The 144,179-nt window shown below is 35.1% G+C and overlaps 1 protein-coding gene across 9 annotated transcripts; it reads right to left on the reverse strand.

Moving 5' to 3' along the window:
* Window positions 1-27,658: 27,658 nt before the first annotated feature.
* On the reverse strand, window positions 27,659-105,786 carry MINAR1 (membrane integral NOTCH2 associated receptor 1). 9 transcript variants are annotated; one of them, XM_074234031.1, is made up of 6 exons: window positions 105,689-105,786; window positions 84,336-84,421; window positions 60,580-60,655; window positions 40,673-43,018; window positions 36,976-37,230; window positions 27,659-31,976 (listed from the first exon to the last, which is right to left on the reverse strand). In XM_074234031.1, exons 4-6 carry the CDS (start codon window positions 42,965-42,967, stop codon window positions 31,779-31,781), a joined length of 2,748 nt encoding a protein of 915 aa, XP_074090132.1. In that variant the 5' UTR covers window positions 42,968-43,018; window positions 60,580-60,655; window positions 84,336-84,421; window positions 105,689-105,786; the 3' UTR covers window positions 27,659-31,778. The 9 variants fall into 9 exon arrangements, with proteins under 9 accessions (XP_074090132.1, XP_074090128.1, XP_074090131.1 ...); XM_074234027.1 differs by having other exon boundaries at window positions 60,457-60,655; XM_074234030.1 differs by lacking the exons at window positions 84,336-84,421; window positions 105,689-105,786 and adding exons at window positions 59,217-59,269; window positions 66,370-66,469 and having other exon boundaries at window positions 60,457-60,655.
* Between the last annotated feature and the right edge of the window lie 38,393 nt (window positions 105,787-144,179).

Here is a 144,179-nt window from a genome sequence, read left to right on the forward strand (position 1 = left end):
ACCACACAGGATGCCCTAGAACCCTGTGAGTCAGATGTAGCAGCTTGACTCCCAGAGAACAACCTCCTTACATATACTTAAAACTTGAAAATATGTGATTAAATAATCTGTGAGATGAGTTTATTCAAAGAAAAACCAACTTGACTCTAAAGGTCAAAAATGCTGCTCGACTATGCCTTACTATCTTCAGCCTCAATGTTAGAGTATCTTATAAAAGCAGTAGGTTCCTAAGGTAAAGTAACTGGAGAAGAAAAATGCCAAGGAAACCCCCATATGGGGCCATGAAGACTTGACCGTACCTGAACAGCAACAACAGCAACAACCACATAAGGGATAAACATTAATCTTGTAAGTACTAAAAGCTCGAACAAGAGTCATTAGGGTGATTTGTTTTTATTTTTATGACATTCCTATTCAATTTTTAGGTATATTTCATAGAATTAGGGTGTCAGGTTCCCTTTGTGGAAAAAGGAGTGGGGGAATCAATTCTAATAGATATTAAAGTTTACCAAAAGAAGCAAAAGTCTCAGAGCAATTGCTGTTACTTGTCAAATGAAACAATCATTTTGTAGGGGCAGCTAGGTGGCGCAGTGCATAGAATACCTGTTCTGGAGTCAGGAGTACCTGAGTTCAAATCCGACTTCAAACACTTAATAATTGCCTAGCTGTGTGGCCTTGGGCAAGCCACTTAACCCCATTTGCCTTGCAAAAAACCTAAAAGGAAAAAATAATCATTTTGTGATGGAGTACTCACATTTTCATTTCGTGTAAGGCAATTGGCTGGGGATGGTGGCTATGTGCTACCTCATCTACTCTTCACTCTTGGATCTCTATATAGATGTGACCCTTATAAGCACTATACCATCCCCTAAAAATTCTTATCTGAGAACTCAAGACCATAATGTGACATGGATTATCATGGCTGAAAGGCCTCTACTAATTTAGACTAGATTTGGGGTTGGAAGATCTGGGTTCAGATCTGACTTGGATAGATACTGATACTCATTTAACTTCTTTGGCCCTCAATTTCCTCTGCAAAATGAGAAGATTGCTCCAAATGACCTCTAAGATCTATTCCTGTTCTCAGTCTGTGATTTTATTTTCTCTTCAGGGGTCCACATCCCTCCAGTTTACCAAGAGCTCTCTGATCCAGGAATCTATTTGACCCTATCCATCAGAGTTTATCTCATTCAGCATTGAGTAGGGGGACCTATCCCAATAAGAAATAGAAGAAAATAGGGTAGATGTATAGCAAGGAGAAAGATAATAGAGGTAAAATTCTTATCTTTCATGAATAAAACCAAATCCGTCTATAATAATTGGTTGAAAAAAGGGGTCTATCACCAACTCTGATGGTTTAGTAAGAAAAACTAATTAGAGTAAGATTGCTTAAACTTTTCTGTGTTAAAAAAAACTCCTTTGGTAGTCTGGCAAAAAAAAATCTATGGACCCCCCTTCTCAAAATAATTAATTTTTAAAAATAAATTCATAATTTGAAGAAGTGCTGTTTTAGTTAGAAGCTACTGAAAATAAAATTGTAATTCTTTTCCCAAACAAATTTATAGCCCTCTGAATATTCTTTACAGAACACAATGAATTTGTGTACCTAGGCTGAGTTCAAATCATACCTTAGCCATTTATCCATGTGATGTGGGAAAGTTACTGAATTTCCATGGGACTTAATTTTCTCCTCAGTGTGAGAATGATGGACTACATGATAGCTCTAAATCTACAAGCCTATAATCCTAAGAAATGACATTGGGACCCAAAATTTATAGAAGAAAGAACTATACTGCATAGAATTCCATTGGCCTTATTCTCCCTGATACTTAAATCTCTGATTTTTGGATAGCAGTCAGGACAGATTATCCTCAAACAGTTCTAGCAGTAAATGCTTAACTTCTGAACTTTGGGAGATTTGAGAGGTCTCTGACCACTATGGATAGTGAGCTGTTCCCAGGGGCCCCTTTCAAGAGTTTAGGACATAACTAGGAAATGAAATTAGATTTTTTTCTTCCTGATTCTGTAGTTTCTTTTTGGTGCCACAATCTCAATTGCTAAAAAAATGGGGGATAACAACACTCACCTCTAGAGCAGCCCTTGTTAATCTCTTAACTACTATTGAATAAATTAGCTTCCCTTATTGCTTCCAGAGAGCCCTGAGCTTTTACTGAAACCTGAACCCTTAGAGCAATGCTAAATTCTATTTTTATTCCGTTCTGGCACCCCTGGACACCTTATTTAAAAATCTGTAATACTGTAATTTTGGAAATGAAATCCAGGTGGGGAAAAATGAGAGTTGAATGCTTTTGACTGTAAGTAGCTTTAGTATTTACCTTGCTTCCTGTACAAAGGTTCAAATATAAACGTTTTGCATATTATTACCCATGTTTCTAAATATATGAGGGAAAATTGGTAAGAAACTAGAGCAGTGCCTTCTTGGCACAGGCTAGATAATTATACATTTTGGCACCTTTGTTCTTTGGGGTGTTATTTAAATTATACCATTCCCTTTCCAGAGCCTGCCAAATGTAAGATGTGTATCTCACATAAAAAGTGAAGTACTGTTTGAAATACTATGATATGATTCTGTTGTCAATCTTGAAAGGATTTCAATTGTCTAGAAATGTTATGATTGTTTTTTTTATATTCACCTAATCATTTCCTACTTAGATCAGAAAGACATTTTTCTCTGTATGTCTTCTGAATTGCCTATTTGAACAGAAAAACCTAAAAGTTCAGAGGTATAATGAATGTTGGACCTCAAATCACTTAATTTGCTTGCCTCAGTTTCCCCATCTCTAAAATGAAGATGACTGTACCACCAAATTCCAGAGTAGTTCTGAAGATCAACTGAGTTAACATATGTAAAAAAACTTTGTAAACAAAGTGTTGCATTAATGCTATCTATTTTTATTATTATTATCACTCCAATATAATATCTAACTACTTTGTAGAGGACACCATCATGTGACTTATAAGATCATTAGAGCCAGAAGGAACTTAAAGATTATCTAGTCTAATACTCTCATTTTACAAATGGGAAGACTGAGACTTAGATGTTTTTGTGATTACACAATAAATAAAAGAGCTAAGAGTTGGTTGAACCAGGTTTTTTTAATTCCATATTTTGTGCTCTTTCCATAATAACACACTATACTAATTACTTATGATTTGCTAATACTTAATTTTCAGATTTATTCTACTGATATTTTATCTTGGTGGAATTATTAAGTATTTTGTTTTTGTTTTTGCAAGGCAATGGCATTAAGTGACTTACTCAGTCACACATAAGTAACCTAGCTGTCCTACTATTGTTTTTTAATTGTTATTTAATTTTTTCCCAAATACATGTTATAAAAATTTTTCCACTTTCATCCATATGCATATATATGTATATATATATATGCATATATATATATATATACATTTATTTATGTAAGTTACAAAATTTCCTTCCATTCTTCCTCCCCCCACCCAGTGGCAAACTTTCAGAAAAACATTGTACATACATGTTTTTGATAAAAATGTTTACAGATTAGTCATTTTTGATATGAGGAATTAGGATTAAGGGAAAGAGATACATAAGAGATAATTTTTATAAAGGGTTCATCAGATTCTGAAGGGTTGTTTTTGTTTTGTTTTTCTTCCTCAGGATGGGGATAGCATTGTCCACAGCTTGTTTAATACAGTTTTCCTTACTCTCTGAACTGCTGAGAGGAGCTGCTTCCTTCTAGGTTGATTATCTCACAATATTGTTGTCAATGTGTATAGTGTTCTCTCAGCTCTATTCAACTTCGCTCAGCATCAAATCCATGCTTCTCTATGGTCTGACCATTTTATAATATTCCATAGTATTTATGTACCATAACTTGTTTAGTCATTCCCCAATTGATGGGCATTCTCTCAATTTCTGATTCTTTGTCATTACAAAAAAAAGCTACTATGTATATGCTGTAACATGTGGGATTTTCCCCATTTTTATGATTTTTTTCTGGAAATAGGCCTAGAACTGGAATTGCTGGGTCAAAGAGAATGAACAGTTTTATTGCTTTCTTGGACATAGTTCCATATTGCTTTGCAGAAAGGTTGGATCTGCTCACAACTGTACCAGCAATTCATCAATGTCCTAATCCTCCTACAACCTCTCCAGTATTGCTCATTTTCCCTTTTTCTCATCTTGGCCAATCTGATAGATGTGAGGTGATACCTCATAATTGTTTTAATTTGCATTTCTCTAATCAATAATGACTTGGAGCATTTTTTCATATGATTATATATAACTTTAATTTCTTCTTTTGAAAACTGTCTATTCATATCCTTTGACCATTTATCAGTTGGGGAATGATGTGTAACTTTATAAATTTGATGCAATTCTCTATGTATTTTAGAAATGAGACCTTTATCAGAACTCCTAGTTGTGAAGATTGTTTCCCAGCTTTCTGCTTTCCTTCTAATTTTGGCAGCATTGATTTTATTAGTGTAAAAATATTTTAATAGTCAAAATCATTCATTTTGAAGTTTATAATATATTCTATTTCTTGTTTGGTCATAAATTTGTCACTTTTCCACAGATCTGATAGAGTATTTCTTCGTCTATTGATTTACCTATGGTGTTGCCTTCTCTGTCTGAATCCTACCTATTTTGACCTTACAGGATGTGAGATGTGGGTCTATTCCATAGTTTTTGGTCATAATATTTTCTAGTTCTCTAACAATTTTTATCAAATAATGAGTACTTGTCCAAGAAGCTGATGTCCTTGAGTTTGTCAAATAGTAGATTGCTGAAGTCATTTACTTTTGAACCTATCCTAAACCACTGATCAGTTATTCTATTTTTTGGGGGGGGTTTAGGTTTTTGCAAGGCAGTGGGGTTAAGTGGCTTGCCCAAGACCACACAGCTAGGTAATTATTAAGTGTCTGAGACCAGATTTAAACCCAAGTACTCCTGACTCCAGGGCCGGTGCTTTATCTACTGCGCCACCTAGCCGCCCCTGTTATTCTATTTCTTAACCAATACCACACAGTTTTGATGATTGCCATCCCCGTTAAATTTTAAGAAGAAAATTGACAAGAAATACTGAAAGCTAAGTAAAAATAATGATTGCTCCCCCTGAATATTTTCTAAGAGTATTTATGTTGTTATTTCTTAGACTAATCATTTGGGTCACTATACAAATAAGATTCAGCCATTTCCAAAATACATGTAAAGAAGTACACCCAGAGAATAGTTAAAGATGAATTTTTAACATAGATTTAATTTCTTTATACCCAATGACATCAAAAATTGTTATTATAATTAAGTAAAAGCTAGTTCTGCAGTGGAGTAGCTACCTAGAGAATTAACAGCTTTACAGCTAGGTGAATCATATTCTGCCTAGGTAGAATGCTGATATTATGTTTGGGAGATACAAAAGAAGTAGGTTTCAACAGGTATTTAAGTTGTAAACTATTCGTATGTTTAATAAGGAGATTTTAAAGGATTTTAATAACATCATTTAAACTTTTCCCTCTCTTTTATTTACTTTTATTAAAAAGACAATTTTATTTAAAGTCTGAGTTATGATTACTACATCTAAACTAAAGGAAGCTAGCCCCATAAAAGATACATAATCACTTGCTACTTGTGACAAACAAATACCCCATAATTATAGGTATCCTACCACACTGGGGCTATGACTTGAAGCAACTTTTAAAAGGTTCTATATTATAAGTGAGGATACTAGTGTCAGTCTATCTACTAAATATTCATGAAACTTAATTTCTTTCCTTTGTTAAATCAAAAATAAAAATAGAACTTCTTCTATGTTCTGGCACTTCAAAGGACTGTCTTTTACACCCGACTTTGGAAATCATTTGTCTGAATTATAACTAAAGAACTGATACTCTGTCTTGATTTGGGAGAGGACTTTATTTACTTTGTCCTAGCACATGGAAGCTGTGAGGGTCTTGGAGAGATGAAGCTGAGAAAATGATAGTAGAGAGAAGCTTGGAAACACTAAGACTACTAGAAACTTGGAATACATAGCAGGAAGAGTCTCTAGCAAGAAGCACTGTTCAGGGGCTAACAGACTCACATAGAAAAACCACATGGTGACAGCACCAAGTCCTACAGTATCTGAGCTGAGAAGTGCTTCTTGACATGATCAATGAACTCCCTACCTGCCTGTGATGTGCATGATATGTAGGGGTTTGTATTTCCACTGTTGGTGTATGCATTTGTGGGAAGATATACTTCCAAATTTATCAAGAAATGTTCTCTTGCATTTTTCTTACTATGCTATTTCATTAAATGCCCTTTTGTCCAGTTATGTCATCAGGGTGATAGTTAAAGTATATGTAGTAGTAGGGGTTCATGATCTATGATTTTGAATAAACGAAAATGCACAGAGTATGGAACTGGATAAATTTTTTTAAGGATCCACATATAAGAGGAAGTGCCCCAGGAACTAATCTGCACTGATAGTTCATATTTATTATATTTAATAGAATTCCCTTGAAATTGACAGGCTTGAATTCTGTCTCTATTTAACATTTGACAAGTTACTGTGATGCTATAAAATGAGATATCTGGACAAGATCATCTTTATAAAGTTCTTTCAACTCCAAAATTTTATGGATAGAATTTGGGTCTTTAAAAGAACTTCTAGAATAGAAATTATTCAAAGACTTTAGTAAGGGAAACTTAAAAGTAATAACTTTGGGCTTATGAATCTTAAAGGAATTCATAGTTAATGATTAATAAAAATGGAGAGTGATGTGGTTTTTTGTAGCTGATGTCACAATTGTACATTAGGTAGACCTTGATATTTGGTGAAGGCAGGCTTAAGTAAAGGAAAATGAATGGCCTATAAGTTAAAGAGGAAGTGGGAAGACTGGGTTATGAATTAGAATATCTAGGTTCTATTCTTAGCTTACCCTCTAGTAGTTGTGCAAACTTGCCAATGTTATTTAACTACTCTCACTCTATTTGCTCATGTTAAAATTAAAACATTTTTTCCTGTTTCCTCATTAAAAAAAATGGTCTGACCTGTTCTGTTTACTTGATAGGGTTGTTTGAAGATCATATGAGTTAATGCTTGCAAGTTCCTTTAAACATTATGCAAATGTAAAATTTTTTGACTTTTGAGACCTAGGGTTACATTGCAATCTCCCTCTCTCCCCCTTCCCACCCCCCATCCCCAAACATGAAGTGCATGTGTCAGAAAGAGCTCCCAGTATCTCAGATTCAGAGCTGGGAGTTGTGTTAGAGGTTATCTAGTCCATCACATTCATTTGATAATTGAGGAAACAAAAGTTGAGTGGTTTGTCTAAGGTCATTTGCTTCTCAGGGCCTCAGTTTCTTTTTCATAAATGAAAATTAAAAATTCTTCTACATAAATTAAAAAGTTAAGGCATGAGATTTCCTAGACACCTTCCACTTCTAAAGATATGTTTCTGGACTCATTAATGATCTAAATTCTGTTCTAAAATATGTGCATGACCTTGAACTTAAGCCCATAAATAGTTTGGTAGAATAGGGTTGCCTTTTACTCAATTCTGCTGTCACTGAGAGAATCTCTTCATAATATTAACTTGGCTAGAATAAGAACAAGGCTGAATTAATGCACACACATATATACACACATACACATATACACACACAGGCACATACACAAACACACACACACATTCCAGTATAACAGAAAATCCTACCATAACAATAATTCAAGTAATGCAATTTTATGAGACTTTTAAAAGGGAACCATGTAAAAGAATAGTTATAGGAGCAATTGATTAACTCCAACAGTAATAATTCATCACAAGAACAAGTAGGGAAAACATGATTTGAATTGCCTGGTTTTCTTTTTTGTTCTTTTTTTTTAAAAATAAAATCATTAAAATAAAGATTTGTTTCACTTTAACAAATTTATCAGTATATTACAAAGTAAGAGAATAAAATAGTTTTTAGTGACTTGCACAAGCTTATATTGTTTTAGTTCTATGTAATATGCTTGTTAAAAAATGGAAAAATGGGGTCTCTTTTTGAAAAAAAGGGGGAAAACCATTATTTCTGAGATGGTGTGAATAAGTAGCATCCTGAATAGGTGGGAACAACAGTCTCCAATGACATTGTGAAATTTCCTTCTGACCCAGGACCCTTCACCATTGCTTAAATACTAGCATGTAATAGGAAGCTCTTTTTTCTTGGAACTATATTTATTTACATTGAGATTTGCTTAATAAAATTCAGTTAATTTAAAATAAAATATAGGAGTTATGCTATGTTAAAAGCCAAGTTTAATGATCTACATTTCCAAAGTGTCATTGCTCTAAATGGTATTTGAATGACACCATATGGTTTGTCTACAGACAGCTAGGTTTGGTGGAGTATAGTCTTAGAAGACCTATGTTCAAATCTTCTCTCTGACAATTACTGGCCATGTGTCTGGACCAATTACTTGACCTCTTTGAGTTCTGTCTTTCTTTCCTATAAAACAGGAATAATACTACCTGATATGCCTACCTGCATGATTCTATGAAGCACAAATGGCATGTGTATAACAAAACCCATAACTAAGGTAAGACGGGCTTTTACCAAGATTGCTCAAATTTATATGGTGTTGGCAATGTTTGCACTCCTTCTGTAGCATAAAAAGGATCCAGGTTAATCATTTAATTCACAAGAAAATTTAAAAAGTAGGCAACTATTTTTCTGAACATAGTCATAGCTTGTGAGCTCATTTGCTAAGTCGTTGTGTCTTCCATGATTCATATCCCTTCCCCACCCTACATTATCATCCCCCAGGAGTGGATTCAAGACATACCAAGGTAATGATACCACTGATATCTTTTTTTCGCACTGAGTCTGTATTTTCCACTCAATTAAATCACTTTAGAAAACAAAACTGCTTGGTAATACTCTATAAAATATTTCCAAACCTTAAAGTAATTTGTAATCAGTTTTTTTTAAAATTTAGTTCACACTATACAAAGATTTACCAACATGTTTACAACATTCATCATAGTTAAAGTTAATAAATATCTTTTATATACTATGTTAAAAGCACAGAAGTAGGTCCTGAGAAAATCCAAAGAGAAAAAGAGATATAATGGGAGTTTATATTTCTATTTAGAGTTTGTAATTTACTTTGGGAGTTACTCCAGGGATTACTATTTATGTTTTATGTTAAGAGAACTGACATTTAGAAAAATTAAATAACTTGCTTAGGGTCATATTGTTTAATAAACATCAGTTCAGAATTGTAATCTATGTTTTGTTTGACTCAAAGTTTAGCATATTTCCATCCCACTATACTGCCTGTAAGAGATGGTTCTGGTCCTCAGGAAATTTCAAATCTATTGTATCCAGACATAGCCATAATGCAAAATAGGTTTAATGGTGGTTATTAAAATGTGAGTAACATGTAAAAATTGCTGAGATGACCTTTTAGCCAGGTAGGATTTCAACAGACAAATTTGGGATGGAGAAGGCAATTCAATTGCTAGGAATAGAACAAGCAAAGACTTTGAAGAAGGAAATCAAAAACCATGTTTATAGAACATGAATAGCTCGGTTTGGTGCAAGGCTTAACATAGAGAAAAAGACAGTAATATTATGTCATTGTAAATGTTGCTCAAACTTTAAGTCTTTACAAAAGTACTTTTAATTTATAAAGGATGTGCCTTTTCTAACATAAAGGCAAAATACCTAGAAAATATTTAGGGTGGTGGCAAGACCAATTTATGTATTATAAAGTGAGGATGCCTTTTTAATTGAGTTATATAAAATAAGCCATTCAATCAAAGGCAGAAACTAGGTGCAAACAAGTCCTTAATCTATATGAAGGAACAGAGGGATTTGTCCCTTAGATGAGAGAAGAGTCACACAGAAAATGTTTTGTGGTTGCTCCAAGAGAATCCCAAGTCAATTTGTAATTCCACATTCCAATAATAGAATAGTCCAGTGTTGAAACAATTTTCACATTAGGACTCTAATAATTATTATATTGAGTGAGAATTTGAATTTCACATTAACCTCAAGTAAGAGTGTCCCCCAAACCTCAGTAGTTGATGATGGCATCTGCAGAAGAAGTTGAGTATAAATAGAAACACTAAGAACAAAGGGAAACTTTAGAACTCTAGAAGGGAAATATCCCATCAGAGAACTAAAGAAAACAAAAGACAAAACTAGGAGGATTCCATAGAAAGAGAAAAGGCCTTCCAAAAAGGGAGCTTTATGTTGTTAGTAGGATGGGATCTTCTTGGTTCAAAATTGATCTGTTGTAGCCTTTCCAATAAATCGCATATCTAGCCAAGAGCTCTGAATTAAAAATGTATGTGCCCCCAACCAAGCTAAAGAATAAAGCATAAATATTCTAGGAAGATGGAATATACTCTTATAACCTAAGCCTCATGGTAAAAAGGAAAGGCCTCTGATATAAGAGTCAGAAGATCTGTGTTCAAAACTTCAAAACTTGGTTTAACTGTGGTGGGCTTCAGTTTACTTATTTACAGGATAAGGAGGCTGGAATGCAAGGTTTTTTTTGATGCTCCTTTCAGGGCTTGATCTAGGATAGCTCATAAATTGTGGGAAGGATGCTTGCACACAAAACACCTGATGCATTCTTCAGATTTTCTTTCTGACATGGTGGATACAGAAGCAGGTAGCAATTGTTTCTTCTTTTGTTTTTGGTGAACAGTTCAAGAACATTGTTCCTCCATTCATGTCAGGAAGCATTCAGAGCTTTTTTCTTCTGGGCAGTGCTGACCCTCTTCTTTGGACCATATAAGTGAAAAATATTCTTCTTCTCTGATAATCAGGTAAACACTCAGATGTGGATCTCTTTTTCTCTGTTTTTGACTTCCATTCTCTTCCACAGTTTTTGAGTTGGTGGCCTTATGTGACACTAACAGGATGATGATGATAATGATGCTGATGATGCTGATGATGACTACTCTTACACTACTGTCTATTACTGCTACTCCTACTCCTTACTCCTACTCCTATGTAGTCCTGATACTACAGGCATTTGACACATACAGGCAGCATTTTTATAGTGCTTTAAGACCTGAAAAACTGCCCATTTATTATCTTATTTGATCCTTACAACCCTGATAGGTTCTCTTGTTATCTCCATTTTGCAGATACTAGGGCAGAATGAGAGCAAGTGATTAGCCTAAGATTATATAGCAAGCTACTAAGTATCAGAGGCAGGATTTGTATTCATGTTTTCCTGACTAAGTCTAGTACTTAGCCATTGCACCATCTAGCTGAAATTATTGATTTGAAATGTAATGTTGTCTACTTTGCAAGAATGTTTGTTTTATCTGTATAGGTTGGGGTGGGGGAGGGGGTAGTCTTTGTTTAAAGTCATATCCTTAATTTGTAGGAGTCATTTTTGAAATATTTGAATATCTGTGATGAATTAGAAAAAATTTCCCAAAGTTCATTAAAGTTCATTAAACTCTCTCTTCTCTTTCTCTTCTCTGCCTCTCTCTCTCTCTCTCTCTCATCTTTTTATTGCTCTTTTTATATCCAAGAATCTTTTAAGCTTTATTTTAATAGTCATTTCTGCCATGAATTTGTAGGAGATTGGCTGCAACAACTCAGGTTCTTTGCTATTGGTTCTCCCAAAGTGTGCTTCTCTGGTTAGAACAGGCTGCTGTTTCCATTTAATTCAAGTACCTTTTTCTTTCGTTTCTTTCTTCTTTTGATCATTTTCCTTTATTCACTTCATAAAGCTATCTTAGTTATTAGAGTGCTTAATATGTTCAATATACATATCAATTCTCTTGATTAGAATTTTGCCCTCGGACTGTTTTGTTTGCAACAATGACTATAGCATGTTGAATAATGTTATAGACCCATTCAGTCTTTCCATGTGGGACATTCCTTGCTGAACTGTACTCATACTCTTGGTATTGATATTAACTTTCTTGCATATTCACATAAACAGAGCTAAAGGGACAACATCATATTTTCTAAAGGACCTAGAAATTATATATTATTTCCCCTCTTCTTTTTCCTTTTGTCTTTTGTGTTCAACATTGTGGCAACTCATTGGAATATGGCAGAGCTGATGGAAGGTATATATTTCTCCTTATACATATATAATTCCTCAAAATAGAATGATTTTTTCTATAGCTAGATAAATAGAATTATGTCTGTAATTATATAACTATATCTATATGAATTCTGTCAGATATATTGCAGCTCAATCTACATATATGAATAGATGAATTCATATCTATATAAGAGCTATTTATCTGTATTTTTCTCTGTTTTTACAAAACATCTGACTGTTATTTGATGGAAAAGAAAATTAGTGGTACTTTGTAGTCCTTTTTCTCAGCAATGTTTATGAGAGGTCAATTCTTCACATCACATTAGCCTCTAGTCTCTCCTCTTTTCATTCCACTCTCCATACAGCTTCCATGAATATTTCTAAGGCACACACAGTTCTCACCATGTCTCTCTCTTGTCCAAGAAACTCCTGTAGTTCCTTCTTCCCTATTAGATAAATTACAAACTCTTCTGTTTGGCTTTTAAAACACTTTATAACGTAGTCTCAGATCAAATTTTCTCCCAGGCTGATAACATATTACTTTTTTTCCCCACACTCCATTCTAAACAAACTCGCTTGCTTTTTTCATATTTGATATGCAGTCTTCCATCTCCATGCTTTTTGTCTAAGGCAAGGCTTCCCAGGTCTGAAACTTAACCCCTCCTCAACATCACGTCATAGAATCATTCTATTCCTTCATACTTTACACAAATTATTCCTCCTACAAGAAACCTACATGAGTTATCTCCAGTTGCTAACATCTCCCTGTAAATTGCTCTCTATGTATTTTATAATAAACTTTCTCTAAACATGCTATTGCTTTCCTTCAAGAGGATATAACCTACTTTAAAGGACTTTTCTTTTTATTTTTGTAGAAGTTCAATAAATTGTTGTTGAATATTGAATAAATGGTGACCCCCAGTTGGGCATGGTTCAAATTAAGAAGTTGTACTATTTTTACTAGTATTATATTCATCTAGAACTATATCTTTAAATCCTACTCATATTGGCCCACTCCCCAGAGAGCTACTACTATTACTACTACTTTCTGCCTTTTTGTGTGTGCAAGGCAATGGGGTTCCCCAAGATCACACAGCTAGATAATATTAAGTATCTAAGGTTGGATTTGATCTCAGGTTCTCCTGTCTCCCAGGCTGGTGCTCTACCCATCTAGTTGCCCCAAGTATCATTTTCTCAAGATCCTAGTGGTAATCCTAAGGGTGTTTGAAGATTTCTCAATCTTGTCACTAACAAGCTTTCCTCAATGTACTCCCCAACATCATCCGAATTAGCTTTTAGAAAATATTATAGGAATTTTTCCCTGATCTAGCTTCTTTCATCCTGAACACAACATGGAGAAGTTTTAACCTAAAACTGCTGCCTGGTTCTGATTAAACCTGGCTTCCCTGATGTAGTTTCTTGTTTATCTAAGGGCTCCAGGGAGTCTAGGTTTCGAAAACTTGTGTCTAAAACCATGAGTTACCATTCTCTGATGTCTTCATATCCTGATGCACAGATATGTTGCCATATGGAGATTAGGGGACCTTTATTCAGAGAAACTTAATGCCATTGTAGACTTGTTGTATATCCTCATTGTGTTACGGCAAAGTAAATCTTATGTTAACTATTCAATGACTCTGTGAGGGTCATAGGTCATCTAACATCTAATCTGAATTAAGATGGTAGGGGCTTTAGAACCATGACTGCAACAAAAGCGTATTTATTTATTTATTTACTAAGCAGGTGTAGTGAAGACAGTAAAAACATTCCTCTAAACTAAGGATACACTTTCTTCTAGTATTCAGAAGGTCCCTGGGAATAGGGTAATGCATACTTAACACATGTGACCGAGAGATAAAGTCATATCTCCTATGAGTACTGGATGTCCTTTTCTTTCTTTTTGGAGTTCTCATGAAATGCCATTTAACTGTGTCTCTCTTTGTCAAGAATCAACATCCTTATAGAGTCCTGAGACTTCCTTTACTTAGTTCAGTTTTCCTAATTAGGAGTCTCAACGGATGATGCAGGTACTCATCAGCCTCTGCTGTTTTAGGACCAACACTATTGACTTTGAAGCCAACTCTAAAACATCTGACCTATTGAAGTTCTCAAGTAGCTTACCTTCTCAGTTTTGAGGTGAGGAGGAAGGGTGGAGAAGAGACAAAAAAATCTCACCCACTATTGTGTTCTCTCTCAGTAATCCTTCACTGCTAAATTTGATGACCACTCAGTTGAACTAGTTTGCTGTTTTTAATATTGTCCCCAATGGAATATGACTCATTTTCTTTAGTGGTTCTCAAGATATTTCATATGTGGCATCATATGTTTTTTACCCAAAATTCTAATTATTCTTTCAAATTGCTTAAGGATGTATTCACATCAGTTTATATTTTACCTGATTGATTTAACTGAGATGTTTGCACCTTTAGTCATTAATTGGGATGGGGATGGATCCCCACCCTACACTCTCCCCAGTTAAACATGTTTTACCCAACAAATCAACTGGAATACTTTGGGCAAAGACCACAGTCCTACATTCTTGTTAGCTTTCTAATGACCAGGAAAGGTTCAATAATCATCCTTTTAGAATGACTTTTCAGTCTCATGTCATCAATTCTCATGGATAGTCTAAGTATCACTATCCACAAAGAAATCCATGCTTGACCATGGTGTGCCTTTCTCTTTCCTTGGCTGGATAAATTGTCTGTTACTGGTCCTGTCTCTTCAAAATTATAGTCAACTTCAGAAGTTGTGGAGGGAAAGATGTAATACTCCTTTTCCACTCCCAATTCTTCACTATTCTCTGAAGGCATAGTTATCTTTACATTCTTCAGGTGCTTCTGAGCCTGGAATCCTTTGCTATTTGGCTGCTTCACTGCTGGACTGACCTTTGCTGCAATTCCTCCAAATATTTAAAGCCCCAAGAGATCTTGTTATCTTATTTGGTTAGTCAATCAAATATATCCTTCTTGACCCAATCAAAGAAGTTCAGAACTCATAAAGAGACCTGAAGACATTAGCCATAATTTAAATCATCATTTCAAATTTCATCATACCATTATAATGATTATATCATATTAATTGAGGTGAGCAGATTATATTCATCATATGTGCTGGAATTATTTGAATAATAGTGGAATTGTTATAAAGTGTTTTCTTTAATACTTCCAGGATTTGCCATTTCATAGGAGTACACACATTCTCTGATGAAAACCATGACTGCTCCATGCCTTAGCACCCTAACTCCAAACCTTAATACTATTTAATGAATTAACATGACCCAAAACTTTACCAATGATTGCCAATCACGCTGGTCTGACCTGACTACACATATGTAGGGCAGTCATAACCAGGCATTATTTGAAGCCTTAGCAATTTATCTATTTCTCTCTCTCTCTCTCTCTCTCTCTCTCTCTCTCTCTCTCTCTCTCTCTCTCTCTCTCTCTCTCTGTAAGGCAATAGGCTTAAAGTGACTTGCCCAAGGTCAGATAGTTAGTATTAAGGATCTGAAGTCTCTAAGGCAGGTGCTCTCTCCACTGTAACACCTAGCTTTCCCAAACTTTACCAATTTAATAGCACTTGACAGAGCACAACAATACCATAGCTTTTGAGGACCCAAGAGATCTCTTTCTGTGATGAGGCATTGGAAGACAATATTAGCAACAGAGGTCTAAAATTCATTAATATAAATAGAAGGACAATTAAATAGTACAGTGGATAGCATGCTGTGACTGGAGTCAGGAAAACTCATTTTTATGAGTTCAAATCTGACTTTAGACATTTACTACCTGTGTGATCCTGGTTTGCCCATTTAACCCCAGTTGCCTTCATTTCTTCAAACCCCACTTGCCTTCATTTCTTCATTTGTAAAATGAGTTTCAGAAGGAAATGACAAATCACTCCAATTTCTTTGCCAAGAAGGTCCCAATTGGGATCATAAAGAGTTAAACACTTTTGAAAATAATTGAATAACAAAGTTTGCTAGTTAACTAGATCCTTAACTACAAAACATTTTTCCCTTAAAGATTTATGAATGTATATTACTAATTAAGAAATCTAAAAATATGGCAGTACAGATTCAAAGAAAGAATATGAGGGGAGAAGTCCTAATTCTTCCACTGAATTAGAGTTTTAAAACTAGAAGGAAACCTTAAAAACTCATTTTGGTAACCTCCTTTTACAGTTAGGGAAAATGAGACCCACAGAGTTGTAGTAATTTGCTAGCTGAATACCCTTAAGCCTCCATTTCTCATCTGAGAGGTTGCTGGGTGATGCAGTGTAGAGAGAGCTGGCCCTGTAGGTAATAAAATCTGAAGTGAAATTCAGCCTCAGGTTCTTACAAGGCCTTGGGCAAGTCATTAAAGCTCTGTCTGTCTTAATTTCCTCACCTTTAAAATGGGAACAATAAAAACACCTACTTCCCAGGGTTGCTGTGAAAATCCATGATTTGGAAATCTTAAAGCACTTTATAAATACTAGCTATCATTATCTATAAAATTAGAGATTTGAGCTAGTTGATTCCACAAGTTCCCTTTAGGTAAAATATTCTAGCACAAGATATGTGATAAAATATGGAAACTACTAGAGTCATAGCTAGGGGGAGGGCTTAGAGAGGCCAAGAATAGAAGTCTCTGCAGAGGGTCTATTTAATACAAATCCTTGGAGAAAAAAATGAAGCTTTATGCAATTATCAGCTTTTACTGACCTATTAATAAAAGCAAAGAGTAGCCTTTTCACATTTCCTAGTCTAAAGGTTTTAAACATCTAACCCTGCATTCTCTTATTTATTAGGGAAGAAACATTCAGAGAAAACTGTTTTTTCCTCCTGAATCATAGTTCTGAAGATTCTGACTTTTGTTTTCTTTAGAAAGGACCTAGGAAAAGCTGAATTCTATTTATTGTACTCAAATTTGATGCTGAGAAATAGGTGTGACTTTTAACATGTGTAATCTGAGATTGAAATTCTGTATTATTTATAATTTAAGCAAATTTAATTTTAGCATGTATTCAATTATCCTTTTTTTTTCTGTATCTGTAGTGGTCTAAGAGATGCCAATGGTCAGTCAACCAGCATTTATTAAATATCCACAGTCAGTCCCAAAGGGGATTCTGGTTTCAAATCTTCTGGCTTTCAAAATATCCATCTATCAGGCTATAAGAACTTAAAAAGGCCTTTTAGTTATAAAGATTAGAGTAAGAAAAACAAAAATCTCTTAAAAGCTAACCACAGAACATGAAGTAGTCTATAATAATGTTTATTCTTCATTCTCAAAGAAGACTATGACCTCAGGGGAGGTGATGCCAAGACAAGCACATGAATTGGATTTGAGTGAGGGGAGGGGCTATGCTAAGTCACCAGCTTTCACTCTCTCCTCCAGAGCCATTTGGGTTCAGTGGCCAGATATGAATCAGGATGACTGGAGATGACCCTGGATGAGAGGCAAACAGGTTAAGCAGCTTGCTCAAGGTCATACAAATAGTAAGTGTCTGAGGCTGGATGTGTACTGCTTATAAGGACTCACACTTTTTTTTTGTTTTTAGCAAAGCATGGGGTGACATGACTTGCCCAAGGTCACTCAGCTAAGTAAGTATTAAGTGTCTAAGGCCGAATTTGAAATTGGGTCCTCCTAACTCCAGGGCCAGTTTATCTACTATGCCACCTAGCTGCCCCTCACACACTTTTAAAAAATTGTACCACATACTCCTGAAATTATATCTAATATCAATATGAACCCTACTCTCCCATTGTGAGATTAAATTCCACCCTAAGTCATACATAATTAGAGAAGGGTCGATGGAATTCTATCTCATTTGCATTTTGTCTCATAATAAAGCCAGTATTACTACTAGTTTTCCTTTAAAATTAAATCTTGGTTCTCACAAATCTGGATTTTCTTCTCTATGACCCCTAAAATCTGTTTTTCTAAATTTCTGCCTCAGTTCCTTAAGAGAGGGGGCAGCTACTGTGCAATGATCAACTATGATGGACTTAACTCTTCTCAGAAGTTCAGTGATCAAGGACAATTCTAAAAGATTTATGCTAAATAATGCCGTCCACTTCTAGAGAAAAAGTTGTGGAATTTGAATGTAGCTTAAAGAATATTATGCTCACTTTTTAAAACTCATTTTATGTTTTTTTCTTATTTTTTTACACTTTAGTTCTGATTCTACTTTTACAATATGACTAATATGGAAGTTTCTTAAACATAATTGTACATTTAAAGCCTATATCAGATTACTTGCTGTCCTAAGCAGAGAGGAAGAAAAATGTATAATTCAAAAATCTTTCAAAAAAGATGATTGTTGAAAACTATCTTTGCATGTAATTGAAAAAAAAGATAAAATAAAAATCCATTAAAAAGAGTAGCACAGATAGATATTACAATATATAGAGAGTTGGTCCAGGATTCAGGATGATTCAGTTTCATGAATTTAAATCCAGCCTCAAACACTTACTAGCTGTGCGAAACCCTGGGCAAGTCAACTAATACTGTTTGTCTCTTAGTGTCATCTTTCTGAGAATACCACCAATTTATTCTGTGTATATTTATTAACACATAATTATTTTCATGTGTTCTCCCCATTAGATTGTGAAATAAATTTTGACATTGAAATGATCTCTTATACTTTAATATAATATCATCTGTTCCTTCTTTTTCCCCCATTAACCTTTGCACAAAGGGCAACATTGAGAAAAGAACACTATAGACTTGGAGGAAGGAAACCTTATTATGAATCCTTTTGATTGTGAGCTTGAGATCAGGGTCTGTGTTTTGTCCTTCTTTGTTGGCAGTTAGTTTTGAGCATTGGGTCTGGAGTTGGGAAGATCTGAATTTGAATTCAGTGCCAGGGATTTACTCAATATAAAGTTTTGGCCAAGTCCTTTAACCTCTGTTTCTGTTTTCTCATTTGTGAAAAGGGGATAATAATAGCACTTACATCCCAGAATTATTGTAAGGATAACAGATATTTGCAAAGTATTTTGAAGTCCTTCAAATAAATGAGAGATAATATTTCTTTATTTTTGTTGTCTAATCATATTTTATTTTCCCCCAAGAAAAATTTTTGCATTTATCTCTACAAAATTTTGAATTCTTACATTTTCTCCATTGGTTCTTTCCTTCCCTTCCCTCTTCTGAAAAAAAAATGCTAACATGTACAGCCTATTTCTATATAAGTCTCAGTTGTAGAAGAAGAATCAGATCAAAATAAAAAAAAATGAGTAAGAATAATGTAATTGCAACAAAGATGTCTTGATTAACATTCAGAATCCATTGATTCTTTATCTGGATGTTGATAGTATTTTCCTTTGTGAATCTAATGTACTTGTTTTGGATCATGGTGTTCCTGAGAAGAGTTGAGGCATTGATAATTGATCATCATGCAATGTTGCTGATATTGTGTTTTGTTTTCCTGGTTCCACTCATTTCACTTTCATCAATTCATACAAGTCATCAGGTTTTTCTGAAATCTGCTTGTTCATCATTTCTTATTAAACAATTGTATTCCATTACATTCATATCACAGCTTTTGCTATTTCCCAACTGATGGACAACCCATCAGTTATCAATATTTAGTGACCTCAAAAAGGACTGCTATAAATATTTTTGCATATGTAGGTCCTTTTCCCTTTTTATGCTCTCCTTGAGATAGAGACTTAGTAATGGTATTGCTGGATCAAAGGGTATAGTATGCACAATTTATCTGTCCTTTGGGCATAGTTCCAAATTGCTCTCCAGAATGATTGGATCAGTTCACAAATTCGCCAATTATGTATTAGTGCCCCAATTTTCCCACATTTGCAACATTTATCATTTTCCTTTTTTTGTAATATTAGCCAATCTCATAGTTATGAAATTGTTTTAATTTTCATTTCTCTAATCAAAGGTAACTTAGAGTACTTCTTCCTTACCTTATAGGTTTGACTTCTTCATCTAAAACCTTTATGTTCACATCCTTTGACCATTTAGCATTTGGGGAATGACATTCATATAAATTTTGCCTCAGTTTTCTATATATTTGAGAAATAAAGCCTTTGTCAGAGACACTTCTTATAAAGATTGTTTTCAAGTTTTCTGTTTTTCTTCTAACCTTGGTTGCATTATTTTTGTTTGTGCAAAGATTTTTAAATTTAATATAATCAAAATTGTCAATTTTACATTTTGTTCTATGCTTAATTTCTTGCTTGGTCATTAATTCTTCCACTTCCCATAGATCTGGCATCTATTGCTATTCCAATTTGCTTATGGTGTTATCCTTTATGTCTAAACCAAAATATTTTGACCTTTTCTTCGTGCATGGTGTCAGATGTTGATCTATACTTAGTCTGTGCCCTACAGTTTTCCAGTTTTCCAAGAAATTTTTGTCAAATAGTGAATTCTTATTCTAAAAGTTAGGATCTTTGGATTTATCAAACCCTAAGTTACTATTGTCCTTGACTATGCAATATATTCCACTGATCCACCACTCTATTTCCTAACCAGTACCAGATATTTTTAATGATTATTGCTTTAAAATATAGTTTGAGAACTGGTATTGCTATACTACTTTCCTTTGTAGTTTTCCTCCTTACTATTCTTGACCTTTTGTTCTTCCATATGAATTTTGTTGTTATTTTTTCTAGCTCAATCGAATCATTTTATGGTAGTTTGATTGGTATGGCACTGAATAAGTAAATTAATTTAGAGTTGTCATTTTTATTATATTGAGCAATTGATTTTTCTCCATTGTTTAGATTTGACTTTTTTATGTGAAAAATGTTTTGTAATATTGTTCATAGAGTTCCTGGGTTTGTTTTGGCAGATAGACTCTTAAGTATTTTATATTATCTCCAGTTATTTAAATGGGATTTCTCTTTCTACTTCTTGCTGCAGGTCTTTGTTGGTCATATATAGAAATGCTGATGATTTATGTGAATTTATCTTATATCCTGCAACTTTGCTAAAATTATTAATTATTTCAATAAGTTTTAATTGATTCTTTAGGTATACTATCATAAAATCTGCAAAGAATGATGGTTTTGTTTCCTCATGGCCCATTCTCATTCCTTCAATTCCTTTTGCTACTAGCTAACATTTCTGAGTAATGGTGATAATGGGTATCTTTCATTCACTACTAATGTTATTGGGGAGACTTCTAGCTTTATCCCCATTATAGATAATGCTTGCTGATGGCTTTAGAGAACTACTACTTATCATTTTAAGAAGTGCTTCCTTTATACCTATGATCTCTCATGTTTTTAATATTGAATGGGTATTGTATTTTTCTAAAATCTTTTTCAACCTCTATTGAGATAATCATATAATTTCTGTTGATTTTGTTATTGATATGTTCAATTATGTTGGTAGTTTTCCTTTTATTAAATCAATTCTCCAGTACCATTATAAATCTCAATAGGTCGTAGTCTATAATCTTGTGATATATTTCTATAATCACCTTGTTATTATTTTATTCAAAATTTTTGCATCAATATTTATTAGGAAAACTTGGTTTACAATTTTCTTTCTTCCTGGTTTTTGTAACACCATATTTGTATCATAAAAGGAGTTTGGTAGGACTCCTTCACAGATTTCCCCAAAAAACCAGATAAGTTTTTACTATGATTTTACTATGAGACTATGTTTATCTCTAGTTCTTGGTGATTTCTTGGTACATAGTAAGCACTTAATAAATAGTTATTGTCATGGTTGATGGTATTGTGGTTATGCATTACTGCTCTATCTCTCCCAATTAAACTTTTTAACTCTGGAAAAGCAAGGACATTTCAAATCAGTATTTTCTAAGGTGCCCAGCATAGTATTAGGCACATTGTAATAATTTATTATTTTGCAAGTGAACTTTAATTTATTATTACTATTATTAAAATAATTTTCTTATAAGAGTAAACATAACACACCCTCCCTCCCTGCCACAAGAAGATGAGAAACCCCAGGAAAAGAGAGAGAGAGAGAGAGAGAGAGAGAGAGAGAGAGAGAGAGAGAGAGAGAGAGAAATTTCTGTATTCAGATTCCAATGACTATCTCTGGGGTGAGTTGCTTTCTTTATCATAAGTCCACCAGAGAAGTTGCTTCAATATTTTTCCCACAGCTGCTATCACTAGCTGTACCTCCACTCTATTCCTCCCCAATCTCATTTATTCTATTCTCTCTCTCCTTTCAAGCTGGTCCTGTTCAAAAGTGTGTTGTATCTGAGTGCCCTCTCCCTCAGTCTTCCCTCTCTTCTATCACCTATTTTCCCCTTCCCTCCCCCCCCCCATTCCCCTTATCCCGTCCCTTTCCTCTCATTTCTCTCTAGGGTAAGATAGATTTCCTCACCCTGTTAAGTGTGTATGATGTTATTTCCTCTCTGAGACATTTCTGATGAGAATGAAGGCTCACTCCTTCCCCCCTGCCTTCCCCCTTTCCACTCCATTGAAAAAGCTTTTTTGTGATTCTTGTGTGAAATTTCATAGCTTCTTCTTTATCTCCTTTTCCTTCCTCCCAGTACTTTCCTTTATCATCCACTGACTCTATTGTTTTGCTATATTATACCCTTTTATTTTGTTCCTTCCTATGCCCTGTTTATATATGCTCCTTCTAACAGCTCTTATGAATGAGAAAGTTCATATGAGTTATCAATATCTTCTTCCCATGCAGGAATACAAACCGTTCAATATCATTAAGTTCCTCATAATTAGTCCTTCTCTTCCATCCCCTCTATGGTTCACCAGAGTCCTGTACTTTGAGATCAAACTTTCTGTTCAACTCTAATTGTTTCAATAGGAAAGTTTGAAAGTCCCCTGTTTAATTGAAAATCCGTCTTTCCCCCTGAAAGAGGATGTTCAGTTTTGCTGGGTAGCAGATTCTAAGTTGTAAACCAAGATATTTTGCCTTCTGGAATATCATATTCCAATCCCTATAAGCCCTTAATGTAGATGCTGCCAGATCCTGTGTAATCCTAACTACGGAGCCTTGGTAGTTGAATTGTCTTTTTCTGGCAGCTTTTAGAATTTTCTCTTTGATTTGGGAGTTTGGGAATTTGGCTAGAATATTCCTGTAACTTTTTCTTTTGGGATCTCTTTCATAGGTAACTGGTAAATTCCCTCAATTTCTATTTTATCCTCTGCTTCTAGGATCTCAGGGAAATTTTGCTGTATTATTTCTTGAAAAATGAAGTCTAGGCTCTTTTCCTGATCATAGCTTTCAGTTAGTCCAATAATTTTTAAATTATTTCTTCTGGGTCTGTTATTGAGGTTGGTTGTTTTCCCCAATGAGATATTTCACATTTTCTTCTAATTTTTGACTTTTTTGGAAGAGTTTTGATTTCTTCCTGGTTTCTTACAAAGTCATTAGCTTCCTTTATTTCCAGTCTGCATTTGAAGGTGTTATTTTCTTCAGAGAGCTTTTTTATCTCCCTTTCCAGCTGTCTAATTCTGCTTTTTAAGGCATTCTTCTCCTCATTTACCTTTTGTTTTGCTTTTTTCCCATTAGACCTAAACTGGTATTTAACATATTATTTTATTCAGTATTTTTTTGTATTTCTTTCACCTATCTTTTGATTTGGTTTTCATGATTTTTCTGCATCATTCTCATTTCTCTTCCCAATTTTTCCTCTACCTCCCTTAATTGCTTTTCAAAGTCTTTTCTGAGCTCATCCATAGTCTGAACCCATTTTCTGTTTCTATTGGAGGTTTTAGAATGGAAGCTTCAATTTTGTCATCATCTGAGTATATGTTTTAATCTTCCATGGGACTGAAGTAATCTTCTATGGTCAGATTCTTCTTTTTCTGTTGTTTACTCATTTCCTCAACCCAAGTCTAATTTGCAGCACTTCTAAGGCTTTGGGTTTCTTTTGGGGGGGGGGGGCAGGACACTCCACTGGGACCTTGCTTGTGCTTTGATTTGTCGATGACTACCTCATTTCCCCCTACCCTAGAGCTGTAAGGAGGAGTCCTGCTTGGCTATCTTAGTATGGAAGCTCAAACTGCAACCTGGATCTGAGTGTAGGCAAACAGCAGAGTCCTACCTCAAGGGAGAGCTGAGAAATTTCTGCTGTCTTCCCTGACCCCCTTACCATCTGTAGGCTTTGCTCTGGGGATGCAGGCTTCTTTCTCCAAATTCTTGCTGCAGGTTCTGAGGCCAGTGCTCCCTTACTCCACACTCATTCTGGTGTAGCAGAATTCTCACATTGTAAGGATTTCCTATCCACTTGATTGATTGATCTTTCACAATGGAATAGGAAGTTAGAAAGACAACTTGATAAAGGGGAAATTTTATTTCATTTGGAGTCAGAAGACATGTGTCAAACCCTGGCTATGTCACCTAAGTCCTCTATGACCTTAGCAAGGGAATTTAATTTCTCTGGACTTCAGTTTCTTCACTTGTAAAATGAAGGGGTGGAACAAAATGATCCTTTCTAAAACTCTAAAGTGGCAGAAGTTAAGCATGAATTCAAGGGTAATGTCACTTTATCTTATTTCATATTTCAGGTGCTTAGAGAATTGATGACTTGGAAAGGAGAAAAAATGGACTAGGGATGACTCAGCAGTACAACCAGTGGTTACTAGTCATGATGGAGACAAGGAGAACCAAATATATTCAAGGGGCATGGGAACTGAATTAGTTGGCAAAATGAATTGCAGTATATCAAAAATGCAGCCTGATAGAAAATTTCTATCGTCATCAGTTATAAAAATCAGAAGTCAACAGTAGGGTAGGCAAGCAGGCAGCAATACAAGGATGTATATCAAAAGTTATGTGAGTCAGGAGATCAGAAAACCAGGAGATCACTACAATAGGAAAAGACATGTCAAAAGCACAATATAACAATGGAGGAACAAAGTCTAGAAGTAAGAAATCAATTCAAAAGGATCAGGATTTTGAAAAGAAAGCAGTTAAATTGGCTATTAAATCCCCTCATTTTATAGACAGGGAAACTGAGACCTAGAGAGATGAAATGATTGCTTAAATAGAAATTTGAATTGATGTCATCTGACTCCCAAATCCATAGTTGATTTTGCTATATCACTATGATATTTTTCCTTCATTTTTGAAGAGGACCAATAGCATCATAGGGTAGTGTCTTGACTTAATGGGATTTAAAAGTGGGAGAGTTGCTCAGTCATTAGTCTCACTCTGTCTTTCTGAGTCACTGAAGTTCAGTGGCAAGACAAAAATGACCTTTAATTTTGGACCAAATTCTAAACATTAGTGGTTCCAGCTTACATAAGTCTTATTGGACATTGGACAAAATTGTTCTTAACTGTCCATTCCCCTGGGGGAAGTCTTAACATGCTTGGGATGAACATCTCCCTAAATCACCAATGGATTTGAGACCCATAGGCTACCCTCAGCATGTTTTAAACTGCTTGCCCAGATGGTATACTGGAATGTGGCTGCTGTACATGTTACAGCTTCTTAGACGAGAGTTGGTTGAAAGATGGACACAACAGATAGATAGCCGGCTCTGAAAATGACCCTCCCAGCAGAGGTACTGGTTCTCCCTGTACATGCATATACTCTAATAATTGTAAATCATGGTAGGAACAAGTAGAAAAGCAGAAATATAAATATCAGCAAGTTTCCTACTTTAGCTTGTAGGCTTTTAAATACTACTGTTATTAACAGGTAATTAATACAATGCCTCCCAATATTGTATTAATTACCTGTTAATAACAGTAGTATTGTACCAGTTTTAATCCTGTAGTATGATTGAAAATTTATACAATGGATACAAAATAATCATGAGCAGTCAGTGGAAAATACTATTTATATTTCTGCTATTAATGCGTGACCCACTAAGCAATTTGTTAAATGCATTGCTTTGCAAATGGAAGGAAACTTTGATTTGCAATTAACTATGACTGCACATTTGATTCCTAACAATAAATTTATGCTACCTCTTTAATGAATCTTTCAGGAATTTTCTAAAGATGTAGTTGCTCTCAGTTGAAGCTAATTTGAAGACTTCAAAAGACCTTACTTTAAAGAAATGGAATTCAAGAGGCCTGAAATAGGGTCTTATTTTTTTAAATCAGATATCTTTGATGTTCTTTCCCCCATTGCTGCTTGCATATTATCAGTATATTGTAGCAATTCTATCTTCTGAGCAAAATAAAAAAATCCTGTTACTCAGACTATTTTTTAAATTTATTTGTTTTAAAAAAGAAATCAAAGGGTGGAGTTATCCAGATGTAAATTAGATCACAAATGTGGTCAAATATTATCAAATATTACATTTTGAATTACTATGGGATGATCTCCTTAAATTAAAGGTAGTTTAAATTACTACACACTTTGAAAAGTAATGCAAATTTTTACTTTAGAATTCATTTAGTAATTTGAAGTGGATTATCAAAGTGTTGTCAGGTGATGAGCCTCAGAGGACATATATTAGATGAGGGGGAAGTAACATAGCTATTATATTGCCTCTCTGAGACTCATTTTCTAATCCATAAAATGAGAGGATTAGACTAAGTAATCTGTAAAACTTTTCCACTCACAGAATCTTAGAAATATTGTTTAGGATGCTTCAAAAATTCTTGAAAATTTGTATTCTCCTAAATAGGAAGTATGACAAAATTGCTAGGGGTTAGTAGCTCATTCATTCCTTCTAAAAGCATTTATTGAGTCCTGGATCCTAGGATAGAAACAAAACACTGCCTTCAAGAAGCTGAAATTTTAGCTCAGGAAACAATATTTAATTAAAAAAGTACAGAAAAGATCATTTTTTGGGGGGAAAGAAAATTTGTTAGAAGTGGGAATAATAAATTTTCTTGATTTGAATTTTTAATTGATTTGAATTTTGAAGGAAACTAGAAATTCTTTGAGGTATATGTGAGAAAAGAGTGCTTTCCAGAGAGAGAGAGACAGGACTGTGGAACAGCTTGGATATAGGAGGTAACCATTCATATATAGGGAATAGATAGCAGAACAGCTGGGTTGGAATGGAGACTATGTGGAGAGTAATGAGTAATTAAACCTTTAATTAGTCATATACTTTCTCAGTTCTTCCAGAAACTTCTACTAATCCTAAATTAAAGATGAGCTTCTGCTTCCTCTCTGTACTGGTGGAAGAGAGTTTCCATATTAGACATTAGTCATTGATAGGAAAAAAATATAGGGTAAACACCTCTTCTGTCATTTTGTTTGTATATTTATTTTCTATTTTTCAATGTGTTTATTTTCTTAGCAAATTTTTGCAAATATTGCAGAGGCAAAATTCAATGGACACTAAATTAAAGTAATTCTGTATTGGTGAGGTCTGAATTAATGTAATTTTCCTACAAAACCAAGATGCTTCTTTATACCTTTGTTCTAGATCTCTATAAACTATACATGGACCCTTTATGATCATTATTTACATATCCATTTGACAAAATGGTATCTAAAACATTAACTTTTTTTAATGGTTAAAGCTGAGATAGTAAAACTGTTCAGTAACAACTTGGGTATTCAAGGCAAAAGTATTTTTGATTCTTTTCATTATGTTCCACCTCATTATTTCTGAAGTATGAGTGTTGGCCAGATCCCTGACAAAACTGTATTTGTTATTTATTTATCTAGTAAAGAGAATATCTTGTTGCCCCTGGGAAAAAGACAGTTATGAAAGAAAAAAATATATATGTATTAATACCTCACTGGAAAATGTTTGTAATTTTCAAATTTATTTCCATTTTTATTTGGAGAGGCAAATTTTACATGATAACTTAAAAACACCCACTGTATATAGTGAAATTTTATGCTCGCTATTTGGAAAGAAAAAGATCTAAGAATGTGCTCAGTTATTGATATTATATGACATTTATTAAGCACTAAGAGTGTGCCTGGTGATGTATAGAAGATAAAAAAGACAGTCCTGGCCTCCCAAATGATGTATATTCCTTAATAGTCCTCACTCTTATAAGTTCATTTTATTCTTTACATATCATTTTGTTTATAAGGCATAAGAAAAAAAACAGTTCATTGCATTTTCATTATTACTTAAATATTAAATATTGTCTTATATACTTTTTCCCCAATTACACCAAATATTACCATTATCTTCTCCTTTTTTATACAAGTTTCCATAATACAATATACAGTATATACTGGTTTGGTAATTAGTTAACAAGATTGACCACAATATTCTTGTAGGTTGGTTTTGTCCACAATGAACATACTATGTGTCAAACATAGGACTCCAACCTAGTCATAGGATTATTGCACCACTTAACAGAATCTTTGCTTATTGGAATCTGCTACAGGTAAGCCATGAAACATGTAAGTTAGGAATTGAAGCATGTCTATCAAACTAGCCTTGCAGAAAGTCATATAGCAGCATGCCCTGAACTACTAATAATTTATGACCAGCTAGTAGGGAAGGATACCAGTTTTATTTATTACACTCTGTTACAGAGACTGAAGTCTAAAAAGAGGAGAGTGTAGGTAAGGACAAAAAGAATTTATTAAAGTTGTGAACTGGTAATACTTTTTGCTTGTCTGCAAGGCTGTGTTAAAAAAAACAGCTGATTTCAAACATCTACAAAGAAAGACGAAATGATTAGAATTTACTCAGATTAAGAATAACTGATTTTAGTATATATTTCTCATACAATTGCATTTGAATATTTGTTTTAAACACTTAGTACACACATCCAAGAAAGGTGACCGAATATTGAGAGAGGTTGGAATTACAAAGATTTTACTGTGAGGATATCAAAACTCAGACACAGTGAACTAACTCTATCATTTAGAAAAATGTTAGGGTCCAGTGCCTGCTATAGAGGGATGGCAAAGGAGACACAGCACAACAACTTACTGAATAATCACCTGGGGAGCATCCCCATCCAGAGATGCTTAATAGGCTTCAGCAGTGTTGCACAGGACTAAAAGATCCTAGCTTCACTCTCCTAAAAATGAAGGAATGTCAGAACCCGGGAGAGTTCACAAGCCAAGAAATGTGGTGTTAGGATAGAGCTTTGTCTCTGACCAAGGACAAGAGCAAATCCCCTCCTTCATCTTCTCTAGATTCCAAGTTCCTAGAACCTCCTGAACCAAATACTGAGTTCTCTTCTTCACGGTCACTAAGATTAGTATGGCAATGTAATGACTCCTGACAAAAGGCCATTTACTTTGGTGTTTTTTGCCAAGTTGATCTAATATGATTCCAAAGGGCTCTGTGCTCTATACATTCTCATTCTTATGACTCTTCCACACCACTCACCCTTACGCTGTGAATCAGTGAAAAATATGCTGAATTTGAATTCAGAAAACATGAATTCATATCTCAGCTCCAAAATTTAGTAAATAACTTGAACAAATTGGTTCTTCTACAGGTCTCATTTTCTTCATTGTCAAAATGAAGGTAAAGATGGTTTCTATGTCCCCTTTTAGCTCTAAATCTATATAGAGGAACTGGCAGGTATGGAATTGTTTATTATTTACCAATGTGACTGAATTTTGTTTTCAGAGATTATATCTAGATTTCTCATGGCAAACATGCATGAGAACGCACAAGTTCTCAAAGGCACTTGTGCCTGTAAGTATGAGACATATAGTCACACTGCTCTGTGCATATAGGTTTCAGGTAGCCTCAAAGAGACAAAAAAGAACTGAATTTCTAGAAAGAAGTGATGACAACTTTCCTGTTCCTATTATACCTAGCTAAGGAGAGATCAAAATGATACTGGGAGATAGGTAAAACATTTTCTATTCAACTGGAAGTCATATAACAAGAATTCAGGCTGCTGGCTATTTTTGTCTCTATGCTGGCTTCATTTTGGAAGGATAGACTGGGGAAGGAGGCTAAAAGCTGAGTGAGAAGGAACTGGGAAATAATACCTAAATGGCTTATTTCTAGGTCTGCATCTCAATAGGAGTTAATACAAAGATCTCCTTGGTTGGAGAAAAAGAATTATGTTTATAGTGTCCAGCTCAGACTAAAATACTCCAACTCTCAGAAACTAATGAGATGCACTTAAAAAGATAAGCAATTTCTTTCTATAGGCAAAACTTTTATCCTTTTCAGTTTCAATCCATAAATCCTTATCTTCATATATGATTTCAATATCCTCACTGAAAGTCCATGGATATGACTTTTCAAACAGTTAACATGGTTATTTCTCAAAGTTTAATCATGTATTAAATTAGTTCTAATGTGTTAATAGATTGATTTAATATTTACTGAGCACTTTCCTACCATATGTAAAGCATATCCAAGATATGCAATTAAAAACATGAACTTATACATATATAATTACTTCAGAATTTTTATAATATGAGTATTTAGGTTCCTACTGGTACAAAAATAGGCAATCCATCTCCCCCCAAAAAATCACTGTAAGAATTCATTGGAATCAGAAAGAACCATTAAAAAAACCCCAATTAATAATCTTTGTTTTCCTTTAACTGATATAACTTGAAATAAGATTTCTAGAAAGGTTGTTTCAGTCAGATTGTTAAATTATTCACCAAATTATAAGAGATAAAATCACTCACTCAAAATAATAGATAAAAATAGATAAAAAAGCTTTCTGTGTACTAGAGAGATATTTTTCAAGTAAATTATCAGATAATACAATGCACTGTAAGCTGTTTCCAGAAATTAGAAAAGGAAGAAGGGAAAGGAAACACCTCAGTACCAAGTTATGAAATTGTTTCATTAGACAAGCACTGAAAACAATATGGAAGCAATTTGGAATTTCTGATAGTCATAATACATTCTATTAAAATATTATACAGTGAAAATATAAGAAGTAAACTGTTTTCTATCCTGCAAGACAGAAATATACCTTCCATCCTCTCCAAATTACATTTGTAAGGAAAATAGTTTGAGGGATCCAAGTAGGACTTGCCCCTGCAAAGAAAGGAATTTTATTTATCCTTTGGTATTTTTGATTTTCAAATGTTATTTTTTAAACAAAGTGATTAAAACATTTTAGATCTTACTAATAACAATTTTTGAATGTGTTTCTGTTTGTGTGTGTGTGTGTGTGTGTGTGTGTGTGTTGGGTGGAGGTGTGAGTCTACACTGCTCAATGCTTTAGCCAAGTAAGTTTCCAGGGCAAATTTTCCTTTCAGATCTTTATTGAATTGACCTATTCTCCCTTCTCACAAATCAATAATGAGCAGAAGCAAGAGGGGTGCGCAGTGTAATAAACTGGAGATCTGCCAAGTGGAAAAGAATTTGCACATGGATGGTAATGAAAGTAGAAGGGCAAGAATGAATAATCAAGAGCCCTTTAGGAATTTCAGTATGGAAATAAAGTCCTTTTATGGATATACAACCTGTTTCTATTGGATAACCAATGGATATGTGACTAGTTAAAAATATAATACATTCATATTTCTTTACATTTTAATATCTCCTGACCACCCCAAGGAGACATGTATCAAATGCCTTATTAGAAGACAATTGCCACTGCCCACCCTCATAAAAAAAAATCACAAGAGGCAAATGCATACTTTCTTTTGTTCTTTCTTTTTTTTTTTGCTTGGAATTCAATGAATTTTACTGCTAAAATGTTGCATTGTTTTGGTAGGAAAAATATTGCACTACTAAAAATGCATAAAAATTTTGACTGAGTTGACTTGAATATGTGTATTTCCTTCTAAAAGTAGACTTTCTTGAAAATTATCTTCATCATTTACAGAAGAGCCACCAAGGTATCACATTCATTCCAACAAATTGTTATTATATTGTCACAAGATGTGAAAATACAGGAGGAGATCGTTGAAATTATGTACAACAGTGTCCTCAGTCCTCTTTATGGAGTCATGACTTCATAGTACAAATGGGTACTACAATGACCAAGATGACTGTGCAAGCAGCTGCCGCAATCAAGGCAGCAATCTTGCAGACCTTTGCTCTTCGGAACTCAGCCTCTTTACGTTTTAACAATGAATCATAGCCTGGAGTATAAATATCTTCCATCCAATATTCTAAATTATTTGGGTTTAAAGATTCTTGAGTCTAAAAGGAAAGAGAAAAAAACAAGCAAATAAAGAACATGACCATTTTGAATTGTTTAAAAAACAAAACAAGATGTTGATATTTGTCAGTTCTGGTACTTTTAATGTTAGTTTTGCAACTAGCTGCTACTGACATTAATCATGTTAACATTGTCCCCTCCCTCAGCCTCATTGTCCCCTCCCTCAGTTAGAAAGCAAAATCTTCCATCCATTCACTATAATCTCACACTGCACATTTACTCCTCTTCCCTCCAACACAAATGCCATGAATTTTCTGAAATATGAAAACACATTGGTTTTATCTCTGTAGGCAAGTGAAATGTTGTGAGGTGCAAACCTATATGTGATCAGAAACTCATCTACACTTGCTATTCCCACCAATTTAATACCTTGGGGAAAGTTTTCATATACCCATTTGAAAGTCCTAAATAGCAACAAGAAAATAATCTTTAGGCCAATAGGCCAGCTTGTAATTAAAATCATCTCAACAACTGTGCTATTCTGAACTATTAGGAAATATTTTACTTGGAAAAATCAAAGGTCCTTCCTTATAAAATGTTGGAACAAGAACAATAATAAAATAAGTAAACAATTCAAGTGAATTTTAGGATCTTGGAGACCTCAGAGATCATGTAGTCTCAAATTTTCATTTTATTATTGAGCAAACAGGCTCACAGAATAAAGGCAGAGTTCAAGACTAGAGAACCCAAGTCTTGTGATACTCACTTCAGCTCCTTTGACTGTATTATACTTAGAAATAGGCAGACCTGAATGTAACTATAAAATCATGGTAATATTATTTGTTTGAATGATTATTTGAAAATCTCCTTAATCTATGAATTTCCCCTTCCAGACTGGTCTTAATTATGATTAAAAATTTCTTTTAATCTTCTCCCAACAGGAAGTATCAATAGCATTAGATCCCTTTAATGTTCTCTCTCTTAAGGAGGCATCTCATTTTTGATATTCCCTTGCATTCCACTTTACATGGATAATCTGAACCATGAAGGACTCTGACATGCAGCAGGAACTTTCCCCATTTCATAGTAATAGTTCTATGATAAATGAAAGCAGTTCTCTTTTGCACTCTTAATTGATGTTCAACTAAAGCTCAGAAGCTAAATTTTCCATTTGTTGGGGCTGGTGTGGTTTGTCCGTACCCATACTTGAAAGAAAACACCCATCATGGCCATTACTTTTTTATGCTCAAGAACAGAGTCATATTAGAATTACATTCCTGCAGGAGCAAAAAAATAGTATTAATCAGTAATAGGAAGCTTTTCAATGATCATATTTCAATAATCCTTGGAAGTTAGTGCTGTATTATCCATAAATTGGGTTGCCCAAATAACTTCCCCTACTTACTCAATACCACACCCACCCACCATTGCTGTATGTAAATTCCAGTAGTTTGGCTAACATAAAACACAAAAAGTAACATTGAGAAATATGGTGCTGTTGTCCTCTTAAATCCCTTCTATTTTTCCATCCACAGTAGACCAGGTTGATATTTAACTTCATTACCACAAAGTTATAAGGAACTGGTTCATCAATAAATTTTATGGCTAGAAGACAGCAGATCCATACTGCTCAGAAAATCTGGAAATGGATCTGTGGTGAAGGAAGAAATCAATACTGTCCCATACCTAGACTTTATAAGCTCTCTGATCCTAAATGGAAGCCTTGGCTAAATGAAAATTATTGTCAGTACTGGTTAGATGATGACTTAAACATTTAGATTCTCACAATCAAGTGCTTAAGAAAAGGAAGGTGGGGAAAAATAAGTAGTGCCAGAACCATGTTGCTGGAACTTCATCTCTTTCTACCCTCCAAGGTTGACCTTCAAGGAGGTCAACAGATCTGGAGAAGTCAGTGATATGTTCTATTCCTGCTGGCAAGCATGTATCACCTATCTTTTATGTGCACATAAGATTCCCAATGAATGCCTCTACTAAACACAAAGGGAATCTAGGCTTTTGTCTTGTTGAGGCATGGAAATGATAGGAAGAAACAATAAAAAATGGAATGATTTGTCATAAATGACATGATGGCCATCATTAACATTAGGAGGAGTATGATGCAGAAGAAAGAGCACACTGAATTTAGAGTCAGAGGAACTGAGCACCTGAGTTTGGATATCACCTCAGACACTAGAGTTGAGTAATCCTGAGAAAGGCACCTTGTCTTGCTCTGTGCTTCTCTTTTCTCATCCCTAAATTGGGACTGGGGTTGAATTTGATGAATTCTGAGGTCCATTCCATCTTTAAATCCTATAGTTTTATGTATTTAATCATGAGTGTATTTCATTATTGGTTAACCAGAATTGAATTTCAATGCCAACTAAGTGCTCTTAGGATATATAACAGGGGCTGTATTCAATTATTTAATTATTTTATTTTTATTTCTAGATTTTAAAGCATAAAGATAGAGTTATAGAGAAAATGTTGGTTGTCCTCCATCATGTAGGTACTTCTGGTGAGTTATGATTTGAGGGATACTACCTGACTAAACACCTCTCTGATATTCATTCTAGTACAACTGAAGTACTCCTTAGGGAATCATTTCTTATGGTTAAGGCATAAACTCTAGAAGACCCAGTTACAAAGGTGCATATGCTATCAAAGGCACATAAAATTCATGAAGGAATATGATTCAGATAGAACTGCATCTAATGCACATATGTAATAAAAAAGCTTTTCAAGTGGTATGGACAAGAACAATTCAGTTAATACCTATACATGCAAAATGAAACAAGTAAGCACAATATGATTATGAGCTTTTATCCTAATTTTTTTATGCAGTTGTAAACCTATAAAGTTTTGTTTACTTTGCTGGCTGATCCACATGATTCATCAGAACATTACTTGTGCTAATGAAGTGGAAACAGCTACATTTAAGAGTCCCCTTCAGTCTTCTCATACATAAAATGGGAGCAAAGATATTGCTCTCTTTACCTCAGTGCTAATTTGAAGACCAAATGAAATAGTGCATGTAAAACATCTTGTAAAGCATATATTGGTAGTTCAAATGTTTCTTTGCAAAGATGCATATACCCTTAATACTCATCCAGTTTTTCACCCTTCTCCCTGCTTCCTAATGTTTAGGAGGTATAAGAAGAAAAGATTTTAGAACTAGAAGGGACTGAAAGTCATAAAGTACATGCACTCACTCTAGAGCTAAGGAAACATCCTTAGGTATAGACATAGTTATATGTCTATAGATAGCCAAATACTTTGCCAAAAGACTTAGGACTAGTAAGTGACACAGCTTGCATCAGCTAAATTCCATAATTTAGGGCTAAGTTTCAGTGACCTGACTATCACTTTTCCAAATGACCTCTCAGGATACTTAAGTATAGAAGGTAACCTTCCAAAGAAAGAATGCGATTCTTACCTAGTCCAAAACCTTGGCATGCTCACAGGAAAGGTCAACTAGGAAGATGATGGGATATGACATACACATGTGGGTCATGATATACATAAAAATGACAAATATAAAACTGCATAGTATTTCATCAATAAAAAGAAGTTTTGAAATATTTCTGGTTTTTATATAGAAAGGTCAATTGTAAGATATCATCTGAGCCTTACTTAATTACCTATTTCAGGTAATCAACAAACATTTATTAAGCTCCTTCTGTGCAAAGAACACTGAATGAGTAGAATGGGGAAGGGAGAGAAAAGAAGGAAGAACAAAGATAATCGAAATATAACCCTTATTCTTCTCTACTTCTAAACTTAAAATTTTAAAAAAAGACACTTCAAATAATATAATATTTAGAATAAACATTACTATACCATACTATATGGGAAAACACATGAAGTTTGAGCTAAACCATAAACTTGCAATTGGCAGGAACTGTGGCCTCTTGCTTTTTGTATATTTCATATTATCTAAAATAATACACATTTTCTTTGTTTGGTACTGATCCTACAATTTCATGAATCCTGAGCCATCCAGGTGTGGAAATGCTCATCAGTGATGCAGACTGGCAACTCATCTATAAGACTGAGTCTTAGAGAATTAAGTACTTTCCCCTGATCATATGGCCAGTAGGCAGAAATTGCACCCAGGTTTCTTTTTTTTTTTAATACTCAAAGGCCAATCTTCTTTTACTACACTGTACCTCCTTTTACCTTACACAAAAATGCTTAACAAATGTTTACTGAATGAATAGATAAACCCTCTTAGCTTTACTTCACAACACATTTAAACCTTTTAATTTTAGATTTCCCCTTATTTTACATGGGCCTTGTGAAACCAACCTTAAAGGCTGGGTCTCTAAAACCCAGTGCGAGCCTTTGTTGCTTCCATTCCAGTGTCTGCAACTAAACAGGGACATTCATTCACTTCCCTGTGGATGAAGCCCCGTTGGCTCCACGGCCTATCGCGTGCTTTGAGGGCATGGCTGCGCCTTTGCTCCTGCAGTGATGTGTTAGAGAAGACAATTGGGGAGTGAGTGAAACTAACTGGAGGTGCCAAGAAAAGTGCCCACCAAAATGAAAACTGGTCCTGCAAGTACATGGAAAACATGCCTCTTGAGTTAGGACTGCACACATATGAGTTCTGGCAGTGACACTTACCTTGGAAATGCTCCATATGGAGACACAATCCTTATGTTGGGTCCCAAAAACATGTTTGTCCCACGTTCCACATATGGAAGGAGAAATCAGCTTGTATTTCATTAAACAGTTTGCTTTGAGATTTGAGACCAAATATTATAGACACTGTATTTGACATGGCTTATGCTGGAATTTTAAACAAATCTTTATCTAAGCAAATGTCAAACAATCACTCTCATGGTTGAATGCATTTCACTTTTATATATAATTTTCCCACTCTACTCTCTCTTTCTATGATTTGGACAAGTTTAGACATATATGGTTGTGGATCGAGGTATATCAAGGGTGGGCTGAAAGGGTAGTGACTCTACTCACTCTGGCTACAGACTTGTGGATATATGGAAGGGGTGGCTCCTCCAAAACAGGCACAAAACTCACCTGGAGATCCAGAGCTGTCAGCTTCCCCTTTTCCCCAGAGTTCCTTGTATATTCTTCTATGGTCCAAGAAGGTTGGACTCGCTTTACTTCTGCCATTTCAGTCAGCCTCATGTCTGTATACATTGGATTGCTTTTCATGTGGGACTTGAGTGATGCAGGGTAGGGGTGAGGACTGAAGACTTGTTCCACCAAGAAGCCATCTTTTGGTTGCTTAGCTATTCGGTGGGGCTGAGGAATTTCATATTGTCTGTCTGCCTGTAAAGTGGTACAAAAAATTCCCAGGGGGAAGAAAACAAATGATATGAAGGGACCTGTATGCAATACTTTCAGTGATACAGCCTGGCTTTTTAAGATTGAAGTCAGGTTAATCGGGATGCCCTCCCCCACATCCCCTGAGAGAAAATAATAGTTACATCCACCACCACAATAACAACACTACTCTGAAAAAATTGTATGTGTTTATTTGATAAAATTGCCAAGGAAACATAACTGAAGTTATAAGGAAGACTGAACTATAGAGTTTGGAAAACTATTGTCTTTTCCTTTTTGGAGAAATCTGTAATGTACAGTGTTGTACAATCATCTATCAAGAATGGGGTCTTATTGTAATACCATCTTTGGGGTTTATCCCTATAGATGATCTAATTTCTAAGTGACATCATTCCATAAAAATATTTTCCTGCTATTTTCAAATTCGACCTCCTTTTGAATGGTGATTTTTGTAGTAAACTATAATATAGTGAGGCTCTAGGAATTTTTTTAAATAGACAGGGATATAACAGGGATATATACAATATATTGTCATGGAAAGAGTAGCAGTGACCTAGGATGGGACATTTGGTTCTGCCATGAAATAGCCATGCATTATTTCTGAATCTCTTAAGTCCTTAGCTTCCAAAAATTTCATGATATAATTACTATATCCCTGCTGAGTTTATGGGCTCTACCTTCATCCTTTTCTTCCTTTGCAGAAGCCTTCTAACTCCTACCAGAGCTACTGGTAGAGAATTCACTATCTGTAACCAGGTGACTAGACAGTGACTTTTTTACATCCCCCCCATCACTTTCCATCTCTGATCTGGGAACAGAAGTCAAATACTTATCTTGGCAAGGATGTACTATTACTCTATGACTCAACTCACCAACCCTGTGACTTTCTAGACCAAAACATCTGTTTCTGGCCACCACTCCTGATATGTGTTCTCTATCTCCATTAGAATGTAAACTTCTATTTTGCAGAGGTCAAGGAATACAGGTGTGTAAGACATCTAACTGCCAGATTTTGAATTGTTTTACTGAATATTCTCTCTCTCTCTCTCTCTCTGGCTCTCTCTCTCTGGCTCTGTCTCTGCCTGCCTCTCTGTGTCTCTGTCTCTGTCACTTGTCTCTCTGGCTCTGTCTTTTTATCTGTCTGTCTCTCAATCATTGTGAACTTTGCAATATTAAAACTTGGGTCTTTGGGAGGGGAAGGAGAGATTTGGAGAGACTTTACACATAATGTAAAATAAAATCTATTAAAATAAAAAAATAGAATGTAAGTTCATTAAAGGGAGAGACTTTTTGACCTTTATATCCCCAGCATCTAGTACAATGATTGCTACATAGGAGGTCCTTGATAAATGCTCATTCATGACCACCCAAGATCACACATATAATCAGCAGCAAGGTCAATATTTGAACCCAGGTCATCTGATTCTAACTCTAATACCCCTTCTATGGCAACACAGTTACTTCAATATTTTTTTTATTTTCTTTGAAATCTTGAAACTTGTAAGAAGTAAAACATTCATTTATGTCACTGAAGCTCCAAAAGTTCCATTGGAATCATCTTACATTTTGATGACATGAATATTCTCTATATTAATTTTTTCCTTTACAGCATTGCCTAACCCTTCTCAAATGTTTCCCTTCTCTCTTTGAGGTAGTTTCACAAGTCCCCAGCCTTCCCCTTTTTTCCTTTCAGAATTACTTCATTCCTAGTTTCAGTAAATATCCTCCCCTCTTTTTTCATTTTATTCATCTCTGCCTCCCTATCAGTGAGCAATAACTTTTCATCCTTACTGTGAAGGCACTGCTGTCTGGCCTTCTGAACGAAAGGCACATCAGACTTGAAACTTCAACTGAAATGGTTCCTTATACTATAACTAAAATGAATGTTATTGGAAGGAAATTCTATAAGAATGAATCCTGATTAAAAGATTAGTGTGGTTCTGTGAACACATCTTTGCTATCATGAGACAACAGAAAGAAGAAAGATTTGAACCTTGGTAGACTGTTCACATATGGAGGCTTTAGGAGAGAAAAAATCTTACCAAAAAGTACCTATATAGAATACAATTATCCATAAATAATTGCATTCCCAAAGTGTTCACAATAATTAACAGGTTTTCTCTTTTTTGAGGGGGTGGGGCAAGAGTGACATGGGGCATCCAGAAGGAATCTTGCTTTTGTTAAAAGGCTTTAAACACCTCTTTAGTGACTTTTGTGTCTTTTGATAGACTGTCTATCCTGTGGTCGTCTGCTATGACCTAGCCTATTCCCAAAAGTTATCAATAAAATATTCTGTGTCCTTACCTCCATATTCTGACTTTTTTCAAACCTCATCTGAAATCTCATTTTTCTATAGGGAAACTTTCCCATCATCTTTAAACCTCTCCCACAATTCTAGCATTTTCTTTTTGAGGTTGGCAACCAATTATTCTGTATGTATCTGGCATTACAATTTTTTTTACACATGATCTCTACCATTCAAATATAAACTTCTTGAGGGCAGCAATTATGTATGGATTTTACTTGGTATTATTAATATCTTAATAACTTATGTCTTGACTGACTTTCATGAAGTTAAAGGGATTAAGTCAATGTTTGGGATTTTGATTATGCATAAAGGACCCAGTTTATGCCTCTTAAAAACTTCTTTAAAAGGTTACAGAAATCAAAGAATCATAGACATAGAGCTAAAACTGACCTTAGAGGCAATCTAATTAACTCCCCTCATTTTACAGATGAGGAAAATGAGGTGAGTAAGATTAAGTATTTTATCCAAGATTACAGAGCATCAGAGGCAAGATCACAGAGCATCCAAATTTTCTGACATCAGAGCTAGTGCTCTTTCCACTGTACCCTGCTTCTCCACCCTACCCCCACCCTGTTATTATGTCTCAGCATGGGGATGATTCAGTTGGCTTAGTCTACTGTGAACCAGAGCCAACTCTTTGCACTCAGCATATAAAAGGGTTCAGGGAGATTTGCCAGGGACTATCAGGGAGAAATCCAGAAAGGGAGCTGAGATTCCCAGGGGATACTCTGGATAGGGACAAAATAAGCTGAAGAGATATGATTTGGATGGGAAATGTCCCCAAATAGAACCTGGTTTTTTTTTTTTTTATAAGCCCAGAGTTTGGGGTTCCAGGTCATGTGAGACATTTGGCTCAAATTATCTTCTGTCTGCAACAACCCAGCATATACATCTTGTGAATGACTGACCCCCTTAATCAAGAACAGCTCAATTCTGCTGAGCTGCATAAGGAGCTTTCTAAAGCAAATAATAGATTGACTAAATCCAGATGAAATACAGTGGGCAAAAAGGGAGGGGATGCCTTGTAATGACTGGACTTTCAAACAAGCTGAGAATATTTTATAGCTTGTGTCCAAGCATTTCTACAATATTGATTACATGAGCTTAAATTGAAATTACCTCTTTTGATTTTCTGTGCCAGTCCTTATTATCTGCAGCCCCTCTGTCTTTTATATCATCTTCATTGAGGCCAACCTCATTGGTGTAAGTGATCGCCCTCCAGTCTCTGGGAGAATTGGAAATGCTTGCTATTTTGGACTCAGTAGCACTATTCTCCTCAGTCAGGGACCTTGAGGACCTTCTGGTAAACAGACTCTTTTTTAAGGCCTTGACTCGAAGGCTTTCACTGTTGCTTCCACTAGCATCAGAACAACACCAGTCTGGACTATTTTCTAACTTGCTTCCATGTGAGCCATTGTGGGGATGGAATATTCGGGGAGAGGTACTGTCATCAGATGGAATCTCACTTGTTAAGGAATTTAGATCGATTTGTACACTGACTTTCTCAGGCTGTTGTATCTTTTGGTCCAACTTGTTTAATTTACCTAAAACTTGAGAGATTTCTTCTCGGACCCCTGACAGAGATTCCAGTTTTCTTTCTATCTCTCCAATCCTAAGCACTAGTTTGCAAACACTTGTCTTCAACTCATCTTCAGGAGTGTCTTTTTCGCATCGGACCCCCTTATCTATCTTATTGCCCATGCCTCCGTTAGCAATTTTGGTTAGGTTGTGTTCCGGTGAACTGTCACAGTCTGATTTATTCAACTGAGATAAGGACCCCGTGCTGTTGTAACAAGAGGACTGTATCACTCCTGTGGAACCACAGATGCTCATATCATCCAGAAACCGAAAAATATCACTGATGTCATCACTAACAATTTCGGAGTCCTCATCTGACTGTTTAATGGAATGCCTTTCGACATACTTGCCCTGACTGGAGGTGCACATCTCTTTACATTTCTTGAGCTCCAGAATGTGCTGTTCAGTTTGTGTCCCCACACTACTTGTTTTGTCAATGCTCATCTGAACCGTACAGTTAATGCTTTTGTCTTTAAACTTTTTCATTGGCTCATGTTTCTCCATGTCGATGGGAGAGGAAATCTCTTTAGATTTGTGAACATTTTGTTTCACTGCATAACTTGTAGGGATAATTGCTTGTTGATCTTTTGGATTTAGGTATGTCTGATGCCTTTCTGGGGCTGAAAAGGTGGAAGGCTGATTGCTGGAACCCGGATATCGAGCTTTCTCATCAGTTGGGTTCCTATTGAAAAAAGACCTTTCGAAGTCGGGAACCTCCTCAGTGTTTAAACTCCAACTCTTTGCCGGCCAGGCAGTCTGCTTACTGGGTCTCCCTGACCACCTCTTCCCTTCTTGGGCCCCTAGAACAGTAGTTGGTCCAAAATAGGTGGAAGCTTGGAGATCATCCAAGCTCTCGTGCTTTGCCCGTCTTTTGTCTGGGACCGGAGAGTAAACAGGATTTAAATATTGGCTATTGTATGGCATTTCAAAGCTGTGATTAAAGAAGGCTGGCTTATGAGCTTCTTTTCTGGTTTGTGGCTCCCCCAGTACATCATCTGCTTTCTTGCCAGGGGGCACTAAACTCGGTGACACTGCGATCAGATTATGAAAATCTTCTTTAAAAATGTTTCTCTTCTGTACACAGGATTGGACCACAAAGGGCTCCTCATTTGAAATGAAGGTTTCTTTGATCCCAGGGTTCATGGGCAAGGAGTCTTGATCTGATATTGATTCATTCTCAATGTTCATGGGGAAATAAGTACTCTGCATTTCACATGGTTGAGAATTTGCAATGGAGTAGGAGGCCAGGGCTTGGAGCCTGTCAAGCGAAGCTGCCCGGCTTTTGGTCTCCTTATTCACTCCCAACAAAAAGTTAGGCTCTGAGGCAGGTACAAACTGTTGGCAGTCTTTGCAGTCCATCTTCCGGCACTTTGATGATCGTCTTGCTGAGTAGCCCCGGTGAAATTCTCTGTCTCTTGGCTCACAATTAGGAGGCACACAATCTATCACACTGCATATCTCGGTGTCAGACCTGCAGGATTCAAACGATTCATTCTTCCGAACTTTCTGTCGGGCTGCAGGCAATTTTTCTTTTGCTGCCCCCCCATTCATTTGGATCAGGTTGAATATGGTGACTATATCTGCCGCCACCATGATTTTCTTTGATTGCTGATTGTTCACAGTGCATCTCATTTTGTCTTTGAATAAAGTTGCTGGGAAATTTGGATCAAGACAAGCTGTATAAAACAGCACACTTCTCAACTTGGCTAGCTGAGATAAATCAAATCGAGCGCACAGTGATTTGCAGAGGTCCTGGTAGGAAACTGTATTTTGTTTGGTGTCTAACTCCTCCAAAATCTTCACCAAGAAGAGAGATGATTCCTGGTTAGTCTCCATGGTTTGGATGGATTAAAGTTCACTGTCTACACTGAAAGTTGCAGCTCAGTTCTACAGGGACAAACAAACACCAAAGGGGGGGGGGAGATCAAAGAGTCACATATAAACCACAGAGATATCAGTAAGCATTTAGGAGGCATAAACATATAGCGTTCCACAAATATAGGTTTAAATGACTACACTAACTCACCTGGGATGGGCATGTCTCAGAAGCCAAATCAAGCCAAATCTAATCATGAGAGTGAGGAGATTTCATATGAGACATAACCCTCATTGTCTAATCAACATCTAAGTAGGCATCAAAAAGTAGACACATCACTTCATTTGACAGCACTTGATTTTCACTAGTCATACCACATATAGAACAAGCATTTTTCACACTTGACTTGCCATCGATTTTAAAGATGACTTAATTAATTAACATCCACCACAATGCAGCAGGGAGCAGAATATTTTAAAATAAACGATGATATTCAATGGTTGCTTCTTTTTCACTTTTGGAATAACTCTTTTCATTTACATTGGACCCCTCCTTCCAAGTCTCAGTTCATTCTATTTCCTTCTACCCATTTTTATTCAACTACATTTTATTTCAATCTCCCTAGCTGTCAACATGCTCTCCCTACCTTTGTACCTACTTTCCATATAATTTCAATTTAATTTTATATGTAGATATATCCTCCTCACCCCCGCACCCCAAATTATAAGCTCCTGAAAGGCAGGGACTGTTTCATTTTTGTTTGTATCTTACATATGCTACAGTAGGTGATTAATAAATCTTTATTGATTTAATGGACTTGAGTATAGCAGCTTCTTTTAAAGAACATTATAAAACACAAACTCATTCACTACAATTATATTTCTTTTTTCTTTTATTTTTTAAATAAGGCATGGGGGTTAAGTGACATGCCTATGGTCACATAGCTAGGTAACTATTATGTGTCAGAAGCTGGATTTGAATTCAGGTCCTCCTGACTCCAGGGCTGGTGGTCTGAACTGTGCCACCTAAGTGCCCCATAGTAAGATTTCTGAGGGACACTAAGGGGAAGATGGTTTGGTCTATATATTATGGTAGAGGAAACAGAATTATAAAGTAAAACAAGGAATTCTTTCTATTTTTTTTGCTGTCACTAACACCTTGCACATGGTGGGTGCTTAAAACATTTTATTAAAAATTGATTTGACTTGATAGATATAATGGGGGACAATAGATCATGAGAAAGAGTGGGTGGTAGGAGGGGTAATTGTTCAAAGGGACATAACAAATCTCAGAAAAGAGAGGAATTAGAATTCAACATCAAGTTCCAGTGTTCTGAGGACCATTTTAATTTGGCATTAATTAAGTCCTGTTCCATGTAAAGCCTGTCTGCCAGGAAATGCTCCTCTTGGGGGTGGACAAACATTTCAGTTTGAGGTTGAAATAAATAGGGATTAAAATGCATCCAAAGAAGAATCAACTGCACAAGGTGGTCTTTTCTTTTTCCCCTGAGTGGTTCCTATTCTCTCTGTATGGGATTATTTGAAATTTACTTATCTGTGTTTTTATGGTTAGCCTTCCCCACAAATAGAATGTCAGTTCCCCAAAGACAAAGACCATTTTATTTTTGTCAGTATATCCCTAGCAAATGAGGAAGGGACCATGAAAGTGGATGCTTAAGGAATGCTTGCAGAATTGACTTGAAAGATAGACTGGGGTTTCATGTAGAAAAGAGCTGGAAGAGGTTAATTAACACAAGGTCAACATGAAACAATTGTGTGATAGTATGCCAAAAACAAAGCAGAACAAAACAAAGTAAACAAGCAAAAGATAAAAGTTTCACAAATGAAACCTGAGACTACAAGAAAAGTTTATGATCCAAGCAGGGCATATTCATTCCATTTTATTGTTCATTCCTTAGATCATCCATAAAATATTTTTTCCACTTCAGAACACCATAGGTGGCTCTGTGGATAAAACACTGTGGACCCCGGACTAAGAAAGATCTGACTTCAATCCAATCTCAGATGCTTATTAGCTGTGTGACCTAAGAAAATTACTCTATCTTTGCCTCAGTTTCCTTATCTGCAACCTGGGGATAATAATAGCATCCATCTCTCAGGTTTCTTGAGAAAACAGAATGAAATAATATTTGTTAACATGCTATGTTACAAGCACTATATAAATAATACTTTTTATACTATTAAAAATATAAATAGGATAAATTACTGAATTTGAACATTGGAAGTAACTTTCAGGTCATTTATTCCAGTCCATAAATGAAGGAATCCTTACTATAATATATTCCTCAAATGACTATCCAGTCCTTGAATAAAGAACTCCAAGGGGTGAGAAATCACCACCTCTAAAGGCAAGCTATTCCACTTGTAGACAGTTCTAATTCTCTTAAGTTTTCCTGACATCAAGGCTACTCTTGCCTCTTTAAAACTTTCACTTTTTGCCCCTAGTTCTGCTCTCTGGATCAAACAGAACAAACTCACTACTTCCAGACTACAGACCTTAAAATAATTGAACACAACTCTCCTGGTCTTCTAGACTAAACATTCTCAATTCCTTCAAATGATCCTCAAAATCATTCACCATACTCAATTCCTTCTTCTGGACATTCTCTAGCTTATGAATGCCCTTTTTCAACTGTGGTGCCCAAGACTAAACATCAAACATAAGCATTAAGTACAGCAGGGTTATTGCCTCCCTATATCTGGAAGCTCCTCCAAATGTAATTTAGGATTTCATTAGCTTTTTTGGGTGTCCCATTACAGTGTTGGTTTGTAAGCTTCAAGTTTACTAAAACCCCAGATCTAATTTAGAATAACAGCTGACTATGCATACCTCAGGGAAGCTAAGCGGTGCAATAGACAGAGTGCTAGGCCTGGAATAAGAAAAACTCATTTTCCTGAGTTCAAAATCCTGGACAAGTCACTTAATCCTGCTTGACTCATTTGTAAACCCCAGTTTCTTCCTCTCCTAAAATGAGCTGGAGGAGAAAATGTCAAACCCTCTAGTATCTAGGCCAAGAAAAATCTCAAATCATAGAGTCTGACACTACTAAAAAATGGCTGAACAACAGCAACTTGTACATGTCTTACCCATATTATATTTGTGGAGTTGATTCTTTACACGCAAGGATAAGACTATATTTTTGTCCCTAATGACTTTCATTTTCTTAAGATTTAAGGCCAGTGTTCTAGTTAGTCAAGTTTCTCTTGAATACTTATTATAATCCCATGTGTTAGATTAATTTATTTGTTTTGTGTTATTTGCAGATTTGATGAGAATTTCATCTATGATTTTATCCAAATAGTTGATAAAAAATGTTATACAGTACAAAGCCAAGCAGAGGTAATTGGACTACTCTACTGGAAATCTGCCATGTTTCCAATGAATCATTAATAAATACTTTCTGAGTTCAGGTTTATAACCAGTTATGAATCCATTTGATTATCTATTCCACATCTCTCCATCGTCTCCACAAGAAGAGTTGAGATGTCTGTCAAATGTTTTGCTAAAATCTAGATAAACTTTATCCTAGCTTTCCTCCCATACATTAGGTAAGTAATTCCACCAAAAATGGAGGGGAAATGAAGTTAGTCTGGGGTGACTTTAATCAAATAAAGCTGACTCTTTGTAGTCAATGATTCTCTCTCTAGAATATTTTCCAAGAATTGAAGTTTGCTGGCCTATACTTTTCAGCCTCTATCCTCTTCTTTTTGTTGAAAATTGTGACATTTATCCTTTTTCAAACTTATAGCTTTCTCATTTTCTATGATCTTTCAAATTTTGTAGATCCAGAAGACAGAACTGGAAATAATCACAGCAATCACATCTAGCATTCCCACCCCCCCAAGACCTACCCATCTGGGCTGATTTATTTTGATCAATCAAGAATAAGTGTTCTCTCACAACAGTCTTACTTGTATCCAAAATCATCTACTTAAACAGTTTTGCTACTTATAATTTAAAGGTTGGTTTCTGTTGCAGAGAAAACATGAAATAAGAGGTTAGCATCAATGTTTTTTTCTCTGTATTCCCACTCTCACTCCCATGCCCAGCAAAGCTCATATATCTTTCTCTTTGCCTCGCAATATATGCTAAAAATTATCTTTGTTGACCTTTCCTTCCTCACCAGCTTCAGCTCATTCTGAGTTAGCATTCTTTTTTTTTTAGGTTTTTTTTTTTTTGCAAGGCAAATGGGGTTAAGTGGCTTGCCCAAGGCCACACAGCTAGGTAATTATTAAGTGTCTGAGACCGGATTTGAACCCAGGTACTCCTGACTCCTGGGTCGGTACCTTATCCACTGTGCCACCTAGCTGCCCCTTGAGTTAGCATTCTTGATGCTCTTTTTCAAGGCTTTATCATAGTCTCTTATTCAAGTTCTATAATGTGCCCTTGCTTCCATCTTCTGTACAGTTCTTCATTTTAATGATTTAAATATAAGTTGGTTGGTTAGTCCCTTATTATGCTAAGATTTCATTTTTTAAGACAGAAATTTGAGACAACCTTCTACATAAACAGTCTATTCTTCCCTCTCACACACAGTAGGGTTTGATTCCAGTTAAAAAGAAAGCTATGGTTCAAAAACATATGAAGCACAGTAGATCCTAATACTGTATTGACACTAGTCAGCTTTATTTTAAAGGTGAAATATGTGGAAATCAATAGTGCAATCTCTGAAGAAGGATAAAAGAATATTTCTTCTTGTGTCATGATATATAGCTAAGGACCACTGAGAACACGTGATGGCTTTTTGTCTCTCGTTTGTAGGATGGAAAAAAATGCCTCTCAATCAAAACAAAAATGTCACTGAATGAGTGATTCAGTAAATAACCTCTAGAGAATATAAGAAAGTTACAGGTGAAGGAACCCAAATTCCAAGGCAGTAAAATGATTTGCTCTAAAATTATACAGGTAATAAATAGCATAGGCAGTATTTGCTCCCACATCCTCTTTATACCATACCAACCTATCTCTTTGAAAGATCAGAAGTTTTGGGGCGGCTAGGTGGCACAGTGGATAAGGTACCGACCCTGGAGTCAGGAGTACCTGGGTTCAAATCCGGTCTCAGACACTTAATAATTACCTAGCTGTGTGGTCTTGCGCAAGCCACTTAACCCCATTTGCCTTTCCAAAACAAAACAAAAAACTATAAGAAAATAAATTATAAAAAAAAGAAAGATCAGAAGTTTGATTATTTTTCTATGTGACAGAATAAAATAAGATTCCTATTTGATCATGTAAGTGTATATTAACACTATCACCTGGAATTAAGTAGGGGAAAAAACTCTCAAGTGAATTTGAGTCCATCTTTATTGCTCACATAACTAAAGATATTTTAATATTTTTTCCACTTAGACATTTAGGACTTACTTTAAACCTTTTAGTAGATTTTTCAACGTTTCTGAAAATATCCAACTGCAGAAAATTTTCAGTTAGATATTGCTACTGTATGATCTTAGAACAAGCCATGTTACTTCTCTGGGTCTTGGTTTCTACACCTGGAAAATGATAGAGTTGAACTGATAGTCTCTATGGTGCAGCCTGGTTCTATAGATAATCGACTTTGACCCTGGGCAAGGCATTGGACTTCTTTGATTAGGCTAGCAAACTTGTCTTCAATTCCTGGAAAATATTCTAGAGAAATAATTACTGACTACAAAAAAATCAACTTTATTTGATCAAAGTCATACCAGACTAACTTCATTTCCTCTCCATTTTTTGATAGAATTACCTACCTAATGGATGGGAGGCATTCTGGGATAAAGTTTATATAGACTTTAGCAAAACTTTTTGATGTTATACAATTGTCCAGCTTTTATAAAATGGGGGTTAGACTAGATAATTTCTGTGGTTGTTTAAGCTCTAAGTCAGGTGAAATAAGAAAAGATAACTAAAACTCCCTCAATAGAGCAACTTTAATGGCTTCCTACAGCATCTAGGCTCAGGATAATCTTCTTTATATAGCTTTTGAAACTCTAAGCAACCTGACTCCAACCAACATTTTTAAACTCATTGAGTATTTCACTCCTTCCCTTACTTTGAAATCTAGTTCAATTGACTTTCCTTCTCTTCCTCACATAACACTCCATCTCCCAACTCTCATTTTGTATTGATTGCTCCACCATCTTCTGCTCCTTTCGTTATTCTTCTACTTTAAGATACAGCTCAAACACAATCTTTTGAATGAAGTCTTTCCTGATTCCTTCACCTGCTATTTACTTCTTTTCCAAACTATCTTGCATTTAATTACTTTGTAAAAATTTGTTTTTCTTAACTTCTTATTTATGTTGCATATAATTATACATAACCTTATTATCTTCCCCATTAGAATATAAGCTCTGTTTTACTATTTTCACTTGCATCCCTCACACTTAGCACAGTGTCTTACACATAGTAGGCACTAATAAATATTTGATGATTGAAGTTGAAATGAAAAATTATGAATATAAGAGATACTATCATGATTGATTGAAGATATTTTGAAACCTGGTTGTATAGGAAAAAATTAAAAGAGGAAGAATATAAAATGACTCCAGTTGGGATAATTTTGACTATGGTGATACCATCACCACCAATGGGAAAGCAGTAACTTTTACATTAGTGTAATGGACTGCCAAGAGGCTACTCTGATAGTGGATACAAAGCTAGCTTTGGACTCAAGGAGAGTTGCATTCAAGTCTTGCCTCTGCCATAAAATGATCAGGTGGCTCGTGGTGAGTCATTTAGCCTCTCAGCATGCCAAGCCAACTCTTTAAGATTCTAATTTGTATATCTACATTGGTAGAGGGAGATTCCTTTTTACTGGAAGTGTCACAAAAACACCTGTCCTAAGATAGACAGACAGACAGGTAGTTAGATAAACAGAAAGACAGAAATAGAGATAGGTAAGTAGGTAGGAAGATAAATAGAGCATTAATTAAGTGCTTAGTATTTTCATTCACGTGCTGGAGTTACCAATAAAAGCAAGTAAGATGACCTCTAATGAGCTTACATTCTAATGTGGAAATGTTTAAGGGTCAAACAGGTCAACACTAAAGAAAAACACTTTCTCATAACAAGATAAATTGGCAGATACATGAAATTAAGATCCTATTTACTTTCTGTTGTAAAGGCTAAATGTCTATATTTTTAAAGAACATTTCTAAAATAACAGCCTAAAGCTTCATGAGTCAATTAAAATTTATATATGTCTTGCATTCTGCATCAAAGTCCCAGGAAATGTGAATTGTTTCAAGTATTAATACCCGAAATGGAGGGTCAGGGTTTATATTAAGCAAAAAAAGGAGTCCCTTTTATAAGATCATTGTAAGAAAAAGATCATCAATCAATCAACAGACATTTATTGTTTCACTTGTTCTAGTCACTATTGGAAACAGTGGAGACACAAAGAAAATACAAAAAAGAATCTTTGCCTTTTGAGAGATTATATTCTAATTGGGAAGATGACATGTACATCAATAGAAATATACAACACATATAAAGAATAGAGTCTTAAATTCACTAATCTTATCGCTATAGACATTAGCAATGTTTAATATTTGACCATTATTGTTTACTCCAAAGCAAGGAGCTTAACCATTCAGTAAAATGAAGAGATTCTATTAGAGCCGGTTCTTAACTTTTTTTCCTGCATTTTCTATCCTTATGGCAGTCTGTTGATGCTTATTAGATCCCTTCTCATACTGCTGATTATTGCTACCATTAGTAATTGAAGAAAATGCTAAATTTCAATTAGATATTAGTAAAAATACAGATGCAATTTTTTTTTTATCCAAGATCATAGATTCTGTAAAATATATGTATGGATGACCATGGAGCCAAGACAGGAACCCATGGAGTAAAATTTCACAAATGTCTTTTTTTTTAGCTCTAATCTGTTTTGAATGCATGATAAGTAGGAAGTATAGCCTCATTGAATGGAGTGTGTGATATAGAATTATATAAAGATTTGAACTCAGTTCTGCTCCATTCTGCCTGGGCCACTTCATTACACAGGCCCTCAATTTCTTAATCTGCAAAATGAAGATGTGTAATTAAATGTTAAGCCCCTTGCCATTGTATGAGTTGCACACCACTTAAAATGTATTATCAATTAGGGACTCTAGAATATAAAATTATCTTTACCTGATCACCCATGATGAACAGAAAATCAAAACTGTCATAAAAACTGTAGCAGGGACTGTGGAGTGGTATCATCCCTTTACTGCATCCCTTCACTAAAGCAAAAGCAGGGGTATTGTCTGTTGGCAGAGAGTAACTGGGTGCTGGGCAACTGTTAAATTCTGAAGTGAACAAATTGTTTAAATGATTCTGGCTCCAAAAAGTATTGTTTGATCCATACTTTGTCTATATTATTCTTCTTAGAGGGCAAACTCACTCTTAACTATCAGAATACTAGAAAACCTCAATCCCTTTCACTAAAGCGCCAAATATGTCTACTCATTTTAATATTCAGTTCAGTTGCCTAATATTTTAGGCTGGGCTAGTGAGTATTTGTGGCTGCTAGGTGTTGCAGTGGATTAAGTGTTGAGTCTGGAGCCAGGAGGACTCATATTACTGAATTCAAATCTGGCATCACCTCTAGACAAATGACTTAACTCAGGTTGCCTCAGTTTCCTCATCTGTAAAATGAGCTGGAAAAGGAAATTAAAAACCACACCAGTATTTTTCATGAAAAATCAGATATGGCTCAACAACAAATGATCATGTAATAATATCATTTAAAATGAGGTTACCCTTGATCTTGGGCAAGTCACTTAACACCATTGCCTTGCAAAAAAAGGGGGCACAGCTAGTGGATAGAGCAGCAGCCCTTGAGTCAGGAGAACCTAAATTCAAATCCAGTCTCTGACACTTAATAATTACCTAGCTGTGTGACCTTGGGCAAGTCACTTAACCCCACTGCCTTGCCAAAAAAAGAAAAAAGAAATAAAAATAATGAGGTTACTTTTAATCTCTCCTTTCATTACTCTTTGTTTATAGTTATTTAAAAGTAGGCTTATATCTTCCCTTTGGAGGGAAGATTATAAAAATCCAATAAATTTTAATAAATATTAGATGTTAGCATTATCAGAGAAATGGTGGCATAGGATGAGGATATTTTTAAGTCAAGAATTCTTAAACTCTTTAAAATAATTTTGATAAGTGTATTTCAAAATAACTGGATTCCTTTGTTATAATATTATATGTGTGTGTTTTATCTTATGCACTTAAAACAATATTTGGAGGACTCCATAGGCTTCATAACCAAAGAAGGCCAGAATGCATAGAATGGTTAAGAATCATTGACTTAAGTAATAGGTAGTATTTCAATAAAACAAAGCAAAATGAAACATTTGTTTTTCATAAGCATGGTGGCAAGTAGGAAAGTGGACATGTTTCAAGTTCTTATTTTTAGTTTCTTGAAGGAAGTGACAATGTCTATTATTTCTTTTTTTAATATTACTCACAGAAAGCATTCTCAGTATCTTAGCCCTCCCCTTCCCCATATGTTGAGAGCCTAAGGCTCTGTCACTTGGGAAGTCTCTTAATATCTTCTTTATATTACTCTGGTTCCAACCCCAGAGGTTCACTTCCAGGGATAATCTAACACTTCCAATTTAATGTGATAAGCAGTTGCTAAGTGCCTAATATGCTACATTCATTGTACTAATGGATTAGATATACAACAACAAAATTGAAAGCCGTTCTTGTTTTTAAGATATTTTCTAAAGTGATAGGTGAGGAGAAACAGTGTGTATATATATATATATATATATATGTATACATATGTGTGTGTGTGTGTGTGTGTGTACAATATTGAAACAAATGAACAATAACAACAAAAATATATACAAGGTAAATAATATGTAATTTGAGGGTAAGGTGAGATAGCAGGTTATTAAATAAGGGAGATTCAAGAAGTCTTCAGGTCACGTGGCTCTTAAGCTGAGCCTTGAATTAATCTAGGAATTCTAGACGATAGAAGTGAAAGCAAGCATTCTTTTATTTCCTTGTAAGATTAATTAGTATTAAAGTATTTTGTTTTAGACTGTTCTTCTCCATGATGAACAGCATACTATAGTGACCAGTGAAAGACTTGGAGTTGAGAAGACCTGTTTTTGATTCTCTCCATTAGACACTAGCTATATGACCATGGATAAGACTCCTTACATCTCAACCTTAATTTCCTCATCTGCAAGTGGGGAAAATAACATCTCTAGCCATACCTAAGAGAGTGGTTTTAGGTTCAAAAGAATAACTATTAACAATAATAGTTAAAAATAGAGACTAGATCTGTAGTTTCACTGATATAGGAAAACTCCCAGATTGAGGACATTCCCTCTCCATACAGAAGTTGACACTTATAGTCTTAGAGAGTTGCCTAGAATAGAAATATCAAATGAGCAGGATCTGAACTAGATTGAAATGCAACTGGGAAATGTTTAATAAAATTAAAAACTACAACATAGATAGGGTCAATTTGTGATTTTCTAAGTTGATATGCAGACTCAGGGATCATTTTCTATATGAACTTGACACCACTGTACTAGAGACAGAGAAATTTAATAAATTTTCCAACATCACACTGTCAAAATATGTCAGAGACAGGTTTTGAACACAGGTCTCCCTGGATTTGAGGCTCACTTTCTATCCTCTACTATTATTAATAACTCCTAGTCCATCAAACATAATCAAGTCAGAAGAAATTTAAAAAATTAATGCTGACTCAAGCAAGATGATTATTTAAATGATCATTTTTCCATAACCAATGCTACCAAACACATGTGTATGCATGTATATTTACAAAATGTATTCTTTTTTATTTAACAAATTCATAAAGAGAATTTATCTCTGATTTATGGGTTTTAGAAATTTTTTTCTAAACTCTAAATCAAAACACCTTTTGATATAATTTCAGTTAAATCTCAGTGGTAGGGAAATTAACATTCCTCCTTGATGCACAGAAAACCAGGAACTCTTTCCCAAAGACTCAGTTCATCATATGATAGTTTTTTTTTATTTCTAACTTATCAAAATCAGTATCAATAGCCATTATAAACATCTACTGGGGGGGGAATACTGTTATGACTTTCAAAGTATGGGTCAAGACAACACTAAAAACTATTTTGTTGATGAATGGTCACATCCCTTACTGACTGTAAAAAGACATTTGTAATAGATTCCATTAGCAGGATGACAATAGGTTTTGACAGCAGCCATGTGAAATGGTGATTTTGTTTTAGATTTTCGGGAAAGAGACCCAAGAATTTTTATCAACTAAAAGGTTATGTGAATCATATTCTAGCTCAGGGAGGCATGAAAAGGAAATAGTTATTTTCAGAATAGAGTAAAGGGGACTGATATGCAAAAAATTAGAATTTTATTTCTTACTAGAGTCATAAAATTATAATCAAAATATTAATATTTTACTTTGAAATATTTTTTCATTATATCTCTTTTATTTGCAATTGGGTAAATAATGCAAAGCACCAATTAATATAACTGGTGCTTTGTAGTCCACTTAAATTCTGGTCTTTGTAGTGATGAGTGAGTGGTAAAAACCTTAATATTATAGGATTGGCAAGGGGATTGATTCCATGGATGGGAGACTAGACATGATTTCAAAAAGATGAGTTCAAATACAGCCTAAGTTACTTATTAACTCTATGATCCTAGACAAGTCACTTGATTTTCCTCAAACTCAGTTTCTTCATCTGTAAAACAGAGATAATAGTGATAACACATAACTCCAAACATTACTGAGATTAAAATTAGATCAATTTGTAAAGTACTTTGCAAACTTAAAGCATTACATAAATGCTTTTTATTAGGTGGAACTTTGTATCACTTTGATTCAAACAGATTTGAGTTTGAATCTTGATTCAGACAGTTATATGATCCTGGGCAAGTCACTTAACCTCTGTCTAAGTCATCTGTAAAATTATAATAATATTAATTAATATATTTTAATACTAAACACAAAATGTTAATATATTAACACCTACTTCTCATAGTCATTGTAAGGATCAAGTGAACTGATATCTATAAAGCACTCTGCAAACCTTAAAGTGATGTATAAATGACAATTTTATTATCATTATCATCATTACTATACTAGAGTTTTAGAGATCATCTAATTCAAAATCTTCATTTTATACTTAAGGAAAATTAGGTTCTCTGAAACCAAGGTTCTTAGCCCATTTCTAATCATGGACCTCTTTGATAATGATAAGAGCTAAAGTTCAGATTGAGTGAAAGCTAGTAAAGAAAGCTAAAATTAATGCAAACCCAGAAAGAAGTGGGGTGGGGGGAGACAAAATGCTACACTCAGTATATATGGGGTGATGATAAAAGATAAGGGGAATGAATGGAAAATTGTTCATCCTATTTTTTGTTTTCTATGCCAAGGAATGTGATTTGGAAGGACAGGACAAAAGGAACTGATACCCAAGTTAAGTAGTAAAACCAAGAAAACAATGGTCTTTGAACAACTCAAATCTCAACTCCCAAATAAACTTCATTTTCAGTTACTAACAAAAGTGACAAATTGAATTACAGTCACTATCAATGACCTTTAAATGATTATGAAAAGTCAGAAGAGATTGAAAAAAATGGAGAAGGGAAAATGTCTACATTTTCAAAAGGAAGGCGGAGGAGGAGGCGGAGGAGGAGGAGGAGAACAAAAACAGTTCTACAGGCTTTAGGTCAGTGAGCTTAACTTTAATTCTTGTCAAATCATAGAGCATATCCTGAAATAAAGGAGAGGCAAAATGGAATAAAAGAGAATGCCTAATAGGCAGGAAGAACTAGCTAAAATATCATCTTTTTCTATCGCAGGGGTGGGGAACCTTGTTTTTTGATGAGGGTCATTCAGATATTTATAATCTCATTTGAGGGACATACAAATTAGCAACTTAAAAGTCTTAACGCTAAAAAGCTCCTTGATTTATTGAATTTTGAGCATCGATTGTGGTTATCTTGGCAGTGTCAGATCAAATGATATCCTGATTCTGGAATGCACATTCCCCATTCCTGGTCTTCTGCCTCTGTAATCCTGGTAAATTGTTTTAGGTAACTTTCTATAAGGATCTATTTCTTTTTGAGTTTGACAACATTGGTCTAGAGTAGTAATCTAAGGATTCATACATTAACTAACTATGTTCTAGTATATTTTATGTATGTTGTAAGTTATTTCCCAATTACATTTGAATCTGATTCATATTTGACACCTTTATATCGGTATTCAATATTCACTTTCTTCACAAATGAAATATTTTATGAATTTATATCTTTCTTAAATATTTTTATTACTTTCTTGCTTAAAATCTTCTGACCTCCTCTTGACTATTATAGCAAATTCCTCTTTCCTGTCATGAATCTGAAGTCCTCTTTCATAAAGCTAGACCATCTAGTCAGCTATCTATAGTCCAAATCAACATTTTAAAAGTGACAAAACTCAGGCAAAAAGAGGTTGAATGACTTGCCCCCCAAACAACATAGGTATTATGTCAAAAGTACGATGAAAACCTAGGTTTTTCTCATTTCATACACTATGTAATTTTGTTTCCAAAATTTCCCACCAATCTTCAACAAAAAAAAAAGCTTTAATTTTGAATTGGGGGGTATATTCTACTATCTTAATTTGTTTTTCTTTTTTAAAAGCTGATAGTAAGGGTTTATTCATACAGGCAACTTTAAGGGCCCATAAGCACCAATACAGAGTTAACCCAAGTTCTGAAACCATCTACATCTACAGTACTGTACAATCATAAAGAGTGTTCTTAACTATGCCTGAACCTTGGCTGAATTTTGCAGTGAGTTTTTTTAGAGTTTCAAATCTGAGAACTGTATTGTTTTCAAATGATTTGACATATGGGATATAGCAGTGGAAACCACTGTGGCTTCACTAGCCTGGATGTTAGACTTGTATTCTAGTTCAAGTTTGATGACCTCATAGCTATGGACTCTTAGCCATTTGGGGCTTTTTGAAATTTCCTCATCTATAAAACTAAAATTTTAGACTTGATAACTTCTAACTTCTCTTTCAGCTTGAATATTCTGTTAATCTCTATAATAACATTCAGTTGATTCAGCTTTTTAGAATTGCTCAGAAAGCTATTATTATAATACCAGTTTTACAGATGAGGTAACTAAAGCTCAGAGAGCCCACTGTCACACAACTAGCAAATGTCTGAGCTTGGATTCAAATTGATATGATTGCGCATCCAATTCTGTCCATTCAGCAAGACTGCCTCTCAAAGTAGAAAGTGACAGAATTTTAGAATCCAACTCACGAATTTGCCATTGAACCTTTGCATATGCATCCTTTAAATATAATTTCTACCACTTCCTCTTTTTCCTCCAGTTATCTATAGCACAGAAGTCAAGTGAATATACTTCTAATAAACCTTTGTATCATTAATGAAGACTTCACCAAATTTACATGTTACTAAACTTCTGAATGTTCTTATGTATATATATATATATATATTACATAAATATTCATAAAATTTACCCATTACATTGAGGAATTTCACCACAGTATTATTGTTTTTGTTCATAACAGTTCTTACCACAATGTTAAAGCTCAGATTAGAAAAAAAAAAGTGACTAAATATCATAAAATTTACCCAATGTACATCACAGAAAGATGTGCTAAATACTCTTTCTTTCATTTTAATTCTTCCCTGTACATTTACATTTCTCCCTACCCATTCCCTTCTTCCTTTCTTCCTTCTCTTTCTTTCCTTGGAATGCATCATTGAGGAATTTCACTGCAGTATTATTATTTCAGCTTTGTTCATCTCAGTGCTGACCACAATAATGTTGACCTGACTGATAGATCTATCATCACTCTGAAGCTCCTAATTCCAATACTGAGCTCTAAAATTTGGTTCTAATAATTCAGAAATTTCTCTGAATTATCTCTAATTGAGTTCAAATTAGATGGATTCATTTATTTCATGTAATACAGCTATTCCCAAGGATGCCTCAAATCTTTCCTCCCACTTCTATAGGATTAGGACTTTTCCTTATCTTTTCCAACTATTACTATTTTCTTTGAATATATGATGAACTAGGTTAGCTACAAACATGCTGTTTTCTCTCAAAGAAAACAAAAGTTCCTCGAAAGCAGGAAATATTTCTTTTTTTATCTTTTGTATCTCAACTACCTTGCATATGATAGGCAGTTAGTTATTAAATTAAATTGAAGTGAGTTGAAATTGCAAGGGTATGTGTATGTATATTCCAAGAGGCTTAGTGCTCAGGGGAAGTTTTGAAGCTCAGATTAGGAAAAGTGCCTAAAAAGTAAGTTGAAGTCCACTTCCACTCTCACTTACATGGTAGAAATTTCTTCACTGAATTATTATTTAACAAGAATCTCTTCAATTCTGCTAGAGGGTTTCTAAGACCTAATTTAAGCAACATTTCTAACTCTTTTGCACATGTCTAATAAATAAAAAAGTCAGGAATTGACTGAATCTGACTCAATTCTCTTTTTCCTACAATGCATTACATAACATGTACCATACAAAAAAATTCATGGTACCTTTTACAATATGACATATTTCTTCCTTGAATTCAGCACCAGAAAAAAATGTCTCAAGAACTTGTCTGTTTTATTTTCTCATGTAAGGAGTACCTTGTAACCCAAGGTATTTCCCATTTTTTATTATAGTTAAAAGGAAACAATAATCTTTGGATACAAAAATTAACCTATCTCATGTCTGCTTTATTTTCTCAGGCAATGTATACTATATAACCCATGATATTTCATATTTCTCATTTTTTATCACAGTTAAAAGGAAACAATAATCAGTGGATATAAAAATTAGCCTATCTCATGTGCTTGGTATCATTAATTTCTCTGCTCCTTTTAACTTTATTTTTTTTCAGTTTTTAATTGTACTATTCTATGGTGTATTCAATTTGGTAAACTACTTCAAATAATTTGGAAAATAAAGTATGTTATAAATCCTAAATAAATAAATTAATTAATTCCTTTAATGAGAAATGGCTGAAATGGCTGAAGAGACAGATTCTAAATATACCTTAGAGCTAAAGACTGCTCTTTGAAAAAGGAGCTAGAGCTCTGGGAAAATCAGCATATGGCCAATTGTCTTTATTTTTCAATTAATAATAAACAATAACTCTTATTTATATCTTTTCCTATTAAGATCATTTCCCAATACATAAAACTCTGAAACAAAATTTTGAATAAGATCCAATGATCAATAATTGCATCTGAACAGTATATGCAAAATCACTCACCTCTGGTTTTTCACCCCTCTTCCAGGAAGATTGAGCAATGTTTCTTTTTTTCTCTGAGATGAAAATGGGTCATTATAATTACTCTTAGTTTGGCAGAATTTTGGTGTTATCTTCCCTATTTTGGTGCTAGTGTAATCATGTGTTTTGTTCTCTTAGATCTATTCTATTTGTACTGCTTATACATGTAAATCTTAGCTTTTCTAGTTCATATAAATCTTCCTAGATTTCTCAAAATTTCATTTCACATGACATTTTCTTTTAGGCACACTTCAAACATCACTTGATTGAAAGTTGGGTCTCAAGTTGTGTTGCTGTTTTTGAGAAGGGGAGAGGAAATAGACTTGGAATTTATATTGCTTTAGGGTACTTCCAATGAGGAAACTCCCTTTAACAATATAGATTAGCAACTACTCTGCAGCTTAGAATCTCACAAAGATCCCTGGAACAATGAGAGGTTAAAGTGTCCTATTTAGGGTCACACAGTCAGTTTGTTTCAAAGGTAGGACTTGAACCCAGGTCATCTTGCCTCTCTATCCACTATCTCACACTGCCTCTCAAAAGATGATGATTTAATCATCATTTAAATGAAGAGCTTGGACAAAGTAATCTCTATAGTTCCTTCTAGCTCTTAAATCCTGTGATTCTGTTTTTCAAATGTCACTGAAAATGCCCACTAATGCATAGTCATTGTTCAAATTCTGTTTTAAAATTTAAATGAGTGGAGACTTGTGCTTGCCAAAAAGAAAAAAAAAAACTTATTAATATTATCACCCTTTCCAGGTTGATGGTGAATCGGCAGTCAGCCAATAGGAAAAAAGCAGCCTTCATTTTGCCATCATGACCTGGTCATTACTGTCACTAGCATAGTAGATAATAAACACAGGAAAAGACTGCTGAGCAAAAGTCACACATTCTCTTGTTCTTCACACATTCAGGAGTATTACCCAGTCCACAGGACCTGGTTGAGATAAGAAGGCATCAAAGGACAGCTTGCTTCAAACTCCCTGCAGATATATTCTGTAATGCCAAATCAGTTTTGATTTTAAGATAGTAATCTATTGACGATGACATCAGTTAAATAAATGTCCACACTAATTTAGGCTCAAGGCATGATACATATGACATTGTATTACTTGTTTACTGGCAGAATTGTTTGATTTCACAATGAATTTGAGATAATTTATTAAATCAGAAAAATAATTAATACAGTATGTCAAGAATTTAAATACAGTACTCTTACCCAAAATCGACAGAGGGAGGTGATCATTGATCCATAAAATGTTAGAGCTGGAAGGGATCTCAGAGAACATTTAGTCTAACTGCCTGAAAATACGGGAGAGGAAAGAGAAGTAAAGGAACTTGCCCAAAGTCAGCCAGCTGAATTGTGGCAGAAGCAGGAATAGATATCCAGTTTTCTGACTCCCAGTCCAGTGGAATATCTAAAGAGAATACATGATTGGCAATGCAGTTAGTGTCTTTGGTTTAGTTTAATGCTTTCAGGCTTCATCCCTCACCCAAATCCAAATTAATCTCATAATTATTGTTGGATAAAGCTATCTCACAGTGGAAAATTTTGTGATATCAAAAACAAACTTATTATTTGTAAAACTTCTAAAAACATAATGACTTATATAGATATTGTAAAAATCTTTGGATTATTACAGAAGAAATACGGTACAGTCAATATGGAGTCAAGAGAACTGGGCTAGATTATTGACTCTGACACTTTCTATCTGTATGACTATAGGTATATCCAAACACCTTTCTTACCTCTCTTTCCTTACCTCTAAGATGGTATAAAAATACTTTGACTATCTCATTAGCAGAATTGTTACATGGAAAATGCTTTGTAAAAGTCAAAGTTCTTTGTAAACTTGAGAGCATTATATACATGTGATATATATATATATGTATATATATATATATATACACATATATATATATATATATATATATATACAGAGAGAGAGGCAGAGATAGAGACAGAGAGACAGAGACAGAGTCAGAGAGAAAGAGAGCAACAGACAGCCAGAGAGAGAGAGAGAGAGAGAGAGTCAGAGACAGAGAGACAGTCACAGAGACAGAGAGAGAAAATCATATAGGAATTGCTTTATTTCTTAGTTTAGGTTTTTTTAATAATTAATGTCTCCTTATTTGATTACAAGTTGCCTAACTTACTTAGCAATGTGTTAATAATACCAACAAGTCTAAACATTTTCTTTTGAATTCTGCATCAGTTGTTGGATTAGAGAAATGTTTTCTTCCTAATCTAAGACTATCCTGGCTCATTTTTCCATATGGACATTTGTTGGAAAGATTCTCTCAAAGAATAAATTCCTCTTTGGAGTAAATTAAACATGCCAGTTCTTCCAGGCCAAGAGATTCTATTCAATTCAGTGTACTGAAATACTGTTTGTCAAATGGCACATTTCTTATCTCTAAAATTTATGTAATTAGCCTTGAGACTAACTTTCTCTAGGAGAATCCTTGCACATAAAGGAAACTTAAAGGATAGTGGAGATGTTTCTTTTTCACTTTTCTATCTCTTTTCTATTTCTTTAAGACTATATTTCAAAGAGAACTTTTATTCCTTCTCACAGGCACACTTATTGCCCAACAAGAATTATAAGATGCTAATATGCTTTGTTAATCAACAAAAATAATATAATTCATATTGATGTTGTAATATATTATGCTAAAAAATTAATTTGAAAAAAGATACCCATTTTATCACCTGCATATAACAAACGTATATATTTCTTTATTAACCATAATACTTTGCTAAATCTTTAGAATTGAAAAGAACTTCTGAGATCATTTGGTCTAATATATAAAGCCTTTCTACCACGTCTCTCAAAGTCAGGAAGTCTCTTGAATACCTTCAATGATAGCAAATATTTTTGACTGCTCTGATTGCCTATGTGGCTGAAATTTTAATCTTTATAAGAAAGATCTATTGATTGATCCCAATAACATGGAAGTAATAGTAATGTGGAAAGGGTTTACTACCTCTACCAAATGACAGCTGGTCATATATTTGAATATGACTATCATGAATTAACTAAAATGTTTCTTTTGTAATTTAAACAACTCCATGTCCTCATTTAACATGGTTTCTAAACCTCTAACTATTCCTGTCCCCCTTATCTGAATATGTAGCAACTTGTTCCTCTTAAAATGTATTTTCAATTAGTCAATCTTGATTCTCAAACTGGGCATTTATATCTAAAAGAAGTCAAAAATAGAAAGCCATCATGTATCCTTAAAGTACACATAGTAGCATTCTTTGTGATAGCAACAAAATTGAAAAATTTGTGCTGTCATTACTTGAGAAATTATAATAAATTTTGATATATTAGTGTATATACTATATATAAATATACAATGTTTTGATGCTATAAGAATTGATAAATGAAAAATTGACAGATACATGGGAAAATCTGAACGTGATACAGAATGAATAAGCAGAGAGAACTATACATGCACACACACATACACAAAAACAATGATGTAGTGCAGGAGTTATTAATTTGTTTTTGTATCAAGAATTCCTTGCAGTCTGTTAAAACCTATACATCTCTATGTACTATTGCCTTCATTCATAAATGAAATGAAAATAAAGATGCAAGTTTCCCCATTTATATTCATGGACACTCTGAAATTCATCCGGTGGTTTCCAGGTTAAGAGTCCCTGATTCTAAAAACAATATGAAAAGGCAAATGTTCTTAGATTAATTGCAATGACAGACCTTGGACCTGGAAAACAAAGAATGAAACATTTTTTTCACTCTTCAGAAAATTGAATATGATAAGGGATAATATGAATGTTAATAAATAATACTATTTTCATATCATGTAACACTTTGGTACTTACAAAACACTTTATATGATTTATCTCATTTGATATTCACAAAAATCCTATGAGCTAGATATTTTTATCATCCATATTTTGTAGAGGAAGAGTCTGAAGGTCAGAGAGGAAGTTACTTGTTTAAGAAACTTAGTGAGAAGGGTCTCAGGTGGCATTCAAACTCAGGACTTCCTTATTCTAATTCTAGGACTATAATGGTGCATTTGTTCTCAGTTTTCACTTAATTGGTTCAATTGGTGCAGTGTGTGTGTGGGAGGGGGAGGGGTGTGGGTGTGGGTGTGGATGTGTGTGTAGGGAATAGCATTAGAAAAATGACCATGATGTTAACAAAAAAAAAAAACAGTATCATGAATAAAATATCAAAATAAAAATAAGGATTCTAGTGAGAATCCTATATCCCTCCAACTGGACTCTAGAATTGTAGTAACATGGTTGAAGACTGATTTAACTTTCTTAGTAGTTCAATTACACTAGTGGCTTCATTTTGATTACTATTTAACTTTAAGCTGGAGAAGGGGAAGAAGTACAATATACTAAAGATGCATGATTGATTAACCAAACATTTCAGTCCCTGACCAGGAAGGGCAGCTAGATTCCTTTTATTTCTTCAATCACTTCTTTACTTTCTTCTTCCCATATTGATTCACTCTCAGGTTTTAAATTGTCCTGAAGATTAGGGAGGCAGTTTATACAGAATTTGAAATCTAGGATCTCTTCCTAGTGTGTATTAAACTGGGTAATGGGTAGTCCTGTGACTTTTCCCTCATTTTAATCATGAAATGAAGTCATTGTTCCAAGATTCATTTCTGTCTCATATTTGTCAAGATTTGGAAATGAATCAGCTTTTTTACCACATCATGAATATTATGAGGGGGAAAAATTCCTTAAATTTTCACAGTCCTTTATGAGTTATAAAGCATATCCCAGAAGAAATCTCCTTTAACCTTTATTATGAAATTTTGCTGATAAGGAGAAGCTACCAAACTCTTCACTTATCCAGATAGAAAGTGTACAACAGGTGGAGAAAGATGACATCACAGTTAGCTAATTACTCAAATGCTCTCAGAAATAGAAAGGCCACAAAATCCTTTCCCATGCAGTTATCACTGGAGAGAATAAAAATGTGAAATTAAATATCTAAAGGAATATACTACTAACATAATTAAATCTCTTAATATTCAGCATTTATGTATTCACTGCTTATTAGTATTGTTGTGCATTGACATTGTCTCCTTGGTCTTAGTGTACTCATTAAATAAATCTGAACAGTCATTTTTTTCCCTTAAGCTATCAGTACCAAGTTAATTTTCACCCTCCAGTTCTTTATAAATATCCCAAACAAGGATTAAGCCAGACTGTTAATCTGGCAATTACTCTAAACTGTCCTTCAGGCTACAATAACAACAGCAACAAAATCAGAACAACCACCACCACCACCACCACCAAACCTTAAAATTGCTACTTCTGCATGTTCATCTCCTTCTATTCCCCCCTCCCCATCTTCAATCACTAGACAGCTCTTTAATGGTGTATATGAAACCCTTTATATTTTAGAGGTGCTCTATGAAGATCATACTATACCAAACTGCCCAACTTCAACATTAACCCAAACAAAGATGCCAAGCTCACACTGAGTTGGTAACAACAGATTCTTGGTTGAGAATGGCACCTAATGGATGAATTAGCTCCAGCTGGCTTCTATCTTCAGGGAAGTCTGAAATATTCCAACAGTCAAAGGAAGGGGGGGGGGGGGAGAGTGGGGTTAGGGGGACTGTCATTTATATTCACTCTTCACCAAGGAGGGCGGTAGCAGCTTGTAAGCTTCTGGGTGGGGTTTATAATTGGACACATTAAGACTGGCAAACAGCCTTTGGCAACTCTTCTTATAATGCATAAAAATAAAACCTGTATTAAACATTGAGGGACACAGCACCGTATCATTGCAAACAAATTAGGCTGGCTTGGCAAGGGATTTAGAGTGGGTTTCCACTCTAAATCATTTCCTCACCCAAAACAAACAGGTCCTCCCAAATCTTCTATATAAAGCATCGATTCTATCACACAAGATTCCTTCAGTAGTTTTGGAGGTTTTCCTTGTTCTTAAAAAATATAATTTACTCCAACATAAAGGGGTTAAGAAATAGAAAGGTTCATTACCATTGTGTGTAAAACACCTCAAGCACAGGCTACAATCTGTGAGGCATCTATCTCATGGCCAAACAATGCTCAGCTACATGCTTGTATTATTCGGTTACATAACTGAAACACTGGTTCAGAATGCCCGCTCTGAGCCAAAGAAGTGTACAAATCATGTTGATTACAGTTTGATCTATGACCTGCAGAAATTTCACATTATGATTTATGAATCACTGACTGCCTTTAACTATTTATTCCATTGTTATGGCATCTTTGGCATATAGAAATGCACATTCCACACACAGCTTTGCCATCTTCCGGTATATTTAGCTGAAAATCTTCATCTCACCAGCCAGATACAAGTATAAGTCTCACATGTCAATGTACCGGGAGATCTAAATTTTTTTAAATGTATGTACAGGTACTCCATCAGAGATTTGCTGGAGGTCATCATTCTCTTTTGAATGAAGACCCCAAGTACCGAAACCTTGGCCAAAAAAACACTCCAAACACAGCTTTCTTCTTGTGAATTTTATTCTAGTCAAGACATTTACATTTCCGGAGCCTGGAAACCAGCTCTTCCTTTCCAGTTCTCCTTAGCTCCCCATTCTGACACTTCCACCAACCTTATTCTACAGATAATAAACAAAAATAAATAAATAAAAATACCTTGCTTTACTCCAGATCAAGTGGATTTAGATAGAGGAAAGCATTAAGTGCAGACTTTAACACACACATACACGTGTCCTATACGTCCTGTACGTTTATGTCCACCTGTATTTTGTGTAAAGAAGTGGGGGGGGGCGGTAAATTGGAAACAAACCACTCAAGTTACAGAAGAAAGCTTCGCCCCATTCACTAGTGCCTGTGGGTTTGCGCTGTCCAGGGTTTGGTACTTACCGCACCCCGGATTCTGTATCTTCTCCCCAACCCTAACAGCTGTGGAAGAGCTCGGGGTCCCAGGCATCACAAAACCTCTGCCGAAAGTCGGCCCCAGGGAAGGATGTCGGGATAGTCCCGATTCCCTCACCCCCTGCCTCCTTCAGAGCCGGGACTGGCCCGGCTCCTTTCCCGTCCCTCCCGCACTCCCCCTCCGTGGCCCATGCCGCCACAGCTGCTAAGGCTACCCGCGCTCGCCCTTCTCACCTGCGCGGCTCCCCACCTGGCTTTGTCTGGAGCTGGGCTGGCCCAGGTCAGGCTCATCTGCAGCAGGAGCGGCATCCCGGGGAGGGGGCGGGCCGGGATTGGAGTCGGGGGGGCGGGCGGGGTGCCAGCGCTCCCATGGTGCTCAGGCTCGCTAGGCTGGCTGCGGGCAGCCCGGGCGAGGCTGAGGACCTGGCCGGCCACCGCTCCCGCGGCTGGGCTCGGGACTGCCTCCTGCAGCCCGGCGCGCTGGCGCCACCGACGCCACTGCCTCCACCAGTCGCCTTTGTGTCTCTGGCTGAGCCGCAACGTCACCCGCCGGCTCAGGACCGGTTCGGAAGGTTAGCAAGGGAGCCTGGAGCCTGGAGATGGGAAGCAGGCGGGCGATCGGGGCTCAGCCCCGTCGGCACCTGCCGCTGCCTCTGGTCCTCCATCTCCCTCTGCCAGCTCTCCCCGAGCACTCAGGCGAGTGGCTCAGGGCGAGGGGCAGAGCTCAGCTGCGGGAGGGGGTGGGTCCGGGAGGAGGGGGCAGAAACCATCTGCAAAGCCGGGAGCAGCCGAGCTCCCACTTGAGTGGAGCAGCACGGGTTGGGGAGCAGGAGGGAAGGAGGGAGGGAACTGTGGTGGACCGCGAGGGAGGACCAACAACTGCACCCAACTGGGTTGGTTTGGGTCCTTTCGTCTGCAGCGCGGGAGAAGAAACCCTATGTTTAAGATCCCGTTTTCAGGAGTAATTTATCCCCTCCCAGACTTCCCCTCTGAAGGTGACTGCAGCTTTTGGCTGAACAGCAAATTTGTGTGTGTGTGTGTGTGTGTGTGTGTGTGTGTGTGTACGCGCGCGCGTGCATACACACATTTCATATATATGTATGTGTATAGATGTCAACGTTCCTTTTGCTGCACCCTCAGTTTTGTGTTCCTTTAGAGGCTAACATTCCGGGTCAGGAACTCCGCAGCCATTTGGAAAACCCTGGTCAAAGTCACCAGCTTTGTTATTGATTTTCCCTCTCGGGTCCTATCTTGGTCTAATTGGTACCTAGGTTGTAAGGATGGCCGGTCATGTGATCACATCCTTCCTCCCCAAACATACATAAGCTAGAATGTGTTTTAAAAGTAAAACAATATTCATCTGACCAGGGAAACCCTTTGCAAATCACATCGATCATTGCAGTAGAACTGAAACCTAGGTGCAGCAACTATCTTTTTAAGACCTTTGCCTAATAGGCTAAAAAAAACAAGCAAACAAACAAACAAAAAAAACCCCACACACAAAAACTGGAGCGGCTTTCGACTCAAGGAAAACAAAAAGCAATGTAAAAGCTGGAACAAGTCTGGAAGTGAGATGATCCCATAGAAGGGAAAGCTCTCCGAGTTACGAAAATAGAAATATCATAGTCTGACATTTTTGGAAAAGCTAAGAAAACATCAGTTAAAGATTTACTACCTGGGGGTATTGGGGCAAAAGTGCTTTCTTAAAATTCAAAGGTTCCAGCTCAAAACACAACTACATTTCACTGATTGAGATACACAGGCACATACATGTATGCATGTGGGTATAGGACTAGAAGGGAAGAGAGTATAGAAATATAGATATAATTGTTATATGAATATAACATATAAATTGTATAATTATATAAATATAGATATAAATTGTTATGTAAAACAGCCCCTGATTAAAGGACATGGATTTTTTCCCTTCTGTTGATATATAAATATAATTTTTATTACCTCTTTGTTGCCTTTTTTAAAATCTTTTTCAACCTTTTATTACCCCAGATCTGAAACCTTAGATACAGTATTGGTTGCACCTTTTTCTTTGTTCTTTCCATGCCCATAAGTCACCAAAAAGGATATGGATCATTAACACCTTTTGTTCCTGACTGCATATTATTTACTCTCTCATTAACCTCTCAAAAATCAGTATGCAACTTAGTCATAATCCCATTTTATGTATGGGGAATCTATTTGAAAAGGTTAAATAGCAGGACCAATATACTTTTCTTCCTTCTAGACCTTTGGTTTGAAAATTAAAATGTTTCCCAAATGGAGTTTTGACTGAGTTACTACTTTAGCCCATTCAGAGGCTGTGGTAAGAGAGAAAATTGCCTAAATAGGTATTTTATTTCCTGTCTTTATCATATGGGAATCAGCCTCCTTGTTTCTTTAAATTCATTTTAAAAAGTAGTTTTGAATTAAAGAAAAGGTTATAAAAGTCTTCAGAAATTACATTTATACCACCTTATATCTGTGTGAAACACACATACGTGTATATATATATATATATATATATATGTATGTATATACACATAGACATTCACAAACAAAATCCCTAATAAGCTCAATGTGAGTTTTCTTGTGGAAAAATTGTCTCAGGGTCAATTTGATCTGAGTTTGGAGTCAGGGAAAGATATCAATTTTTGGTGAGCAAAAAAAAAAAATGCATTTGGTACAACTCGCCATATGACTTTAAGTAAGTTATCAAGGGGTCATGAAGAGTTGAATATGACTGGACCCTACTGGAAATCACTGAAAAAGAGCAACTGAAAGTTATTTAACTTCTTTGAACCTCAATTTACTCATATTTAGAACAGGATTGAAATAAGGACCAAATGGGATAACTGCTATGCTGTTGTCAATGTCAATCAAAAATAGGTTAGAGGAAGTTTTCACATGACATTCACATGATATTAAAAACAAACAAAATGACTTTGGACAGAAGTCCATTCTGCAGCATATAAATGCAGTGCCTCAAATGGAGCAAAACAGTAAAAAAAAACTCATTAAGGGATAAAAACAATAGCACTACCCCACAGCACTCCCTAGTATATACTCATAATACCCTTAGCTAACATGATCATTTAACCAAAATGGAAAAGATATTCTTTGAGTAGACTGTGCTGTCTGTGTGTATATGTTAGTGGTAGAACCATAGACCCATAAGACTATTTCATTTCGGCAGTAACACAAACTAAATAAAAATTTTTACTTCCTTTGCTTTGTGATTCTGCTGAGGGGTACCACTAAAATATTAAGTACAGTACTTCTAATGGTTCTGATGTGCTCAGTTCACTCTGGAATAACACAATCACAATTGGTCAAGATGGCAATGCTAGAACATTTCGCCCTACACGCTGGGCCTTATATTACGTAATCCCTATGATCTCACTCACTGAAGCAGAAATTCATCTTGATCCAACTTGGTTGTCCCTAGCAAAGACTGACTCACGAGAAGAGAATAATTGTAGACAGAGCACCAGCTATTTCATCTTATAAATCTTTAGCTAAGTCTAAATGGAGATGGTCAAGACAGGTCTTGAGAAATTGTTCTCTTGGTAATTCAAAAGAACTGACTTTTGTTTTTCAGTCTTGCAGGTTTGCAATCTCAGTATTATCCTCAACTTCTCACTTTCTCTAATTTCACATAGATAATCAGTGGATCAATATTGCCATTTCTAAATCTGCAATATCTCTCACATCAGATTCCTTCTCTCTAATCACACAGCCATTATCTTTCTTCAAACTTTTATCACTTCTAAATTCCTTGAGATTATTTCAATGGTTTCCTAATTATTTTTCTTACCTCAAGTCTCTTCTCACTTCAGTATATCCTTAGAGTACCAGAGATTTTCCTTAAACACAGATCTGATCTTGTCATCCTATTATTAAATCTTGGTAGCTCTTTATTGTCTTGAGGATAAAATACATATTCCTTTGTTTCATCCTTAAAGTCCTTTACAGCCTGACCCTAATGTACCTTCTCAGGCTAAATAAATATTATATCTATTTCTGCAATTTGGGATCCAGTCAATATAGCTTTGTCTCTGTTTCCCACACTCAGTGCTCCATCTGCCCACTCCTTATCTTCATGCTGTCCCTCTTGTCTGGAATGAACTCCTTCTTCATATCTATCTCACAGAATCTCTCTTTTTCTTTAAAATTCAGGTCAAGCATTACATCCTACCTGAGACTTTGCTGATCCTTTTTAATTACCAGTGTCTTTCCTCCCAAACTATCATGTATTCAATTACTTTGTGTTTATTTATATTTATTATATATTCATTTATTCTGTATATACTTATGCAGATTACCCCAAGTATCTGTAGAGTTTTAAGCTTCATTAACTCTAATTTTGATTTTTAGTTTTAAACCTTAATAATTTTAAACTGCACTAAGAGTTGTAAGATATTCTCTCTATATATGTCTCTCTCATTAGAAAATAGGTTCTTTGAGAATACTTTTTGGTTTTTTGTTTTGTTTTTTGTTGGATTTTTTTTGTATTTGTAACATGAGGATGATACTCTAGGCTACAGTAAGAGCTAAATAAATGCTTATTGGTTGTTTGATTGATTTATTGAAAAGAATATTATGTCAAAAAATGAGGTCTGTCAGGTTTTGTTGATGGGTCTCTTCCAGCAATCGAGTTGAAAATATTCATAGGTCTATCAGTCTTTCAGGTTGATCATATATGCTTGAAAGTGATGAGGTGCCATATTGACAGCTCAGGTAAGAGTCTTGTTCACAAATTTGTTAAACTCAGCTGAGGCAAATGCAGACCATTGTTGGAAATAAATGTTTGCCAATTTCTGTGCTGCAAAGAACTTGAAGAGAGGTGTGGTTAATTCAGTAGAGATTTGATTTGGAAATGAATTGAACTTTACTTTTGAAAAGACATTGTGATAAATCAAGTAGTTTTTCACTTGAAATAACTCTTAATAAAGAAGGGAATGTGAATTATTACTGTAGATTATTATTATTATTATTATTACCAAAATTACTTGGTCACTTCCCTTGGGAAATTAAGTGCTTTTGTTGAACTATGCTATGTAGTCTGACACATAATATGATATTCTCCAATATTTTCAATATCAGAATCAAGCTTAGACCGACAGTCGTGGCTTGTAGCTATTGCTTTCATGTAAACAGTTTCCTAATGTTCTGCAAAGAGTGTGACCCAGATAGAGTGGCAGCTGTCTTCTGGAATAACAGCAGATTTCAAAAGGTATTTTTGTGGATAGAAAATTCGTGTTGATTATTTTGACTCCTTGGACAGTTTCTCTTCTGGCTATACCTTTTTTATCTAGCTCGGATCTTAAATTAAACTAAGGTTTGTAGCAATGAACCAGGTGATTTCGTTAATTTGAAAAGGGTGAAGTATACCTTTAATATGGTCTTATCCTGTAGAAATGGAGTTGACCCAATCTGGATTTATTGTGGCAGTCTTATGATCACAATGCTACCATCAATGTTGTTGAAAAGTCTTGGATATTTCTAATGGATGAAGGCAGTAGTTAAGGGTGGATATTTCTATTTAGAAAGAATTACACAACAAAGTGTAAATGTAAAACTGAGGTGGTAGAAATGGACTTCTCTTTGTCATATTTGATAGCAATTGTATCTTGATCTTTGCATGTAGTTTAATTCTTTAGGGAGGCAGCATAAAGTAATGAATAGAGACAGCTGGCCTTAAAAGCAAAAAGATTTATATTCAAAAACACAGTGGCTATGCTACCATGGGAAAATCACGCATATTAATTTCTAAAATGATAAGAACAGGATTCAAATCCTGCCTCAGATACTTATGCATGAACTTGGTGATCCCAGGCAAGTTAATTAGCCTCTCTGTACTATAGTTTCCTCTCCCTTCTACATATAAACTTCTTTATATTCTTGTGCGTCCATATTTTTACATGCAGCAGCTTCTATGCTATGCTCTTTAAATAAAGTGGATCATCCCTTTATATTAACTGCATATTGAGGTTACTTTCTTCTTTTAAGGTCCAACTAAGGGGCCACTACCTTCAAGGTACAAGAATTCTAGGAGTATGCTGGAATATAGTCACAAATTTATATATTTATAATCTACTCAGAATTTTAAGCCTAATCTACCATACTTTTAAGTCTAATGAACATATTAACCTTTTATTCATCACTTTATTTCATGACAACAAAATGCTCTGATTTATAGCATTTGATGATTTCAGAGGAGTAAATATTCACAATGAAAATTTAAGAATTGCCTCTCTTCAGTTGATTAAAAACTGGTTACAATACTCCACTAGATCTCTCTCCCTTTAAACTTTTCATAGCACTTTATATATACTCCTCCTCCTCCTTTAAGTAGAGCATGGAATTTATAAACTGACATCCCTAATTTTCAACATAATTCATTACATGTGACAATTGCTTATTAAATGTTTAGTAGATAAAATGTTTGCTAAAAATATAACTATTAATAACAATTGTTGCTAAACATATAAGAGGAATACATAAGGAATCATATAGTTAAAGAAGCTGGAAAGGAAAATACATATCTACCCAAGAACAACATTGTTGCATATTCTGTCGTATGAAAGGAATAAGGCATGGAAATAAAGTGCTTCATAGACTATATAAAACACCAAACAAGTGAATGTTGTTCTCTATTTCTTCTACTTTTTTGTCTTTCTTTCCTAAGTAGAAATATGGTAGTGGCTAGAGTGCTGGACCAAAAATCAGAAGGATTTAGGTTTATTACTTATATTTATTAGCTATGGGTCCATGGAAAAGTTCATTAAACTCTCCAAACCTCAGTCTATTCAACTGTAAAATGGAGATTTTAATACTATTTTGGTTGTTTTCAGGCCCAGGTGAGATGACACATAAATTAATTTTCAAACTTTTAAGTACTATGTAAATAATAATTATAACATTATATAATTTCCAGAATATTTATTCTATGTAAAATATAAACGTGACAGTTATGATGGTTATTTTCCCTTCTTCCTTCTTTCTTTCACTTTGTTTTTCCTGTTTCTCATTTCTTCCACATCCCCCTCCCCTTTTCATTATTTTTATGACTTTTGTCTCCATTGTCCTACCCTAATGCCACTTCATGGTGGGGAAATGTCCCTGAGCTCTTGAATGAGATGTTAATAGTGCATAACTCTGGCAGCTTTCAAAAAATCAGAGAGACTTTGTTTGCAAACCTTGTAAGAGCCTTAGTACCTGTTGTCTGGGGTCCAGTCTAAGTTTGGAGACGCTCATTATCAGAGGTTTGACTGCTTGGTAATCAAAGGTGGCAGTGGGCACTAGAAGGCTAGAGTGTCAAAGAAGGTCATACACTAAGACATAGGAGGTTGCAATTTGCTCCCATGGAGGGAATTCATCAAGCTGATGAAACTTCAGGTTTTTGAAGGGTTAAACTATTACGATAATCACTGTGATGGCTAGAATAATGTAAATCAAATTTACTGTCATCCTGAAAAATCTTTTCAATAGAAATCTTTTCAACTCTTTTATAGAGTATATATAACCTTATGAAATAGAGAAACAAGTCTTTTTATCTAGACTTTTTTGGGTTTTTTTTTGAATGAGTGATTTCATAGTTTCATTAATTATTATTATTATTATTATTTTGTTTTTTCAAGACAATGGGGTTAAGTAACTTGCCCAAGGTCACACAGCTATGTAATTATTAATGTGTGAGGTCAGATTTGAATTCAGTCCTCCTGACCAGGGTCAATGCTCTATCTACTACACCACCTAGTTGCCCCTCGTTCATTATATATAAACATGAAAAGTTTATTTCTTAGAGAACAAATGCCAAACTGCTTACTGTTTCATTATTCTGAAAAATATATAGCATTAGCTCTATAGTTTTCTTCATTTTCTTTCCTTCACATTAAGGGGAAGAGAAAGAACAAATACAAAAGGCAGAGTTTCAATTGCTAACCAAGAGCAAAACAAAGCTGGTTAAAAGAGCTAGTGAAAATAACTTAGATAATCTAGCTCAGGGAAAATCAATGATTTGAAAGCTTAAAGGGACCTTAAAGATGATCTAATATACAATGTGCATCTAATGTACAACTCTCTTCATTTTGCAGATAAGTAAACTGAGCCCCCCAGTGGGAAGTGATTCTCTTAAGTTCATACAGGTTGTGCAAGACACAATATGATTTAGTGGATATAAAACCTGGGTCCAAATACCACCTTTCCTACTTCTACCTTTGTGACCCTGTGTAACAAATAATAGCTAACATTTATATGTCTCTTTCATATTTGCAAAGCAGTTTGCATACATCATTTCATTTGACTCTTACAACTTGATGAAGTAAGAACTATTATCATTCTCATTTTATAGATGTTAAAACTGAGGTTCAAGATGAGATAGGGATTGGCCAAGGATCACAAAGCTAGTAAATATGTGAGAAAGAATTTGAGTTCAGGTCTTCTTGTCTCCCAAGTCAAACACTGTAGCTATGTGAGGCCTAATCATTTAATCTCAATCTACTTCAGTTTCCTCCTATATAATGAGGTGATTAGACTTCAATGACCTCCAAGCCAAAGGTGAAGGAGCAAGCCTTTGACTGATCAGGATACTTTTTTAAGTATCTTGAGTATCTTCTTCCCTTAAAGGCACACATACTGTTTGACTTTTCTTGACTCATTTTGGAATTTTCTTGTGAAAGATACTGGAGTTATTTACCATTCATTTTTTACAGAGGAGGAAACTGAGGCAAATGGGTCACATAAATAGTAAGTGTTTGAAGTCAGATTTTCACTCACAAAAATGAGCCTTCTTGACTTCAAGTCTGGCACTCTATTCACTGTACCACCGTGTTGCTCTATGGTTCTGTGAAGTATCTAACTTGTATCCTCTTGAATTCCAGGAAGAGAACCAGTCCCTCTATGTTATATTTAAATTCAAGGCTGACATTGCAGGCAAAATTGTGAAGTAGGCGATGTTCATCTCTATTGCTCCCTGGGCCTTTGCCGTCGGTGCATTAATGGATGACAATATATCACTAGAAGTAGACAGATTTCTCCCCTACCTCTCAAGTTTCATATCTACTTTAATAGTAGCCTTCTTTTACATGGATTCAGTGAAATGATTTCAATATTAGAGATTTCAGATATTGTGACAGTTTTTCAGAAGATATAGGATAGAGAATTCCAGAGTTTGAGAGCTGAAAATTTACTTAGATACCATCCGATTCCTCAACTTACAAATGCAACAAGGCCAAGAAGGGCTTGTTGACTTGTCCAAGGTCCTATAGTTAGTGTATAGCAAATCTGGGTACAATCCAAGTCACCTAATTTCAAACTAGCAAATAGTGTTTATGGTGCCATGAAGTCAGTCAGTCAAAATGTATAACTCTCCTTATTAATATGAATCATGATGAAAATTGTAAATGGTGTTCAATCTGGTCCAAACAGGGAAAGATTTGGTTTCTATTATTTATTTAATTAGTTAATTAAATTTATTAACACATGCCCTTTACTAATAGGGCTCAGAAACCTTGAATAAGAATAAATATCAAAACTAAAGAACAAATTCCTCCATAATATTCATGGAGGACAGAGACTAACTTGAAATACATGCTTTGCATTAGCACCTGAATATCAACTAGATTTAGGTCATTTGGATCAGGAGAGACTAAAGGGATTCTGCAGGTATGGAAATGAAGAAGGTCCAGGAAATGTACATTCTTCATTTTAAAAAAAATTCAATCCTGAGACATACAGAAGAAATATTCTCAACTAGAAATGACTTCCCATGATGCTATTTGGGGAAGGAAATAATCTTGAAAATAATACTGATAATAATAATAGTTAACTTTACATAGAACTCTAACATTTCCCTAAGTGCTTTACAAGTATCATCTCATTCTATTCTCACAACAACCTTTGAAGCAGGCAGTTATCTCTATTTTATGGATGAGGAAACTGAAACAGTCACAGCTTAACTCAGGTCATATACTTAGTAAATGTCTGCAATCGGCTTATGGTATCATTTTCTCATTCATTATCTCATTTGATCCTCACCTCCACAGAGGAGTAGGCAGGTCTTATTTTTCTTTTCCTTATTCCTTGGGTAAAGAGACTGTGAAGTTGAGAGATCAAGGATCATGTTTGAGGAAAAGCAAGGAAACCAGTGTCACTGGATCACATAGAGGTAAGTAAGGTGTAAAAAGACTGGAGAGATAAAAAGTGCTAAATTAAGAAGGGCTTTGATGATGATGATGATGACTACTATTGTTGATTGATTGATTGATTGACTGATTTTTGGCATTTCTTGTTCTTTGTAACTGTTTTCCCTACTTTCCACCCAGCATTTTTCCTACTCCTTTCTTTTTTGTTCTTTGCTTACCAGATTTGCAAACACATTGCCCCCCTCTTTCTCACCAGTTTTTTCAGTTTTTATTCTCTCATTGCCATCCACTTCTTTCAATTAAGCCTCCAAAACCTCTATCCTAACTCAGACACTTATCGCTTGCATGAACTACTGTAATACCCTACTAATTGATCTTTTTGATTTTTTCTTGTAATTTCTTTTTAAATTTTTTCCCCAATTACATTCAAAGATAGTTTTCAGCATTCATCTTTTTGCAAGTTTTTGAGTTTTACATTTTTTATCACTCTCCCTTCCTTCCATCTTTCCCATGACAGTGAACAATCTGACATAGGTTGTACATGTACAGTCATGCTTCACATATTTCAATATTAGTCATATTGTAAAAGAAAAAATAGAACTGAGGGGGAAACCATGAGAAAGAAAGAAAAGAAACATAGAATCTTAAAAAGTGAAGGTCATACGTTTTGTTCTGCATTCAGAATCCATATTTTTTTCCTCTGGATGTGGATGGCATTTTCCTTAAGAGGTCTCTTGATCTGTCCTTGATCACTGAACTGCCAAGAGGAGTTCCATCCATCATAGCTGATCATCTCACAGTGTTGCTGTTAACATATGCAGTGTTCTCCTAGTTATTTTTAATTCAATCAACTCATACAAAGTCTTTCCAGGATTTTTTGAAGTCATCCGTGATTTCTTATGGAATAATAACACTTCATCACATTAACTTTTACAGCCATTCCCCAATTGATGGGAATCCCCTCAATTTCCAATCGACAAAAAGTTACTGTAACTATTTTTGCACATGTGGATCTTTTCCTCTTTTTGATGACCTCTTTGGGATATAGCACTTATAGTGGTATTGCTGGATCAAAGGGTATGCACAGTTTTGTTGGATAGAGTCCCAAATTGTTCTCCAGAATAGTTGGATCAGTTCACAACTTTACCAACAGTGCATTAGTGTCCCAGTTATCCTAAATTCTCTCCAACATTGATCATTTTCCTTTTTTGTCATTTTAGCCAATCATAGGCATGAGGTGACATCTCAGAGTTGTCTGAATATGCATTTCTTTAATCAATGATTTAAAGTATTTTTCAAATGATTATAGATAACTTTAATCTTTTCATCTGAAAATTGTCTGTTCATATCATTTAGCCATTTATCAAGTGGAAAATGACTTGTATTCTTACATAGTGGACTAAATTCTTTATATATTTTAGAATTGAGTCCTTTATCAGAAAAACTGACTGTGAAAATTGCTTTTTAAGTTTCTTTGCTCCTTATAATCTTTATTTATGCAAAGATTTTACAATTTAATGTAGTTGAAATTATCCATTTTTGTAATTTATAATGTTCTCTAGCTCTTGTTTTGTCATAAACTCTTACCCTCTGCATAGATTCAACAGATAGACTAATCCTTGTTCTTCTAATTGTCTTATTAATTGTCTAATTATATATATATACATATATGTATGTATATATACATATATGTATGTATATATATATATATATATATATATATATATATATCCTGTATCCATGTCAACCTTTTCTTGCTGTAGGATGTAAGATGTTAATCTTTGCCTAACTTTTGCCATACTATTTCCAGTTTTCCAAGCAGTTTTTGTAAAATAATGAGTGCTGGGGTGGCTAGGTGCCATAGTGGATAAAGCACTGGCCCTGGAGTCAAGAGTACCTGGGTTCAAATACAGTCTCAGACACTTAATAATTACCTAGCTGTGTGGCCTTGGGCAAGCCACTTAACCCCATTTGCCTTGCAAAAAAAACCTAAAAAAAATAGTGAGTGCTTAGGTACAGAAACTGGAGTCATTGGGTTTATCAATTATTATAGCCATTGACTACTGCTTCTTTTCTATTAATCTTATTGTACTTGTCCACTCTGTTTCATAGCTAGTATCAAACAAGTTTCAATAACTGCTGCTTCTTAATATAGTTTTAGATCTGGCACAGCTAGGTCACCTTCCTTTGCATTTTTTTTTTCACTAATTTCCTTGATATTTTTGATCTGCTCCTCCAATTTTTTTATTTTATTTCTTTTCTCCTTAATTTATCTTCCATACTACTATTAATATGATATTTCTAAAACAATAATCTGACTGGGTTGCCTCCCCGCTCTAAAAAATCTTCAATGTCTTACTATTGCCTCTGAAATAAAATACAAACTTTTCAATCTGATATTTAGATACTTAATCTTGTTTCCAGCCACCTTTCTGGTCAAATTATCCTATTAACTATTTCCTTTACATAACATTTCCTTTTCTAATCACTTGAAGTTACTTTGTATTACTTTCTGCTCACATCTCTCCATGTCCAGTATCATGTAAGCTGCCTGAGGGCAGGGACTGCTCTGTTTTTTACTTTGCATCCCCAGCAACTAACACAACATGTGGAACATGATAAACAATAAATATTGGTTGAATTGAAAATTATCCATCTTTCCTTCAAATAATATTTGTTTATTGATAAGCAATATTTCCCTATTGTTCAGTCATTTTTGGTAGTTTTGTGACATTTGGAGTTTTCTTGGAAATGATACTAGGTTGGTTTGCCATATTTTTCTCCAGTTCATTTTAACGATGAGGAACTTGAGGCAAATAGGGTTAAGTGACTTGCCCAGGGTCATGTAGCTAGTAAGTGTCTAAGGTTAAATTTGAACTCAGAAAGATGAGTCTATTCTGACTTCAGGTCCAGATCTCTTTTTACTGTGCCACTTGCCTGCTTATATCATTCTTACTTCTACCAATAAATCAATGGATGACATTTAATTCAGAAAATAAGTTAAAATCCTAATTGTGTTATTGAATATCTACGTAAATGAATGAATAAATGAAAAAAAACATTAATGAAGGACTTATTTTGTCAAAGCTTTACCATTTCTTCTAATGTGTGGACTATTGGTCAAGGAGTGGTAATTTGGTTTTGAAAGTTACAATGATGGGGTAAAAGTTTGACATAGACTTTAAAGTAGCAATCACAGTATTTATTTTATTATGTAACCAAATCTGAATGGAGTGATTTGAAAGAAGGGCAGTAGTAGTAGTAAGGTAGCTAGTGATACATCCAGAAAGTGTAGTGAAGCATGAATAGCATCACTCTGACCTGTCATAGTCAATCAAATGAAGTCCTCATCAATTAGAACATCAGGTCTCCAAGGCAGGGGTTGCAGGGATGTTCTAGTTCTCCAGGGACTTCTCATCACAAAGTATAGGCATATTCTCTGTATCTTGGGTCCCTGATACATCTTAAAAATAGGAATAATAATAATACCATTTCTGCCTACTTTATGAGTTTGTTGTGACTGAGATACTATATGTAAAAGCTTTGTAAACATACAGAAGTATTGTGATTATTCCCTTTTCTACAAAAGTGGAATTCATAATATTGTTTTTTATCTACTTAATAGGGATATTATTTTTTTAATGAGATGACTCAAATATTTCAATCCCTTAAAGACACACATATTGTATACCTATAAGAAACCCCCCATCATTTTCCTATTTCCTAATTCTCTTTATCTTATTCCCTAATCTCTGTTTTTATATTTATGTAGTTTCATATTTTGAATCTTCATTGCTCATTTTTTTTCCTCTGGAAAAGGGATCATTTTAAAATGGCTTAAAAATGCTCTATCTTTGTTCTAGTGAACTGTATCCAATGATTCTTCACTCAGTATATAGAACGGATAACCACAACAAATCAGGAAACTCACATCTCGATATATACCAAGTGTTACAGGATTGTTGTTCTATTTTCACATGTAGTTCAGACTTCAGAATGCCAGTTTTTCCCTTTCCACCCAACAGCTAGTTTAAGATCAAAGTCTGAAGGATCCTTGGGGGAAAAATTCATTGTCATTTAGTAGAAGGAGAACTGTATTGTAATTCAAGAGAATGAGTTTTATTCTCAATTCTTTCTTGAACTTTTCAAGATTCTGTCTAATCATCTATCTATCTATCTATCTATCTATCTATCTATCTAGTCCACCCCTATATATATATATATATATATATATATATATATAGGGGTGGACTAGATAATCACTAGGATTTTTTCCAGTTCTCTCTCTCTCACTCTAAATTTGTTTCCATTTCTCACTCAGTATAATACATTATATACATGTGTATATAAACACATATACATATAAATACATGTATACATACACAAAAATACACACATAAAATATTTTTAAAAATCAACACACTTTAATCTTCAATAACTTAAACCACCAATATTTTGGGGATATTATATTCTAATAAAGGGGAGACACTATCTTGACTTTATTCTTTGGAGAATTACAATTACTAATTCAGTGCTATTTTCTGATATCATTTGGACAGTTATAGTTCAATAAGTAGTAATGAAAACAACTTTTATCTGAGAGTCTAACGTTCCCTTTGCTGGGGGTCTAGGTGAAGAATGACTGAGTTAATGAACAAATCGGGAGGTCAGTTGACTAAGACATGCTGCTCTCTTACAGAAGGTTACAGAGAGCTAGCATTTGAGTGATATGTTACTTATTGCTTCCTTTTCTATTTACATCAATGGTTCTAATTCAGGAGCCCTAAAACTGGGGTCCATAGACTCCTGCCCCAAGTCTATAGAGAAAATTCAGGGGGACTATGAACATGGATGTGAGAAAATTACACCTTTACTTCAATATAATTGTATCTCTTTGTATTCTTATGAATTGATATGGTTCTTCCTTCTCTCATACAGATCATAACTTACCATATCATTTTTTCCACTGTAATTCAGGCCCTTCTCCCACATCCCCAAAGAAGATCTACCCAACACTTTGAAAACCTTCCTTTGGATAATACACACATATATCTATCTATCTATCTACCAATCATATATCTATCTAGATATACACACACTCAGAATTGTTCTTTCATATGTCAGAACTGAATTGTATAAAGAGAGAACTAATTTGAAATAAAGTTTAAATAATAACCTGCATTATCTGACACCCAAGCAACATACTGCCAACTTTTAATTCTCAAAATATCTGTCTGCAGTTTGTAGAACATAAGTAGTTTTCATTATTAATGCTTTTCAGCTGATGGAACTCAGTTACCACAAAGTGGAATGACTTCACCAAGATTGATTATTGGTGGGGAGTAATGTTAGAATTTAAAGCTTTGTTTATCAAATATTGATCCCCCATTTTATATACTAGACTGAACTTCAAATGAAATTGAATCATCATTCAGTGGAACTTTAAAGGAAGCATTCATATGAAAAGAAACTCAAAAGAAAAGATTATTTATGGAAAATCATTTTTGGGGTAGTCACAACCTGAATTTAAGTATTTTACTCTTGATCTGAAAACCATGGAACTGGGTTGAAATTTGTGACTCATCTATTTCACATAAATTTTGTGAATCCCTTAGATGAAAAAAAAAAAGCATTTTTACAGGTTGGCTCAAATATTTTCTTCTCAGAATAGCCATTTAAATTAATGCTTCTTATATCATACAAAGGGTCCTGTGACAAGACAAAACTTCTCATTCAGAATTATCATCTGAAACACTGATGGCTTGCCCCATCATACCAAAACATTGGTATCGGAATAAATGTGTTGGGAGAAAAAGGGTATCAGTGAAATCTGACTTACTTTTGGAAATAATCCAAGAAAGAGGTCAGATGAGATAATCTCTCTGTTGCATTTATCTTTGACATTTTATGATTCTCTATGAATTTGCTCAGAGATTACAAGTAGTCACAACTTTTTGATAGCAAATTAAATTTTATATTTGCATAGAAAAATATTTTCAGATTACCAGATATGGCAGGGAGTCCCTGGGAGGAATAAAATTGGAAACAGCAATAGCAATAGTCACCTACCATTGAAGACTTGTGAATCTCATTACCGAATCACAAACACTATAATCCATTTACCTAAATACAATAAAACTTTCTGGGTGTACCCTCATAGCAAACATTGGCATGTATTAGACTATGTGATTGTAAGAAAAAACAGACAGGATATGAGAGAGACAACGGGAATGAATATGTGGTGCAGAGAGTTAGATTGATCACAGACTCATCCTCTTTAAGCTAAATATTTATATTCAACCAAAGAGGCAAACCCAAGACAAAATGAATACTATAAGAATTAATGTCAAGAGATTAGAGTGTCTCTCTGAGCCGGAACAGTTTGTTGCTAATTTGGAGGGAAAACTGATCCAACACACAGCTGACAACAATGGAGCAGAAAAGGAGTGGGCAGCTTTCAGACATTTGTTATACAGCACTGTATTTACTCATCTGAGCTAGAACACTCACAAACATCAAGACTGGCTTGATGAAAATGATGGGGAAATACAGTAGCTACTAAATGAAAAAATGAGAACTCCACAGGCTTCACCAGCAGGATGGTTCATCCATTTTTTAAGAATGCAGTATTAAATTCTATCAAAAGTAAAGTCCAGAGGCAGTGGATAGAGCACCAGCCCTGGAGTCAGCAGTACCTCAGTTCAAATCCGACCTCAGACACTTTCTAATTACCTAGCTGTGTGGCCTTGGGCAAGCCACTTAACCCCATTGCCTTGCAAAAAAACCCATTAAAAGTAAAGTCCAAGCCAAACTTAGAGAGATGCAGGATTCTTGGCTCAGTAAGAAGGCAGATGAAATACAACTTTATGCAGATAGTAATAAACTGAAATGTTTTTATGATGTCCTGAAGGCCAAAGACATATGGTACATCTCAACTACTCAGTGCTGATGGATCCACATTGATTAATAGGGACATGATCCTAGAGAGATGGGCTGAATACTTCCATAGGATTCATCAATCAACACAAAAGTCATTGACCATTTACATCAAGTTGAAGTCAATCAATCCCTAGCTGAAGTTCCAACTGAAGAAGGGATTTTGAATGCAATTAGGCACCTTTCAAGTGGCAAAGCACATGGTACTGATTCTAGTGCAGCTGAGATCTACAAGGTGGGAGTCTAGTGCTCATCCAAAACCTGATTTAAATTTTCCAGGTTTTATGGCTAAGAATTCAAGGAGGCCTCCATCATCCATCTCTATAAAGGTAAAGGGAATAGATTGTCCTATGACAATCACAGGGATATTTCTTTTTTAGTCAGGCTAGTAAGATTCTTGCCAGAGTCAGTCTCAATAGGCTGATCCTTAACCTGGAAGATGGTCACCTCCCTGAGAGCCAGTGTGGTTTCAGGAAGAGTCGAGGAACAGTTAATATGGTGTTTGCTGTCCAACAACTCCAGGAACAAAAGAGAGGTCTGTATAATCACATTTGGAGATCTGACCAAGGCCATTGATACCATCAGTCTCAAAGGTTTATGGAATATTATGTCAAAATTTGGATGCCAAGAGAAGTTCATTAGATTTGTATGTCAATTTCATGATGGCATGCATGCCCGGGTTCTGGATAGTGCACTATATTCTCAAGATTTCCCAGTCACCAATGGAGTAAAACAAGTATGTGTCCTTGCTCCCATACTTTTTAGCATGATGTTTTCAGCCATGTTATCAAATGTCTTCAATGAGAACGAACATAGCCTCAAAGGCAGCTACTGTACAGATGGCAAATTCTTCAACTTGAAAAGTCTACAAGTCAAGACAAAAATGGAGGAATGTTGGTGTATGATCTTCCATTTGCAGATGATTGTGCACTCAATGCAGCCTCTGAAGCTGAGATGTAAAAAAGAATGCTTTGATTCTCTGCTGCTTATGCTAATTTTGGTTTAGCAATTAACACCAAGAAAATACAGGCACTCTATCAGTCAGCACCACACCATCTCTATGTGGTACTATTGAGTTATGCAAATGGAGAAGTTTTGAGTACTGTGGACAAGTTCACTTACCTTGGCCGTATCCTTTCCAAGGAGGTACATATTGACAGTGAGGTTGACACTTGCATTGACAGAGCAGGTTCAGTATTTGGGAGGCTCTGAAAGAAAGAGGTATTGGGGGAGAGAAGAGTTATTAGACTGACTACCAAACTGAAGGTCTATAGAGCCATTAATATGTTGACCTCATTGCTATATACCTGCAAATTCTAGACAGTCTACCAGTGCCATGTCAGGAAACTGAATTGCTTCTATTTAAATTGTCTTAGGAAGATTCTGAAGATCACCTGGTAGGAGAAGATACCAGACACTGAGGTTCTTTCTTGAGCTAAACTGCTTAGCATTCCAACGTTACTGCAGAATGCAATTATAATGGACTGGATACATTGTTAGAATGTCAGAGGTATGCTTGCCAAAAAAACTTATATGGAGAACTCACACAGGGCAAGCACCCTCAAGGGGGTCAGAAGAAATGATACCATTACTTCCTGAAGGTCTCATGGAAAAACTTTAGAATTGATTGTACAGTATGGGAGACAGTGGCATAGGACCATCCAGCATGCCATGCCCTCATCAGTGAAGAATTCTCTATGAGGAAGGCAGAATTGAAACAACTCAAAGGAAACATGACATCTGTAAGTTTAGAGTACATGGTCTATTTGTGCCCAACCTGTAGAGCTTTCCAAGCTCTTATAGGTCTCATCAACCACAGTTGGATACACTGCAATTTGTCTCAAACGTGATGATGTCATTTTAATTTTTCATAACGAAGGACAAGAACCAACTTTCCTTTTAAAAATAATTTCTTAATCTGAGTGTTCTCCAAGGTTTCATCTTTGCTCCATTTTCCTCTTCCTTTCGAATTCTGCAAGGCTATCATCTCTTCACAGCAAAATTCTGAATCTGTCTGTAGCCTTGGTGTTTCCTATAGCCTAACCTAAAGGATATATTTTTGTCTGCTAGGTGGTTCAGTGGATAGGATCCTGGGATTTTAACTATTTTGAACGTCTTCTTTAACAGTAAACCTGCAACATCAACTTGTATCATATATGTTTTTAAAATTTGGAATAAAAGAGGCATTATAAAAAACCATGAAAGCTGCTATGCAAGTCTGGAGATACTGGCTTGGCTATCAACTCAATGATGATCTAGTACTAGATTTACAGAAAGAAGCTGCAGAGAAAAGGGATGATGGTAGCTAGGTGGTAGAGAGGAGGTAGTAGAGATGGAACTTTAATTCTCCCTTTGTTCACATTTCATGCAATTCCTCTCAACTCTAATGATATTTAATAAATAACTTTCTAACAACAAGAACTATCTAAACTATAATAGATTTTTAGATTAGATAGCCAACTCCCCATTATTGGAAGTATGCAATCAGAAGCAAAATTGCAAGCAGTTAAGTATTTCTTTGTTGGGCAGGAAATGGTAGTTCTTTCTAACCTGAGTCTTTTTTTAGTCTTACTATTGTCATCATCTCCCAGTAATTCCAGAGTTGCTTTTTCTCAGATATTAAAGTGCTCTTACATCTAATCAAATAACTGGAAATGTATATGTTCTTATATGAAATTGTGGATAGCATATTATTAAGAGAATATTATCTTTATTAACTTAGTCTTCATTTTCAGGGCTGATGAGTTGCTGTCCCTGGAAAGCTGGAACCTCAACTTGGCAAACTGTGAATGATTGATAATAGGCAACTGATCCTACTTGGCCAAGGCTTTTGGCCTGAAAATCTGTTCTGCTGCATATCATCCACTCCTCCCCAGATGTTTTGATCAAGAGAGATGCCAGACACTTGAAAATGTAATACTTGCTGCCAATTCTGGGCTAAATGGAAAGTGTAAAGACTGATTTATGAATAACGCAGAGTTAAATTTCAAAAAAGAAATTGTCCCATCATATCTCTACACCTGTGTGTATTCAATCTCCTGATATGTGGGCTGTCTCCAGGTTTCAATCTATGTTCCCAGCACACAGGCCCATAATTACAATTCACTTTTTGAGTTTGTTGTCTTTTCTAGGCAGTGTGATTATGATTTATTAGGGATTGAATGTATTTAGTACCCTGTCTCCCATATGGTTTTGTACAAGAAACTATTAACTAGAGATCATGTTCATATTTAGTATGTGATTTTACAAAGATATGCAAAAATCCAAGTGTATTTTTATAAAAATAATTTTTGCAACCTTATATAAGATTCAGTTTTCATTTAAACACACATACACATGTCCATGTACATATATTTCTCTATACACACATGTAATTCTGCCTAGCATAATAAAAATTTCCATACCTATTTACATACCAACTATGCCTTAACTCCTACTGATTAATCTTGACTTTTGCATGCTGCTTTATGATAAATGTTCAAAAGGACTATTTGCGACTGATCTATAGCAGAACCTTCGAAACTCATATTGGACTGATCAGTCACAAAGACACTGTACCTTGACCTCAGCCTTATAAAGTCATTGGTCTTCTTCAAGTATAGAGAATGAAAAGCAACATCATCACAGTTGTCATCCATCTAGTCCAAGGGTTTTAACCTGTTGTTGCTTTAATCCCATTTAGAATCTATGGATATATTTTCCAGTCATCTGTGAACTTTTATGGGGAAACTACACATTTACTTAAATATACTTGATTTTCATTATAATCCTCTGAATTTTTCTTTAAATTTAAATTAGAATCTAAGTTCTTAAAATAAGACTAGAAAGTCATAGAAACATAAATATTGTCATGGGTTTAAAGCTGGAATGAACCTTAGAAGACATTTAGGTCAATCCCCTTATTCTACTGATGAATCATCTGAGAACTAGAGGTTAAAAACTTACCCAAGATCACACAGATAATCTTGCAGTGGCAGAATTTGACCTTAAGTTCTTAATTGCTAAATCCAGGACTCTTTTCCTGGTACCACACTCCTTGCCCAAACCAGGTCATGGTCCTAATAATCCCCAAATGCATTGTTTATTTCTAGCTCCTTATCTTTGTTCATGCTATACCTTGATTAGAATTCCCCATATTTGCTTCCATTTGCCCCCTCAAATCTTGGTTCAAATCTTGTACTTAACTAAGGAGCTTTTCCTGGTTGCTTCCAACTGATATTGATCTTTCCCTTCCCTTCCCTCCCTTACAATGTTTTTTGTCTATGCTATAAACATGAACATTTAATCATGTGTGGACATCAGTTGTTTTCAAATTGTTCTAAGAGCATCAGTCATTTCCCCCAATTAGTCTCTGGTTCATTCAACCCAACAAGCATTTATTGATAGTTTACAATTTTCATTACAATTTTCATATCCTTTGATTCATTGCTAGATACATCCCTCAAAGTTTATATGCTACAAAAGCCATACTTTCTCATAAAAATAGAAAAATAGTCATATGTTATGGAAATAACTAAGCAAATGATGGTACCTAAATGTAGTGGAACCCATAATAAATGATAAATATGATGAGTATAGAATAACATGGAAATGTTGCAAAGTCATGTAAACAGAACCAAGAAACTAGCGCATACACAATGGACATAATGAAATAAATGGAAAGAAAGCAAATTCGACATTACAAATCTGTCCCTGAAAAAAATGAGAAAATGCACCTATTTCCTTTCTTTGAAGAGATGGAAGATGTGTGTGCAGAACATTGCATATATGGTCAGTCTTAGATGATAGGTTGATTTGCTTTGCTGAGCTGAACTAAAAAAGCTGAACTTTTTACCCTCTCATGTAAGTCTTTGTAATAGGAGAGGGATCTCAAAGTAAGAGAGAGGAGGGGGACATATTCACATTTGAAAATGAGATAAAAACTGAAGATATCAATGTAAATATTAAAAAGAAAATGTCCTATGTAAAAAAATCCTGTCTTTGAGACCTTTACAATAGCAACAGCAAAAGTGCTCAGTGGGAAGAATCTGGAAAAGGGATTAGGAGTTGAACAGAACAGCCAAATAAAGCCCCTTTTTCTCCATAGTACCTTTCTCTGGGCCATTGACTCTCTTTATGAAATCGACTTTTCCATCAATATTTCCTTTTTTCTAATACTGAATGCTATTAGTTGTCTACATTATGAGCTTTTCACAGATGGGAGACATTGAATAGAGTATTAGAAATGAATTGGGAAGAATTGCTTTTCAAATTCCTTAAAACTGTATCTGTGTGACTGATCAAAGAACTTAACCTTTCTGAGTCTCAATTTATTCATTTGTAAAATGGGTATGATATTATATGAGCCTCTGTCTCATAGAATATTATTATTATTAGGGTCTTGCAATTTTGTGGTACTACCTCACATCTATCAGATTGGCTAAGATGACTAAAAGGGAAATGATAAATGTTGGAGAAATTGTGGGAAGATTGGAACATTAATGTACTATTGGTGGAGTTGTGAACTGACCTACCCATTCTGGAGAGCAATATGGAACTATACCTCAATAAACAATAAAAATGATCATACCCTTTGATCCAGCAATATCATACTAGACTTATACCCAAAAGATTTTTTAAAAATGGGGGAAGCATCACATGTTCAAAAATATTTATAGCAGCTCTTTTTGTAGTGGCAAAGAATTGGAAATTGAGCCCATCAATTGGGGAATGGTTGAGCAAGTTGTGGTATATGAATGTTATGGAGTACTATCATTCTATAAGAAACAATGAATGGGGGCAGCTAGGTGGCGCAATGAATAGAGCACTGGCCTTGGAGTCAGGAGTACCTGGGTTCAAATCTGATTTCAGACACTTTCTAATTACCTAGCTGTGTGGCCTTGGGCAAGCCACTTAACCCCATTGCCTTGAAAATCTAAAAATAAAAAAAAAAATAAAAAAAATGAATGGTAGGACCTTAGAGAAATATGGAATTACCCAAACTGATGCAGAGTGAAGAGAGCCAAACCAAAAGAACATTGTACACATTAATAACAACATTGTAAGTAGATCAACTCCTGCAGCAACTTTAATCAGTTCAGACATCTAGGGCAATCCTGGAAGCCCTGTTATGGACAATGCCATTCTTATCCAGAGGAAAACAAAAGTAAAGAAACAAACCAATCCCCCTCCCCGAATCTGAATAGATACTGTGTTCACTTTTTAAAAAACATCTTTTATGTTTTTTCCTTCTATCCCATGGTTTTCTTTCGTTTCCCCAGTCCTAATTCCTCATACACAAAATGACTAATATGTAAACATGTTAAACACAAATCTTTTCCTAGACTGATGCTGAAGGAAGGCTGGTAGAAAAATATATAACATAAATATGCAAGTGGATAAAGGTTGGAAAATTTTCATAACATGTAATTGGAAAAAAGATATGAAAAAAAGAAAAGTTACAAATGCAAAGAAAATTATTAGAGTTTTGCTATCTCAAAGCCCATGTCAAATAGCCAACAAGATCAGTTAAGAAAATTAATACTATAACCCAGCTATAATTAGTTTTTAACCAATAATAGCTGATGTTCATTTAATCATTTAAAATTTACAGATGCCTTGCTGCAAATTATCTCTGAATCCAAAAACCCCATCAGGAGGTAGGTACTTATATTGTTATTTTTATTTTATAGATAAGGAAGCACAAGCTCAGAAATTTGACCACAAAGACGTAGTTTATAAGACTCAGAAGCAAGATTGAAACCAATCTGTTCCCTGATATAAAGCCCAGTGTTCTTGCTGTTAGCTCAAGGGACTGTCACCAACAAATTCCAGATGGGGAATCTGCAAGCTTGTATTATGGTCCCATCTCTATAACCAAATAGAACTGTAACTTGGGACAAGTCAATTCATATCCTTGGGGTCCAACTTCCTTAACTGTGAAATGACAGGGCTATTCTAGTAGCCTCTAATATCCTTTCCAACTCTAGTCCTTGAATGAATGAATGAATGAAACCATATTAATTAATTACTTACTATTTGCCTAGTGCCCTGCTAAGTGTTGGAGACAGAAATAGAAAAATTGAAACTGTAACAAACTGTAACTATTGCCAAAGACATCATATCCTAAAATTCCACAGATAGGCTATACTTTATTGACGGACTAAAGAGAGCAGGGAGTAGTAGGCATTGACTGCTCCTAGAAGTTCTGCCTAGAGGTTTGGTGATATGATTTGCAGATGCCATTTCTCCCTGGATACTAATAATGATTTGAAAAAATCAGTGGTAAAATGGTCCAAACATTTGTTCCCCAATTCTCTATAGTAATAAGTAAAGGTCTCATTCCCACCTTGTATCTTTCTGGAAGTCTCACAAAGACAAGGCAGATTGTCTCACTTAATAATCTTTTGGGGAGGGGAGGAATTAGTTGACAAGCTAAGTCAGTGATCTAGGAAGCAAATATATAATTATTTCCCTGGCTGGTTATGCAAAGAAGATGAGACAGCTGAGCATCCAAATGATGCCAGACCAGACTTTCATGTAGACTGTCTTTCTTATTATATTCTTTCTGTTCTTCTGTCTTCTTGTCTCTTTTTCCAGATGTTTCCATTTTTTTTTTTGCTGCCTACTCTTCCCTCTTTCTGTTTCATTACCTACTTCTTTCTCTACTTATGGTCTGTTTCTCTGGTCCTTCCACCCTTCCTCCCTCTCCTATCCTTTTCTTCATTTTTGCTTCTGCCCCCTTCAATGGTCCAGTACTTAACTATGATTTCATTCAAACTCAACTGTTCTCATTTGTCTAAATTGGCTATCTGAGATATAATCATCATTTAAGAATTGCTTAAGGAAATTAAGGAAGATAATAACCTTTCTTTTAGACTTTTGTTTTCTACACCAATTCCAACTCCAAATATTAAGATTATTCATTATTAATCTTTTAATTTTAATTTTAAATTCTCTTTTTCCCTATTACTCCCTGCCCCCATGGCTTAATCTAGCCCCATCACTTCCTATTAACCACAGCTTCAAAAATTCAACTTTCACTATGAGAGTGCCAGGGGCTCAGCATCCCTCTCCTATTTATAAGTTAACTGCTTTGCAAATTGAAATGCTATAAATAGCCTGATTTATTAAATCATGCATATAGTTTTCTACTTTTCAGAAGATATATGATATAGCAAAAAATCTCTTCACTCTGAATTATCTTTTATTTCATTATCAATGAATTGGACATAGTTCTCCTTTGCTTTAACAAACTTTAGTGATTTCCCATTGTCTCCTGAATGAAATTTGAGGTCTTGAGCTTGACTTTCAAAACTCTGCTAGACTTGCTCTGCCTTTCCAGCCTAATCTCTTACTATGCCTCTCTATTTGTCCTATGTTTTAGCCATGTTAGTCCCCTCATCATTCATCTTCAAGGTCTTGCACCTTTCTACCACCATGGCTTTAATCATGCTCCCCTCCAAGTTTTATCTGTCAAAATTCTATCCATGCTTTCAAGGGCCAACTTGAATGACCCTTTTTCAGAAAGCTTTCCTTGATCCCCGACTTCTAAAAAATTTCCCCAATTCTCAATTCTTATGGAACTTTGTTCTTCTTTTAGTGCTTTAGAGAAAGCACTGGAACCACAGCTTTCATAGTTAGGAGCTCTCAGGGGAGGAAATGATCTTTACTGTGTGGACTTTCTAGTTTTAGAGAGTTGCCTAGAGCACTAAGAGGTTAAATGATTTGCTTACAATCATTCAGTTAATATAGGAAAGAGGAATGACTTGGATGCAGATCTTCCTGGCTTTGAATTAGCTCTCTATTCATTATTCCACTCTTCTCATTTAGAACTTATGCTGTTTGGAATTGCAGTTATTATTATTCCCATTATTGTCTCTACTAGACTACAAGATACTGCCCACACATTGACAAAGATGATACCTAGGGCTTAGTAAGCAGATATGTGTTAAATGTTCACATGTATAAAATGCAGATGTTAGTTAAATGCAGAAATTTGTGAGATGTCTGTTTGTGATATCAAGTGATTAACTAGGAAAACAAATTTCTTGATCAACTTACGACTTTATGTTTGTAAAACTGAGAGGACATTGTCATACATTTTTTTCTATTTGCTCTAGAATTCTGCAGCTTTGAAAAAACACAAAGAATTTAGATTGTTGTCTCCAGGCTTACATACTAGATATTTACATGTAGTGCACTGCTTCTTATGATAGCTAATGTTTCCTCTCCAAAGTGAGGAAAAGTGCTCAAAGTTGAGGAATAACCTAAGTCAGCACCTATAAAATATAGGAGGTGTTTGCTGCTAAACTCCCCCACTATCCTTTCTGTTTCTCCTTCAACTTCCAGAAGCATGGGTTTAGGTCAAGGGGAGGTAGAGGCATGAAATAGTGAAAATGACCCTAGGGCTGGGAGTCAGCGTTCTAGTCTTTATTCAGTTACCAAATAACTCAATCTGATGATCTCAATCCTTCTTCCATTGTTAAAGAAACTTATTGTACTAAATGATTTTACAGGTCCCTTCCAAATCTCATATTCTACCTATAAGTACCCTGTAATATTCATGAAAGTTTCTATAGCTCCTCTTTGAGGTATAGATAGTCTCATAGAAAAAAAAAATTGAGGATAGTGGGAGAAAATTCTCTTAATCAGCCAAGCACTCTGTAATTTCATGGACTTTCCAATGACACTGTACACATCAAAATAGCTAAAAATGTTTCTGGAAATTCATTCAGATGGACAGAAAATTATAATATAGATTGGATCTCTTGCAAATTATTGCCGAATGAGCAGCTCCTGCCAAAATGTCCATAATTTCATTCTCCTCTAGATTCTCAAGATTCTTGTGGGTATTTCTTCTCCATGATATCAACTATGAGAATATATGGAGATTTAGCAAGTGTCCTCACATGCCCTAGACAGCAGACATGTACTGCTAAATTAGTCTGATAATGGAAATTGTTGCATTGATGAAATACCATCACCAAATTACTTCCAAATTCTCTAAGGCACTGAATCAAGGAGGTTGGTATCATATCAGTGTGGTGTCCTTGCAAATACAGTTGCTGTAATTGTAGTTGCTGTATAAGTGAATGACAGTTTCAAGGTTTTTTTAATTTGTTGGAGTTTTTTTGAAGTGACAGTAATAAAAAAATGTAAGTTTTTTTGAAGGACTGAAAAATGTTTGACACTTAAAAAAACCAAAATTATGGGCTTTATTTTTATTAGTATTTCTAAATTGATAAGGATCACATAGCAAATAAGTACCTGAGGTCATATTTGAACTCAGGTTTTACAGATTGCAGGCTCTGTTCTTTATCTACCATATTACCTACCTCAAGTCAATTTACCATACAGCTATTAAGAACATCTATATTAGTAGTAGATTGTAATAGGTAGAATTCCAGGATAGGAGTCAGGAAGACAAGAATTCCTATAATGTCTGTGACAGATTCCTATTGTATGAGAATGAGCAAGTTATTTGATCTTTTGTTGCTTCTTCCCCAGTGATTATCTCTTGTCCCCTTGACCTCCCTCAATTTTCTTAGACTACAAGTTACAGATGTTCCTAATCTGTTTAAGTCAAGGGAGCTCCTTGTACAAATGAAGTAATAGATCTAAATACTTCCCTCAACCCACCTGCACCCCTTATTAAAAAATAAACAAGATACTTTACTAGACCCTAGAGTCTTGACTTGCCCAAGGTAGCACAACACTGAAATGAAAAAAAAGTTCTAAAAGAATTTATAATCTACCAAGAAAGAGTTCATACATAAGGACAATTTATTCTACCTTGCAGTAAAATTAGAATTTGAAATTACATTTGGTAGAAACATGTCTTGCTTATTAAGTCAGAATAATAATAAATGGGTTGGATATAAACAGGGTCTGATTAATGTAAATAATAAGCCTCATGGATTGTAAGCTATTTTATAAGTACATTAGAACTAGAAAACTTAGGTACCATCTAGTTCAAATTAGTCATGATACCAACAAGGAGAATGAGACCAAAAGGATGAAGTAATTTAAACTAGGACACATTATGAAATAGATACAAAAGTAGGAATTAAGTCTGCTCAGACTGATTTCAAAGAACACCACTCAGTCATCACTGCCCTATGACAGACTAAAATAGGCCAGGACATTTAAAAAATAAAATCTTTAGTTTTTATCATCCTCTCTTAAGTTCTTGACTCGATCTTTTTCTTATAAGATGCCCACTGTATTCTATCCAATGCTATATATCTATGATCAGAGCTATGAGGTTTGAGATTTATCCAAACTATGGAAGTTCTATATATAATTTTATGATGGAATAAATTATATATATGTATATATATATATACATAATCAGAGAATCCTACCTCAAAATCATAATGAGCATTAAGTTTTATCTTTTCAGGTTAGAGATGAAGAATTAGAAGTATATGACATTAAGTTAAGTGATTAACCCAAGATATCATATGACAGATTATTAGCAGAACACAACTAAAATCTAAATCTCCTGACTCCAATATTAGTGTTCTGACCAGGAAGCCCAGCATAGTAGAAAGATCATTAGACATGAGATCCAAAGATCACAAGTTTTATCCATTGGGGAAAATTTTTAAAAGTACAGGTACATGAAAGTGATGGAATATAGAATGGAGACAAAGAATGATTAGAAGGCATGTGAACTGATGCAAAATAAAATAAATGCAACAAGAAAAACTATAGACCAAATGAATACTAGCAATGTTAATGCTCTTTTAAAAAACTTAGAAAATTGAAACTGAATGCTCTGAAATTATATTGATACAACTGGACTCCAAAGAGGAGTTATGCGTCTTCTCAACAGAGATAGGGATCTATTGTTATCAAACAATTCATATAATATCATACTTTTCTAATTGTTCATTGGTTTTGCCAAACTGTTTCTCCATATCTTATTTAGTTTATTTGTTTGTTTAAAGCAATGACTCCCTGGGACAGGAAGGGCTAAATTAGGAAATATCAGGGATATAAAAATAGAAAATATAAACAAAGCAGTATTTTAAAAACAAAAGACCAGGGATTTAAGCTCCAGTTCCAAAATTTGTTTGCTGTGTAACTATATGTTAGCTGAGTGACTATTACTGCCAAAATTTATAACACTTTTGTCTACTTTATCTGATGCAATAAAAATGCTGGTTGTAAAATAAGTTCTTAGTGATGTGCAAGGAGCATTGGAGAAGTCCAAAGTATTTATTAATGCCTAACCCTTTTAGGTTAGGCAGCTAGATGGCATAGTGTAAAGAGTGCCAAACCTGACTTCAAATCTGGCCTCAGAAATTAACTAGTTATGAGATCTTGGGCAAATCAATTAATCACATTTGCTTCATCTGATAAATGAACTGGAGAAGAAAATGGCAAATGATTCCAGTAGCTTTGCTAAGAAAACTTCAAATGGAATCATGAAAAGTTTGTCATGACTGAACAACAAAACCCTTTCAGATCTGAAGAAACACCAACAATCAAAACAATGAGAATTCATAATCCTACTAATCTCTTAGCGTTATACATTTGATGAATTCATAAAGAGAATTGAAAACTATGACCAGAAGTAGGAGAGCATTTTCTATTCTCAATTCATCCATGGACTCTTTATTTTGTTACTGAATTAGGCATTGAAATATCTACCATTTAGTCCTATCTTTGGACATTTTGTGATCAAGAAAGCAATATGAGTCCTGCCATAGTGTGTTAGTTATATAATTTATGGAGTGATGGTCAGGAAGTTGTAGAGACCCTAGAAGACACCTTTAGGGCACCGAGAAAGTGACCCAGGTTTTTGTCTTGAAAATGCATGTCATTTTTTTAAAATGGCAGGTCACTCTCAATGGTATCTCAAAAATTTTATAAATTTTCTCATGCTATGCTCCTAATGTAGACAAGTCTTGTCTTCTCATATGTAAGTGAGATTCAAAATATTTTACCTCTCTCTTTCCTTCTTAGGAAATTTGTAAGGAAAGCACTTTGTAAACTGTAAAATACTGGTAAAATGAAAGTGATTATTATTTCAGTTGCATCAGCTCTGTGCTTTGCTTTGTCTGTTGATACATAGTCTGATATTTTTCCTCTACCAGCTGTTATTTTTTATTTCTTTTTGCAATATCTGGGGAAATTATAGCTGCTTTAATAATAAAACACAATGAGGAAGCACATTGATTTTCTATAATTATTTAATCAATAGGCACCTTGCATAACCATTCTTTGGCTGGCAGGTTTGGCACAAAGTATCTAAAAAAACCTTAGCAAGGAAGGAATGCTATAAAGTCTGTCTCCTGATTATGGTTCACTTGCACTCCTAGATAATACCTTTGCACCTTTCCCTATTAGAAGATACGTCATTCATTTAGAGTTATATATATATATATATATACATATATATATATATATAGATAGATAGATAGATAGATAAATATGTATTATCTACCAATCTACTATATACCTATATATCCATCTATCTATTTCTATCTCTATCTATCTATCTATCTATCTATCTATCTATATCACCCATGAACTTCCCATTATCTCTCTGCTAGTACAAGTTATTGACTTCAGAAAAAACTCAATCATTTAAGTGAGCTTTCTGGAAGCCATGTGTTCAAAATTAATAAAGAAACTCACATCTGTTCAAGTTTTCTCATCTCTTTCTAATTAAAGTTTTATTAGGAAAATGTAATCACATATAACAAAAGAAAGATCCAATGGCAGATGAAAATGTAAATACATACATGATAAAGAGATGCAGGAGTGTGATTCTCTGCTCCAGGAAAGGAAAGAATATGGCTTTGTTTGTAGCTTACACAGAGGCTCAGCGAATAGAGCTCTGGATCTGGAGTTAGGAAGACTAGAGTTCAAATTGGTCTCAGATACATGATAGTTTTGTGTCTCTGGGCAAGTCACTCAATTTTTATTTTCCTAAATGCATTAGGGAATAAAATGGCAAACAACTTAATTAATTTTGTTAAGAAAACCCTATGAATAATACTAATATGCCATACTCCACAGAGTCACTAAGAGTTGGGCATGACTGAATGGTTAAACAACAACAGCAACTTTCATGCACATGGACTCATTGGATCCTCACTGGATCAACCCAAGGAGTAGGTTTTGCAGGGATAATTCACTATTTCTTTGGTCTCAGTTTTTTCAGTGTGAAAATCAGTTCTATTACATATTAGTTGTATGTATTATATATATATGAAGAATTAGGGCTTAGATAAAAGAAAGTAAACCATAGAATGGGAAGGAAAAACATAAGAGCAGTTTTAAAATAGTGAGCTTATCCATTGAGATTCTGTGTTGTTTTCCCCCCCTTCTGGATATAGATAGTGTTGTACATCCCAGGTCTCCCAGGGTTGTCCTTGATCTCTGAACTGCTGAGATGAGCTGCATGCATCATAGTTGATACCACCTCACACCTATCAGATTGACTAAGATGACTAAAAGGGAAAATGATCAATGTAGAGGTTGTGGAAAGATTGGGACATTAATATTCTGTTGGTGGAGTTGTGAACTAATTCGACCATTCTGGAGAGAAAATTTTTTCTGACTTTTATTATTTAATTAAGTTATGTAGAGTGCTATTAAGTTAAATGACTTTTCAACTTAAATTTTCTGTCTCTAAAATTTCTTTATATGTGTTAGATTCAATTTAATTTAATATATATTTATGAAATGCCTACCAGGTATTTACCTGGAACTGTCCTGAGTGCTGAAGTGAAACAGTTAAAATGCAAATGCCCCAGACCTCAAGAGGCACAAAGGGAAGCAGCATGTTATAAACAAAAATAAATATAGAATACATACAAAGTAAATGCAAAGTCATAATGTGTCATCAATTTGAAGGTGATAAAAATATTCCAAGCAAGAAGAGATTAATACTTGTAATACATGTTCGCTAGAGCTAAGGATTCCAATGTGCTTATAGAGGTAAAGGAGAAAATACTAGTCACAGAGGACAGCTTTCTCCCAAGTGTGGAAGTGGGAGGTGCAATGGTGCTTGTGAAGAATGACAAGTAGATCACTTAGGAAATGAGTAGTGCCAATAGTAACAGTGATATGTGTGTGTGTGTGTGTGTGTGTGTGTGTGTGTATACACACACACACACACACATGTGCACAGTATATATGGTGGTACAGTAGATAGAGCACTGTACTGGAAATCAGGAAGACTCTGTTTAAGTTTAAATCTGACTTCAGACACTCACTAGTTTTGTGACCCTGTTCAAATCATTTAACTGTTTGCCTCAGTTCTTCATCCATAAAATGAACTAGAGAAGGAAATGGCTAACCACTCCAGTATCTCGGCCAAGAAAACCAAAATGGGGTCATGAAGAAATGTTCAGGAATGAAAATTGCTGAACATCTACATGTACATGTATTGTGTGAACACACAAGTGGGGGGGTTGTACGTATATGTATACATGCATATATACATACATGCCTTGTCTAAGTGGCCAGTTCTTCAAATGTTAGATCTGATGCTAACACCTCTCTCTCTCTCTCTCTCTCTCTCTCTCTCTCTCTCTCTCTCTCTCTTTCTCCTATTCAAAGTGATATTTTCTTCCCTCCTTCCTAAGCCTCAAACATAGCTGTAATCAAGGCAAAATGACTAGGGTTTTGTTCTTGTCACTGGAATTTAGAGCACATCAATAACTCTTACAGTCCTTCAGAAACATGGAAACAACTGAGTAGAGAGACTAATTTGCAAGTGTAATTTGTTAAAATAGGAAGCTGCCATATGGTCTGTTTGGAATAGACTTTTCCCCGATACTGTCAACTAAGGACCAGAGTTGTGCCAGGACAGTTTAGAGTTTGTCCAAGACACAGTTTGCTCTAGGCAAAGAATGCAAATTTTGGCATTGCCCATATACAAAACAATTATACTCTTTGCTATGATGGAATAAAGACAAGAGTGCTTTCACTTTCTCAAATTCTATTTCTTCTACATTATAGTTTCATGGAATGAGCAACACATTGAGAGTCATTTGGATTTGAGCCCTGATTCTACTACTGGTAAATTGTGCAACCTTGAGCAAGTCATTTTTACATCTCTTTGGGTTTCAGTTTATTTCTTTTTATCCAGAGAAAACAAGGCCAGCTAGAATTCACAGTGGATAGAATTCCATGCCTGGAGTAAGGAAGTTCCTTAGTTCAAATCTAGCCTTTGATGGTTCCTTCCTGGATGACTCTGGTCAACTTACTTCAACTTGTTTGCCTCAGTTTTCTCATCTGTAAAATTTACTTGAAAAGAAAATGGCAAACCACTCTAGTATCTGCTAAGAAAACTCCAGATGGCATCCTGAAGAGTCAGACAACAATAACAAAAAACAGAGAATGGGTGATATGACCCCTTTTGTTGCTTCCCAACTCAATTTCAGTTCATTCTGATTCAACAAGATTGGTGACGTGTCAAGGAACCACATTAGATGCTCATGTTAGAAAAGCAAAACAAAGTAATCCCGACTCCAAATGAACTTTTATTTCCTTTTTTGTATATTTTATTTTTATTTTTCCAACCTCAGGTAATGAAAACCTTTCAGCATTCATCCACCTGCATATACATAAGTTGCACAATTTTCCATCACCCACACTTTCCATTCACCCCATCCCCAGTGAACACTCTGGTAAAAGTTGTACATGTACATCCATGTTCAACATGTCCATATATTGGTCATTTTGTGTATGAAAAATAAGGACCAAGGGAAAAGAAATGAAAACCATGGGAAGGTAAGGGAAAATATAAGAGAAGTTGTTTTTTTAAGTAAACATTAGGGGCAGCTAGGTGGTGCAGTGGATAGAGCATTGGCCCTGGAGTCAGGAGGATCTGAGTTCAACTCTGACCTTAGACACTTAATAATTGCCTAAATGTGGGATCTTGGACAAGTCACTTAACCCCATTGCCTTAAATAAATATATTTTTTTAAAGTGGTCATTAGTATCCATTCAAATAACATGGATTTTTGGTTGTTTTCCCACTGGCTGTGAATAGCATTGTTCATAAAAGGTCTATCAAGGCTGTCCTAGATTCTGAAATGCTAAGAGGAGCTGCATTCGTCACAATTGATCAAGTTGTGATGTGAACAATGTTCTCTTGTTTTTGCTCCCTTTGCTCAGCATCAGTTCATGTAATTCTTTCCATTTTTTTCAAAAGTCCAACCCACCTTGCTTCTTGTAGAACAATAGTTCTCCAAAATATTCATGTGCTATAACTTGTTCAGTTATTCCCCAATTGATGGGCATCCCCTCAATTTCCTATTCTTTGCCACTCAAAAAGAGTTGCTATAAATATTTTTGGACACGTGGGACTTTTCACAATTTTTATGATTTCTTTTGGATAATGGCCTAGTAATGGTATTGCTGGATCAAAGGGTATGATCAATTGTATAGCTCTTTGGGCATAATTCCATATTCCTCTCCACAATGGTTGAATCAGTTCACAATTCCACCAACAGTTTATTATGTTTATTAATCTTCTCCAACATTGATCTCCATCTTTGATCTCCAACATTGATTTTCTTTTAGGTATCTTAGTCAATTTGATATGTGTATCTCATAGTTATTTTAATTTTTATTTCTCTAATCAATTGTGATGAGCTTTTATTTTACTTGAGAAATAATAAATCATTCTATGACTGTAGAATCTAGGACAATGGATCTGATTATGCCACCTGTGCTATATCTAATGATAGCAGCAGCTTCATTAGGCCATGGTCAGCTACCATGCCTGTCCACTAAGGAAACAGACAATTGACCCAGAATCCAAGCTTCTTGAATCATTATCTGGGAAGTTCTTGACGTTCAAAGTAACTGAATTCCCACTCTTATAGAAATTTGTTATGTCAAGTCATGCTTCATATAAAAATGAAGTCATTACAATGGGATGGTCCTGGGGAAGTTTAGAGTAAAATTAAACTCTTTTCTCTCATCACTAGATTGTCATACTTATTGTGAGTGAAGAGACAAAGATTCAGTGATTTGCCCTGAATCATACCCAAATCCTTTCTGTCCTCAAGTTCACTGATACATTCACGTCTCCACTAGGGTGATCTCTGAGGTCATTTCCAGCTCTAACATTCTTTCATTATAATTCAACTCAAAAAAATTAACCCTCTTGTCTTTGTTTTGAAGGGTTATTCGTGGTTTAGATTACTCATAGGGTATCATGGCATGAGTCAGAATAAATGTTTTTAACTCTTTATAAGAAAAAAAAATTGCTGGCAACATCCTGTTTGGTCAATTCCCCAGCCTGGTGTCAATCTGAGTATGCAGATCCATGAGGGTTATATCTTCTAGTCTATCTCTCTTTCACCTTTCTTCTGTCTCCTACTCCTTTCCCCCCCTTTCTTTTCTTCTGTCTCCTCCCCTCTCTTTGCCTCTGTTTCTACTGACACTGTCTGACTCTCTCTTTCCATCTCCTGCCTTTCCTCCTTTCCCATCATCCTCCCATTTTTGACCAGGTCTATGCTTGCCCCATTAGAACATACTATTGTTGGAGCCACTTACAGCAGAATGTAAAACACCCCTTTTGAGGCACTAGCTCCCATTTGTATTTACTAACAACAATAAACATTCAGGTTATGTAAGTATTTCCTTTTCTACCTCTCTACGAATTCTGGTACATTCATTCTCCCTTGAAACAGCTTATCATAATACACTAAAAACAGTACTTCTATTAGAGAATCTGGAGGGGAAAATATTCTTCTAATGTGAGCAGAATAATGACAGACATGCACATGTTTTTATGAGGATTTTATGAAGGATCCAGAATCTAGGCTGTATTTCAATAAAGTGAAATGACCCCAATACTCACATTTATATTAAACATGTAAATAACCTCTACTCTTTTAAAAATAAGACCTGAAATACAGCATCTTTATAAACAAACAAATATTTCTCAGAAAAAGACAGACATATTCTAGTGAAGAGAGCCAGGAAATTTCAGATTCTAAGCTAACTGAGTACTTTGTCCTGCTGAGGCCTCATCCAGAGTCCTGTGGTAAGTTACATACACCACTTTTGAAGAACAGAATTATGTCCAGAAGGCTCAGAATTAGGAGCAATGAGTGAAAGTCAGAGAGAAGCAAATTGAAGAATGATTTAAGTACAAGCTTCCTAACAATTGAAACTGTCCAATAGTCCTATGACCTGCCTCAAGGGACATTCATCTCCTCACTGAGATGAATGAAGTCTTCAAGAAGAGTATGAATGGCCACTGGATATTGTAAAGGTGGTTTTTGTTCTGAATTTCTGAGGTCCTTTCTAAGTCTGAAATCCTGAGATCCAATGACTGGAATTTCAAGCCTGTTGTTCCTTGTGTGTCTGTTTGTGAAGTTGGGATCAAAGGGATGATTTTCAAAGCATTTGTTAAATGGCACCTTAACCTTTTTGTTACCTGTAAATATACAGATATTGGAAGCACTGAAGAAGACTTAACCCTAAGCAAAATTATGAAATAGATTCAACAAATGCTTTGGCTTCAGCACCCTCCCCTCATTTTAGAGAACTCAAATCTCTTTCTGCTTTTCTTCAATCTAATCCTACCTTTTTTCCCCCCAAAGGGACTTCCAATTTGAAAACAACAGGACAGAACAAAACAAAATAGCAAGTCCATTCTCCCTAGATATTTTTGTCTAGTAAATATGTATTATTGTTCAGGATCTCATATTTGAAAGGCCATTTTTGGATTATCACAAGACTTTCACATGGAGTTCTTCATTTGATTCTCACAAACAAATGCTCACTATCTTCCTTTATTTAAATTTGTCCTCAAACACTGGTTGACCTTGGTCAAGTCACTTAACCCTGTTGGTCTCTGTTTTTGCATCTGTAAAAGATGCTGGAGTAGGAAATGGCTCTAGTATTTTTCTCAAAAACAAAGCCTAAAAGGGGGTTATGAAGGATTGGACTGGACATATCTGAATAATAATAGTAATAAAGACCTGAAGATGCTGGATAACTAATATAATATCAAATGGCTGAACTGAGAATGGGCCCTAAGACCTCTCACTCTTGATCCAGGATTTTTTTCACTACATCTTGTTAAATCTGAGAAGATATGACAGTTTAAAATCTTGCTGATATCCAGAAGGAGTCATTTCAGGGTCCCTCACACCACACATCTTCCCATATTTCCTTAATTTCTCCTTTTAGCACAAGGAGAGATCAGGAGGATCTAATGGTCAGAGTCTTCACACTTCAAGCAAATGTTTCATGACTCTGGAAGAAAAATATATCTCTGTGGATGAATACAAAACAAGCAGGTTCAGGAAACCTGAATCCCTGGGACTGGGGTCACAGTAATGTGTAAGAAGGAAAGTTTGTAGTTTGTGAACAAGTAAAAGAAACTCACTTGTCCCAGCTTTATTTTGCCTGTTCCAGATAAAGTGAATGGGCAAGATTAAGAGTTTCTAGGTAGAGTTTAGACAACTCTAGGTTCACAATTTATAGATGTTCTCAGAGCTGAGGAATGACACAGGTTTGAATTTTATTTCTGACACTTATTGCATATTGACCATGGTCTAGTCATTTAATCTCCCTGAAGCTCAGTTGTTTCATCAGTACAAAAATGATAATAATAATAATATTAATATATTTATATAGCAATTTAAAAACATATATATAATGTATATGCATATGTCTATGAGTATGGATAGATAGATATAGATGAATAATTGAATACCTATCTATCTCTTCTGATCTTCACAACAGTCTAGTGATGCTCAAGTTAATATTTTCCACTATATAGATGAGGGAATGAGACTGAGAAATATTGCCTTGAACAAGGTCATACAGCTACTAAGTCTTTAAGGTATAATTAGAATTCAGTTCTTCTTGACTCCAAGTTCAATGGTCTTTGCACTAAACAACCTGTTGTACTTACAGAACTTCATGGAGTTATGAGAATCAAATGAGATCATATCTACTATGTACCTTTTAAATCTCAAAACCTTATATAAATATCAGCTATGACTTTTCTTAATGTACTCATCAGACAAAACAGAAAAGCTGAGTCTAGAGAAATATATTAACTTCTTCAAGATTGTAAAGCAAGTTAGTTGTATGTTTCATGACATTGTTCTGGACAATGCTAATTAAGTCAAAACTTATTTTATAATTTGTTCAGTTTAATTATAGTGCCAGATTAACTACTATTTCTTACTTCTATACTTTTGGGATCCTCAGTTTAACTTCTAGGAATATTTCATCTACTTGAAAGAGGAAGAGACCCCAACTTTTCCATGCTATTGCACTTAATACATATGAATTGCTAAAACCAAGAAAATCTAACACCTAGTGATGATATTCTTTCATAAGTATATCTCATCATTGGATCCATTTCTAAATATTCTTTAGCTTAGTAGGATCTGCCAGACATTGTGTTCTATAACACAAGCTTACTAAGATTCCAACATCATCTCCATATGAAGGTCAACCATCAACATAATAGTTATATGTAATATCACAACATTTACAAAAATAAAAAATGTCATAAAATAATGGCAACATCTCAGGAATTGTCTAAATAATTGAACTTTACATTTTTTGATTATGTATTTTCAATGCATAAAGTGATTTCATGTATCTGCTTCATTTTTTCCTTGCAATTCTGAAAGAATTAGTGCAATCAGGTTTTCTACTTTAAAGACAAGAAAACAGGATAGGGGAGCTAAATGACATTCCTAAGATCACTTAGCTAGGTAACTTTGCTAATTTTTAAAAGAAAATCTAAAACTTTTTTTTAACTCCAATATAATTATTAAGCACTTATTGTATATAGAATATCATTATAGACATTTGGAGAGGTAAAGATTAGCAAAGACCCAGCCCATTTTCTCATATATCTCAGTATAGTAATATAAGAATTTGCTACATTCACGAAGAATTAAAATAAAAGGTTTTTTTTGACAGAAGAAATAAGACTCATAACTACAGTGGGATAATTAGAAAGCACTTACAACTTTTATAATCCATACAATTTACAAAAAATTTTCAAAGTATTATCAAAGTGTAACAGTTACCAAGAATAATTCATTTGTGACACTTAATCATCTAAACAAAGTCCTAGTTATGGCTCTGTGATAAGTGTATGAGAGGAATCACCTGGGCATTCTTAGATAATTAAAGCAGAAATATCATTGAAGATGGGTGATGTCTTCACAGAGACTATAACACCTAGGGTGAGTTTCAAGGGGCAACTGGGATTTCCACTGGTGGAAGAAGAATGAGGGCTTTTCAGACAAGGAGATCATTGAAGGTTTTAAATAAAGAGTGATTGAACCAGATGTATGCATATAGGGAAGATTATTCAGAGTGTAGCCATAGTTAACCAGCAAGCTATGCCCAGTTACGTAATTGTTACTTTGAATGAGGAAAGAGAGTTGAGATAGGAAGAATGATTAATGAACAATTACAACAGTCTTCATTATGCCTTGTTCCTCACTATTCTACAGTATTTGCAAACTTACCAAGAGGCTGATATTTTCATGTGTGTTTGTTTTCAAATCGAAGCTATTTGTGGTAGTTGTCAGCATCAGGAATGAATTGATTTCCAAACCTAAAAGGAGAAAAGAACCTTCCAGAGTCAACAGAAGATCAGTTTAATAATTAATTCACTGGTAAAGTTGTGACATTTTGCATGACTTAATGTCCTAAAATAATTTACAGAGCTGCTTTCTAATAGACTGTAGGCAAAATAAGGTGGTTTTTTTAGGTTTTTTTTTCTTTGCAAGGCAAACAGGGTTAAGTGGCTTGCCTAAGGCCACACAGCTAGGTAATTATTAAGTGTCTGAGACCGGATAAGGTTTTTTTTTTTTAAAAATATATGGTCCATTTGCTTTTTTTTTTACATTTCAGAGCAGCATTGAATATTGATTGTTGAGATGTTTTAGGGTGCCAAACATATTTTCCAGTACTATTCAGACCTTGTTCTTTCTCTGTTATCCATTCTACCCATCCCCTAGCCAAGTCTGCTCCCTGCATATCCAGATGTTGAGAAAGAAAGAAGCTTGTAGATTGACTAAAAAGGTAAATTTATCCAGATCAGGATTTCTTCACCTGGAATCTGTGAATTAAAAAAATAAATCTTATCATTGTTCCAATATTTTTATTTTGTCATCCTCTTTTACTTTATGCATTTAAAAATATTATTTTGACAATAGCTCTGACAAGGACATCTACGAAGCACACACACACAAAATTTAAGAATTCCCATTATTTAGGTAATATTGAGCTTTGAATAATAAAATGCTAAATTTGGGAGATACTTCTTCATTTTGGATATAAGGAAAAATGAGACTCAGTGAAGAGAATTGATCTACCCAAAGTCACAAACTTTGTTAGTAGTAGGGTTGAGTCTTGAACCTAGGTCTCCAGGGGTCTTTTTTTTAATGACACAATGCTAAATTCCCAGATTATGTTTACCTTGAATGTTTATATAATTTGGGTATGTGCTTATTTTCTGAAAGTTTCGTATGCAATAGTGAGAAGAAGTAACATATCTGAGTTGGAATCCTGCCTCTAGAACTAAGACCTGACCATAGACCAAAACTCCTTGAAGTTCAGTTTTCCTTTTCTGTAAAATGGCAGTGCATACTTCAAGGGGTTGTTATGAGAATCAAATGAACTAAGGAATATAGGGACTTCTGAGAAATTTTAGTTATATTTATTGTGTTGTTCCAAAGTCATAAAGGCTCAGATTTCAAGTTTCTTGGAGAAACTGTTTCCCTCTCAGTAATTTACACAGGGCAGATAGGTGGCATGGTTGATTGAGTCTTGGGCCTGGAGTCAAGAAGATTCATCTTTCTGAGTTCAAGTAGCTGGATAATACTAGTCAAGTCATCTGACACTATTTGCCTAGTTCTTCATCAGAAAAATAAGCTGGAGAAGGAAATGGCAAACCACTTTAGTATCTTTGCCCAAAATTCTCCAAATGGGATCATAGAGAATTATAACTGAAAAATAGCTTAACATTGCATTTAATAGATTTTTAATTAAAGCATTGCATTTCATAAATACTTCTTATGTAAAAAAGAAATTAGGCTCTTATTGTTTGGCTTCAAGTGGCAAAACTAGGAATGAAGGTATACCAAGCACATATTTTTCCTTGGTTGAAGGAGTTATTTCCTAACAATTAGAGATGTCTGCAAGTGAATGGGTTGCTTCTATAGATAATGAGTTTCTTGTTATTAGAGACATCTGAGTGGAGCTTGTATATACACTTGTAGAGAAATTTTAGAGGACCCTACCGTTCAGGTATAGGTTTTATGGCATGATTTTTGGCATCCTGTGCAATTATGAGGTAAGATGATTGTAAGGTACTCCACTATATCAAGGTTGATTCAGATTGTCCAAAATAGTCCAAGTGAGCTAGAAGGAAAATGAGGAAATGTTCTCATCTCACATCTTCCCCTTAATAAAAATTTGGCTTTTATCTCAGTCCTTTTGGAAACTTATTACATCATAGAGAATCAGTGTTAATGAAATTCTGTTTTTTTTCTTTGCCAGAATTGCAATTTTTATTGATGTTAGAAGTTTTTGATTATAAAACTTCTCCTACCAATTCAAATCAGGATCTATTCTATCATTTGGTCTTAGAGAGTTCTCCAGGTCACTGAGAAGTCCAGGGTCATGAAGATAGTCTGTCTCAGAGGCTAGACTTAAATCCAGATCTTTCTGACTCCCAGGTTCTATGCAATAATAGGTAATATAATAATGGTTATTAATTAATAAAATATTAATATTCTAGGTCATATTATCAATAAAATGAATGATTAGACATTTTCTGGACTCCTCACAATCTTTCATATCTCTGAAAATCAAAAATTATCCACCAAACAAAAATGAACTTCAACTGTCTCATGATCTGGGATAGGCAGAAGACAAAAGAGGGGGGGAAAAAGACTGAGAATAAGACATAAACTGAAATCTAAATTGAGATTACACAGTATTTCAATCCTATTTCCAACTACCTGGCAGAGAGGCTGCACTAGCCTACCCAATGACCCAATAATAATATTCCCTAAGTCTCCTTCTCTCTCTTTCCAGTGATATGAAAATCCAAGCTCCAAGTTTACTCAGACTATGGCAGACCACCAGTGCCTCAATAGCACTGTATTGTGCTGCAAAGGAACTCTATTGGAAGAGTAAGGAAAAGAGGAAAAGGGACAAGACATGTGTCTAGACTTGAGAAAGAGTTCATAATCATATCATATTTCATTTACAGAACAAACTACAGAAATCAACCCTGTAGAACATGTACTACAGTTTTCTTAACTGCTAGTACCCAGCCAGAGAATTGAGAGGGGAAAAAAAGGAGAGATAGGAAACACGGATGGGATAATAAACCTAGTGGGTGGGGTGGAGGAAGATGATCCTGTGTGACATTTTACCAAGACTGACAGAAAAATTTATCATTCAGCTAAGACCAATTCTGTATTTCCAAAAGTCACTTGAGGCAGAGACCAAGTCTGGTTGGCCATCTGAGGTTGGCAAACCATCATTAAAGTGGAGTAAGTAAAAATTAAAGAATGGGGAAAATCATTGGGAGGGGGGAAGATTAAAATAAATTACTAAAGATATTGTAAAGAAAAACCTTGCAGACAGAAAAGTCAAAAGGAAAAAATTACCAGTAGAAGCAAATATGACTTCCAGATCTAGTAACTGAGTTCAGGTATCTATGAATAAATACTAGAGAGGAAAAAAGGGAAAACTATTCTAATATTTGATGAGACAAAGGTTACTGTAGCATTTGAGGGGAACATGGAACCATCATGTACTGTTCCTGAATGGTTTAAAAGTGATAAAATTATAAGAACATAATTTATGGGCTAACATTGTACAAATTGGCAAAATTGCAAAATTTGAATCTACAAATTTGTCAAATATTACCAAAAAATGAAAAGAGAGAGCCATAAACTGTGAATACTAATACACAGAAATAAAGGACAATCTAGGAGAAGAACAAAAGCAATAACATTAAACAAAAATATGCTCGTTATGCAAGCAAAGACAAGATGTTAAAAGACAACCTAAGGATCATGGTTCTTTAGAACATGACAAGAAAAAAATCTCTGGACACTACAATGCAGGAAACAATAGAATTGCCCAGAACTTCTGAATACATTATATAATACATATATATATATATATATATATATATATATATATATATATATGAAATGTCATTAGAAAGAATTCATGGGAAACCTCTACAAAACAACAACAATAACAATATAAAGCTGAATTTAACATTCAATTCAGAATCAAATATTGCAAATCATCAGAAGGGAGACATTCAGATACAAAGCAAAAGACATTAGACGAGTACAAGATTTTTCTGTATTCCCAGAAAATGCACAAGCAAATTAAATGATATGTTCTGATGGGCAATGGATCTTAGTATGTAGTCCAGGGTAATCTGCCCTGAAAGTCTTATCTATAAATAAAAAAACATAAAATAATAAAAATGTGTTGGAAACATTCTTAGAAAGAAAGTCATAATTGGAAATTATTGTTTCATAAACACCCCAGAACACAGAAATTCAGGAGATGTGAATGAATGTAGCATCTAAGGACAGCAAAGGCAATGACAATAAAGTGACAGGATAGGGGTCAATAGGTGACTTTTTCCTAAATGTCCACAAGGAGATAGGATTGGAAGAAATCTGGTAGAGATGTGAAATGGTGTGAAAAGGTATGCATATGGCATCATGGACAGATACATCCTGGTAACCCCTGTGATTTCTCAGAGAAGAGAAGAACCTAGAGGGGAAGGGGTGAAAAGGACAAAGTGATTTCAAAAGAAAGGAAAATGATAGAGGTCCTGTTTTGTGGTTGGAGGAGGCTCTGCTGATGAATGATCATAGAGTTGAGCAAAAATTCTCTGTAAAGGGAAATGGGGAGGGACTTTGTGTTTGATGTGGTCTAGGAGACTTGGTGTTTGGAAAAAAACACTCATTCTAGTTAGTCAGTGGGAGAGTTGGTACTTTGGGGAGTAACTGACACCTAAGAGAATGTGAGGGCAGGGAGCTAAGGAGAATATTTTGAAGCTAATGGGTAAAAAAGGGGGTAGGTCATAGATCAATGGTATGTAGCATTATCAGAAACTTTGCATGTGTGTGTGTGTGTGTGTGTGTGTGTGTGTGTGTGTGTCTATGTATCTGTGTGTATGTTTGTGTGAGCATATTTGTGAAAGACAGTGAAGGGGTAGTCCTACCATGGAGCAATGTCCTTTCTGTCACCTGCAGAAATTGGCATTTTTTTCTGGAACTGGGATATAATGATAAAGTAGAATCCATGGAGTAGGTTTTATAAGGCAGTAGAAGAAACTGCTAGAAAGAAGAACCCAGAATAGAAACCTCAGTTTTTGATTCAATGAAGAATATAGAGAATAGAGACTAGATAATTGTATCAATCATGAACCTAAAAAATGAAGATTTTAAAGTAGACAGAAAGAGAAAGTGGTTACTGAAGAGAGTAAGAGAAATAATTCACAATGGAAAGGACTGTAAAAAATAAAAAATTAAGAACTAATGAACAAGACAAGTTGAAAGGGAAGAGAAGCAAAAATAAATTTAATTCAGTAACTGAAAGGAAAAAAAATCGGGAAAAATTGACTGAACAAAAGCAAGAAAGAAAAAGGAAATAATAAACAAAATCCCAAAAAAGAAGCTGATAGCAAACAAGAGGGGGAAAGTAGGGGAAAGAGGAAACAAATCAATGAGAATAGTCATGTTAAAAAGATTAAGCAAAGGTAACTGTAGAAGCATGCTCCTGCATTTATATAGAAAAATGGTCAAAGAATACGAACAAATAGTTCTCAAAAGTATCGTAAGGTATTCCCAAGAAGATAAAAAAGTGTTCCAAATCAGATTTCCAGGAACCAAGGTGGCAGAGTAAAAGTAAATCACTGTAAGTCTCTCATATTCACCTCCAACAATCATAACATAGTGTTCCTGAACAAATTCTGGAACAGCAAAACAAGTAAAAAGATGAGGTGAAACAATTTTTTTAGCCAGAGGAATATTGGCAAGATAAGTTTGTCTCACTTAGGTAAAAGAGGACTGCAATCCAGGCCAATAATAAGCCCCAACACAGCAAACCATTGGGAGATCCTGAGTCCCAGTGCAGTGGGGCAGGCAAATGCCAACACCAAGACTCTTCATATTCCTCAGCATAGCCAAGGGAATAGGCAGACTTCAGCTCTGAGAACCACCACATGCTTCAGTTTCTCACTTGGCAGACAGGTAAATTCCTAACCTACAGGTGCTTAAGCAAAGAGCAACTGCCAGAACTGTATTCCTTTCACATGCTTTACCATAAACTAGAAAATAGGCAGCTTCAAGCAACCAGACCTCCAAGTGCTTCATCATAGCTCTGGCAAGCAGGCAGCTTCTAGTGTTAGAATATCAAGTGCTTTGTTGTAGCCCTGGGGAACAGCAGAGACACACTACCAGCCTCAACTCCTACCAGACACCAACACTAAGACCTCCAGCTCAGCACCAGGTAACCTGTAGACTCCTATGGCCTTCAGATGCACAAGTCCCTTCCCACTCCACAGCACTACACATAAGGGTCCCCTTTGGGCCTCAGGGCAACATCAGTGAAACACCAGGCAAATGACCAGGGATTGCAGCTCCTGGCACAAGAATCCTGGGATAGCGTCCCTTCTACCCTGGGGCAGAGCTCAAATTTAAATGAAAGGGGAAAAAACAACAAAAAAGATGAGCATAAAACAACAATTAAAAAAGAATCTGGTAATAGACAAGTTATAAAGATAAAAGGAAAGATCAAGACACAACCTCAGAAGAGACTAACAATATCAAAGCACCTAAAAAACCCCAAGAAAAACAGAAGAGATCTCAAATCCAGAAAGAACTCCTAGGAGAGATGAAAAGGGACATTAAAAATAATATGAGAGGTAAAATAAAAAGGGGAGGAAAATGAGAGTAATAAAAGAGAATTATATTAAAAAAGTCAGCAACTAGGGAAAAGAAAACAACTGCTTAATGAGGAAAACAACTCTTTAGAAGTTAGAATGGGGGGGGGCAGCTAGGTGCCATAGTAGATAGAGCACAGGCCCTAGAGTCAGGAGGATCTGAGTTCAAATATATCCTCAATCACTTAATAATAATTACCTAGATGTATGGCCTTGGGCAAGCCATTTAACTCCATTTGCCTTGCAAAAACCTAAAAAAAAATAAAAAAGTTAGAATTAGGCAAAGGGAAGGGAATGATTCTATTAAAACTTCAAGAATCCATCAAATTCAAAAGAATGAAATCAGAAGAAAATGCAAAATATCTCATTAGAAAAACAATTGACCTGGAAAAAAGATCCTGGAGAGACAATGTCAGAACCATTAGACTATCTAAAAGTGATAATCAAAAGGAAGGTCTAGAAAGAATCTTTCAAGAAATTTTTAAGGAAAACTGCCCTGATATCCTTAAACCACAAGGAAAAACAGGCATTGAAAGAATTCACCAATCACCTCAGGAAAGATATTCTATAATAAAAACTCCAAGGAACATTATGACCAAAATTCAGAATTATGAGGTCAAGGAAAAAAATGTTTCAAGTCAACTGAAATAAAAAAAAATCAAATATAAAGGAGCCACAATCAGGATTACATAGGACCTAGCAGCTGCAATAATAAAGGATTAAAGGTCATGGAACATAATATTCTAGAAGGCCAAATATGCTAGGATTTCACTCAAAAATCACCTACCCTGTGAAATTAAGCATAATACCTTAAGGAAAAACTGGTCATTCAGTGAATAGGATTTCAATCTTTCATAAGGAGAAGATGAGAATTGAACAAAAAATGTGATCTCCAATATCAAGACTCAAGAGAAGGTGAAAAAGGGAAAAAAGAGAAAAAGAAAACATAATGGATTCAATGACACTGAATTGTTTACAATTCTACATGGGAAGATGATACTTCTATTTCTTAAAAATTGCACCAGTAATAGCATAGCAAGAAGGAATACACATAGATACGGGGTATGGATATAAGCTGTTTGGAGGAAATGAAATATAAAATAATTATGGACAAGAAAGATTTGTACACTAGGTACAGGAGGAAAGGAGAGGTAGAATGGGGTGGAAGTAGAAAGTAGAAAAAACCCTATTTTTCAATGAAGGGAAAGATGATAGGATGGGAGACAACCTTGTTCTCATTACATATGACTCAAAGAGGGAAAAATAGACACGTTAAGTTTAGTATAGAAAAACTATCTTATTCAATGGGAAGGAGGACGGGAGAAGATTAAGTAAAGGGTAGGGGATACTGACAGAAGAGAGGGCAGACCTAGGAAGGGATAGGGTGAAATAAGAGGAAAAATAAAGTGAAGGAAAATACTCAGTAATCATAACTATGATTGTGAATGAGATGAATTCTTCCAATAGCAGAGTGGATAAAAAATAAATTCATCTGGAAGAAAAAAGGTCAATAATATCAGGGGATATTATATATAATGGAAAAATTCAAAGGAAAGTGATCTAGCAATACTAGTCCTCAAACTATTTTGTAAAACAATAATCATCAAAACTATCTGGTACTGGGACAGTTAGGTGGCACAGTGGATAGGGTAATGGCCCTGGAGTCAGGAGGATCTGAGTTCAGATTCAACCTCAGACACTTAATAATTACCTATTTGTGTGACCTTGGGCAAATCACTTAACTCCATTGCCTTACAAAAAACAAATTTAAAAAAACTATCTTGTACTGTTTAAGAAATAGAGTGATGATGAGTCAGTAGAATAGATTAAGTACACAAGACACAGTAGTCAATGACCATAGTAACCTAGTGCTTGATAAACCCAAAGACTACAACTTTTAGGAGAATTCACTATTTGACAAACACTTCTAGGAAAACTCTAAAGTTTCATATTCAACTTGGAGTTCTGAGTTAAAGAGTGAATCAGATTCTTTTTTTCCTGTGTCATTAACCAGATTTTATAAAAATATAAGGAGAGTAAGAAGACTTTGACTGCTTCTATTTCCCTTGTAAAGTGGTCAGTTTCTATATAGATGAAATGTGTACTCTGAGGCAGGACCAGCAGAATGAAAAGAAGCTATAGAGAATGATGAAAGGCTTATTGAACCCAGGTTGGAAATGATAATTATAATGATGATTATAACCACAAAAATGGCTTGTCATAAAGTATTAATATATATATATATATATTCTGTATATAATATACATATATAATAAATATATAATTCTGTATATATGTGTATGTATATATATATATATATATATATATATTCAAGAGATCACCTCTAAATGAAAAAAGAGGGGAAATAATGCTTCCTAGAACTTTTGTGGTTGAATCCCTGACCCTGTTGAAAGCTAATTAATTTTCCCCTTTATTAGACTAAAGGGGAAAGCAATGAAGGGAGTCTTTAAATATTTGAGTTATAAAGGGATTAAGTTCACATTCTCTCATAGAATAAAAACTCTGTGAATGGAGAGTCTGTTTTTTCTTTATATCCCAAATCAGAAGCACAGTATCTTGTTCATTCCCTGCCCTGCCCCCACAACTATGCTTTCATCAGTGTTCAAACTTTCAGTATGGAAACTTCTTCCACTGATGCAGATCTGCAACTTGTCTTCTGAGAGAGGCCATAATAAATATGGCATAATTCTATACTTCAGTAACCTTAGTAAGAATAAATATTCTATACTGACATCTCTCTATGTTGTGTCAAAGCAGTAAAAGGAAAATGGTTGCAATATAGTGAACTTTTTTTCATCTTCTACCCACAAAATCCTTTGCTCTATACAATGGAAGTTCAAAGAGACTGGCCAGATAAAGAGAAGAAGCAAATGGGAGATGTGAGAGCAGAATTTCCCCAGTTGCTTTTATTGAGAAAGGATTTCTCTATAGTATGGATAAATGATTTAGATCAATTCTCTATTTAGAAAATCAATTCAGTCAAGAGAATTTCTCTGACCTAAGGTGTTAGAAAGAAATTCAAACTACCCTTACAGTCTGGTAAGCCCCTCCCTCACTTATATTATAAAAGTTTACTTGCAAGTCTCTTCTTGGGACTTAAAAGATATTTTCTTATCAATGAATCAACAAGCATTTATTAAGAACCTACTATATACTAGGTTCTAGGTACTAGGACTACAAATTTTTTAAAAAAGGAAATAATCTCTAGTCTTAAAGAGATTACATTCTATCATCAGAGGGGTGTTAAGTTCACTATCCAACCCACAAAAGCATGTTCAAAAATCAAAACTTAAAATAATAGAAAAACCAGTGGAGGTCCTGGAGAAGAGATAAGGATTTATTTTTCCTAGTCACTGGAGAAATTTGTCCTCCTAAATTGAGAATGAGTCATCTTCATTAAAGACTGGGTACATATCTACCTAGTCTAGTATATCTAACTAGTGTAGATCAGCCCATTCTACACATACATTCCAGGCATCTATTGAGAATGTCATGTCTACATTTTGAAATCCTAAGTCACGGTGGAACTGAACCATAGAACCGAGGCACGGTAATGTTTCTATAAGAAAATGCATACATTGTTGTAAAAGAAGAAGAGGATAGTATAGGACTGACTGAAAAGGATATCAAGTGATGGCTGACTGGAGATTTAGGACTTCTGTTTGTCATCCTGATTTAATAAATGTTTCATTTCAATTAGTGTTAGAAAATAGTGATAATGTCTGTTCTTTGCTCCATTCTCTGTTTTTGGCTTGAGTATCTCATTTAAATAAGTCATGTTATCTTAATTGAATTCCATATATATATATATATATATATATATACATATATATATATATATATATATATTTAATTTGTGTGTTTATTTTGAATTTTCCTGTTTTTAATTCATAGAAAGAATGTTGACATTGATGTTATCAGTTCTTTCACTAGTGTAGTGCCATTGGAAAAGAATCTCATATTTAGAAAACAAATATTATGTTTATATATGGCATAAGGCCCCTCATTTTTAACAGTCTATTGTCTCTCTTTTTTGCTATTCTATCACCATCCTAGTAAAGGAAAGAAGCTATATGTGACTTGGAACAATTTTGGATTTTTCTTCATAGTGTATGATCAAATAATTTATTGCATAGTGGGCAGAATAGCGATGTCTGTTAAGCAAATATAACCCTTTGTAAAGACCAGTCTTAAATCCTTTCCAACACAGTAGAACCTGCCTTTCATTTTGTTGGCATAGAATGTAAAGACTAAAATCAAACCTGAATTTTAAAAAGCAGCCATAATGTCTGTAAAAAGCAAAGTATTTCCTATGTTACAGAGGTGGCCCACCCAGCCAAATAGCATTGGCAGTCTTAAAAGTTCAGAAGAGAGGTGCCAATAGTCCTTCATATGTTTGTTGCTGATGTTGTTCTGTCACGCCCAATTTTTTGTGACCCCATTTGGGGTTTTCTTGACAAAGATACTGGAATGGTTTACAATTTCCTTCTCCAACTCATTTCCTAAGATGAGATAAACTGAGGCAAATCAGGTTAAATGACCTGCCTAAAGTCACACAGCTAAGTGAGGTCAGATTGGAACTCAGATCTTTTTGACTCCAATACCAGCACTCTATTCACTGAGCCATAAAATTGACCCCCTTCATATGTACACATTGATATGGCAGGCACTTATGTGGAAATGGTTGTTTGTACTAACATTTTCCTTAGACTGTCGTATGAGCCACATTGATTATTCTTAGAATTTGTTGATGTCTCCAGTTAAAAAGTATTAGCACAAATAAGTTGATGTACTTCCTGCAAATTTGTCCATCCTGTAAAGAATATTATTGTTAGTATCCTATGGCCACAGTTGTACATAGTAGGGCAGGAAGGAAATACTCTAACACATTTCAGCAATTTTTGAGTCAGTTGCTATTGTCAAAGAGTTTCTCTCTGTCTCTGTTTCTGTCTGTCTGTCTGTCTCTCAATTTCCCCCCCCTTTCTCTGTCTGTTAGTGAAATAGAAATGGCTCCACACAAATCAGCAGCTGCCATATTATTATTACTTCTACTTACCTCTTAACCTTAATTTTGCTCTGCTAAGTAAGCATCCCTTGATATGTTCATGCTGAAGTGAACAGAATAGGAAACAATTTACCTTAGCTCCTGCCTTTTTTTAGTGTATGACTCTATTTTCTTTTGGCTTAGGCCCATTCATTTCATCCAATTGTGGTGATCACTTTATATTTTAAGTTTGCATATGAGGCAACAGGGAGAATATATTGATATAAACAATCATAGTAACAGGTGAAATTCATAGATCTATGCCCAGAAGGATGTAGTCATTGCTATTTGTCTTAATTATGATTAGTACATTTGAATTATAATTGGAATATTCTGGTTTCTCTTTATCATAGAAAACTGTATTCGTAAAGGGCAATGTATACTTTTATTCTTTTAATTACTCTGGATTACAATATAGTACAGGCCTAGGTGTTTCATAGTCACTCATAGTCAGACTATAGGTATGCTGTGAAATGTCCCAAGCCTAGGACAAAAAATACCATGGAGTCCTTCATTACATCCTGGCATAGGTTTTAACCTTTTTTTGTTTTCACATAAATAAATTATAGCAAGGTAAGTTTTCTAGAAATGTGAGAAATTTCTCTCTCTCTCTCTCTCTCTCTCTCTCTCTCTCTCTCTCTCTCTCTCTCTCTCTCCCCCCCTCCCTCTCTGTGTCCCATCTTTCAGAATTCAATTGATAGCAGATTGGACTTTGAAGAAATTAAATTATCATCCCCCAAAGGACTGACCCTGTAACCAAATAATGCTGCCAATAAGCAAGGGAAATTAAATGTCTTGATTGTGAATTTAACCTGAGCCTCAGTTTTGCACTGTGTATATTCACTTTCTAGTTTGTACCCTGTCTGTTTCTCTCCTCCCTCTCCACCCGCTATTGCTTAAATCAATTAACTATAAACAATAATAACTATTTCTTTAGAAAATAACACATACAAGTTTTGCCATAGAAGTTGTGGAGGCAATTTCCCCATGAGGAGTTTCCATTCTGATGAAATCACAGCTTTCTTCACTAACACAGTGCTCTATAAAATACTTATTAACTTCTACTACCACTCTAACCTAATACGTTACTTAAATGTAGATGTGACAGTTCTTGAAGAGAGGTGAGGCAGAGCCAAGATGGTGGAGTAAAAGGCAGGAACTCTCAAAGCTCTCCCTCAAAGTGCTCCAAGTATCTTTTAATAATGACACTAAATAAATTTTTAAGTAGCAGAACCCACAAAAATGAAGTTAAAACAATTTTCCAGTGCCAATGTAACTTAGAAGATAGGTAGAAAAGTCTGTTGTATTGGGGTGAGAGATGAATGCAGTACAGCTCAGGTCATATCAGGGTAGATTAGGCTACAGTCAACCAGGAGCAGGTCTCAGGGTCACTGAATCAATGTTCAAATTTTAGATTCCAAAGTCAAGGAGAAAATACTGCAAGTAATAATAAGGAAGCACTACAAGTATCATGTCATGGAGCTACAGTCAGGATAACACAAGATGCAGTAGTTTCTAACACAAGATGCAGTAGTTTCTACATGAAAGTATCTGAAGACTTAAATATGATATTCCAGAAGGCAAAAGAATTTGATTACATCCAAGAATTAACTGTCCAGCAAACTTCCATTGAACATTCAATGGAATAGGGGATTTTCAAACTTTTCTTGAATAGACCAGGACTGAATAGAAAATTTGGCTTTCAAATAAAAGACTCAAGAGAAGCATAAAAAAAAGATAAACAGGAAAGGGAAATAATAAAGGACTAAATAAGATTAAACTGTTACATTTCCAATTTAGGAAGATGATACTAGATAAGAGCAGCTAAAAAGAATAATATAGATTGAGAGGGCACTAGAGTGAATTGAATATGAAGGGATGATATCTGAAATGAGAGAGGATCATACTAGGAGAAAGGGAAAGGGAGAGATAGAAGGGGTAAATTATCTCACATAAAAGGTTTTTACATTAAAGAAAGCGTTTTACAGTGAAAAGAAAGAGGGGGAGGTGATAGGTAAAGAGTGAACTTACCCTCATCAGAATTGGCTCAAAGAGGGTATAACATACTCAATTGCAGATAGTAATCTACCTTACTTTACAGGAAAATAGGAAGGAAGGGGGCAAGAGAAGGCAGAGTGACAGAAGAGAGTGCAAATTTGGGGAGGGAATAATCAGAATCACAACACTTTTAAGAAGGGATCGGTGAAGAGCTGGAGCCATGGTGACAGGAGAAGAGCATCTCTTAGGTGCTCTCTCTATATATAATATTTCAAAACTCATAAAATAAAGACTCTAACTAAATTTTCAAGAGACAGAACCCACAGAGGGACCCAGTGAGGTAGTCTTTAGCCCAAAGTAACCTGGAAAATAGCAGAAAGGCTCCATTCCATTCCATAGGGTTAGAGGGGTGGCTTGCAAGAGTGAAGGAACTTCAGCCTCCTGGAGGCAGCCCCCAGGGCACCTGGGAGTCCCAGCTCACAGCAGCAGGGGCAGTTTACTGATCTACACCCCGGGGACCACGGGGCACAACTTGGAAGATCAGCAAGGGGGCCTCTGCCAGAACGAGCACCTGAAGCCCAGCCTTCAGGGCACTCAGCGAGCAGTATGGCCCCAGCAGCCCAGAACCAGGAACCAGAAGCCAGTGGAGCCCACAAGCAGGAGCCCACAGGCAACTGAGCCTTGAGTGCTCAGCATACCCAAGGTAGGGGAGTGGAAAGAGACTTCCAAGGTCTGTCCTCTGTACTTGGAACAATACTCTGGGGCTCTGACCACATTCAGATCCTGATCACAGTCTAGGCCCCTCATAGAACAACAGACCCCCACCCCAGACCTGTGGCACAGGGGTGTGCTTGTTGTCATTTACAGACCAGGAGGGAAGATAGAGCTTCACGCACTGAGATCCTTCTGGGGAGTATCCCAATAATACTCAAAAGCTCAGGGAGTACTCCCCAAATGAGGCACAAGCTGGGGAAATGAGTAAACAGAGTAAAAAGAGGAACACCATTGAGAAATACATTGTCTATGATCCCAAGAAGGATCAAAACACTCAATCTGAAGATGAGGAAGTACAAGCTCCTGCTTCTGAAGACTGCAAGAAAAATGGAAATTGGGATCAGGCTATAACAGAACTCAAAAAAGATTTTGAAAATCAAGTGATGGACATAGAAGAAAAATTGGGAAAAGAAATGAGAGAGATGCAGGAAAAACATGAAAAAAAAGTCAGCAGCTTAGTCAAGGAGATCCAACAAAAAAAAAATGCTGAAGAAAATAACATGTTAAAAACCAGCATAGGTCAAATGGATAAAACAGTTCAAAAAGTTATTGAGGAGGAAAATGCTTTAAAAAGCAGAATTGGTCAGATGGAAAAAGAAATAGGAAAGCTCTCTGAGGAAAATAAATCCTTCAGTTATAGAATAGACCTAAAGGAATCTGCTGACTTAAGAGAAGTCAAGACACAATACTTCAAAACCAAAAGAATGAAAAAATCAGAAGAAAATGTAAAAATCTCATTGATAAAAACAACTGATCTGGAAAACAGATTCAGAAAAGATAATTTAAAAATTATTGGAACACCTGAATGTCATGATCAAGAAAAGAGCCTTGATCACATTTTTAAAGAATTACTACAGGAAAATTGCCCAGATATCCTAGCAGAGGGCAAAATAGAAATTGAGAGAATTCACCTAGCTCCCCTGGAAAGAAATCCAAAAAACAAATAACCCCAGGAATATTATAGCCAAGTTCCAGAACTCCCAAGTCAAAGAGAAAATATTACAAGCAGCCAGAAGGACACAACTCAAATATCGTGGAGCTGCAGTCAGGATCACACAGTACTTAGCAGCAACTATATTAAAGCCTCATAGGGCTTGGAATATAATATTCCAGAAGGCAAAAGAGCTCAGAATGCAACTGAGAATCAACTACCCAGCAAAACTCTTTTCCTTTTCCAGGGAAAAAAGCTGGACTTTCGAACGTTCCTTTAAAAATGACCAGAGCTGAACAGAAAGTTTGATCTTCAAATACAGGACTCAGGTGAAGCATAGAGAGTGGAGGAGAAGGGTAAAATATGATGGACTTAATGATGATGAACTACATGTATTCTCACACAGAAAAATTATACTGATAGTACTCATAAGAAATTTCTCATTTAATAGAGCAGGTAGAAGGAGTTTTATAGATGAAGCATAGCCGAGAGCTGAATTTGAAGATATAATATACTGTAAAAATGGAGTCAGTGGCTAAAAGGGAAATGTAATGGGAGTAAGAGAAAGGAGAGGTGGAATAGGCTAAGATATTTCATATAATAATATTTTTTTATTACAATGAGCTATTGCACTGATATGGAAGGGGGAAGGCGAGGGGGAATTAGGGAACCTTCATTCTCATCAGAGGTGGCTTGGAGAGGAAACAGCATATGTACTCAATGGGGTACAGATATCTAGAATAAAAAGGAGAGAAGTGGGGCAGGGGGAAGGGGGGAAGTGAGTGATGGAGGAAAGGGTGGACTGTAGGGGAGAGTGGCAGATATAACAAATTTTCTTTATTACTTCTTGCAAGGGGCTGAGATTGGATGGCCTGTCTGGGACCACAGGGTCCGGCGGTTGCTGGCCCTTAGAGGTGGTATGTGGGCTCGGGGCCTCTTGGCCCCAGGGCAGGTGATCAGTCTGCTGTGCCACTTAACTACTCTACAGCACATTTAAGAAGGGGGACAGAGTGAAAGGAGAGAGAAAATATAGTATATTGTAGTGGGGAAGTACGAATGGAGGGAGTTGCGATCAGCAATGTCAATGGTGGAAAAATATGGAAATAGCTTTTGTGATGGACTTATCATAAAGAATATGATCCACCCACGACAGAGCTGGTGTGTTGGAACACAGACTGTAGCATATTTTATATTATTACTATTGTTTTATTTGGGGGGGGATTTGCAGGGCAAGTGGGGTTGGGTGGCTTGCCCAGGACCACACAGCTGGGTGATTGTTGGGTGTCTGAGGCTGGATTTGAACCCAGGTGCTCCTGGCTCCAGGGTTGGTGCTCCATCCACTGCACCACCTAGCCACCTCTACTTGGCAGTGGGGTTGGGAGGCTTGCCCAGGGTCACACAACTGGGTAATTGTTGGGTGTCTGGGGCTAGATTTGAGCTTGGGTGCTCCTGATTCCAGGGCTGGTGCTCTGTCCACTGCTCCACCTAGCTGCCATTATTATTATTATTATTATTAATTTTAATTTTTCTCTTTTCTTTATCTTATTGCTTATAAAGGTCTACATTTTGGGGGGATGGGGTATTTGTTTACTCTTAAACAAGAATATTTTAGTAATGTATATAAAAACATCATTAGTACAGAAACAAACAAGTAAATAAGTGTGTGTGTGTGTATGTGTAAAGAAGGGATAGGTGAAAGAAGAGAGAAAATAGAATAAACAGGGAGAAAAGATGAAAAATACAGTTAACTATACTGTGAAAAATATTTTGAAGCAAGGTTCTCTAATAAAGGCATCACTTCTTAAACATATAAAGAACTAAGTCCAATTTATAAAGGTAAGAGGTATTCTGTTTGATAAATGCTCAAAAGATATCAATAGTTTTCATGAAGTCATCAAAATTAGTCATAGTAATATAAAAAGCACTCTAACTCACTATTTATTAAAGAAGTACAAATTAAAACAATACTGAGGCACTCCTCAAAGGAAATAAAATGAAAATGACAATTGTTGGAGTGAATGTGGAAAATTGATACTTTAATGTACTGTTGGTGGAATTGTGAACTGCTTCAATCATTCTATAGAGGAATTTGGAACTATGACCAAAGGCGAAGAAAATGATGCAAACCTTAGACCAAGAATTCCCACTACTAGAACTGTCTCCCAAAAAGATTAAAGAAAAGAAAGGGAAAATGACTTATATGTACAAAATATTTGCAATTCTTTTCTGGTAGGAAATTAAGAGGATGTTTATCAATTGGAGAATGACTGAACAAATTATATTGTTATAATGAAATACTATTGTGCTATAAGAAATGATGAGCAGAATGCTCTCAGAAAAACCAGGAAAAACTCACAAGAGCTGATGCACAGTGAAATGTATTATATACAAAGTAACAACAATATTGTCAGATGATAAACTAATAATTTAGCTATTCTCAGCAATCCAAGACAACTCTGAAGGACTTATGGTGAAAAATGCTATCCTATCCCCAGAGAATGAACTGATGGTGTCTGGATACAGATTGAAGCATACTTTTTTTTAAATTTTCTCATTTTTCTTGAAGATTTTTGATCTATATAATCTTTTGCAACATGACTGTTATGAAAATGTTTTTCAAGACATGTATAGATGTTTACTTTCTCAGTGGGGTGGGGGGAAGGAAAAGAATTTGAATTCAAAGGTTTAAAAATAAATGCTAAAATTGTTTTTTACATGTATCTGAGGGGATAATGAAATGCTAGATAAACTAAAAGAAAAAGAAAAGACCAATTTCAAATTCAGAGGTTTTCAAGCTTTTTGTTTCAATTTGGCTTCAGAATAATGAATCTTTGGTAAAAGTTCAAACTGGCTGTGGCCAGTGTAAATAGGTTCTGATCAGTTCTCACACCAGTTCAGGCTAGTTGAAACTTTTTGTATACAAAAATATTTATAAGTCCTCTTTGAAGGGATGCTCAACAAATAGGGGATGACTGAACAAGTTGTAGCATGTGATTTGATGGTGTACTATTATGCTATAAGAAATGACAAAGAGGGATAGTTTCAGGAAAAAGCAGTATGGCAAGACCAATATGAACTTATGCAAAGTGAATTGAGAAGAACTGGGAGGTCATTGTACTCTGTAAAAGTAAAGACTGGGCTATTATGAGCAGTTCAAAGATCCAACACAATTCTAAATGATTTATGATGAAAATATGCTATCCACCTCCAGAGAGTGATCTGATAAACTATGGTACAAAATGAAGTATAACTGTCTCACTTTCTTAATTTTTTTGCAATATGGCTATTATGGAAATGTTTTGAATTATTTTGCATGCATAATACCCATCATTTTTCTTGCCTTTGTCTTGATTGTAGGGATTGGGAGGGGAAAATTTGGAACACAATTTTTTAAAATAGTTTAAAAACAAATAAATATTTTAAAAAGAAAAGTGGCAAGCAACATGACTTATTTTAAGTCCATTTTTGATGAACCAGAGAAATATCAAAGAAGAAGCATCTTTCTATTTGGGGTTTTCAGTATGGAAATATTGCTGTTTTTTTTTTATGACTTGCTTCACTGCCCTCCCCAACAATCTGAAGGAGATTATTGACTGTCTGTATTTTTCTATTATCCTAAATAAAGCAAAGCATGTTCCATTAGTCATCATAATGACATTCAAAAGTTTCCCTTCTGTTTCAAACAAGAAATGTATTTTGCTTCAAGAGAGAGTTTCTGGATGGATGAGCACAAAAGGGGCCAAAAGAAAAAAATTCAAACCATAATATTGGATGCAACATGATGCCAAATTATAAAACAGATTCTCTCCCAACCCCAATAGCACAAACATCATTAAGATCTAAGAGAATTATGGAACCAAAGAAGTGGAACTACTTAATCAAGTCATTAAGGAATTCTCAAGCACATTCTAGGTAATAAAAAAAAGTCTAGAAAGGCCACTGAAACACCATATCATTAGTAGGACATGGGTCTCTGCAAAATGATGACACATAAGACCTATCAACCTTGAAAATATTCAAGTTAAAGTTATGCAAATCAGTAGGGAGAGTGTTGTTTTCTATCCAGGCACATTTTGACTTTGTATCAATGGCATCATTTTTCATGACACCACCCATATTGCCAAAGCACACTGAGGTAATAGAAAAAAGGGGAAAGAATAGACTAGGGAAAAAAAGGAAAGAAGAGAAAAGAAGGAAAGGGAAGAGAAGACTCCAGGAAATAAAAGAGAAGGCCATTTATAACTGGAAACTAGACCATATGCATTAAGAGCAATATTATCTTTTAAAATGATTTAAAATTTTAATTTTAAAAATTAAATTTATTTATTTAAAAAATGAGTAAATAAGTTATTTTGACTATTATAAATACCCAAATTAACTATAGAGGACATATGAAGAAAGACATCTACATCAGATAAAGAACTGAAAAACTGAAGTTTATATAGAATAATTAGCTAGGTAGCTAGATAGATTGAAAGATAAATGGATAGATATTCATTCTATTGCCAGGGTGGGATGCGGAGCTTAATAAAAATTAAAAAATAAAAATAAAATAAATTTACATATTAAGTTTGCACATTTGGAAGAAATAGCAAATTGTTCTTTGTAGAGTTGCAGCTTCATATGCAATCATCTTTTTATTGAACTGTCATGGAAAAATCTTGTTTCATTATATATACACATATATGTGTACATATATATGTGTATATAAATGTGAAAAGGGGAGGGGAATTCCTATAAACACTGTCTCTGAAAATCTTTTTCATCACAGATTAAGCCCTTACCATAACACTGACACCTTGTCTCACAGAGATAGTACCAAATATTAGCAAAAGGTAATAATCACCTGGAAGAGGCACAGATCGACAAACATGCTGTCCTTCAAATTCCTCCCTTCTATTTATCCCATAAGAGTGATAAAAAAATTATTTTGGAGAGCTAAAAAACAATAATAAAATTTACTTGGAGGACTAATAATTCAAGTAAATGGAAGGAATTAATGAAAAATTGTAAAGGAAAAGTGGCCTGGATAAACAAGATCTAAAACTATATTATAGTGGCAATCATTCAACCTATTTGATACTGGCTAAGAAATAGAGTGATCAACCAGTGGAAAAAGTTATAGAACATATGATACAGTAATATATGACTATAGAAATCAAATTGTTTGGTAAACTGAAAGACTCCAACTTCTGGGATAAGAACTCACCATTTGACAAAAACTTCTGGGGAAACTGGAAACTAGGATGGCAGAAATTAGGCATGAGATTAACATCTCATATTCTCTGCCAAAATAAGGTAAAAAATGGGTATGTGATTTAGACGTAAAGGGTGATACACTCACCAAATCAGGAGAGTGAGAAATAGTTTACTTATAAGATCTATAGAGAAGGAAAGAATGTATGACCAAATAAGAGATAAAGAACATTATGAAATACAAAATGAATCACTGTGTGATTACATTAAATTAAAAGGGACTTGCACATACAAAACATCCCAACAAGATTATAAGGAAAGCAAAATCTGAGAAGTAATTTTTAGAGCCAGAGTTTTTGAGAAAGGTTTTTGATAAATGTTTGATAAAGATTTGTTTTTGGTTAAGTTTTCTGATAAAATTTTCTCAAAAAAACAATTGAGTCAAATTTATAAAATAGAAGCCATTCTCCAATTCATAAATGATCAAAGATATGAACAGGCAGTTTTCAGTTAAAAAATTAAAGTTATCTATAGTCATATGAAAAAATACTCTAAATTTCTATTGAATAGAGAAAGGCAAATTAAAAGAAGCACATCTCAGGTATCACCTCACATCTATCAGATTGTCTAATATGACAGAAAAGGAAAATAATAAATTTTATAGATGTAGGAAAATTAGAATACTAATATATTTTTGGTGGAGTTGTAAGCTGATTCAACCATTTTGGAGAGCAATTTGGAACTATTCTCAAAGGATTATAAAAACATTGATTCAGCAATACCACTCCTGAATCTGTATCCTAAAGAAATCATAAAAAAGAAAAATGACTCAGATGTACAGAATATTTGAAGCAGATCTTTTTATGGTGGCAAAGAATTGGAAATTGAGGAGATGTCCATCAAATAGGGAGTGGCTGAACACACTGTGATATCTGAAACTAAGGAAATACTATTGTGCTATAAAAAAATAAAGTACAGGTAGATTTCAAAAAACCTGGAAAGACTTATTTGAACTGATATTGAGTGAAGTGAGCAGAACCAAGAGTACATTGTACACCACTACAACATTGTGTGATTAACTTCAATAGATTTAATACTTCTCAGCAATACAATAATCTAAGAAAAAGTCCAAAAGATTCTACAATGGAAAACTGCTATACATTTCCAGAGGGGAAAAAACCATGAAGTCTGAATACAAAGTATACTATTTTAATTGTTTTTTTTTTATTTCTTTCTCATTTTTTCCCTTTTTTTCTGATTCTTTTTTTTTTTACAAGACTGCTAACTATTTGGAGGAGAGCAGTGAGGAGAGAGGGAGACAGAAAAATTTGGAATTCAAAATCTTATTAAAAGAAGAATGTTAAAAACTAAAACAAAAACACAGTGCCATGCTCTCATTTGGGAAGTTTCTTGAATAATAAAAAAACAAAATGAAACAGAATCCTTCCCATGCTAGAGAGATTTACTTAGGTCACTGAGAACAATTTAGTCTCTGAAAAGGCATCAGAATTAGCCAGCAAAATTAAATCTAACTATCTGTAATAAGTACCTCCTCTTCTTTCTCCTTTTCACCTACCTCAGAACATCACATGGGGCCATAATGACAGGACTGTGAGGTCCCTTCATATGGCTACCTTGTTTTTCCCTAACCTTCTCACTTAATGGTTAGCATATGCTATTACTACTATGATGTTAACCATGTCATTTCTTTTTTTTTAGATTTTTGCAAGGCAAATGGGGTTAAGTGGCTTGCCCAAGGCCATACAGCTAGGAACTTACTAAATGTCTGAGACTAGATTTGAACCCAGGTACTCCTGAATCCAGGGCAGGTGCTTTATCCACTGCGCCACCTAACTGCCCCTGTAACCATGTCATTTCTAACAGTTAGAATCTAGTTGCACTCTTCTTTGGCAGTCACAACACATTATTAACTATTTCTAAAATTTCTTTGTGGGAAAACCTTTGCCAATTACCATGTTATCATTCATAAATGATTGATTCATTCACAAGGGAACCAATTGATTATTGGACTTTGCTATAGAGGTAATGAATTGTTCTAATATCTATTTTATCTTACCTGATATACATATATATATATATATATATGTATATAAAGCATGATAATTCAGGAGAATTTCTAAATAAAGCATATTTAATATGAGAAATATTTATAAATTATAAAGGGGTAGATAGTTGAACCTTGATTGAAAAACAGGGACTCTAGGTGAGGAAAGGATCTTTTGTGAATTCAAATACTAGGTTCATTCAAGTTACACCTATTTAACTTTCCACAGAAAACTCCAACAGTTTTCAAAGTCTTTTCAGTGGGTCTTCTACAAACGCTAAATTTCAAATCAGCTTCTGGAGAAGTCATAATCCATGAATCTCAAAAGTGACACAATCACTACAGAATCACAAAGATTTGTCCCAAAGAATTGAGATGGGGAGGTATTCACTGCCCAGGAGAGAGAGAGGAAGGAAAGCAAATTCCAGGTCCCCCATAGGTCAGGTTTTTGGGAGAGATGTTATTCCAACAAACCTGGCTCAGCTTCCAGGAAGATTATGAATAGAATCAGATGGAGCATGTGGACCTCCCAGCTTGCCTGCTTTTGGGACCAAGGAATAGAACAGAACAGAGAAATTGTTATCCTACTACCTTCATGGCCAGGGAACAGGTTGCTTTAGAATAGAGGAATATATATATATATATATATATATATATATATATATTTAAAATATATTGAGTTTCTGGAGTAAGATACAGAAACATACATCTCAGTCAAGCCCTTGAAAATTGCAGGAGTGGGGAGTGATCCTTTGAACCATAATTTTTGCCCTTCTATTGAATTTGTCCCCATGGTTATAGAATTCTGAGTTCCAACTCCAAAGCAGTAGCATATTATATTTTTTTCCCATTCAGCAAGTATATGGATTTGCCCTTACTTAGTAGTTAATCTTCTGTTCATTTGTAGCAATGAAAGAGACAGATGATTAATTACTTTGGGGAGGGGGAAGGGAGGACATTGGAAAATGGTCTTGCTTACATTAAATTGTATTTATAACCTTTTTACAGATGAAGACAATTGAACAGTCACAGGCAATAACCCTAAAGGGAAACCAGAGAGATTTAAGATACCCTAGCTGGAATTTTCTTGCATAGAAGAAGCTTCTAGTCTTGCATAATCTAATAGAAAATGCTGTACCCTCCATTTATCATGAGGAAAGATCCTATGAAAAATAGAGGAAACAATCCAAGACTAGCCTTTATTTGCATGATTAGTGATGGTTGCAAAGCAGAGATTCATTGTATAGGAAAAGAAAAAAAAAAGATTGTAAAACTGCTACTAGGTAGGATAAAGAAAAAGAACAGGTTAAATTTGAATTTGTAAAGCACAAAGGCTGTGTTCCAGGGACTTAATTCTCCATCCACAGTTCAGATATTCTTCTAAGTTTAGCAGAGTTTTCATTCACCCCTCACAGTAAATTGTGCCCTGAAGAACACAGATATAAATAAACTACATATATTCGACAGCTTGAATTTAAGTCTTATATAACTCATATGATGGAAAACTAATTCAGTTAGCAAATCAGATCCAGAACTCTGGTTTTTAAGGACTTATTAAGCTGGAGGACACTGTTTATTTGGCAAAGTATCCCATTGTAACCCCTCTCTATTAGACAATGTAAATGGCCAGACTAAAAGAGGAGAGTATATTCTAAGTGTCATAGTTGTAGAGTTAGGTTTACAGAAGAGAAAGGGAATAAACTTCAAAGACCTGAAGAAGTAGAAAACAATGAACAACAATTATAGGGGGAGGGTAAAGAGAGAGTCTTTCTACATGCTGAAATACTATGAAGAAAAATGAAAGTCATAATTTATTATAGCAAGAACAGCACTGCTAATGGACTACAGTTCCCAGCATGCAAAGAAACTCACTACTTTCTTAACTCAATGACCAAAACCTTCCAATTCAATATATTTGGAGGGGGTTTTGGGGGGTTTGTATTTTGTTTTCTCCTTAGGGAACAGCACTTCAAATTATTTCATGAAAGTCCTTGGGAAGACAGAATTATTTTTCTTTCCAGTGAAAAGCTTTTAAGTCCATTCTGCTGTTTCATTTAGTGAAAAATATCTATAGAATCAACTCTATCTACTTCATATTTTGGTCTTAATAGTATGGTATTATGCAGCAGTTTCCCTGTCTTATATTTCTCCCTTCCACTACTACCATCACTTCCCACTGCCTGGAAGTGCTAAAGGGTCTCATCAGCAATTTCTACAATTACACTGAATAAGTTCCAGATTCTTCCCCCAGTCCAAAAGATTTTTTGAGTTACTTTTTTCAAGCCTTTTAATGAGGTATTTAAGGCATATTTTAACTTTTCCCCTCATTAAACCAATATTGGCGAACCAAAATTAAGTTCATTGGGGTCTGCTGAAGAATTTCAATCTTAAAATGCATATAGAAAGAACTGAGCAGATGTATACAGGGCACTGTTTGAATCCTATAACTGAGTGAGGAGATTACTTAAGAGTCTATAGTCAATCCCTCCACATTATTCTCACTCCTCCACACTGCCATTCTCTTTTCCCCTTCTCTCTTGTCTTATCTTACATTGTATATGGAGAAGCGAGCAAATATGCAAGTCCAAGATGAAACAATGTTAGAAAAGCTAAGAATCCTATGAGTCACAAGTGTCTCATATTAATTTTTTCTCTCTAAATTATTGTGATAATAATATACGAAAATAGATGATCAGGAAAAACTAGTGCATGTTAAATTTTTCTCTTAAAACAATACTGAAAATATTAGTTCCTTGCTTATCTTATCACATGCTCATTTGTCAAAAGAAGTAGGCTGAATTAAATGATTCCTAAGGACCCTTCCAACTTCAAAGTTCCACTCATTAATCATCTATTGAGGTTATCTCATGACCCTATTCTGAAGGAGTTTAGAACTATATTATGTTCATAATGTTTATTTTTAGGCAACTAAATGGCATAGTGAAAAGAATGCTGAACCTGGAGTCAGGAAGACCCAAGTTCAAATTCAGTCACAAACACTTGCTAATTGTGTGATCTTGAGCAAATCACAACTCTTATTTACTTCATTTTCCTCAACCATAATATAGGAATAATGATAGTACTTACCTCCCATGGTTGTGAGAATCAGATGAAATAACATTTGTAAAGTGTTTAGTATTATGCCTAAAACATTGTAGGTGTTATATAAATGCAAGTTATTATGATTATGATTATGATTATCTTGGTTTTTAGATATTCAGCAATAAATCTTTTTTCCAGTTATTGAAGGATTTATAATTTGGTAGGTTTTCTGATTTTGTTGACTTAAGTGCTCCCTGTCTTATACAGATAGCAACCTTCTAAAACTTCTCATGTATTTCTTGATCATCTTTCCATGCATCCATAGGTCATACTGTAAATCCACTAGAGGTTTTCTTTTCATTCCCTGATACAGACACTCATTCCCTCATGTCTGGATTATGCAGTGGCCTGCTTGTTGGTCTCCCTCTCTCGAATCTCTCCCCATTCTAATCTATCCTTCTCTCAGCAACCAAAAAGTCTTTTTAAATGCAGATCTGAATATGTCAGTCCCATCCCATTCAAAAAATTCCAGTATCTCCCTATCATTTAGAGGATTAAATATAAAATCCTCTGGTATTCCAAAAGTGCTTCAAAGCCTGACTCTTTCAGACCTTTCCAGTTCACATATAGCACACTCAATTTTAGGGCATCTTTCTTTTTTTTCTTTTTATTTTGCTCCAATTAAATACAAAGATGGATTTCATCATTTATCCTTTTGCAAGTTTTTGAGTTCCACATTTTTCTACCGCGTCTCATACCTCCTCCCATCCCAAAGGCAGCAATCTGATATAGGTTGTACAAGTTCAATCATGCTTAACATATTTCCATATTAGTCATAGTATGATGAAAAATTATAAAAAAGAGAAAAAAATCATAAGAAAGAAAAAATAAAAAAGTTAAAAAAATAAACATAGTGTGCTTTGCTCTGCATCCAGAATCCAGAGTTTTTGTCTCAGAATATGGGTGAAATTTTCTATAACATGTATCTCAAAACTGTCTTTGATTATTAAACTGATAAAAGGAGCTGCATTTATCAGAATTCATCATCTCACAATGTTGCTGTTAATGTATGAAATGTTCTCTTGATCAGCATTAATTCATGCAAGTCTTTCCATACTTTTCTAAAGTCCAACCACTCATGATTTTTTACAAAACAATAGTTCTCCATAATATTCATAAATAACTTGTTCAGCAATTCCCCAAATGATGGGCATCCCCCTCAATTACCAATCCTTTGCCACTATGAAAAGAACTACTCTAAATATTTTTGTACATATAGGTCTTTTCTCCTTTTATATGATCTCTTTGGGATATACATACATACATACATACATATATATATATATACATATATATATATATATATGTATATATATATATATATATATATGTATGAAAGTGGTATCACCGGATCAAAGAGACTGCACAACTTTATTATCATTTGGGCATAGTTCCAAATTGCTCTCCAGAATGATTGGATCAGTTCAAAACTCTACCAACAGTGCAGTAGTGTCCCAGTGTTCTTCACATCCTCTCCAACATTGATCATTTTCCTTTTTTTGTAATTTTAACCAATCTGATATGTGAGGAGGTAGCTCAGAGTTATTTTAATTTGCATTTCTTTAATAAAAAATTATTTGGAGCATTTTTTCTTATGACTATAGATAACTTTAATTTCTTCATCTGAGAACTGCCTGTTCATATTCTTTGATGATCAATTGGAGAATGACTTGTATTCTTATAAATTTGACTCAGTTCTCTAAATAGTTTAGAAATGAGTTCTTTATCAGGAACACTAGCTGTGAAAATTGTTTCCTTGGTTGCATTGGTTTTATTGGTGCAAAAACTTTTTAATTTAATGTAGTTACATTATCCATTTTGCAATGTATTATATTTTCTATTTATTTGGTCAAAAACTCCTCCCTTCTCCTTGGATATGACAGATACACTATTTCTTCTTCTTCTCCTAATTGGCTTATGGTATCCCCCTTTACATTTAAATCCTGTACCCATTTCAACCTTATCTTCGTAAAAGATGTGGGATACTAACTAATCTTTGCCTAATTTTTCCATACTATTTTCCAGTTTTCCTAACACTTTTGTCAAATAGTGAGGTGGGGTTTTTTTTTAGGTTTTTGCAAGGTAAATGGGGTTAAGTGGCTTGCCCAGGGTCACACAGCTAGGTAATGATTAAGTGTCTGAGACCGGATTTGAACCCAGGTACTCCTGACTCCAGGGCCCCTGCTTTATCCACTACACCACCTAGCCACCCCTAAATAGTGAGTTCTTATCACAAAATCTGGAGTTTATCAAACAGTCGATCACTAAATCATTTACTACTGTTTCTTTTTTGCCTAATCTATTCCACTATCTACTTCTTTATTTCTTTGCTAGTACCAAATAGCTTTGATGTCTGCATTTTTATAATATCTCTCAAATGATGATGTTTCATAAGCAATTTGAAAAATTATTCTTGGTAACAGATTAAAGCCTACTTATAACGACAATATCTTTCTCTTTGCCATTTGGAATACTTGAAATGTTTCTTTTTCTTTGATGGTTGCACTACATGCCTTGCATATAATATATTTGCGAAATGTGCAGAATCTGAGATTTCATTAGTCTCTCCACAAATGGAGATAAGACAAGACATCTAACATTCATTCAATGAATTCTAGGGAGAATATTGATAAGGCATGTGAAAATCTGTTTGTCATGGTTACATTAGTTTAGTAGGAGGAGGAGGAGGAGGAGGAGGAAGAGGAAGAGGAGGAAAAGTAGGAGTAGAAGGAGTAGTAGTAGTAGTAGCAGCAGTAGTAGTGGTAGTAGAACTTGTAATAATAGTAGTGTAGTAGTAGTGATAGTAGTTATTTACATAGTATTTCAATTTGCAAAACACTTTATTTGATCTTATTTAATTCTCACAACAATTATGCAATAGATGTTATTATTATTCTCATTATACATATGAGGAAAGTGAGACTAATTGAGCCCCAGTGACTTATCCAGGATCAATCCACTGTTATTGTTAGAGATGTGATTTAAATTCATATCTTTCTATTTTTAAGTACAGCAATCTATCAGCTACAAAATTAATTCTCTAATTGGGAGAAAAATTGAATTTGTTAAAGACATGAACTTTTGTAGAAGTTTGCAATTTGGAATGATAAAAAATATTGTCTAGGTTTCCAAATGCGATTTGGCCTTATCATCAATTGTTACTTAATTCTGAGCCCCACTTATCATCTATTTTTTCAAGATATATATACATATACATATACATATACATATACATATACATATACATATATATATATATATATATATATATATATATATATATATATATATATATATATACTGGTTTATTCATTTTGAGGAGCTTCCTTAAAACAACATTCAAGGAGCGGCTAGGTGGATAAAACACCAGCCCTGGAGTCAGGAGTACCTGGGTTCAAATCCGGCCTCAGACACTTAATAATTACCTAGCTGTGTGGCCTTGGACAAGCCACTTAACCCCATTTGCCTTGCAAAAATCCTTAAAAAAAATAAACAACATTCAGGGGGTGGCTAAGTGGCACAGTGGATAGAGCACCGGCCCTGGAGTCAGGAGTACATGAGTTCAAATCTGGCCTCAGACACTTAATAATTGCCTAGCTGTGTGGCCTTGGGCAAGCCACTTAACCCCATTTGCCTTGCAAAAACTTAAAAAAAAAATTCAACATGTAGTTTTTGTCCAGTTTCTTTTTCTATAATAAATGTTAAGGCCTCTCTCAACAATTTTTCCATGGAGACTTTGCAATGCTTCCTGGCTCAATACAATGAGTACAATATCTTTTATAAATAAAAGTTTTTGGAGCATTTCCCCATTAATAGAGAATTCATTTTTTGTTTGGACTTTGCAAAGAACAACTTTGGCAATAGTGAATACCTTAGCTGAACTCACGGAGAATCAGAATGATACAGTGGATAGAATATTGCTCCTGCATCAGACACTTATAGTTGTTACTCTGGATAGTTCACTTAACTTCTATTAGCCTCCATTTTTAAATACTAAAATAAAGCCTCCCAGGGTTGTTATATCAAATGAAGTAATGTATGTGTATCACAATATAAATATAATATATTTCTTTTATATTTTTTAATGTCAGTACTCAGATTTATATCAATACACAGAAGTTGTATCCATCATATATATTTTAAAAATTAAATTATTTTGAAGCATTAGGCATCTACCAAAAAACAAAATCCCATATAAAATACATTCCTCCAAAATAAGCAAAATTGATAAATGGAGTGATTTTAAGTGACAGTAAACATCACTTTCAATTTTTGTAGCTTACCATTTATTAACAGAAAGGAATTGTGTTTTATCTTCAATAATTTGAAACTTTGTCACTTGAACTTGAGTTTTGTTGCCATTTAATGTTGTCTTCCTTTATAATACTGTAGTGATTTGTTATATTTTTCTTTTGACTCAACTTTATTTACTCTGAAAAACTTCAAAGAAAGTCTCCAGACATTTCTTTAAATTCACCAAATTTGTCATTCTTTATGGCATAAGAACATTGTATTCCATCACACAAAAACTTAATTTGCTCAGTCATTTCCAGTAGTTCAGTGTAGAGTTCTTTCCAGATTTCTTATATTTTAAGTAGTGTTCTTAATACTTTGGTACAAATGGATCCTTTCTATTATTGCCCTCCTTGGAGTTTAAAGTTGTTAATGGGATTACTGGTTTAAATGCTATGAACATAATTGAAAAAAATGCCCAAATTGTTTTCAGAACATCAAGGCAAAGTTTGCGGTTGTAAATTTTCATCTGTCTTCTCTACACTAAATTTTATCATCTCCCATTTTTGGCATTTTGAGTGATATGGAGTTAATATTAGAATTTGACGTTTCTGGGATTATTGATAATTTTGAAAAATTTAAATGATTATTTTTAGTTTATAATTCTTGTTTTGATAGATCCTCAGTATCTTTTGATACTTAAGAAATGGCTTTATTCTCATAGGTTTTATAGAAGTCAATTCACTAATTGTTTGTGATATGAGATTTTCATCAGAGATATTTCATGCAAATATTTTCTCTGATTCATTTATTATTTATATAACCCCACTGATTTTGTCCAATAATTTTTAAAATTTTATACAATTAAAATATTTTATTTTATCCAAAGTTACAATTGTTATAAATATATCCTAGATTCCCAATTGTGAAATATATTCTTTCCTTAACATTTTAATGTTTTATTCATTTAGGTTATTTTACCCATTTGATAAGAATACCTTTGATATATTAATCTAGTTCATTGATAAAAATATGAAATTATCCCAGTGATAAATTCCTTGTGCATTCCAATAGGAATCTTGTTCCATGTTCATGTTAGGCCATTAATGACTATTTGGCAAATTCAAACTTATAATCAATTTTCAAGTACTTGTAAAGTCCTTTACACCATATCATTCCATATTATTTCAAAGAAAAGAAAAAGAGACTTTGTCAAATGTTTTGCTAATATCTAGGCAATTGACTTTAAAAATGACTAAAGGAAAAGTCATATCTAAATGTAACTTTCCTCCATATTTTTATGATAACATTTGTCAAATAAAGCAAATAAACAATGAAGTCATCAATGGTGCCAACTATAGTTATCCCTACTTTACTCAAAGTATCATCTTTTGCATGAATCTTTCTTTGATTTCTAATATAAATATAGATCGCACACCCTACATATGAATATTTGTGTATGCATATAAACACATGTGCATATACTCTCACACATGAACATATACAGAGTGTATATGCATGTAGGTATTTACATGAAATATATTCACATTATCTATTTATATAGTTGAAAGCATATGTGTATTTATATGGCAGACACATACACAAGTGTGTATATATTAAACATATCTATATATAAATATATCAAATACATCTATCTAGTTGCAAGTTGTCTCCTTTGAGAATATAAATGAGAGCAAGAACTGTTTGCTTTTCTCTTTGTATCCTTAGAGCCTAACAAATTCCTGGCATGCCTTATACCTCCCACCTTCCCACCATGCATTCTGTGATCCAGTAACACTGACCTTCTTGCTTTGGGAAGATAGAGTTATAAGCATTTTCCCTGGCTATCCCCCATGACAATAATGCTTTTTTTCCTCATCTTCACCTCTTGAATTCTCTGGTTTCCCTCAAGTCCCAGCTAAAATCTTATCTTTCATGCAAATTTTACCTACTTTTCTGATAACCCTTAATGCTAGTGCCTAGCATTTCCATTTTATCTTGGGTATACCCTGGTTTTTTTTTCTATTTATACAATCTTTCCCATTAGTCTGTGAGCTCTTTGAGAGAAGGGACTAGACTTTACTTCTCTTTATAGCTCCACTGCTTAGCACAGTCCCCTATATGCAGCAGTTGCTTTATAAATATGTATTGATTGACTGATTAACACAGTATAGTTTTAAAATTTTGTTGATAGTTGTTATTCTATTTCTTTAGGAAATGGTTGTTTTTGACTCTTGTTTGACTCTTCATGATTTCATGGTCCTTGGCACAACAATATCAACCATGTGATTTTCTTAGGAAAGATACTAAAATGCTCTGTAATGTCCTTCTCTAGTCAATAAAGACAAACAAGTTAAATGACTTGCTCAAGATCATACAACTAACAAGTGACTAGAGTCACATTTGAACTCAGGTCTTTCTGACTCCAGCACTCTACTCTGAGCCATCTAGTTGTCCTTATTTTGGGTTTACATTCCCTTGTGTTTATTTTTCTTCTCTTCAGTCCTTTGCAGAGAAAGCAAAAATGAATAACTGAACCAGTCTGGTTATTTAATCTATACCCACAACATGTCATCCATTCTTTTTTTGTTTTCTTTTATTTTTTTGACATCTCCTGACACTATTCTTTCCTTCCTTAACTTGTTCTATTTTCAAATGGTTGTAGTTGGGTTGGCTAGGTGGTGCAGTGGATAAAGCACAGGCCCTGGAATCAGGAGTACCTGGGTTCAAATCCGGTCTCAGACACTTAATAATTAATTACCTAGCTGTGTGGCCTTGGGCAAGCCATTTAACCCCATTTGTCTCAGACACTTAATAATTACCTAGCTGTGTGGCCTTGGGCAAGCCATTTAACCCTATTTGCCTTGCAAAAAAAAAAAACAACTAAAACCCCCCCCTCAAATGGTTATAGTTAGAACTGGAACATACATCAGAGGTCAACTACCCTAATGCCCTCATTTTACAGATGGCTAAACCGAGGACTTGAGAAGTTAAATTATTTATTTGCTCAAAGTCAAATAAATAGCAAATGATAGAGGAAGGTTTTGAGTCTGATCCCTTTTTTTCATATCCAACACTTTCTGATGTATTCTACTACTTTTCTATTTATCCTCCACAGAGAGAGAGAGAGAGAGAGAGAGAGAGAGAGAGACAGACAGACAGACAGACAGACAGACAGAGACAGAGAGTGAGAAAGAGTGAGAAAGAGTGAGAGAGACAGAAAGAGAGAGAGACAGAGAGAGACTAGCATGTGCTGCTCTTGCCTCTGATCCACTCATGCAATGCAGATTCCTTGGGCCAGGTAACACCAGGAAGTTGTCTTGATCTGGTGAAGTGCTATTGGTAAGGAAAGGGGTCAGGATACTCAGATATAGTGAATCCTAAGCTGAGGCAGGCAGGGAAGAATGGGGTATAATTCCTCTACCCATGCTTCCAAACAATGATGCTCAATTTATTTTATGCCATCCAGGGCATCTGTCTTGGGGAAAAAATACCCCTTACCACAACATCTGTATGTTAGGTGAAGCAAGTATGCGCTATCCAAATAAAAAATCTTTGATTTTCCATTACCTACTATGTCTTCCATTTTTGGTACATGTCTTGCCCACCGGTACCTATTCGATTCCCCATTTTAAATGATAGGAAATGTCCATTTACAGACAGAGCAGAAGCTTTGGGGATGAGCTTTTTGTGCATTAAGACTGTAATGATTTAAAGATTTCTATAGAACCAAGGTCAAATATAACTCTATAAGCAATTCAAATTATGTTAACTCTTCATCCAGTTTTCATTGCTAATTAGGGCTAGAGTTTCTCAGTTCACAAGGACCAAAATAAAGAAAACAACTTTACAAGATTTCTTTAGAAATTAGGAGGGGTAATTGCAGTGTAATGCATATGCATGCTCAGCACATAGGCTGTCAGTCTAGCTGATCATTTTTTAACCAAAAGATCTTAAATTCATTAATCTCTTATTTCAAAAATGTGAGGAATATGGTTTGTGAAACTTTTTGTTATGCTCTATATAATTTTGGAAAGATTTGCTCTAATTTATACTACTTTTCAATCAAATCCTCTGAAATACCAACCTATCTAACAACATACATACATACATACATACATACATGCATACATATACAATTGACAAGTTGTAAGAATGCAGAATGACAGCATTATTCCACATATGTAAGGAGAAGATGGTCTTTCTCCACACAGTCTTAGTCATCTAGATGACACCTTTTGTTAAGTAGATTCTGAAAAATAAAAGAGGCTGTAGGATCAGCATATGCTAACTCACACTTAAATAATAATCACCTTAGAGAATTCTTTCATCTTCTACAATTGTCTCAAATGCCTGTTATCTTATTTCTTTCTCTGGTATCTTGAACTCCATTTACCCTTATCTCACCTCTCCAGAGCTATTACTAACTAGATCTTTGTTCCAGCCTATTTCCAAATATTGGGTTTCTGGAGTAAGGACTTGGTGCAAGGAAAATGGAGGGGCCATTTCCTCTTCAATTCCTACATCTCAATTTATAATTCTCAACCACTTCCTTGCATATAACAGCACATCATTTAAGATCATTGCCCTCAGAGACCTGTTATTGTAGCACTACTCCTGATCCAACTTCTTTTGAACCCCTGTGAAAGGAGGGGCTAGATTCTCTGAGACATGCTCTCCCCCCAAAACTACTGCAACCACTATGAAATTCGTAGACATAAAATAAATTCTACAGCCATGAAATTTTATTCTTGTTGTCCTTAACTTTATTATAATTTTCTTAATTCATATCTTCTGATGTCTACTTCCTCCATTACACTATTGGGATTCCTTGCCCCTCTACTTCATTGTCGATAAATATCTCTTCAGTCTTTTCATTCTGGTGCCCTTTTTTTCTACTTTCCATCCACTTCTTTTCCTTTATTGAAACTTTACTTTTCCTTGAGGATTACACATATCTGGCAACCTTTCTTAATACTGATTGTTATGTTTTTATTCCTTTCTTACAAGACCTGAAGGTGGATTTTCTGCTTGTTTACTGCCCTTTCAAGATATTCACTTTGTCACCACAACTTAATTACCTTTCTTTCTTTGAAGCACATGCCTGATGATTTTGGCATACTATGCTAATCCCTGATTAGTTCATCAATAAGCATTAAACATATATTGTGTTCCTAAAACTAAGCATACAAAAACAAAAATAAAAAAAAGACCCTAGTCTTCCATTGAAGGAAATATGTTCATATATTTGGCACCTTGATATCATGTTTCATCTCTACCTTGCCTTTCATCTTCAGACATTTCAATATCCATGTAACTGACACTTCTAATTCTTTTTTTTTTTTTTGTGCTTATAGTTCTTTGAACTCTTTATCTTTCATGGTGTTCTTCACTTAACCCTCTTATCCTATGACCTCTATTTAGTCTCCTCAGTAAAGTAGTCACCAGTCCTACAATTCACCCAAGATTCTGAAATCTGAAATTCTTTTTAATGTCCATGATTTCCTCCCTTTCACCTTTTCCCCCCTTTCTTATTCCTATCATTCCTATTCTTTTCCCCTCTCATGATCTCTGATTACTCCATTTCTCCTTACTATTGAGTACATTGAGCTTTTAACTTATTTCTTCCCTATCTATGGTTGATGGTCTTTTCAAGTGTCCTCTTCTGCAACTTTGAAGTCTTTGCTCCTAAGCTGTTTCTGCCTTGATAACATGAAATCTATTTCCTATACTTTTATTCTAGAGAAATACTACTGGAGTAAATCACAGAAGCATAATGACTCTGTTACGCACTTATGCTATCTAAGCTCACCTGTACTAAATATAGAACATCAATCTTTTTTATCTGACTCATTGATTTTCTATCACAACTTTCAGAATTTTTGTTCTAAAACTTCTCAAAACTCTCACTTTACTTTATCCTTCCTCATTATAAATGGATGATTTCAATTTTTACTTTACTGATTTAAGGTTGTCTGATATAAATTTTCTCAGATGCTCTCTTTAAAATCACTCAGAATCTTTTAACTATTCTTTAGCCTTTTTCCTGGAGTCAGAAGAAAAGGTGACTTTTCTTTGAGAAAAGAGTAACTTTCTGTTCCCATGCCCTTAATATTATCCTGCTACTTCCCAATTCATTCATGAAATTATTTCATCAATAATGCCTTATGTTTCATGCATCTTCATTTTTTCTCTAGCTCATGGCACCTTTCCATAAGTCTAAAAGATGTCTTATATCCTAAAGCATATAAGAAAGTCTTCTACTGAGCAAATTATCCACTTGAGATAATTAAATCTCTCTCTCCTCCCCCTCCCCACTCCCTCCTCCTATCTGCTTCTATCTTTTATGAACAAGACTCTGAAAAAGTGGCATGCACTTACTGATTCTACTTCCCTTTGTCCCATTCTCCAGTCAGTTTCTTGCAATCTGCCTTGAGTTCTCACCACTCTCCTGGAACTTCCCTCTCCAAAATACTTGATGACTTTCTCATCAACAAGCCTGACAACTTTTTTCTCTTCTACATTGAATTCTCCATGCTCCTTGCCACTATTTAACAGTTTCCTTCTGAAAATCTCTCCTCCCTTGTCTTCCACTCCTTCCAGTGAAGTAATCCCCATTATTCAAGCCTCATATTACATTGACCTTTATTATGAACTCCTTGAGAGGTGGCATCATTTTTGCTTTGATCTTTGAAACCCTAGTTCCTGGAATAGTGCCTGCACATAGATTCTTAATAAATGCTTCCTTATCAAATAATTGATTTATTGTTTTGACCAGAAACCCTGAGGATCTTCCTTTCCCAGACTGATTTTTTTTGACTAGGTAAAAGAGACCATTCCTTACTTCATTTCTTTCTTACCTAGTCTAATTACTGAAAGGGCATTGCCTCAATCAAAGTGAGACCTGTTAAACACCTTAGCTCAAAAAGACCAAGGTCTCCCACTGAATCCAGAGACATTTCTAACTGTTCTTATCCATAGCTGGCCACTGGACCCAGATGATTCCAGAGGAGAAAGTGAGTCTAGTGACTTTGCATAGTCCTTTCTCACTTAAATCTAATTCACTTGCATATCATGGCATCACATCTCTGATGTCATTGTTCTCTTTGAAAATGAAGGACAAACAACAACAACCATTCATCTGCCAAGGTGATTTGTCTAAAGTTGGAGATCAAGTGGCTCTGCATTTCCATGAGGATCAAATATCACTTCTTCTGTACATTTCAAGTACATCATTACGTAACTTTTCCTACATTCACAGCTTTCCCACACTGGATTTCCTTTTGCACACTCTGTGATGTAGCTACTCTGTCTTGCTTGCAGTGCCATAAACAAGGAATCAGATTTTCCTTCATCATGCCTTTGTACTAAGTATTAAAATTCTCTCCTACTCTTGGTTTTTCCTTGCTTTCTTTCAAACTTAGGTGAAGTCTTACCTTCAGAAGGAGTCTCTCCCAGTTTCTTTAAGCTTTCAGTACCTTCTCTTCTCATATTAGTTCTGTATATATCATATATCTCTGTAGTTATTCATAAACTGCCTCCTCCATTAGAAGGCATGGTCCTTATGAACAGAGATTCTTTTTGCCTTTCTTTTTATTCCTAGTGCTGAGCATAGTAGCTGGTATTTAATAAGTATTTAACAAATATTTCCTGATTTACATAATCAATAAAGGTGTGTCCAGAACTATAGTTTTGGCATTCTTCTTGTTCCAGAATCACAGGATCAATGAGTTAAAACTTCGCAGTTCATTTGATGTAAGCCATACTGTAACTGAACTTATAATACTGCTGAAAATTGGTCACTCAGCCACTGTTAAAAGATTCCCAATAGAAGAGTATCTAAAATGAAAAGGACCTCAGATTATCTAATCCAAGCCCTTCTTTGTATATGCATATATATATATATATATATATATATATATATATATATATATGTGAAAACTGGAGATATACCTGTCTACCTGTCTGTCTGTATCTATCTGTCTGTCTATCTATCTATCTATCCATCTATCTGCTCTTTTTTTCTCACTAGTGCAGTCAGAAAGGAGAGCAAATAATTTCCAGACAAGAGAATTAAGAAAGATTTACTTGGAAGAGGTTGCTCCTGTATTAAATCTTGAATGATAAGGCTGGAGCTTAAAATGTATAGATAAAGCAATTTGGGGGTGGGTAGTGTAAAGATAGCCCATTTAAGATGTGGGAGGGGCTAGCCAATTAATTCTTTTTTTAAGGGTTTTGCAAGGCAGATGGGGTTCAGTGGTTTGCCCAAGGCCACACAGCTAGGTAATCATTAAGTGTCTGAGGGCAGATGTGAACTCCTGACTCCAGGGCAGGTGCTCTATCCACAGCACCACCTAGCCACCACCTAGCCACCCCTTGGCCAATTAATTCTTAGATAGCTTCTTATAACCCTAACAGTATGCTATGTGGACTCCTGTTATCTTCTCAGAATCTTTGCCTTCCTAACCTTTCTTACTTGACCTTGTTCTGAGTCCAATGCTCATCCTTGTGTCCCTATTATCACCTTCTCTGTGCACTTGCTTGGAAATTCCTGCTTTTTTTTTTATTTTAGGTGCTTCCCTCAGAGGATTTTTAAGTCATGGAACAGTTGTTGATGCAAATTCTGAATGACACATTGCCTTGTTGACAGTTGTCTA

This window comes from Macrotis lagotis, chromosome 4, assembly GCF_037893015.1.
Source record: "Macrotis lagotis isolate mMagLag1 chromosome 4, bilby.v1.9.chrom.fasta, whole genome shotgun sequence".
Lineage (NCBI taxonomy): Eukaryota > Metazoa > Chordata > Mammalia > Peramelemorphia > Peramelidae > Macrotis > Macrotis lagotis.

What these genes read in the sequence shown, in the direction of transcription:
- MINAR1 (XM_074234031.1), bottom strand. Translation starts at nt 42,967, where the DNA reads ATGGAGACTAACCAGGAATCATCTCTCTTCTTGGTGAAGATTTTGGAG. An exon ending in GGCACAGAAAATCAAAAGAG is followed by an intron (nt 37,231 to 40,672) that starts GTAATTTCAATT and finishes ACCACTTTACAG; the next exon opens with GCAGACAGACAATATGAAAT. An exon ending in TGACAGCTCTGGATCTCCAG is followed by an intron (nt 31,977 to 36,975) that starts GTGAGTTTTGTG and finishes CTTTCCTTTTAG; the next exon opens with ACTCAAGAATCTTTAAACCC.